Source organism: Sebastes fasciatus, chromosome 1 (assembly GCF_043250625.1).
Source record: "Sebastes fasciatus isolate fSebFas1 chromosome 1, fSebFas1.pri, whole genome shotgun sequence".
NCBI classification, from domain to species: domain Eukaryota; kingdom Metazoa; phylum Chordata; class Actinopteri; order Perciformes; family Sebastidae; genus Sebastes; species Sebastes fasciatus.
In genome coordinates this window covers 17,258,242-17,402,420 of record NC_133795.1, presented here as the reverse complement: position 1 = coordinate 17,402,420, position 144,179 = coordinate 17,258,242, and the positions used below count along the sequence as shown (strand labels likewise).

At 41.0% G+C, this 144,179-nt stretch overlaps 2 protein-coding genes across 2 annotated transcripts in view; both read left to right on the top strand.

Annotated features, from left to right (window-relative positions):
- LOC141767004 (PAK4-inhibitor inka2-like) overlaps positions 1 to 193 on the top strand; it is a 2,769-nt gene extending 2,576 nt beyond the window's left edge. Inside the window, exon 3 of the mRNA XM_074634274.1 lies at positions 1 to 193. This exon is cut by the window's left edge and continues 903 nt beyond it. Coding sequence (XP_074490375.1) covers positions 1 to 72 — 72 coding nt within the window. The 3' untranslated portion in view covers positions 73 to 193.
- A 68,018-nt stretch (positions 194 to 68,211) lies between these two features.
- Positions 68,212 to 132,886, top strand: col7a1 (collagen, type VII, alpha 1). The gene is made up of 91 exons (XM_074634285.1): positions 68,212 to 68,572; positions 77,655 to 77,727; positions 77,838 to 78,018; positions 78,629 to 78,785; positions 78,874 to 78,967; positions 79,075 to 79,233; positions 79,377 to 79,534; positions 79,837 to 79,966; positions 80,793 to 80,912; positions 81,935 to 82,090; positions 82,700 to 82,819; positions 82,933 to 83,082; positions 88,043 to 88,159; positions 88,598 to 88,744; positions 88,910 to 89,035; positions 89,153 to 89,299; positions 90,386 to 90,508; positions 90,644 to 90,910; positions 91,103 to 91,246; positions 91,360 to 91,491; positions 92,600 to 92,746; positions 93,901 to 94,032; positions 94,115 to 94,264; positions 94,362 to 94,498; positions 94,620 to 94,746; positions 94,846 to 94,989; positions 95,989 to 96,158; positions 96,348 to 96,389; positions 97,068 to 97,094; positions 97,189 to 97,233; positions 97,341 to 97,460; positions 97,544 to 97,615; positions 97,697 to 97,732; positions 97,814 to 97,867; positions 97,996 to 98,067; positions 98,281 to 98,394; positions 100,078 to 100,104; positions 100,204 to 100,257; positions 100,367 to 100,438; positions 100,522 to 100,581; positions 101,024 to 101,059; positions 101,143 to 101,187; positions 102,319 to 102,354; positions 102,447 to 102,491; positions 102,617 to 102,652; positions 102,795 to 102,830; positions 102,934 to 102,966; positions 103,068 to 103,139; positions 103,237 to 103,293; positions 103,486 to 103,521; positions 103,616 to 103,696; positions 105,712 to 105,747; positions 105,884 to 105,928; positions 106,020 to 106,091; positions 106,229 to 106,273; positions 106,362 to 106,397; positions 107,166 to 107,207; positions 107,366 to 107,446; positions 107,620 to 107,655; positions 107,754 to 107,789; positions 108,038 to 108,118; positions 108,879 to 108,914; positions 110,898 to 110,969; positions 111,256 to 111,300; positions 111,668 to 111,703; positions 112,718 to 112,753; positions 113,263 to 113,367; positions 113,777 to 113,833; positions 114,267 to 114,302; positions 114,395 to 114,430; positions 114,526 to 114,573; positions 114,675 to 114,710; positions 116,530 to 116,655; positions 116,845 to 117,054; positions 117,141 to 117,176; positions 118,396 to 118,440; positions 118,546 to 118,662; positions 118,750 to 118,821; positions 118,962 to 119,006; positions 120,500 to 120,535; positions 122,426 to 122,461; positions 122,554 to 122,598; positions 122,711 to 122,743; positions 123,565 to 123,627; positions 123,756 to 123,791; positions 124,337 to 124,417; positions 124,537 to 124,605; positions 131,793 to 131,828; positions 132,527 to 132,586; positions 132,703 to 132,747; positions 132,839 to 132,886. The coding sequence occupies exons 2-91, from the start codon at positions 77,664 to 77,666 to the stop codon at positions 132,884 to 132,886; spliced, it is 7,299 nt and encodes a 2,432-aa protein (XP_074490386.1). The 5' UTR covers positions 68,212 to 68,572; positions 77,655 to 77,663.
- The last annotated feature ends 11,293 nt before the right edge of the window (positions 132,887 to 144,179 follow it).

The following is a 144,179-nucleotide window of genomic DNA, read 5'->3' as shown; positions in this document are numbered from 1 at the left end:
CAATTTGCAGCCCTCATGAGGTCACGCAGCCGACAGCCCATAATCTGCAAAAATATCATCGGCTACGTCTGATATGAAGACGTGTATAGACTGGACAATCCTCAGAGTCACTTTATTTTTTTGATATATGACTGTTTTTTCACCTTTTATATATGCTGTGACTAAGCTAATGGAAATAAAGATGTTCTCATAATTTAATCTCTTATTTATATTATTCATGTGTCACCGGATATGTGGTTGTTTGATATCATTTTGAATTCCCGGAGGATGTCCGAACACATGAAGCTTCCGCCACAGTCATCTGAGTTTCATTACAGCTCATTACAGTCTGACTCCTCGCTGCTGGATTAAAGGAGGCTTTTACTGTCTCTGCAGTAAAGCAGGGGGTTCATTTGTTTTCATTAGAAATGTAATACTCTGGGCAGCCATGATGGAGTTTGATGCACGGTTAATTGGTGTGTAATAAAAAAGATAAAGTGAAAACATGATAATATCTCAGATGTGCAGACTTGCAGTCGTTCCAGGACTAATAAGGGCATTTGAGTTTGCAAAGTCTGTTTTAGAACATATTTTAGATACCAATGGGACTCAATGTTCCCAAAAAAAGTTCTCATCTTACCCAACACAAAGTTGAAATCCTTTGGGGAGGCTTTAAACGGGGCGACGGAGCTATTTACAGGCCAGAAACAGAGGCTGCGTCAACACAGAGTGCCGTGTGCCGCGATGAGGTCATTCCCCATGTGTCCACACAGGAAGAGGTGAAGAGAGGCGAAGCAGCTGGCTGCAGATGGAGCTCAAGTTTACTCTCCTCTTTGCTTTATGAAGCATAACATCACTAACAGCCCCCCGCTTCATTTAGTCCAGCCTCACAGGTGGTGCCAACTCATCCACACACACATTGGTTAATGGTACTATTAGTTCTGAGGGAAGTAAAAAAAAAAAAAAAAACACTGATGCAAAGAATGACATATGTGCTAAGATAAGCTAATGATCACTTCACCTTTGCCTTTACATATTCACATTGTCCATCAATTCAGAGGACGAATAGCGGCAGACATTATAAAGATAAAGACCTTGATTCCCATGCTCCCCATGCTGCAGCCGGACACACCAATCATGTCTGATATGGAGGGCACGGGAGGTTACACAAGAGAGATGGGTGGCGTTCGTCTTAGCCTGTTTATCTAGGTCTCCTGGTGCTATGTCACTGCAGCGCTCAGCTGGGATATAATGAATTCTTATCAGGACACAGCTATTCTCACATTCACACTGCAGTTGTTAAAGTGTGTGACAACCCATGATGGAAAAATACTTGCAAAGAGAACTTGGAGCAAATGATCTGTGTTCACTTCTTCAGAGATCTTTCTGGCTCTAAGGCAGATTTTCCCCCCTTTGTTTTTTTTTGTTTTTTGTTAGCACACACTGCTTCCCAGTGGTCTGCAGTTGTTTAAGTGCATCAATACATCACCTTCCCCAGCTGACTGAGAATCATTCAGGGGAGAGGAGAAGAGAGAGGAAGCAATGGATCCAAGCCATTACTCATGTCTACAGCACATAGTCTAGTCCACTATGTAAGTCTGGAAGCAGGAGCGCCTGTCATGTACGTTAAAGCTGCAGTAGGCAGTATATTTTTTGGCATCATTGGGCTAAAATTCCATCATAACCTTTCGGCATATTGTAATTCAAGTGTTCTGAGAGAAAACTAGACTTCTGCACCTCCTCATGGCTCTGTTTTCATGCTTTAAAAAAAATCTAGCCCGTGATGGGAGACTTTGACCAATCACAGGTCATTTCAGAGAGAGTTCCTATTGGCTGTTCAGTCAACGGAAGCAGCTGTCAATCACTCACAAACTCTGATCAAACGGTCAAACTAGGCAGCGCTTATCGACCTCAGATGATGTAAAGCATCGTTAATGGTAGGAAATGAATCCCTCACTAAACTGAGGTTACACTAATGCAATATTAAGATGAACAATTAGACTAAACCATACAAAGCTTTAACAGACAAAATTGTGCATTTGCAAGAAGCCAGTTGTTGAAGCCAATTTAGTGGCTCAGATATGCCTATATAGGCTACATACATGTCATCTATTGTGTTTATTGAGTCTATAATTTATCACATTATTTCTCGCGGATAAGTCTGAGGGTAGCACCATACAAATACTAGGTGTAGCTAAAAAGCAAGCATAGTAATGACAGATCAGTAGGCTACATGCAGATTGTACTGGCTTCTCCCTACTCTTCCATGAAGATGAGACTTCCTGAAAACTTTTCAGGTGACTTCATCCTACCGGCAGACTCTTCTCGTGGTCTGGAGCGTGCTGCAGTGCTGTTACTTGTCCTCATTTCTCTGAGCACCATTTTAAATATTAGTCTTCATTTATCAGCTAACTTAAACTTTATTACATGTATCGTATACAAACAGGTACATACGTGAAATTTGACCCCTGCATTTAACCCATCCTAAGCATTAAGGGTGCAACTTGGGGTTCAGTGTCTCGCTCAAGGACGCTACGACATGCAGACAGCAGGAGCCGGGGATCGTACCACCAACCTTGCGGACGACGACCACTCTACCCTCTGAGCTACGGCCGCCCGGACAAGGTGTGGTCCACCTAAATGCTTAATATTTAAAATTCAAATGTTCCCGTTAAAAACCGAGCTATTATTGTGTAAATAACGGCCATCAGTCATCAGTCACAGCTGCGTTACCTTTGGAGCCTGCCACCATTTGTTTGTTAATCTCAAACCACCTTTAGAGGGACACTTTTAAATAAGCACGTAGGTAGGGAAGCTCCAGGACTGAGTGCCAACCAGCACGCGTTAATAAAATAACTCACCTTTCAAACTATAGAGGATGAACGATGGTTGCCACCCACAGTTTGATTATAAGAAGTGAGACTCTCTGGCAGATATTAAACACAAGATGATCTAAAGCAGACCTGCTGAGGCGTCGCAACACTTCCAGGGTGGCCCGGTCTAATGCAGCGGACACACAACAAACCTCCTGTTAATTACTGATAGTCCTGGGTACCTCTGAACCCATCCTCTCTAATCCCTCACTCCCATCACCCATGATGCAATTATCCCTTCAGTAAACAGAAGGAGAAGATGTGTTTAAGTTTGGCAAACTCCTCATCTCTGTGATTCCTGTGTGTTGATAGAAACAAGCTCTAATTAGAGCTGCTACCTTTAAGTCTCTGCTGTAACTGTCATAGAGAGGCATACTCAGGATTATTGCACTGTGTACGTAAAAAAATGACCTTAAATTCATCTCACTTGACGGTTCAGAGATCAATTTAAGTTGGCTTCGAATGCCCTTGCCTGAGCACTGCAGGACGGTGGATGCAGATGTTTGGTCTGCTGAGTCCAGTCGTTCTAATTATTGTTTCAATCGTACTCTTTCAGTGCACTCACGTGAATAAATATGAGAAAGACACAAGTGCTCAGGTGAAAAGTGTGAACAGAGCCACAATATATAGAGGTCAAACTCTCTCCAGGAAAAGTGAGAGAAAGTGATCAGAAGTGGATGATGGTGAAGTTTTACACCCAGTTATCCACTGGATTAAAACTCTGCTGCACACTAGATTTAATGGATGTCATTGCCAATAGAAAGCTTCAATGCCTGTTTGTAGATGTAAAAACAATGTCATCACAAGACCTTGTGATTTTATCTCCATTTTGTTAAGAAGAAAGGAGACACTGTTTTTAGTTTCTTCAGCTTTTACATCAGCATCAGCGCCTGACTCTTATCACGTAGATCTGCGACTTCCTCCACACATTACGTAACACTTTTACTGGGAAAAATAAAAGGTAACTGACATCATGTGGACAGTTCGCTGGAAGCAACTTGGCCTAATGTGATGCTTTCAGAGGAAACAGATTTCCATTGGGGAGAAAAGAAACTGCAGGAGTGGGTGGGGAAAAACCACGGCTGAAGAAAGTGCTTAAACTGAGATATCGGCTACACTGTATATGATTTACTTTTGGTTCTGGATGAATTCCAGTGGATTGTTTTGACAAGCTGCTTGTGTTGACTCAGACTTAAGGGGTTTCATGTTGCAGTGAAAGCAAAATATCACATTCAGTTGAGTCCTTTAGGGAACAGGAGGGTTAAATTGTGTAATTGATGTTTAGGAGAGGCTTATCAGACCTCGGGCCCAAAGGGGACTTCAGCCTCTGTGTGAAGTCTGACTTTACATTTGCAAGTCGTGGTTCATGAAGACCCCATAATGTTGTTCCACCTCTGATCTGTCTAAAAAATCAGGGGATGACCTTTTTATTGCAGATATAATATTGTTAGTCCTATTATCATCATATTTCAAGACCATCCCCATCAGATTGTCTGAGTAGCCTTAAGGGGGCGCTGCTATTAAAATGAATTAACTTGAGGTCACATGTGAGGTCAGGATGAGGTCAATCTGTGCACGATTGACAGCTGCACATCATTCAAAGAGGAGAACCGTTGGGACACTAAATGGATGATAGTTTATAGGCGATGAAGAGCTAATTCAGCTCAGATCATTTATTTAGCATGAAGATGAGCTCTAATTCTGGATCATGGCCTGAAATCTATGTTTTCAAATGTTTAATTGCGAAGGGGAGCGGTCTTTCTCTCTCCTGTCCAGGATTAAACATTAATTGAGGACTAAAAATGATGCAAAAACGCCTCAAGGAACTTTCTCTCGTGGCAATTTAGAGCGAACTGATCAATGCATTGGACTTTGATGATATCAAGGAGGATTTTGCACAAAGCAGAGCCAGGATTGCATAAGGTAAGACTATTTTATGATTAATTTAGGCCTCTTGTGTTATGTGACACCATAACTTGCTATCAATTAGGGCTTGGAAGCTTGGATCTAATGGGTTCAGCCCCATTGTAAAATGTCTTTTAGGCTTTGTTTTTGTTGATATTAGAGGTGGCTTGAATGTATTTGTGGTTGAGAGTGGTGTATTTTTATTAATGTGCTAACTGTTGCTTGATGCAAATCCTGTGTTGTTGAGATACAGGTGAAGTTATTTCTAGTTATTGTGCTGTTGGATTTGAATGTCTCTGTGCTGTAAATCCTGTTGAGATGCAGGTGAATGTATGTCTAGTTAATATTCTCGTGGCGTTAATTGTGTGTATGCCCGCTGTAAAATGACTCTATTGTGCTGTCGCCTACAGTTCATTGTACGTGGCTTGTCGTGCCCTTTGTCTCATAATCCACCTAATGTCTATGAAGCTGTGCAGACGTTAAAATGCTTGTGTTGGACAGATGCCCAGCAGCATATCTGTAACACAACCAGACGACGATTAAAAGCCTGTCTGCTGCACGGCTAGAAAACTGCTCCATCACAGATAGAGAGAATTAACTTATCACTTAATGTTACTGAAGAGGGACTCCTCTCATTACTGCTGAGACAAGCACATACTCACTATGAACCTATCAGCTGGCAGAGACTGAGACAGGAAGTGAAGTGTGGGGGTGTTTAGCCTGAATGTGATTAATGCTCTTTTTTGTTTTCTTTCTTGGCTATGAAATGGCTGGGTAAAACTCCCCCGTTATAACCTGGCCAGAATTAAAAAATAATTTCCGGAGTCATTAATTCTCTGCTGTTCCTTCGTATTCTGATTCTTATATATCTTAATAAAATACAGACTTCCACCAGCTGAACCCTGTAGTAGATTTACAGCATTAAAGTACTTGAGTACTATTTAAATTGTTATTAGTTATGTAGGCCTAGTTATTCTTAATTTATGAAAATACAGATGTATCATTTTTTGAAGTCCCTGTCACTCGACATTTCCTTTTATAATGTGTAATATATACATATACATAACATCGGAATATTCTCCCTGTTGAGATGAGATCTGAACAAGAGGAATCAGTGAATCGTCACACAAGCTTTATTTAGAAACCACACAGCTGCTCTCTTCTTCTGCTTACTATAAACCGGACTGCGAGGTTCATGGGAATCATAACAGACGAGATGACACAGGGCGAAATATCCCAGAGGCCTTTGCTTTGGTTCTCAAGGCCAAACGGGGCCTCTTAGGTCAGACCCTACTTCCTCTGTTCAGCACAACACACCGCTTTACAAGCAAACTCACAAACCCATAGTATAAATAAAACTGCCTCATTACAGGCCCAAATAACACACTGTGTTGTGCTCATGTCATTAATTGGTTGTTTAAACGCAGGCAGAATATTTTTGGCATCATTGGGCAAAAAATTCCATAATAACCTTTCAGCAAATTGTAATTCAAGTGTTCTGAGAGATAACTAGACTTCTGCACCTCCTCATGGCTCTGTTTTCAGGCTTTAAAAAATCTAGCCCGTGACGGGAGACTTTGGCCAATCACAGGTCATTTCAGAGAGAGAGAGCGTTCCTATTGGCTGTTCATTCAACGCAATCACTCACAAACTCCAATCAAATAGTCAAACTAGGCAGCGCTGATCAAATATGAATCAATATTCTGTTACTGTAATGCCTATTTCTCTCCTCAATGTTTTCAGAAACATTTTGTAGTGTACTGTTTAGCTGTAAAATGAGAAAGTTTGCTCCGGCTGGTGGGCGGTGCTTGGTGTTTCCTCAACTGATCTCAACACGGCTGCCGAGTCACAAACTTTCTCATCTGGTCAGTGAAAACTTGCAGATGCCATAGAGTGCTCCAGGAAAAGACGTATTTTTGTGTGCCAACCAGACTGTTATGGCGGATGAGTCGGCGTGATGACGTCTAGTAGTCTCGGACACATTTTTAGGACACATTAAGGCATCAAAATTCACGAGTGGAATATTTACTGACGTATTTTATATCGTAGAACAAAACGGTAAAATCTCTTAAGCTTGTGTTAACCACAGACCTTGTTTCAGTCATCTAACTAAAAACCCATTGACTTCAAGACGAGGGAACTGGAAGTGCTACAATGCTAACTCATTTCTGGGTTTTAGGACTCCTTCCTGTAGCACTCTATTAGGAGCACCGGAGGACACAGAGCCACATTATTATTTTGTTTTATTACCTGTCTCATGCAGGATATTTGCTCCAATCCTACCTACTGCTGCTTTATTAGTAACTTTGAAATGTTCCTTCATGAGCACAGAAGGTTTTATCAACATGAAACTTTTGCTCATACAGTAATTGCATCATATGGCTTTCTGCAAAATCAGCATAGTTTCTGCATTGATCTCTTCTCTGCAGAAAATAAAATAAAATACAATATCAAAAATAAAATATGTATTATTATAACATTACCGCTTGCTATGATCCCCTGTATGCAATCCATACATATTTAATTCACCATATTCATGATAGTATTAAGCATTTTCCTGCACTGAAGCTATTTCTGTAATTTTACAAAGAGTCATTCTCTGCTGTCTTGCAGATTTTTTAAAGCTTGAATAAACAACCAGCTCTGGAATGTCGTTCTATTCTTTTCCATGTCTTATTGCTGTGAATGTGCTGTATCTGCATGTGAGTCGGGACCTGCCTGAGCCTGTATGTCGTGTCACGTCCCAGTTCACCCACATTTGGCTCAGTCCGTGCCGTGGGCCTCTGCAGAGCCTGCAGCCTGCAGCACGTTCACATTCATATTCACAGAGCCTGCAGAGAAAAACACCACAGCAAAGAGAACGGAAAAAACATTAGCTACTCTGGAGACAATTAATGGTTGTTCTATTTCTTGCAGAGCCTCACGTTTCAGCACTCCCATAAAGCAGCAGAAGGGGAAACTGTCTAAAAAAAGATAGAGCCCACAGGGAAAAGCCAACAATGGGACAGAGACTTATGTTTGTTTTTACAGATACTATATGAAGATTAAACTTTACCATCGTGCAGCTGTCTCTCACTTTGTAGAGCTAAAACTGGAAAATGGTTGCAATAAATACCACAAAGAAGGCTTTTCAATCAAAGTGGAAGATGCCAAAGCCACATATGGTGACAAACTCTTCAGAGTCCATTCACAACCACATGGCCCACACAGCCCAGCTAAGTCAAACACACACTTTCACTGCCAAACACAAATATGCACACTCTCTCACACACACAAGCATCGTCACATTGTTTACCTCGATACAACAGACACAGAAGGTTACAGTCAATATCGCGCTTGAACCCAGAAATCAGGAGGCGAATGTCTTCTGATTTTAGTCCATAATGGGGCCTTTTCTTACCCAGAGCAGCCATCATGTGATCTTCTTAAAAACTGCCTTTGGTAGTTAAATGGTTGATATATCGTTGTCCATTTTAGCCCTCTCCCATCATTCTTGGCTGAAAGTAGCTCATGTGACTGACATTCAAAGCACAGGGAAGTACACAGACACAGGAAGCATCACAGACTTGTGGGAGAGTGGGCTGCTCCTGGCTCATAGTGGGATGAACTCAAGGTGTGGAGAGATAAGAGGAGGTAGAGAGGAGACATAAATCCTGCTCTATGAGGAGGAAGAGGGAAGAGAAGGAGCAAAATGCTGATGAGGAGTTAAATACCAGAGGAAGATGAATGAAAAAGCACAGTTTCTGATGTGAGTGAAAGTGGAGCGTCTGGGTGGGAAACAGTGGGGAACTCCACGGTCTGAGAAGTGAAGCCAATGCGGAAGTGCCTTAAGGCCCTGACGCACCAAGCAGATGGACGATTTTGGGGCCTTCGGTGAGCGTCTGTCGTCCTAGTTTTTGCGTTGTGTCCCGCACCGTCGGCTCTAGTCTGCCCGTGTTGGAGTTTTTTTCCGCTGATTCAGCATGTTGAAATGGCAGCGGAACCAGCAGGGGTGAGAGAAATCCCTCTGATTGGCTGTTCAGCTTAAGCGAATCAGCGCACAAGCAGAGAAACGTAAGTGAGAAAAGCAAGCCAACGAGTAAAGTCATGACGGCACACACAGAAGGCTCTTCTCATTTTTCATCTTCATCTCATCTGATCATTCCAACACACGGATATTTTCACAACGACATGGCCATCTGGAATGAAGCTAAGTGGCGCGTGAGAGTGGTGTGAAAATGGTCGGCAAACGCCGCTTTGTTTCATGTACGTATCGTAACAACAGTTTGTATATACATAGTCCTCGGTTTTCTGGTTTCCCTTTTTGAATGACAAATACAGACTACCGCCACCTGCTGGTGTGGAGAGTTATTTCCTCACCCAGTCAGCCTTCGTTGCCGCTAGTTCTTTGATGTTGGTTTGGTGTGTCTGGGTCTTTAAGCTTGCATTCTTTCTAACAGCCAGCAGGGGGCGACTCCTCTGATTGCAAAAAGAAGTCTGATTGTATAGAAGTCTATGAGAAAATGACCCTACTTCTCACTTGATTTATTACCTCAGTAAACATTGTAAACATGAGTTTATGGTCTCAATTGCTAGTTTCAAGTCTTCTTTAATACAGCATGATGTTCATTTAGTAAATTATGGTCCCATTTAGAGTCAGATAGACCATAAAGCAGGAGATGCTTTAGGGCGTGGCTACCTTGTGATTGACAGGTCGCTACCACGGCGTTGTCCGGTCTGGGAGTTGTCCATGTTTTTGTCTTACAACTTTAACCCTTTCACAGTGTGTTTTCAGTTCATGAAAGAAAAATCAGGATGGTGACGGCCAAAATGCTGAACTTGAGGCTTCAAAACTGCAGTCCACAACAACGGATGATGTCACGGTGACTATGTTCACTCCTTATATACGGTCTATGGTGGGAAAGCAGCAGTAATCAGAATTCTGACGAGCCTGCGAGCTGCTCAGTCGCACAATTGGTGATTCTGGTGAGCAGGAAGCCAAGGTCAGAAGCGTGACCTTGATAAGTTCCCGCGGTGCTCCGCAGGGTGGCCGTGCCACCAACTGTCCTTCCGCAGCTCCAGATAGAAAACCCTCGCTAGACGTCCGCACAATAGCGTCCTTCTTCAGGCTAAGATGGGCTGCACTGAGGGGACAGACAGAAACATTGTGTGGTCTCAAAGATCTTTATCTCCCGCTTCCTCCAACTCTTTTTGTCTCTGACATTTTCACTTCCTGCCGACATCCCCCTCCATCTCGTCTTCTCAGTCGTATGATGTCCTTTCAATTCACTGCAATAAAAATGATAATCAATTAGTGTTTGTCCCATCAGAGCAGACCCCTGTAGGTATTTGTTAGTAAAGATTTGTTTGTGCAGACTTTGCTTTACAGCGCTGTCGAACCAGTTGGTCAGGGCTGACTTGCTCTCACACTGGCTGGCTGGCTATGGATAATTTGTTATGACGGCTGAACTTGTTTAGTGACCTCTTGTCCTGATATGTGCCAGAGCAGGCTGAGTGTAAATAGAAATGTTGAGAAAAATGAGAGAAAATGTCCATGGAGGCTACGCAGTCACACAAATTATACTCATAATGATACCCCACGGGCTGTTTGTTTACGTTTTCAGAGATTTATTTCTAAAGAGAAACCGCAGCGTGACTCCAGATATGAACCCTACTGTTGGTCATCTTAGACCAGTTCAACCAGCACGGTTTCAATGTCGAAATCTCCATTAAAAACAGATGTGCATGAAGTCAGTCATTTTGAAACTGCTCCGCTGCTATATGGCAAACCTGTAATAAGTGCTTTCATTCTTCGAGGACCTGGCATCTAACACAGAGCAACAGTTTAAAAAGCCATGTTGTGTAATTCAAGTTCAAATCCTGTGTCATGGAGGATCAGCTGGGTTGATCCTGGCTACGAGGGCATGTCGTCATGTGGGTAAAGACGGGGTCAGAGGGTGAAGTTATATGATCATGTGAGAGGCCAGATGCCTCCATCCTCAACCAAATTCACTGACAGTATTATTATTTGGACGTGGGAAATGAGTTAGAGTGCAGGAAACGGTGAACTATTTGGTGTAATACCTGAAAAAATACCACAAAATATGAAAATCTTCTCGCATAACCTCTTTTTCTTTGGCGCAAAACAAAAATACATTCTCTCATCAGAGTTATATGGAAATTATCACTCTGACCCTTAAGGCCTTTGCACACCATTGTTGCACGTTTAAAAATAAATATGACCTCGCGTTGCGTCAGTTACATTTACACACCGGCTCCGAAAAACTTACGTCCATCATTAAAGTTTTCAGAACTTTTAGGTTAGATTTTCTGTGTTTTTTCACATCCGTCAAAAGCCAAAAGAGGGTTGTTTGACCACTTGGAGCCACCGTCCAGGCAAACGTCATCATCCAAAATGACATGATGAACATTCACTTTGTCTCCCAGCACAAAGCACTTTCCGATAAAGAAATAAAAGGAATTTAAAGATAGATTGTGGCAGGTGATTGGACAACAGCTTGGATTAGACAGTAGTGTTTTAGCTCTAACCATTGTGAATTTTCGCATCAGTAATCAGTAATAAAACGCATCAGACTCAGTGTGCAAGGTTTCTGTACATCACATTTTTTTATCGGATGACGGATTAAAAAAGCACATCCGAAATCTGGACTTGGTGTGCAAAGGTCTTTACACTTCAAAGTGTTGGGTGTTAACTATTCTAGAGTACATTTGCAGCCGACAGAGATGTTTTAAAACTAATGTAAACGTAAAGTACAGACACCAGCTACCAAATCTCCCAGCGCAGCAGTATTTAGAAGCTCCTGGCTGGCAGAGCGGCGCGTCCTCCTCGTGGCCCCTGTGTCAACACACGGCCCAGTGAAGGTGGGCTACTGCCTGCACCAGATGGCCGTCTGCCGCACCTGGACTACTGTTGATTTAAACCAAGCTGTCAGTCTTAATGCAGACCGCATGACTGAGTGACCGCCTCACTACGACTGATGGAGTCAAATATTAAACTTAGAGTTTAATAATTCAACCCCTCTCAGCTGACACACTGCATATGCAACATACTGTAGGTCTGTTCCAATTGTTTTTGGTCCATTTAAGTTGATTGAATTGAATATTGATTGCTGTGAAGATAACTGTAGGCTACTGTACATTTAAGTGCATCAACAACATCTGTGATGTTTGCCAGCAAGAAAATAAACATCATAGCAGTGAACTGCTGCGGTATCACTGCTTGATTTGTTTTAAGGCTTCAAAAAATGATGATCTTCATTGATCATTCATCGATTAATCTATTGAGTATTTTTATGCCTTCGCGCCGGTGACAGCCGTGGCTGGAGGCATTATGTTTTCGCGTTGTGCGCCCGTCTGTTTCATTCCTGTGAACACAATTTCTCAGGAATGCCTGAAGGGAATTTCTTCAAATTTGTCACAAATGTCCACTTGGAATCAAGGAGGAATTGATTAGAATTTGGTGGTCAAAGGTCAAAGTTCACTGTGACCTCACAAAACACGTTTTTGGCCATAACTCAAGAATTCATGTGTTAATTATAACAATTTCACACAAATGTCTAACAGGATAAAATGATGAAGTGATGACATTTTCATTGTCCCTGCTTTGTCCAACCACCAGCCCAAAATCCAAGAATAATGAATTAAAAATGATATAAAACAGAGAAAAGAAGCAAAATTGCTGCATTTTAGAAGCTGGAACCAACAGGTGGTTGGCAACTTTGCTTAAAAATTACGATTCATTAATCATCTAAATTGCTGTTGATTAAATCTCTGTCAACAGAATTAACTTTTCAGAAATATTTATTTTTATAGTCATATATTATTAGGGCTGCAACTAACAATTATTATCATTGAAACCAGAAAAATATTCACTTTTAAGAAGCTGGAATCAGAGTTTCTTTTCTTTCATAAAAAATTACTCAAACTGATTAATCGATTATCAAAATAGTGGCCGATTCATTTAGTAGTTGACAACTAATGGATTAATCGATGAATCGTTGCATCTCTATATATTATTTTTATATGCTCTGCATCTAATATTCTTTTAATACAGTTTTGAATAACCAAGGCGTGTGTGAAACCATCTGAACAATGAAATTCCGGACTATTTCTAATAAGTATAATTATACGTCAAAGTGAAACCTTGAGCTTTTGTCTACAACAACCAGTTATCCAGTTTAATAACCAGAATGTCAGGCCTTAATGCAGCCTTTGACTTTGGTTGTAATCAGTTAGCTGAGTCAACGAAGAACGAGAAAGTGATACAGGTTAGGTGGCATGTCACAAAAACAAATTAGTCATTTCACTCTAACTGAACGGTTGCTCTCATTTATACACAGTAGTTTTGGTTTCTAACTGGACTCTTCCGGTGATCATTTACGTTAAACCAGTTACATTAATGAGAGTCACGCTGTCGTATAAGAGAGCAGACAGACGGACAGTAGCACGCAGTCATGTGGTAACTGTTGTTGTTGGACCCTCTGATTGGTCTCATCTGACAACAGTATTGAAGAACTGATCAGCAGACTGAGCTTGTCACATGACTTCTTGACATTCACAAACAGACACACACTAACACACATATGATTGTGGTAAAGCTTGGGAACACCTAGACATTTTGTGATGTACGGAGAGGATGGAAACTGAAATAAAACGACCCACATCACAACACGATCGCAGCATCATGAGGATGAAACGTGCGTTTTATACAGTTTTCCTGAAAATGTCATGAGACAGATTTGCCACTGGAGCAGTTCATTGCTCAGCATTAGACAGTTTAGTTGTAATATCCAGTCACTAGATGGAATAAAACTTCCTGCAGGTGTTACCTGGAAAGTCTTTCTGGGTCTTCGTTGGCCTCGAGGCCTCTCTCACCCAAAAAAGAACCTGCTGTACCTTCTTTACCCGCCACCACGCCCTCTGTCCAGTATCGAGGATGTGAATGGCAGGATAACAGAAGATCTGAAACGGGATGGATCACTATTAATGCCTGAGGCAGAGCCTTGTGGGAACTCCGATCAGACTTTAGACCGGCTGAACCAGCTCCATAACGAGGGGAAACGGCAAGCAGGACGCAGCGTGGGAAAAATACTTCTTCACTCGTGCACGGCCGTTGGAAGTCGAAAGTTAAATGATGAAACTGATTCTTCCAGTTGTACTGGCGGCATGGCTTTAGGAACAACGCTGGTCAATCCACTTTGGTCCAGACTGAAACGTCTCAACAACTATATGATGTATTACCATTAAAATGTGGTGGAACTCTAAACACAAAACTGTGACTTTTTTAATTGTCACTATTAAAATCTGCTTTATTTCAGCAGTATATTGCAATAATGTGGAAAAAGAATAAATAATTTGTTGTTTAGATATTTCTTTGATACATTAACATAACGTATTTGGGTATTTTTGTGCATTTCAACTGCTTTACACTTCTACACCCAATCACCAAAATGAGCCAATAGTCCACTGAAATGTTGTTTAAGCGCTATTTTGGATTTTTGGAAGATTATTTGACTATATCATATAAATAAAAGTCATGCCTTTATCCTTTGGAGCTGAAAGATTAATCGATTTATCAAAAAGCCAATTAACAGAAAATTAATCAGTAGCTATTTTGATTAATTGTTTTATTTATATTTCAAGCACAAATGCTAAACGCTGTTTGTTAAAGCCTCTTAAATGTGAAGATTTGCTGCTTTTCTTTGTCTTATAATGACCAACGTTTTGATAATCAATTAATTGGTTTAAGGAGTAATTTGTTTTAAGAAAAAACAGTCAAATTTCTCTGATTCCAGTTTCTTAAATGTGAATATTTTCTAGTTTCTTTACTCCTCTACGACAGTAAACTGAATATCGTTGAGTTGTGGACAATACAAGACATTTGAGGACGTCATCTTGGGCTTTGGGGAACACTGATCGACATTTCTCACCATTTTATAGACCAAACAATTAATCGATTAATCGAGAAAATAATCGACATATTACGAATACAAATAAATAAATCATTAAGCTGAATATCTTTGGACTGTTTTAGACTGCAATTTGAATATAACTTTCACTTTTTTTTACTATTTTCATTACATTTTATAGACAAAACGATTATCGATTTATCAAGAAATTAATTATCAGATTACTCAATAATACAAATAATTGTTTGTTAAAATATAAATAAAAAATGAACACAGAAAAGTCCGGGGAAAGAAACCAGAAGCATCAGAACAAACATCATTTGGCCTTAATTTGAATGATTGAGCGCACACACATACGCGCACACACTCAAGCAATAATCTTGTGATGTTGTGATAGGTAGAATATTATATGAGGAAAGCTGATCAGCTATAAATAACTTCGAGTAATAAGGGCAATTGTGGTGACATAAAAGATTAATTAATTGTGAAATGGGTCATAAAAACATTATTTTGGTTAAAACCTCTCTAAATGTCATAATATGTCCTATCTCCCTGTCCATCTGTGATCTACCTGTTGGGCCTGTTCGGAGATTGATTAGTAGTACCTGCTGAGGCCTGAAGGGGAAGCTCGCGACTGCGGTGCCTCATTCTCATGAGACTGAAAGAGAGGAGGCATCGTGTCAAGAGTCTCAATACAAATATTTCCCTATTCAGGTATAGAAATAAGTATTTCATTTTCAAAGCTGTCAGATGTGTTTATTAAGTTGTTGAGTTGTGTTTTATTGATATGATGACCTAGTTTAGAGTGTTTTGTGTGTTTTGTTGACATTGTTCGAGCACTGGTTCAAGCTAGTTAGCTGTGTTTGATCCTGCCGCTTTGATAGCGCCACAGGATGGCGGTGCGGCGCGACTCGTCGTGTGTGTGTGTGTGTGTGAAGACAGTATGGGCCGGTGAAGTGTATGTGTGTGTTTGGGGGTAAAGATGATGTATTTGTGTTAATTATAAAGTGATTGTTTAGGACAGAGGGAACTTAGAGTAATTTGTGTCATGTAGGATATTTTTGTTTAATTCCTTTTGCTGAGATAATTAATGTTTGTTGATTTATGTCCCTGTTGATATTGTTTGTGGAAATTAAAGATTCTCATGAGACTGAAAGAGAGGAGGCATCGTGTCAAGAGTCTCAATACAAATATTTCCCTATTCAGGGCACAACATCTTGGAGGCACCGCTGAGATGAATGTGACGAGGGTAAGCTGTTCCAGATAGACGTCCCCGATCATCATTCAACTCATCACATCTACAGCCGAGGTGGAGGAGAGCGTGTGGTGGTTCGACAACTGCGCAGAGAGACTTGCATGCAACCTGAGGTCAACCGCTGGTGCCCGGAGAGCTGCGTCATCTATTCTGCAAAGGAAAAGTTCCGCTTCACACTGACACTGTCCCACGGCCAGAGACTGAAATGGATTCGTCGGAGCGAGAGGATTTGAAACTCGAAGTTGGTGGTGCACTGTACACATTGACAAGAGATGATTTGATTGAAGTTTGTGATTTTCTACACATTGCTGGGTCAAAATTTGAAATAGTGTCAGGCAAAAGTCGCTCCTCTCTTATCGTACATGTCACAAGGCACATAGAAAGAGAAGAGTTAAGTGAGCTTGAAGATGAGGGTATGGTAGAGCTACTGACTTTAAAAGACAAGATAGATGAGTTGCAACAGGCTGCCCAAAATAGTGCAGTAGAACAGAAAAACTCAGATGCAAAACAGACAGATTCTGTGCAGGAGCAGATTATTCAGCCTCCAGAAGGAGAGCGGTTACAAAAAGAGATAGAGTCACTGCAATTAGCATTAGCTTTGTCACTTCAGGAGAAAGCAAACCTAAACAATAAAAATCAAAAGTCAGCGAGTGAAAACAGTAACAGCGCTAAAGGAGACCATGTACCTGCTCAACAGACCTCCCAACCCCGCCTGTCACTACAGTGGGGCAGAGAATTTAAAATATCAGGCCAGATAGGTGAGCCAGGTCAAAAGGACAAACTTACCTTCTCCAGTCTAGCACACCAGATTGAGCAAGGCATCAATAAGGGATTTCCTGAAATAGAAGTAGTTGATGCAGTGATTAGAGCAATAGCACCAAGTTTACAACTACGCAGTTACCTTGAGGGAAAGAGTAATCTTAACTTACCTACCTTAAGGAGGATTCTTAGGTCCCATTACCAAGAAAAAGGTGCAACAGAACTGTACAAACAGTTAACCTCAGAGGTTCAGAGTAGCAAGGAAACCCCACAAAATTTCCTTATCCGAGCCCTAGATTTGAGACAGAAAATCCTGTTTGCATCGCAAGAAGCAGAATCTGGTTTAAGATATGATCCTGTCCTCGTACAGAGCATGTTTCTTCATACCGTTCTGACAGGCCTGCAAAATGATAGCATTAGAAGTGACCTCCAGCCTTACCTGCAACAAACAACGACAAGTGATGAGCTGCTTCTTGAAAAACTTAACATTGCTTGTGCAAATGAAGCAGAACGACAAAATAAAAAGAAACTACTAAGCCAGCAGCGACCAACAACTGTGCACTCAGTTCAGTCTGACCCACCTGTGGATAAAGGGAGGAAAAATCCAAGCTCAGAACAAACCAGCAAAACCCAGCCTGATGTACTGAATGAATTGAAAGAATTGCGCTCTGACATGGCATTACTGAAAAATATTGGTGCTGAAGTTGCACAAATCAGAGAGTCAATTCGACAGCATAGTCCAGCACAGACACAGCATGTGGCTGCACAGGAATACCTTCCCCCTCCTCAGTTCCAGTATCCACCACAAAGCGTCTGGCCTCCCCCAGGACCAGGACGAAGAGGAGAAACAGCACAATATCAACAGAGGTTTGCACCACAGCCACATTATCGTGCTCCAAATCGTGCACGCCTGAGAAAATGCATTGGCTGCCAGCAGAGTGAAAGTGAATATTGCACTCATTGCTACAGATGCGGCAGTGATGAACACTTCCTCGCAGGTTGCAAAGTGAGAGGAACCAGACAAGACAAAGATGGGCCTTTAAACGAAAGAGGGTTACCCCCACGGGACTAGGAGTAACCAGCAACAGTATAACGTCCCAACAGCACTGTTCCCACTGTGGTCTCTCTGGGAAAGACAAAAGCTTAAGAAAGTGTGCATCATGTAAAAAAGACATTTACTGTTCAAAAGCCTGTCAAGTTGAACACTGGCCAAAACATAAGAAACGATGCAACAAGCCCACTAACTCACCAGTAAATCAGTGCTCTCACACAAAGACAAATGCCACCAAAACAAAGAAAGAGGACAGTCATTCCCGCCTTGTTGCTCTTGTAGGGAAACGATGTATAGTTGACTGCTATATACAAGGCCGTAAAACTAGAGCATTGTGGGATACAGGTTCTCAAGTCTGCATTGTTGATGAGAAGTGGAAACGGAGACATTTGCCACATGAAAAGTTAAAGGATATCTCTGAGTTACTGGATGCACCTGATGATTTGAAAATAACAGCCGCAAACGGACAGAGCATGCCTTATAAAGGTTTCATTGAAGTCACTTTTGGATTAGCTGCTGATGGAGCTGACCCTCAAGAGCTTATTGTCCCCATGCTGGTTATGAGAGGTGGAAGACTTCCACAGCCCATCTTAGGCTTTAATGTCATTGAGCAAATGATAAAAGCCAGCACCACAGAACAACTGGATACAACAAGAAGAGAGCAACTTAATGAGACATTAACAACTGCTTTCCCCAGTCTTGAGAGCGACAATGTCACTGCCTTCATTGATCTTGTGACTACTGAACAATCATGTGACTATGTTGTGAAAACGGCAAAAGAGAAAGTTATCGTGCCCAAACACACCTCTGTTCAGATTGACTGTAAGGTGCAGACACGGCCACTAAAAAAAGACACCACACTTCTCTTTGAACCTGACATAAATCCTCAGTGGACTGAAGGCCTTGAGTTTTGTGAGACATTGGTAAAGCTAAGAAGTGGTGTTTCAACTTACATTGTTCTTGATGTGCAAAATCCAACTGACCATGATATTGAACTGTCAGGAAAAACTGTTATTGGTACATTACAGCATGTCCAGGCTGTGTATCCAGCGACTGTTTTAGAGAAACCCGATCATTGCCCTCAAGTGTCAGTCAGTCAAGTAAATGCACAAAGTGAGCAAGCTAATGACATTTCGTGGGATCCACCGATTAACCTAAGCCATCTGAATGAACCTGAAAAAGAAGTTGTACAGGACATGCTGCGTGAAGAATGCTCCTCTTTTTCCAAGTCGGACAATGACATCGGATGTGTTGAAAAGTTAAAGTTGAGCATATCATTGAAAGACATGGATCCTGTTGCACGCACTTACCTGTCAGTGCCAAAGCCGCTCTACAAAGAAATGAAAGACTATCTGCACAATCTTATTGCTCAGGGATGGGTAAAGAAATCCAACTCACCTTATGCATCGCCTGTTGTCTGTGTAAGAAAAAAAGATGGAAGCCTGCGTCTTTGCATAGATTACAGGGAACTGAACAAAAAGACTCACCCTGACAGACAACCGATCCCTCGAGTGCAGGACATCCTTGACAGTCTTGGTGGCAACTCATGGTTTTCGTTGCTCGACCAAGGAAAAGCCTACCATCAAGGGTTTATGGATGAAAACAGCAGACCTTTAACTGCATTTGTGACTCCATGGGGCCTTTATGAATGGATAAGGATTCCATTTGGGCTAATGAACGCACCTGCAGCCTTTCAACGCTGCATGGAGGAGTGTCTGGAAGAAGTGAGAGATAATATCTGCGTCCCCTACCTGGATGATACTCTTGTTTACAGCCAGTCATTTGATGATCATGTTAACCATGTCAGAAAAGTACTCCAGCTGCTGAGAAAATACGGCATCAAGCTAAAACCCAGCAAATGTGAATTGTTTAAACATGAAGTCCGTTATCTGGGAAGAATTGTTTCAGACGAAGGAAGCAAAGTTGATCCAGCAGACACCATCGCTGTGAGAGCTTTGAAAGACAAAAGACCAAGCAATGTTGGAGAGCTAAGATCTGTCATGGGCTTATTAAGCTATTACAGGCAATACATAAAAGACTTTTCCCGTATCGCAGGACCACTTTACAACCTGTTGAAAGGGACAACAAAAGACAACAATGTGCCACAAAAGAAAACAAACTCGAGACAAGTTAAAGGGGAAAACAAAGGAGTGCCGTCACACACACCAATTGTGTGGAATGAAGGACATCAACGCATATTGGAGCGGCTAATAGACTGCTTGGTAGAGCCACCAGTTCTCGGGTTCCCAGACTTTTCAAAGCCATTTGTCCTCCACACAGATGCCTCAAATCAAGGCCTTGGTGCAGTCCTCTACCAAGAACAGGATAATAAACTCCGTGTCATAGCCTATGGTTCGCGAACTCTGACTGCTGCTGAAAGAAATTATCATCTCCACTCAGGAAAATTGGAATTTCTCGCATTAAAGTGGGCAGTCACAGAAAAATTCAGAGATTACTTGTATTATGCTCCAACTTTCACAGTGTTTACTGATAACAATCCCCTTACATATGTCCTGTCCAGTGCCAAGCTGAACGCAACAGGATGCAGATGGGTGGCAGAGCTTGCAGACTTCCATTTCACTATTCGATATCGCCCAGGTAAAGAAAATGTGGATGCAGATAGCCTGTCAAGAATGCCTTTAAATATTGACATGATGATGGAACAATGTACTGAAGAGTTGACATCAGACTGTGTAGCAGCGACAACCCAAGCCGTCGAGACTCAAGACTCCAGCTCATCATGGGTCTGTCCAGCAGTTAACTCTCTCCAATGTACAGAAAGTGAAGAGACACACAAACCATTCTCAGCCGATGAGATAAGACAAGCACAACAAGATGACAAAAATATAGGTCCTATAATGCAGTGTGTATTGAGCGACAACAAACCATCAGTACATGAACTAAGAAACTTCAGTATGCAAAGCAAGTGTTTACTGCGCAGCTGGGAGAGACTTCATTTTGATGAAGATGGAATTCTTCGCAGGAAGACAACAAACAAAACACAGCTTGTATTACCTGAGAAGTATAAAGCCACTGTTCTGAAAGAGTTACATGATGAAATGGGCCATCAAGGCATCGATCGAACAACATCACTGATCAGAGATAGATTCTTCTGGCCTTACATGCAGAAAGAAATTGAACATTATGTTGCCAGGACATGTAGTTGTCTGAAACAAAAGACACCAAGCAAAGAAACACGAGCACCCATGACCAGTATTGTAACCACACAGCCATTTGAACTGGTGTCGATCGATTTCCTCCACTTGGACAAATGTAAGGGTGGCTACGAGTACATATTGGTAATTGTTGATCACTTCACTCGTTTTGCACAGGCTTACCCCACCACATCCAAGTCTGCAAAAACAGTTGCTGACCGAATATTCAACGACTATGCTCTAAAGTTTGGACTGCCGAAGCGGATACACCATGATCAAGGTGGCGAGTTTGAGAACCAGCTCTTTTCCCAGCTGAAAAAGAACTGTGGTGTTCTAGGATCGCGAACTACACCTTATCACCCGCAAGGAAATGGACAAGTTGAACGCTTTAACAGAACATTACTACAAATGCTCAAAACACTGACTGAAAAACAGAAGACAAACTGGAAAGATACTCTGAACAAGTTAATCTATGCATATAACTGCACAAGATGTGATGTCACAGGTTTCTCCCCTTTTTACCTCCTTTTCGGAAGGTCCCCAAGGTTACCTATCGACCTACTGTTTGGACTCACTTCTGAGACAGGAAAGGTAGACCACCGAACATACATGGAGAAATGGAAGCGAGAAATGCAGGAAGCATATGACATCGTCAGAGAAAATGCAAAGAAGTCAACAGAGAGAAGTAAAAGACATTATGATGGAAAAGTGAGAAGCTCAGTGCTGCACCCCGGTGATCGTGTCCTTGTAAGGAATCTGACACCCAGAGGAGGCACTGGAAAGCTTCGCAATCATTGGGAAGAGAACATTCATGTTGTGGTACGCCAGGTTGGAGAAGACATCCCAGTCTATGAAGTGAAGCCTGAGCAGGGAAGAGGAAGATCAAGAACCCTGCATCGCAACCTGTTGCTACAATGTGATCACTTGCCCTTGGAAATCCAGCCAAAAGCAGCATCCAAGCAAAACAAAAGGATAACAAAGACAACCACAGGAAACACAGAACAGGACGAAGAAAATGATGAAGATGAATGTCTAATCTACTACAGACCAGCAACAGAGTCTCAGATACCTATGGTAGAAAGAACCATTGAGCATGCAGACATACAAAATGACCAAGAGCAATCAGTGTTAAGTGACGACGGACAAGTGTTTGAACAAGGTCACATAATAGACACAGATGAGTTTGAGGTACAGCAGGAAGATGTACTGCCAGAACACGATGATCAGAGTGAAGATGAACAACCAGATGAAGGAGCACAGGATGAGATTCAGGAACTCCTGCATCCAGATTCAGATGGAGATGTCATAGAACAGAGACATGACCTGTTAAGGAGAGAAAGACGAGCTCCTAAGATCTTCACCTATGACCAATTAGGAACCCCTACATGTTACAGTGCAACCCATGCAAATGACATGCATTACCAGTATCAGCCGATAGTATACAGGGCAGTTCAGCCAGTACCAATGTGGACAAGCCCACATCAGGTTTACCAACCTTTATTTATGCAGAGATATTAGGCATAAGAAAGATTTAAGCTGTTGAGTACAGTAAGAGATTGTTTAACAGAAAAGCTCTCTAGATTTAGTTGGGTCATGTATACAGTACATCCAGTACTTTGTTATAAGTAAAGTTGTCACTGTAGTAATCTCCCTTTAAGATGTAGTTAAGAAAACAGGAACATAGGTTGAGAACCATAACTCCACAACAGTAATGATGTCGGGACGACATCTAATTTTGCAGGGGAGTGTGTGATAGGTAGAATATTATATGAGGAAAGCTGATCAGCTATAAATAACTTCGAGTAATAAGGGCAATTGTGGTGACATAAAAGATTAATTAATTGTGAAATGGGTCATAAAAACATTATTTTGGTTAAAACCTCTCTAAATGTCATAATATGTCCTATCTCCCTGTCCATCTGTGATCTACCTGTTGGGCCTGTTCGGAGATTGATTAGTAGTACCTGCTGAGGCCTGAAGGGGAAGCTCGCGACTGCGGTGCCTCATTCTCATGAGACTGAAAGAGAGGAGGCATCGTGTCAAGAGTCTCAATACAAATATTTCCCTATTCAGGTATAGAAATAAGTATTTCATTTTCAAAGCTGTCAGATGTGTTTATTAAGTTGTTGAGTTGTGTTTTATTGATATGATGACCTAGTTTAGAGTGTTTTGTGTGTTTTGTTGACATTGTTCGAGCACTGGTTCAAGCTAGTTAGCTGTGTTTGATCCTGCCGCTTTGATAGCGCCACAGGATGGCGGTGCGGCGCGACTCGTCGTGTGTGTGTGTGTGTGTGAAGACAGTATGGGCCGGTGAAGTGTATGTGTGTGTTTGGGGGTAAAGATGATGTATTTGTGTTAATTATAAAGTGATTGTTTAGGACAGAGGGAACTTAGAGTAATTTGTGTCATGTAGGATATTTTTGTTTAATTCCTTTTGCTGAGATAATTAATGTTTGTTGATTTATGTCCCTGTTGATATTGTTTGTGGAAATTAAAGATTCTCATGAGACTGAAAGAGAGGAGGCATCGTGTCAAGAGTCTCAATACAAATATTTCCCTATTCAGGGCACAACAATGTCGACCGCTTTATGACCGTAGCGGCGGCGGTGACCCGCGGCACCGTGGTGTCTGTGTAGCTGCAGGGCCGAACAGTACAGCAGCTTTTACATCTGACAACACAGACTGACCACTGTGTTGCTAATTACTCGCCAGTTGAGCTCCGTCACCTCTGTGTCCCCTTGTGACTCGTCTCCACCCACCACACAACCATCCACCCTCCCCCAAACACAGAGCCTGACCTTTGAAGAAAGTGAAAGTCTTTGACTAAAACTCTGACTCAGACCTGAGAAATTATAAAATATGCATGAAAAAGCGTTTCATCTTCTAAGACGCTGCATAACTAGATCCCCGGCTGGAACAATATGAAAGTGGAGTCTCCCACTAGGGTCTCCTCAGCACTACATCAGCTCAAATAACCTCCTCACTCAGCCCTGCATCATCCTATCAGCACTATTCATCACATAAACAATCTATGATCTAATCAGGAGTTGATTTCTCTTCCATTTCTGTTATCTGCGCTGCCTTTCACCTTCTGTTTTTGAATACAAACCCATACATCAGCCAAACTAGAGCAAATAAACCCCAGATAATGCTTGTGTTTACACAGTGAAGTCTTGGCTGGTTTTCAGCGATGTGTCGCTCTGCGAGGCTGAGTAATGCACGTTAATCAGTTCAGATCAAATACACTGGCTCAGCTGCAATTAACATCCAATTTCCTTCTGACACAAGCGTGCTGCGTTTGATGTTTTTACTGCAAGTTCAGCTGAATTAGGCCAGAAATGGGTTTTACTCGCCGATCCAGATAAGATTTAGCTTTTCAATCTTTCAATCAAACTGTAAAAAACTGTTGGTTGGGATGCATAGCGACTGCTGCAATTTGGTAATGACCCCATTCTTTCTTTAAAGGAATAGTTAAAACATTTAAGGAAATACGCTCCTCACTTTCTTGCAGAGACTTAGATGAGAAGGTTGATACCACAATCTCGTCTGTATGGTAAATATGAACCTACAGCTAGCAGCTGGTTAGCTTAGCATAAAGACTGGAAACCATGGATGTATAAAGAGGACTGGCTACAGCGTTGTAGGCGGGCTCCCGTTCATTCCTATGAGAGATGCTCAGTGGTGCATGAAGCCAAAATGGCTCGACTGCCGAGTGATAAAGTACCCGGATCATCCGGCGATCTTCCGCATTCATTGGGCCCATATAGCAGGCGCAGTAGCGTTTCCTTTAACTCCGCCTCCCAGCCCTCTGACTGGCTCCCATTCACACGAACGGAGGAAGGGAAATAACTCTAGATTCAGCTATTAGTGCATTTTACAACTTTTAGGACCTAATGATTTAAATAAGGGCTATTCAAGTGTTCATACTGGGAAGTTGATTTACCTAAAAAAAAATGATCCGCCAAGTTACAGACGTCTCTTTCCCAATGTAAGTCTATGGGGAAAAGTATTTTTGGGCCCAATGGCATCACGTGACGGACCACTACGAAAGTTTGCTTCAAAATTGGCGCTCTTCTTGGGGGCTTTCTGGAAACTGGAAAACAACAAATAATACAGCATAAAACACAACCCGGCTTTGCAATAAGAACACCTGTCTTGCTTTTTGTACGTCAGTAGTCTGTTCTGATTTTAATGTAAACGCTCCACGTAAATATGCTACGATCAGAGCTAGTGATGTAGAATAAATTGTAGATGTAGAAAGAATTGTGTGTGTAATGTTGTGCTATTTATACGCCTTCCCGTGAGACCAGGTTGGATTAAACTAACAAGATATAACCGATAAGGTGCTGGATTCTATTCCCGTTTCCAGTATTTATGCCAAACTAACCGGCTGCTGGCTGTAGTTTATTTAGAAAACAATCTTCTCATCATCTAACTATTGACAAGAAAGGCAATAAGAGCATTTCTCAAAATATCAAACTATTCCTTTAAGAGCGATGTTACTGACTAATATGAAAAATAAATGCACCTCCAACCTGCAGGGCCTGTTGTTGACATGTGCAATGAGATGTACTGTTTTCTTTTCCTACTTGTTAACTTGTCATAGCACAAGATGTGTTGTTTTGTCTGAAGCACATAATGTATATGCTTAGTCAGTCACCCTCTGCCTCCGACCACAGCTGTGAAACCTAAAGGTGTTAATTGAGAATGATCCTATTATGAGGATTTCAACTTGGGGATTGTCGTCAATATGAAGTCAGCAAAATGTTCCCTCATTTGACATCTATCACTTGGAGAGGTTTCACTTCCAGAGTAGGTCCAAAAGCAGCGTCAGAGATGCTGCTGCTTGTTTACTGCTCAGCCCCGCTTCCTCCGTCAGGCAAATGAGAAACCACACTAGCATCACAAGTATAAATGTACATCATCTATAACGGGAGCAGTCTGAACTGCTGCCTTTGATTAGATGCTAATGTCATTATCATGCTGGCATCTGGAACACTATCAGACCAAAGAGGTGAACACTGCGCCTCTTTGTGTACAGCTGCTTTTCTCCACATGCACTCTGTTAATAGGGTTGATGTCATCACATTAGCCCCCCCCCGCACTCCGACTCATCCCGCCTCTGTAGCCCAGCAGGCAGCAGCGGGGTGCTGATCCTGCAGCCCTGACTCCAGAATGACAAGAGAGCTTTCATGTCACATCATCAGACCACTAGACTCTACACACAGCGGCTTTCTCACAGTCTCTGTGCATCGCTCTATCTTTATCTTTCTCTCAAGGGGCTTTCTCTTTCTCTCTCACCCACAACAGACACAGCGCTGCCCCACAGAACATCACATATCCACAAAAATAACTTCAAAATAGCCATGCCTACTGGATTCTGACAGCTAAATTATGGGTGAAATGCATGTCAGATGCTATACTTGTCTTTAGACTGTTGGTGGTGGAGTGGGAAACATTACCTTCCCAGTTCATGATCTTTTTAGGTCTCAAAAAATAACAATGGTAACATGGGGCAGCCATGTCTCCTAAAAATTCTGTTCCCATACAACTAAAATGCATTATCAGTTACGTTTGGAAGGAAACGTATTTTTGTGCGAATTGCGTGTATCTTTGCCAAATACGTTTGTAAATCCGCGGACGGCCGCGGACGGCCGCAGCAAGTGACGTAGCACAACGAGCGTCACGCAGAGCAGGTGACGTAGTATATGGAGCAACCGTTAATGAAAGTTATGTGGTATAATAACGAGTATAACAAGCAAGAAAGTCCTCCACGGTCGGGTGGGAATCATTAGTGCATGGGTCAAACTAACACAGGACTTGACCCCATGAGACCGCTGTTCATTTCCCGTGGGAAACGTAGTCATTTTAAGTCAAACCATGATGTGTTTTTTACTAAACCTAACCCAGTAGTTTTGTTGACAAAACCTAAGGAAGTAGTGTTGTTGCTGCATGGGATGAATAATTGATACAAATGGTAATTTTGGGGGTGAGGTATTCCTTTAAGATTTTGGATACTGTTTTTTTCCACTGGCATTAGTTCAGTTCATTCAGTATTACCAATTGTGCCATGATGTCACTATAATGTGACAATCTTGTTGACTCATTCCACATTTACAATTATGTCCAGATAACAGGGGATGAAGTTATCTTCCATTTCCCATTACAGTACTTTTACAACATGATAAAACTCAATAATACAACTTAATAAAGCCATAACAGGATTTTTTTAACATCCTGTTATATAAAAGTCGTTGACGTAATTATGGTAATGTGACCTGAACTTATTTATTTTAATAAACAAAAGCATCTATGTCTTAACTTTGTTCCCCACCTCATCTATCAGTTTATAATATACTGTATATATAATTCTTCTAATGAGGCATGTGGTTGTTCAAATTAAAACCATAGCAGGAATGTCTTATACCCGGACACATCCTTTCATTTGAGTGCTTTATGTTGGCCGGTGACATCTAAACCTTATTCACGAGCCCATCAGTCTTTCATGCACTTTGTATGTTTCAGTGACAGACTGCACGGAGGACTTTGTCAGGTGAAACATCTGGTTTAGGGTGATGCTCTTTGGTCTTTAATGGCCTCTGCAAGAGGCCACATCAATGGCAGGGATGATAAATCTGAACAATGAGAGAGCCAGTAAAGCAGTCAGCAGGGGTTCGACGGCGCAGGCTACAGGAAGTGTGGCTCCTCTTGACCCCTGAACCCTGAACTGATGTGTGCCCTTCAGTCTGCTCGCTGGGCTGGGATATCTAACGCCCATGTGCTATACAGTGCAGACGACATATACCCATATGTCATAATGATCTAATGAATTCAAATGGACATTTTTAGTGTAAAGTTAGAATATGGATTCTCAGTTGTTTCTTGATTGGGTTGATCCAACAAATCTGTCATAACAAATGTTTTCTTTGCATTTGAATGACAAAACTGTTAACTATTAACCTCTAAACAATCTGCTGGCCCGGGGATTTTATACAGGTATAATATGAAACTAGAAAACCTAAAGAATCCATTGGTACCAACCATGTCATGTTAGCTTGTCAGGAAGAACGCTAAATAACACTCCAAAGTTTCGCTAAATTTTGGCGAGGAAAAACTGGCTTAATCATTTTCAAAGGGGTCCCTTGACCTCTGACCTCAAGATATGTGAATGAAAACTCTGAGATGAACAGAGTGAAAACTGTATCTTATTAGATAAAACAGATGTTGACAAATTGCATAATTTGCAGTTGAAAAAGGTAATAAATCGCAATATACCTTATCACAATACTCAGCATATCGCAAAATGTTTAAAATTGCAATAAGATCGTATGGTGACTTAAGTATCGTGGTAACATCATATCGTGGGGCCTCTGGTCATTCCCACCCAGACCATCTTCTCAGTGTCAGCAAGAAAGCAAATAAGCACCTTTCCCAACATGTCCAAATATTCCTTTTAATTAATTTAAATGTTGGAATAAAAAACTTCTAGCAGATGAATTTATTCATTCCTAAGAAAAGATATGGTCCAGACAGCATATGAATCTCTGAGTTTCCATATAGAAAAGAATAAAGCAAACATTTATGTGGACTTTTATCTTGATTTCTTCAGTACCTGCCTGGTGCCTGTCAGTAAACAACACAGACTTGTTAACGCCATTGAGAGAATTAGTTTTACAACAGTCTGGCACAATAGCGGCTGACAGTTGTACACATGAAACTTCTCTCAATTAGTGCTGAGCAGATGTCACAGTAGTTGGAGAAGATCAATAGGGTCAGTGGTGACAGACTGGTCCTCAGTGTCTCCTGGCGTTTTACAACACTGGCTTCTCCAGACAACTGGGACTTTAGCTGCTAATAATAAGTGTGGCAATATCAAGAGAAGAAGAACAGAGGGGCTCTCATAAAGACAAAAAGGGTCCACTAGAGCTAAAAGGCGCCTGCAGCCAGTGACCTCCAGGACCCTGAGAGCTGCCCTTTCAGAGGTCCGCTGCTCTGGAGGAAATGAGATGCTGCAGCCAAACAAACCGGTGATCTAAGTCTATATAAGGAGAGGGCTGAAGAGTTTAAACGCCGTGGTTAACTTCTGCTAGTCCTCCCTATGGCCAGACGTTTACAGCAACTTGTCTAAACAATAGCAAGTGGGGCGGATATGGAGAGGAAAGGTTTCACTTTATGTATCCAACACCATATTTGGATGAAAGTGACAGCTGTGGCTTATCATGCTGTTTATGACGGCGTGTACCTGAGCTCCATAAGCATGTCTTGGGAGTTTTGAAGCAGATACTTTCTATATAATTTGAAAAGTACAAGAAGAGAACCTTTTCTAAAATTGATGTGTATAGCAGCTTTAAATGAATACTTAATTGGCCCATGGAGGTTCTGCTTGCAGCGTTGTTGAGAACTGCCGTATGGCTGATTGTACCCACCAAGTGTGAAGTTGATTGGATGAACGGATCTTGAGATATGCAAAGTGCAGTCATAAATACATTCATACATACATACAGACAGACAGAGAGAGAATACTTCCTATATAGTTAGATGATGCTGCTACAGCGCCACCTGTTGGCCAAATGGCACCACATTTGTCGTGGTCACTCACACATCTTATCTACACATGTCCACCAAATGTGGTTCCATTTCACCTTATGCTGCCCCGTCCATTCTTTAAACTCCCGGTCTTGCCAAATTGCTAGCTATAAATAGCTATATAGCCACTAACTAGCTAGATAGTTAAATAGCTATGGCTAGTGCTAGCTGGTAGCTAGCTAGCTTTTTGTTGCCAAATTGGTGGTTCTTGATTAAATGTAACGTTATTATTGTTTTTAGTACCCAATGGTTAAACCTGAAGTGCAGACCTACAGTATGTCTGTCCCTTTTAGTAGTGAGAGTAATTACAAAAACACTGTTGACGTGCTTTGGTCTCACACAGCCAGCATCTCCTCACAGCTCCGAAAACATCAACGCAAATTTCCAAGTGTATTTGGTTAAACTGATCACATATTGGAAATCTAAATTGTTACTTTCTCACCCGAAAAAACATTAAAAATTCAGCTTTTTTAAGGCTTAAAAACAGCTTCTTGGCAAGTAAAGGATAATAACCATGGACGTTTTAACACTGGCGACAGGCGGCGCTAAGCAAACGGAAGTGAGAACACAACATAACGCAATGTGGAAGCACCCTAGTTCAGGCAGAGAATAAGGTGGATAGCACAAAGTGTTCAGGAGACATGACATTTTTTGTCATATTAAAAGCCCTGCCCACCGAATTGAGCCAACTTTGAGGGCCAGCTTTAGCAAAACTGTATGAAACATGGATCAAAATCCCAAAAACTAACTTTTTCCGGCTTGGTTCAGAGATGTTCTGTACCAACTTTTGGTGACGATTGCTCAACATTTGTAGGTGGAGTAGCAAAAAATCACATTTGGGCAAAATTAAAAATGGCGGAAAAACTGTCTAGACTCGAATGGTTTATATGAGTAGATTCATCTGGACCCACAAAATCCAGGGACATTTTATTTCTGAGACAGGCCAAAATGTAAATTTAATTTTTATAACGCCACCATCCGGCCAAATTGCACCACATTCGATACTGCTTTCCTTTGGGTCCCCAGCAATACACCCGCCAAACGTGAAGTAGATCAGATGAGCGATCCTCGAGATATACGAATAACACACAGAGAGAGAGGGACAGACAGCGATTCCTTGCGTTATAGTTAGATGTGGCCTTGGGCTGCAGGAGGAAATTCTTCCTGTTCCCAGATATTACTGAGTGGTTAAATCTGCTGCCTCTGGAAACACTTGTATGTTTGTGCTGGCCCAAAATTAAATCTGGCCTTAATCTCCTGCGTGTCCTCTGCTATTCTTCAAGATGAATGGGCTGCCCTTCCTACGGAGTAACACATCCCACATATTTGTTTTTACTGCAGACCTCCTTGTAAAATCTAGTTTGTTGGAAATGAGAGTGCTCCACTTTTGAAAACAGCGAACCATTTTGTGAAGGAATTCGATTTCAATTAGTCTGGCTGTGAAGAACACTAAACTCTAATTTTGTTGAGTGAATCACAGCTGGACTACGCCAATGCCAAACCCTGTACCCCCCCTCCCTCATCACCCGTCTCCTATTTCAGGTTTGTCTTGTGGTCCCACACCTGATGGTGTGTGGCTTTGGTGCTGGGATGTAATCACCTTCACACAGCAGGACCCGGCCAATCAGGATAATTGGCACCAGACTGCAAACTATAAAGGAAGGCTTGGCTCTTTGCTTCTTTGCTCTCGTATGTGTTTATTAGTGGATAATCCAGATCAAGAGAATGTACTGGCATCGATTAAATCAATATTGTGCTAACCCTGTGAAGATTTATTCACAACTATATCACTGTGTTGTTTCTGTAGCTCTGTTTATCTATGTTATGCATATTTCTAGTGTGGTAGACATCTGCTGTGAGCTTTTAGAGGTCGGACGTGGCCAAGCACTACAAAGAGATGACCTTAAACTGCCTCGAGAAAGCTACCTATTAGTTTTGCCTTGCAGCCTATAAAGGTAATTTCCATGTCTAAATGTTAACAGCATACAAATATGGCTTGAAATGTGTACACAAAGACATTAAACATCCAATACCAGCTCATGCTGCTACATGCTTGTGTTCCACCTCATTCCCTTTCTTCATCAACATGCAGCACACATCCTTTCATATCAAACACTGTGGAAATCACACCTGTTTAGAGCAAGAAAACAACCAATCAAGTCATTCTGAAAACATCCTTTAAAGGAATAGTTCAACATTTTTTGAAATATGTTTATTTGCTTGCTTACTGAGGTTAAGTGAGAACAAGAGAAGACTAGAAAAGGCGCTTTATAAATGCTAGTCCATTTACCATAAGCTAAGCTAACCAGCTGCTGACTTTAGATTCATGTTTATTGTTTAGACAGAAGAGTGGTATTGATCTTCTCATGCAACTCTTAGTAATGAAGCCAATATTTCCCAAAATGTCTATTCATTTACAATGTTAGCTTCTGATACGATATAAAATATAGTAGATATAGACCTTTGAGGTCCAGTGCTGATCTAAATCCTGCTGGTGAACAGTTCATTATAGTGTAGCTGTTAATAGCAGTGGTGCACTGGGCTGTGCAGCAGCTGCCCATCCCCTGACACCCAGGTGTGAAAAGCTTTTGAATGCAGTGGGGGCGACCAGGCCACTCTCTCTACAACCAGGCCCACAAAATCACAACCATATGCACTTTAAGGTTCGACAGGGATGACGGGCCTCGACAAGATACGGGTGATAGCAAGATGAGAATACAAGATAGAAAATATGCGGAATGAAAATAGGAAGTTCAGTATAAACATCTGCTTCTGTAGCTCAGTTGCTTTTGCTTAAAATCACTGAAATGTTTTGCTTACATTTGCATTGCTATTTTAAACAGTTGTACGTTATTTACAGAGGCCTCCTTATCTTATACAAATGCACGTGTTTGCCCTATCATACTCGATAAGGGAAAGTGCAATGTTGTTTTTTCAGTCTGTATGACGACAAAACAAATTCAGCATGAAATGTGAAACAAAAAATGCTTTGCATACGGCAATCTGTAAGATAATAGATGTGACCAAAGGGCAGTTTGGGGATCCTGGCTTCTTGTGGTGAGAGATCCAATCTGCTCAGCTGCTCTCCTGCTCTCCCCCAGTATTTAATCAGCAGGCCACGCCAAGGAAAACCTCCCAATCTGAACCCAGAGCAAAGCATCTGGTTTACCACAGTGGAGATTCTCATGTTCAAATATAGACAAGAGCAGAGGCACAAAATGACACAGAGAGCACATTCTTTCCCAGGCAGAAGGTTGCAGCACACACCCTGAAGCCTTGGCCAAAAATCAACATGTTGTTTGGCAGCGTGGCACTCCTGTGAATAAAATATGATTGAAGGTAAACCTCTATCCCACTAACCCGTGATTAGAGCTCCCTGGCTACATGTCAGAAGCCTTTCTTTTCCATAGCCGACAGCAGATGCACCCTCTCTCCTGCGGTTTATTCCTCAGTTGGTTATTGTGCATGTGTGTTTGCATCGCTGCATGGGGTCGATTGTTAGGATTGTGCTGTAATTAAAGCATGAAAGCAGTTATGGCATGGTGGGAAAAACACAGGATCCAATGGGAGAGTTGTTTAGGATGATTTAAGCATTGGTGATGGCGTGTGATACTGTGCACCCACATCTGTCCTCGGCTCCCCAAGACGCAGCTCGCTACCAGGTTGCTAGGATACCTATGGCTCATTGAGAACACCTGGAAGGTAAGATGAGGCCTGGCCCACCAGCACGGCAGGACAAAAGATATGAAGTCGGCCAAACCAGCACACAGCAGGAGAGAGGAGGGCCGGACAGAAAGAAAAGGATCCTCACTGAGATGAGGATTAGTGATAGAGAAATACAACACCGAGAGGAAAAGGTGGGAAATCCTCACGGATTGACCACAGCAGCAACATTACAAACTCCAACTGACGTTTCACTAAACCCCTCTCTGCACTGCTATGAAACAACAGTGCTGTATCGTGAAATAAACCTTTAGCCTTTATTTGACGTCTTCTACATGGACCCTGAGCTGTTGAAGATGCTGACCTTTTGCCGGAAACCAGAGGGGACCTCCGGGTCTGAAAAGTGAAGCCAATGCTGAAGTGCCTTAAACTTGCATTCTCTCTAATAGCCAGCAGGGGGCGACTCCTCTGGTTGCAAACAAAAGTCTGATTGTATAGAAGTCTATGAGAAAATGAGCCTACTTCTCACTTGATTTATTACCTCAGTAAACATTGTAAACATGAGTTTATGGTCTCAATCTCTAGTTTCAAGTCTTCTTCAATACAGCATGATGTTCATTTAGTAAATTATGGTCCCATTTAGAGTCAAATAGACCATAAAGTAGGGTATGCTTTAGGACGTGGCTAACTTGTGATTGACAGGTCGCTACCACAGTGTTGTCCAGTCTAGGAGTTGTCCGTATTTTCATCTTACAACTTTAACCCTTTCACAGTGTGTTTTCAGTTCATGAAAATTAATCATAACATTTTGGTCGCCTAAAATGTGTTATTCAGCGTTTGGTTGCATTTAGCTCCACCCTCTAGTGTCACTTCTGGTTGCAAATAACCAAGCTGGCAAATGCGAAAACCAAGATGGCAACGGCCAAAATGCCGAACTCGTGGCTTCAAAACGTCACGTTGACTACTGAAAACTATGGTAACGTCCACTGTAAGGTTGAGGCAACAAAATAATTTACGTCATGGTTGGCCTTAAAATAAACTACATAAACTAAGCAAAGTACATGTGCATTATTGTGTCATTGATACCCCTTTTCCTGCTTTTGTCTACCTCTGTAGAGTGAATGGAAAGCTTCACAGGCATAGCAACATTAACTGAAGGGGTAGGGCTTAGCAGACAGTCAATTCAAATAATAAGAATGACCTGTAGATGCAGACAAATATAGATTGAATTTCAGTGTTTATCAAATTTTTCATCCTAATAGATGGAAAATGCAGATGCCAAAATATCACACAAATCTTACACCGACATTAAAACATAATCACAATAAACTGAAATATTTCAGAACCTCCCACATTTAAAACCTTGAGTTACTGCATCACATACGATTTTTAAATATTTTTCATCAGTGTTTAGCTGCACTGTAACACTTTTTTTCCTCCCCAAAAAGCTTGTGCCAGGAGAAACTATTGCAGACTTCTTGTTGAAGTTTATATTCTGCTCGGTCCATTTGGCCACTTTAAAATGACGTGAGGTAAACAATAGTCTCCTGAGAGGCAACAGTGTGGCCCCTGGGGTCCCTGCCTGCAGTGTGGGGGGTCCCGCCCCTGGCACACTTCCCTTGACCTCAGGGTTATCACCATGGTAATCCCGGCTACAGCACCCATGAGGAATGGCTACTGGGTGATACCTGTGGACAGACTTCAGCAGCTGGTCTGTGGTGGTCACTGAGGAGTCATTTGCTGCATCGATATAGACACAACCATATCTGTCATTCTCACATTAGGGTGTTCCTGATCATGTCTTGTCTTAACAGCAAAACCAGACAACAAGTGCATACAAGAAACAACAAATAACGATTGAGAATAATGCTTTTGGATCCAAACAACACATTGTAATAATGTTAGTGTTATATAAGAATGTACCCGCACGTGTGTAATCTCAACATGTGGGTCTCCACATGCAGTACAGAGCAGAGAGACTGTTTGGGTTGAGTCCAGGGTCAGTTGGTTTCTCCTGACAGTTTTATATACCCACTAGATGACGGGCTGCCTGCACTGCGACGCTCAGATGTGAACTTCCTCTGTCTGAGGGTTTAAAAGCGTGCTGGGATGGTGTGTCGCATGCTGTATTTACGTTTGGGCCCTGGCTGTTCCATCGGATCAGGGCTCCGTATGGACCCTTGCTGTGCTGCTGAGGCTGGGGGTAACTCCTCCACCCAGGCAGACTCCCGTGTGTTGACATTTGAAAAACCAAACAGCACTCAGCAGTGAAACATGAGCCCTCCACGAGTAGGAAAAGGCAGCAGCTTGGTGAGGAGAGTGAAAGAAAGAGAGAGAGAGAAAATATGTGGTCGTAAAAACAGAAAAAATAATGGAGGAAATACCCCACACCCTGCAAGATGAGGGAGATGAGTTTCAAAGCTGCCCCCTCCCTCAATCCCTTCCTCCATTTTTTCTGCGTGCAGGCTGGAGCAGCTGAGAGTGGTTTCAGCCGGAGCTTTGGCTCAAATCAACAGTCGGAGAAAATCTGTTTCCAATATGAGCGTTTCCTGTGAATGCAGGAAACGTCCTTCCACACAAAGCAAAGCCTGTGAGGAGTCAGCGTGGAGCTACTGCACTCCTCTCTCTCCCTTTCCGCTCTGGAGCCTGCAGAACCACTCATACCCAACAGAAATAGATGGGTAATGGAAAAGTCCTGTTCTGGAAAAATGTCTTGGTGAAAGATGGTAATATTTGGATTTCTGATCACATTTATTTTAAATGAATTAAATAACAGAGAAAATAAAACATTCCTCCGTCTATACAGATGCTGGTACAATAGACTACAAATCTTTGATAGCCTCTCAAACATCACTTTAAGCACAAGTGCATGCTTAAAGGAACAGTGTGTCACATTTCAGGGGATCTATTAGCAGAGATGGAATATAATATTCAGAACTATGTTTTCAATAGTGTATAATCACCTGAAATTAGAAATAGTTGTGTTTTTCGTTAGCTTAGAAGGAGCCCCTCATATCTACACAGGGGGTCCTCTTAACAGAGTCCGCCATGTTGTTCTAGTGAGAGCCTTTAGCGCTTTTACGCTACCTGAAGGCCACCGTATTTCTCCGACACGCTTGTGAAACTGTGGTAACGTGAGCTGCAGAGTGCAAAACCGTGGTACCGTCAGCCAGCATCTGACTTCCGTTGTCTGAGCGAGGCGAACGGCGTTACCCCGGTTTTGCACTCGGCGGCTAACGTTACCGCAGTCTTGGAAAGGGAGGAGTGAGCTGAGGGGTACTCAGTTGGTTGGTTGCAATCTGCAACCACACCGCTAGATGCCTAAATCCTACATGCTGTCCCTTTAAATTCATGCCTTTGTGTATTTTTCTGATTCGGCCCTCATATTAACTACAAATGTGGAACCAACAGATAGACAGAACGGGCACTTCTGAAGTGCACTAAAGCTTTTTGTTTCCATTGGTTGTGTTGGATTCTTTCTTCCCCTTTCCACTTTCTTGATACTTCCTCTTACATGTCAACGATATAATGTTCAAAGGCACTGATGACTCACGAATAGGGACGCCTAAAGCCACGATCTCTGGTGGTAGAGTAAAGTTGATTATTATTACCATGACACGGCAGCGACTCTGGTATTGTTTCCACCTTGTCAGTCTGTGTGTGTGTGTCGTCATGGCAAAATGTGGTTCTGGAGACACCTACTGTAGCGGGAACTACCACAGAGGTGGTTTCAAGTACTTTGCCAGGTGTTTATATTTATTATTGTCTGCGGACAGATTTTGTCAACGCGATCCAAGATGCAGTCACAAAACTTTACAGGTGTGTAGTTGAGATCAAAATAAAGGCAGAGTTTGAAGATGGATGTAATCCGAACAAGGGCGCCGGAAGTACGGAGGAGGGAAGTGGGGAAGGGGCCATTGGTCCACCCAAATTACGCCCCTGGTCTGATTTGGCGTTTCAACTGGCGTGATCCAATTGCAAGATGGTCTTTAGTATTATTTGTATGATTATTTTTCTATATCCAAATTATTTGGGCCTACACTTGTATTATGTAATTGGAAATGCATTGGTTGTTTTTCTTCTCCTCCTTTCTCTATAGCCTACTGCCCAGGTGGTTTATGTATCCAAATGTCTCACTGTGTGCTATCATGTGTTAGGTCAAAACGAATAAAAAATGATCACAAAAAAAATCTTAACTACAATAACAGGCCCACTTAAAGGGAGGAAATGTATGGAGGAGTTCAGAGTTTTGACTTCTCTGTTTCAGCACATGATGACGAGGATTATCATCCAAATGTGACATCAATACACCTCTTAAAACCACTGCCTTGTCCACTGATCCAAAAATCCTCGCACCAGAGTATTCTGAATCTCATTTCTGATCTGAAAACCAGCAGTGTAACACAATATTTCCCGGGGGACACGCCGTCATCGCACCCACCACATACCACAACAGGCTTCAAGGCTCCTGGCTCAGCCCAGAGGATGTGACAGGACTCAAAGAGGTTTTTCCTGCTGTTTAAATCAGCAGCTCCAATACCTGCTTACTTGTGCAGATACTCAAACCGGCTTTGCTGGCCAGTACTTGCCTTCAGAAGTCAAGGTCAGATGACTTGACTGTTTTTACGGATAAAATAGGACTCTCTCATAAGGTACTGCAAGTAATAAGAAGACTGCTGTTCAGAATATTCAAATAGATGATTTGATGAACAATTTGGGACATTTTAGTGATAACTTTTATGACTATATTATTCTGTCTCGACTAGGAATCGTAGAGTATAATTTAACATCTGAAAGTTGCATGATTTGAGCTGATTAGACTGACTTGCAAGACAGATCACATCACAGCTGGACAGTGGTCGCAGTCATTGTGCTGTATGTCAGCTGGATCCACTGAGGCCCTGTCCTGTTCCAAATATGAGACAATGCAACGCAATGAGCTCTCCTCATTAATGGTCCTTTTCTCTCACGTTTAGCTTTATGACTTACAGCACTTAGCTGAGTAGTTAACCCCGAGGTCAGGCCTCCCCGAGGGCCAACGTGACCCGACTCCATCCAGCCACATATTATAAGTTCAGTGTGTTTTGTCTCTGTTAGCACAGATCGCTTGTATTTGTCCCTCATGCCTGTCATTGAAACTATGTCCAAACAGACTCTTATAAATGACTTAAAGAAACCCTCCAGACATGTTTTAAAAAATATATAAAATACTCTGTTTTGAATAATAATGTCTGATATGGTTTACCCACAAAAAAAAGTTAATTTACCCTGTTAAAATAACATCCTGTCTCTTATGAAAAAAAAATCAAAATGCAAATACCTTGTGTGTAACTGTTGGACACAAGATGTCTCAGTATATGTACAATGGAGGTTTCAAGTTTCTACGTCACACATGTTGCACACATGTAAGTTGCATTTTACACCATGACTGGCTTCCAGACTAGTTGTAATGTCACAAAATCGTGCTTGTATACACACACACACACACATACACACGCACACACACACACACACACACGCACACACGCACACACACACACACACACACACACACACACACACACACACACACACACACACACACACACACGTTGAACTCAGATTTAAGGTGAGCACAGATAAACTTTTCCCCTGCAGCATGAATGTGAAAACAGGCTTCTAATGTCAAACTCTGTGTTATTCTGCACAGTGACGTCCAAGTGAAGTGACGACAAGCAAAACACATTTTTTAGTGGAGGGATGCTTTAAATAGTATGTAGATAATCTCTCAGAAACAGTCTAATTCACCTGTTAAGATAATATCATTATAGAGTGGTGCAGAGATGATGTATTTTTGTAGGACAACCAGGAAGTTAGAATCGCACTGGATCCCTCGATAAAAAGCCAATGGGATTTTTCCATTGGATTTTGGATTATTGCAGAAAATAAGCTCTCTGGCAAACAAACGTTTATGATACTTACATGTTTTTGTTCCGTAAAATAATCTTCACAAATGAACACCAATTCTATGATTTTTGAAGCGTGAATGCAATTGCCAGAAGTAAAAGGCTAACCGTGGCTATAGAAATACACCACGGTTGCATGACTCAACGTCGCCACCACTAAGCGAAGACTAGTGTTCGGCGTGATGAACTTTTGTAGTCTCACTTAGCCACTTGTTAGCAACCGCCTCTTTTAAGACATGTGAAATCTTCAAAGTTCACGAGTGTGGTATTTATTGATGTATTTTATATTGAGAACAAAATGTTAAAATCCGTTAAGCTTGTGTTAACCACAGACCTTATTTCAGGCATCTAACTAAAAACTAGGGCTGTCAATTGCTTAAAATACTTAATCGCGATTAATTGCAAATTTTTTATCTTTTCAAAATGTGCCTTAAAGGGAGATTTGTCAAGTATTTAATACTCTTATCAACATGGAAGTGGACAAATATGCTGCTTTACGCAAGTAAATGTATATATTTATTATTGGAAATCAATTAACAACACAAAACAATGACAAATATTGTACAGAAACGCTCACAGGTACTACATTTAGCATAAAAAATATGTTCAAATCATAACATGGCAAACTCAAACCCAACAGGCAACAACAGCTGTCAATGTGTCAGTGTGCTGACTTGACTATGACTTGCCCCAAACTGCATGTGATTATCATAAAGTGGGCATGTCTGTAAAGGGGAGACTCCTGGGTACCCACAGAACCCATTTTCATTCACATATCTTGAGGTCAGAGGTCAAGGGACCCCTTTGAAAATGGCCATGCCAGGTTTTCCTTGCAATTTAGCGCAAGTTTAGAGCATTATTTAGTCTCCTTTGCGTTATTATCTCATTAACTTTGACAGCCCTACTAAAAACCCATTCAAAAAAATCATTGACTTCCAGATGAGGGAATCAGAAGTGCAAAAATACTAACTCATTTCCGGGTTTTAGGACTCATTCCTGCAGCACTCTATGGATAAAGATATATGATTCTACCTCAGCTACCTCATCTCACGTTACTAATGAGAGAACACAAGCTGATAAATTGTCTTTGACACTTTGTGAGCACTAAGTGACCCAGCGAGTCTGGGCACAGGATCAGATACAGACAGTGAACATGAACACATGGTGTGTTTTGCTTAATAATGGCACGGGTCCATCTACAGATGTATGCACATTCATAACACACGTCTCTGTTTCACTGTGGTGTCCTCTTTTAGTTACAACCATAACAAAAGTTTATATATATGACATGATCTGTGCACTGAGACTTGAACCCACCGCCAGCATTTCTCTCTGCTTTGTTGTCTTGTTCTGTCTCCAGAGGGGCGTTCACGTTGTACTGTTGGGAGGCATTTTAGTGAGGATGGTGACTTTAGAAATAATGAGGGTGAGAAGGGTTATGTTGAATATACTTGGGATGAGTGATTTTAAGACAGGTCACATTGTTTGGGTGTAAACTGAGAGTCCTGTTAGAGTGTAATGGTCCTGTGAGGGCTGTTGCTTTACTGTTTGGATCATTAAGCTCATGGACATCAGCCAGGTTGGACCTCGAGAGAGAGAGAGAGAGAGAGAGAGAGAGAGAGAGAGAGAGAGAGAGAGAGAGAGAGAGAGAGAGAGAGAGAGAGAGAGAGAGAGAGAGAGAGAGAGAGAGAGCAATCACTTTGTGCTGAGATGCTGTGTGGAATAACTTTACATAGAGTAGCAGGTGAGAGCGTGCCTCTGGACATGATCTATCAGTCTGTAGGGCCTCATTTAGATCCGGCTGATATATCGCATGCACCCTTATTCCCATAAAACACGCTGCACATTTCAGAAACACTTTCCTGAATGGAAAAATGAGGGCCACTGGGACCTCTCACCGGCTACGTTTTCCAGCTTAGATGCTTGTAGTGCAGAGATGCATGGATGTGCATGTGGTGGTTGTATGTAATAGAGATCCTCGTGACCATTCCTATTCATATGTGCTGTGCCTCCATCTGGATCCTGCTCCCTGAACACATGTCAGGTAAGTCAGCGCCGCCGAGTAACAGAATACAGGCACAGATGATGAGCTTTTACATGGAGCTAACCTGTCATTTATCTGATTCTCCACACAAGGTCAAGGGACTGCAACAGTTATACACACACAGGCTTCCTGAGGGTGCTCGAAGAGGAATAAACAGGCTGTCACGTGTATTAAGTTACATAAAGTATGCAGAATTTCCTATTTATGTTAGAAATTAGAGGAATAAAACCCAGCTAACATTCGACATTTCAGTCTGACTTTGCATATCATGTCGGCTGCTGATGTGAGAATTGTTTTGATCGATAAGTAATGAAAGCCAGGTGAGTATCAATCAGGCCTTCTGGTCCCGACACGAGGTCAGCAGAGGTTGGAGAGAGAGGTCACTCTACCTCAGGGGGCTGATGGGGGGGCAGAATAGGTTGAAACTGCAGGAGTCGGTTTTCAATTAAATCACCGCTCAAAGTGTCACGAGGATATATGGACAGCCCGCTGGCTTCCCTTTAGATGAAACTCCTAATCCATCTTTCCATTAAAAGCTCAAAGGAATCAAAGAAAAGCTCATATCTTTATCAAACATGACCGTGACGCTGTCTCGTTCCCCTATCTATCACACTTTATCACTCGGAGACATGTGTGCTCTCCCTGTGTGTCTCTGCATCTTTGGTCACATACAGGATGTAGCCTGGTCTTCGCTTTGCCTCTCTCATACGGTTCATAAAAGCTTAATGCAAGATTTTACCTTTGGCACATCTTTCCACACATTGTCAAGTTTAAAGAACGGGTCCATTATTTTTGAGTTTTTTTAGGTTTTTATATAATTCTGTAGCTTCCCAGTGGTGTTCATTATGTATTCAAATCTGAACATTAAACTATTGGTCAAAGTATGTGTTATGTCAAAATGCTATTTTCCCAAGCCCTTCTGTAACCTATTTCCCAGTATATATACAGCTTTTTAGTCGGTGTATTAACGTTACATATGTTACTTTAGATGGCCGTCGGCAAGCTCTCACTTTGGAGAACCGGACAGGCATAACGGCACAGAAGCTAAGCGATGTACTGCTGTGTGGACGTCACGTTAATACAGATCCGAAAGTCACTCAATGACACAAACAAAACTAACTGATCGATGCAGTGTTAAACCAGCAACTCCTGGATAAAATGATTGTTTTTTTCAATGGAGTTTGGTTTGGTCTTGAAGACTGTGATATAACGGCTTCAGTCCCCCATTGGAAAGGGCTGTCTGATGGCAAGGTAAGGTGGTGAGAATATTCTAAATATAGCGTACAATTAAACCAATAGTGATTTTTTTTAGGTGGCTAAAATACGTTTTTCTGCTGCTCCCGTCCACGTTCTTCAAGACCAGACCAGACTCAATTCTCAAAACAGTCATTTCACCTTGCAGAACGTGGAAGTGTGCATACAACCCCACAGTTATTTCACATAGTGCTAGCGTTCACATTATTCATAACCTTATTGATTAGCTTCCTTTGGAAACCTACGTCACTGCTTTTTGCTAACGGCTGAACAGAACACAGATGGACCAGCCCTTTTAAATAGAAGACGTTAATGCAGTGTGTGAGGAATGTATTGTTACTCTGGTTTGCATTATTGCTCGTATGTTAACCCCAGGAAATGAACTTTTCCCCCCAGTAGCTGTGATACATTAAATGGTCTCATTTAACCTGTTGGACTGTGTGTGTGTGTGTGTATGAATGAGAGAGAACGAGCAGTGAAAGAAACCCACAGTGTTCAAGACAGAGATACTGACAGAGATCATAAAATACAGGAAAGAGAGAGCAATAATTCAGGAGAATTCAATCTCAATGATGGATGGCTCCATCTTGGAAACTCGGACATGTGAACCAGATGGTGGGCAGGACTCTGCTGATGAATAGGATGACAGTGAGGTTCACATATATACTAGAGCGCTCTCTCTTATTAGTTGATGACCAGTTGCAAGGTCTTGGAGAGATACGATTTCTTTAGTCGAATAGTAATTTGTTGAGTGTTTTTAATGAGGAATGAGCATCTTGTCACATCTCCAGCATTACTGTAACAATCACCAAATGCTTTGGTCTTTGGATAAGAAGAGGCCCCTCGACATCACTACATTCCTCTGCAAAGGGGAAAATAATGCTCCGTTTTCAATTAAAGCAATTGCCCAATTAGTTGAAGAAACCCTGTGACCACTATAGTCAGCCATAAGATTAATGGAACAACCGAGATCTTTTATTTAAAGGAACAGTGTGTAACATTTTGGGGGATCTATCAGCAGAAATGGAATATAATATTAATAACTACGTTTTCATTAGTGTCTAATCACCTCAACCTACTAATCGTGTTTTTGTGAGCTGTGAATGAGCCCTTCATATCTACATAGGGAGTGGGTCCTCTTCGCGGAGACCGCCATGTTGCTCCGCCATGTTTCTACAGTGGCCCAGAACGGACAAACCAAACACTGACTCTAGCGAGAGCCTTTCACGTTTTTAAGTTACCTGAAGGCCACAGAGTGCAAAACCGTGGTACCGCCAGCCGCCGTCTGACTTCCGTTGCTCCTAACGTAGTGTTATAATGGTAAGGATAGCCTCTGAGCGAGGCGAACGGCGTTACCACAGTCTTGGAAAGGGAGAAGTGAGCGAAGGGGTACTCAGTCGGTTGCAGTTTGCAACCACACCACTAGATGCTGTCAAATGCTACACACTGTACCTTTAAGAATAACCACATAGAAATAGCCAATCTTCTCGCTGATGGTCTCGTTTGCTTATGTTGGTCGTATCGTTTCACCGTTTCATGACCAGTTAAAAACTCTTTATAGTAACTTTAAGTAAAATTACCAATACCACAGTGTAGAAATACTCAAAATAGTCTACAAAAGTATTACTGTAGCATTGAAATATAAAGTACTTAAAGTACCAAAATCACTTGGTAAAGGTGTGGCTCATTTTAATCACTTTATATTGCTGGGTAGCTTGTGAATTTCTCCCTGGGAATAACATCTTACCTTAACCTATAATAATACCTAATGATTTATTTGTTGATCATATTTTTTATTATTAATCAGAATCTGTAAATTAGCTAGTAACTAAAGTTATCAGATAAATGATGGGAAGTAAAACGTATAATATTTGCCTTTGAAATGCAGCGGAGTAGAAGTATAAAGTAGCAAAATATGGACCTCAATACAGTACTTGAGTAAATGTATTTGGTTATTTTCCACCACTGGCTAATAATCTCTTTAGTGGAGGAGGACTGCTCTGATGAGCATGCAGTGACTTTGTTCCATCTCAGAGGTCACTCGCTGGTCACAGCCAGGACAACCAGCATCACTTCATAGTCAACAATGTAGTTTTGGACATCATTATTGGTTATTATAGCTAGATATTCACAAGTTAAACACAATGCTCTCATATTCACAGTACTTACTGATCCAGAGAGTTTGGACCCCCCTGCTGACAAGTAATGAATGGCAGAAAAAATACAATATATCAGTGTTTATAGTGTTGTTTTCCTAAAGATGATAAGTCAAGAAAAACAATGTGAACAGGCCACATTGGTTATAGAAGCAAACAAAAGACAATACTTTTATCCCGGTTTGATGAAGAGTCATTATAAGAGCCTTGGGCTTTTGGCACCGGAGTGAAGCAGATACTTGGAAGCAGCAGAGCTAAACATGACATTGATTAATCAACAGTAAACAGATAGGGTCTTCATTATCTAGTCTCTAAGGACTCAATGATGGCTTGAGCTTTGAGGAGGAGGAGGAGGAGGAGGAGGAGGAGAGACAGGAAAGAAAGACTCATTGTCAGGGTATTTGTATGACTGACTTTTTCGTGGTTCTTTCTATTAACCCTGACGGAGACTTGTGTGTATTAAGCACCACAGGGCAATGGGACTTATAGCAGCAGAGCCCACAGACTGAATTTATCATCATGCACGATTCTAACACACATATAAGGTCAACTTTGCGGTTGCACGTTAGGGCCAGTTTCACAGCATTATGACTCCTCTTCTAACGTGTATCTTACATTGGAAATATGAGTATGATGTTCCTAGAAGCTGTGGAAAATCCAGGAGAAAGAAAGTTCATGAGAGAACAAGGGAGTGGCATAAAGAGATAACAGAGGGGCGATCAATATCAAGTTGTAGAGACTTTGTAGAGATTTGAATACTCTAAATAGACTGTAAAGTCATTGGTTGTGCATAAGCTTGTGTGGTTTTGTATGATAGTGAATTCATGAAGCATTTTACAGAAAGAGGGGCTGAACTCTGACTCCTGCCTTCTAAAAACCAGATCCTGCTCTGGGGCTCGGTGGTCTGAGTCTGGAGCGGGGGATGTGGAGGATGTGGAGGGTGAGGGGGTTGGGGGGTGAACGGGAGACTGTACACACTGCAAAGAAATTAGACAGGTTGTCAGCTGAGTGTGCAGCGGGGCTTTGGCGGCCAGCCCTCCTCTGGGATCTGGAGGAAAGGAGTGCAGGAACGGAGGAGTGTGCGAGCCGTGCGTGCACGAGGGGCTTGAGACCCGGTTTCCTGTGTGTATTTCCTGTGTGTTTAATGTGGAGCTCAGGGCCAGGGCCTGTTTCCTGTGTGTGATGGGTGCCAGGCCCAGGACCCCGACAAAAAGACAACACGCCAAGAGGGCCCGCCGATGTCAGTAACAGGCCAGGCAGCCGCTACACACATCAGGAAAGTTTGACATCAGGCTTCTATATACAGACTCAAAGTTTACTTTGTCTGTCTCTCTCTCTCTGGCTTTGTCATTATCTCTAATGGGCAGACCTCTGCCTGGAGGGCTCGATACAGCGAGGTGTGCCAGGCTGATGTTCTTCTATATTTATTATATATATATTTTTGCCAACAAATACCTTAATAAGTCCAAAACCAAATGTGTTAGTCCTTCTCTTGATGCACATTTTGAGACGTGAATATTACACGTGTGTATGAAGGTGCAGTACAAGCAGGGGGCAACAAAACCACTTGGTTAGGTTTAGGAAAAACGTCATGATAAAATAAGTAATCTAATTGAAATACATATGGAAACAACATAACATCAGTACGCAAAACATGTCACTAACGTAACTTGCAAAACAAAACATCCACCTCCCCTCCCAACCGCCATAAGTGGTCTTTCTTACTTTTTATTTGACGTCACTAGCTCTGAGCGTAGCATATTTACGTGGATGCGTTTACATTGCAATCAGTACAGACTACCTGGCGTGAAGATGACACGCCTAAAGCACGAAGGGCGTTCTTATTACACGCTTTTGCCTTGCACATTATTGTGTCATTCACACGCCTTTTTGTGCAATCTTGATGACTATATTTATTTAACCTTTATTTAACCAGGCAAGTCAATTAAGAACAAATTCTTATTGACAGTAGCGGCCTGGCAAAAGGCAAAGCCTCTTGGGGGTAGGGGGTAAAAAGAAGTATCAAAAGTTAAAAGGACAGCAACGGCATACATGACAAGCATTACATAAAAGAAAATGCAGACAGGCCCACAATCAACAGATATTACCAGACAAACAGTATCAGGCAGTACAACAACAGAACAAGAGTAGCAAGTAGTAAAGACAATCACAGCAAGCTTTACATTTAACAGCAAGTACTACAAAAAAATGCAGACTAGTACATAAGCATCGGGCAGTAGCAGACAAACAGCATCAGGAAATACAACAACAGATCCAGAGTAGCATATACAAGCAGTAGGACAAAACAGCCAAAGCAACAATGCAGCAGAAAGACAATTCTTATGGAATAATATTTAGTTGGGAAACAGCTGCATGTATAATAGAGTATGTATTAATAGAGTTTTTGAAAGCGGACTTGGGGATATAATTGTCCAGTTTTAGTGTTTTTTGCAGATCGTTCCAGTCTTTGGCTGCAGCAGATCGGAATGACGACAGACCAAAGAACTAGTGGCTAGTGAGTATTTAGGGATGGTGTATATGGGATTGACCAAAAAATTACAGTGCTGCACGTTCATTCTGGTGAAGGAACATGTGCCTCAGTGTAGTGGTGTGGCTCACTGACTTTAATAGTTTTTGGACAACATGTCCTATGTTCACCAGCTAGCTGCTGACTTTGTGTGTCTGCTGTTTGGTGCTGAGCAGGAAGTGTACGGATGGTTTTTAAGAGCTTTTTCACTGAAAACCTGCTCCATAGAGGTGATAGTTCTCTGTGTGTTTCATCACTACAAGCAATTTCTTTCACATACGAGTAGTCACGTAAACTATTGTTACTATAAGAATATTGATTATAGTCCCTTTTTATCTGGACAAACAGTGTGTTGTTTGAGGTGTGTGTTTGGACATGTGGTAGTGTGTATGTTTGAGGGTCAAACCAGGAGCTCTGAAAAGTGACAAAACCTCACTCAAGAAAATGGAGCATGTGTTTGCTCAGTAAGAGAAGCCTAAAACACACAAGCAGCACAAACAAAGACCCTGAGCATCTGGGAGGACAGGCAGGGGGCACGAGAGATGACAGAGAAACCAGAGAGAGGGAGAGGAAGGTATGGGGATGACCGAAGCTGTTAATTCACCTCAGACAAGCACAGACACACACACTGAAACTGTGACGCACTAACTCTGACTCTCGCTGGAATTCTCCATCTTGTATGAGGAAGTGTGCGGTGAGGGCGATCTGCGCATGCACACTTCCAGGACCGTGACGTGTTTATGGTTGTGACAGTGTAATTACCGGCTTTGCTTACCAATTTGTTGATTTCTCAACAACAAAGCCGCAGGGCAAAATCATAAAGCTAAACACATAAAAATATTGACACAACTGGTGAGACACAAACACACACTGGAATGCACACACAGTGATTTATAGGTGTGTGTTGCGGTCAGCCAAGAGCCAGGGTTTTTATGAGTCTATCAGACACACACAGATAGGTGAGCCAGACCGCCTCTAGAGGGATGGCCTCCTGACAGAAAGAGGCTGCCAGTCCTCTGTCATCACATGGCAGTGCACTGCAGTCAGGAATAAACACATAGACTCTTCATCTGTACTGTACAATATCAGAATAAAGGTAAGAGGCAGTAGTTTTAACGGGAATTAATGAGGATGAGGGAATGAAGGCCAGCTGCAGCAGCTGGTACTATTCTTCCATATTCTGTTGTACAGCCTTACAACTTCATTCACACACAGCTGCAAATGTGTGTCTCTCCTGATTTCTACTTACCTTGCACAGCAGCTGGATTACGGCATCACATATCACACGAAAAACTATCTTGTCAGGCTTCAAGTAATGCGTTTGTGTCCGGCAAGCCAGACCTCAGACCAATCAGCAGCCTGTGAGAAGCTACTGGCAGCTACAGGTGTGGTTTAGTTGTGTGTGTGTGACGCAAACCCTAACAACAATGATGGCTCATAAGAGGTTAGAGTAGCTGCAATAGCATCAGTTACATCAGAACTGGAAAGTATTTTTCCATTGAAAGAAGAGCAAAAGAACGGCACTGAAGGTTTTTCTTGATGGAAAAGATGTTTCCGCTCTTCTCCCGACTGACTTCAGCCAGAGCTTGATTGACAGATGGTTCATCCAATCACCTGCCAAGTATTTATTTTAAAGTGCCTGCCCTTTTCCAAACAGTTTCAAATGATGGCTTCTCAGGTGGTTCTGTGTAACAAACTTAGATTTCTACAGCAACATTGTACACTCACGTATTATATTACAGTTCATTATATCATGAGATCATTAAAAGCCAATCAGAGATTACATGAGATATTTAGATGTTTTAAATTTGTGATTTCCAACCAGGGGTTGAAAAAAATAATAATACACAGGATTACAAGTTGGTGTGAGGCCGACCTTTAGTGTATTTACTGTCACAATAACAGGCTGGTTGTACAGGACACACCTCCCACAAACCTGAGTCATTCGTAACACCTTGCTGACAATACACACTGTGATTGAGAGTGCATGAAAACTAGTTGCAAGTGAGCAGAAAAGGGTCGAAATGGGTAGCGAAAAGTAATAATAATAATTGTTGAAACGTCCAAGTGGTAGTTTTAATCACGCAAACTGGATATTGATATGATTTTTTTTATATCAATATCTAATTTATCAATTTGGATAGGCTTAATTGAAAGTGTTAAATAATATCCAGTTTAAAATCTATTCAAATGAACATATTTGTCACATGACAGGTGATGTCGATAACAGCGTGCTTGAGCTCATCTGATACGGCTTTGGGTGTCAAAAAATGGTTGGAAATCAGTGTTGACGTTACCACGGTTTAGCACTCTGAGGCTCACGTTACCGCAGTTTCACAAGCGGGTCGGAGAGCTACGGTGGCCTTCAGATAACGTAAAAACGTGAAAGATTCTCCCTAAAGCTAGTGTTTGGTTTGTCCGTTCTGGGCTACTGTAGAAACATGGCGGACTCTGTAAAGAGGACCCGCTCTCTACGTAGATATGAAGGGCTCACTCTAAGCTAACGAAAACACAATGATTCTTAGTTCCAGGTGATTATACACTAATGAAAACATAGTTATGAATATTATATTACATTTTTGCCATTAGATCTCCCAAAATGTTACACACTGGTCCTTTAAATGACATCCGTGACATGCAATGTTGTGGCTGTGGCTCAGAGGTAGAGCGGTGGGTCGATCCCTGGCTCCTCCAGTCCGCATGTCGAAGTGTCCTTTGGCAAGATACTGAACCCCAAATTGCTCTCGAAGGCTGTGCCATCGGTATATGAATGAGTATTTAGATTAGATCCTAACGGGAACCTTGTATGGCAGCCTATACCATCAGTGTGTGAATGTGTGTTTGTGAATGGGTGAATGTTGACATGAAGTATAAAGCGCTTTGAGTGGTCGGAAGACTAGAGAGGTGCTCTATACAGTAAATGCAAGTCCATCTACCATTTGCCATATAATTTAGCGTTTCAAATTTTAAACATGGTGCAACAAGGAGCCATAAACGATAAACCACATGAGTGTGTGTTTCATTCACGTTGTGAGAGCTGAAGAGATGCAGGTACGAGCTCTAAGGCCAGCTGCCCCCTCTACACACAAATGTCTGGAAAACACCAGTTCAGTTTGCATCACTGGTAACAGGATACTAGTGTAACTCTCAACACGTCCATAAATCATAAACCTGAGCAGGTATCAGAGCCATAAGACATGAACCTCCTCACAGACCTCTCCCCACAGCTAGAAGTCCCCCATCACTCAGCTCTCAGCTCTTTTATGTACATTTGTCCACCCTGCAGTTCACTGGAGGGAAGAACGCTGCCTTTCACTGAGTGTGTGAGTGCAACAGGGCTGAAAGGATTGTAGGGGGAAGTCTATGTGATTATGTACAAAAAAGACCAGGCTGGAGTCCATTCAGAAGGCTCTTGAGGACAGAAAAGACCTCTCACCCATTACGAGGAATCCCCAAAGCCTTTATTACTTTTTGTTGTGTGCTATTTACTGCAGAACTCATTTATCAGAGGAATGAAAGGAACACATCTCGATGGGTGTGTGTATTATTAATCTGTGGAAGAAAAATGGATATCTATTCATCTGCTCTCACAACATGTAAGACTGATAAAAGCGCAGCAGTGGTTTAAGTTACCAGCTGTGTGTGTCTGAGAACTGAAGCATAATGATGCATCAATAACTCATTAAAACTCTAGACTGAATTTCACAAAAGCATTAGGATGGGCAGGACTCTCTAATCCACGACTTGCCCATTATTGCTCCACTTTTTTTTTTGTTGCAGTGTCACGAACTGACATGTCCGAACATGACGGCGGCAACTCTGGGAGGAAGCCAGAAAGGTGGAAAACAAATGACATCGAAAGCTATGAGTGTGTTTGTTCTACAGTGGAAAACTTCACCCCTGCAGCAGCTTATCGTATATTCGTACGTATCATAACTTTAAAGTCTGTGACTAAATGTGTTGTCTCAAATGATGAGGCAACAACCCACTCATCCTCAGCTGATCGGACAGATTACCGCTTCTGTTGGTTTTAAACAAAAGGTCAGGGAGACGTGGAACAAAAGCTTTCCATTCTGCTTTAAGTATCTAAATCCTCTGAGTAAACTGAACTTTGGCATTTACAGTGTGACATCATCTGGGTATTCTGCTTGTTGTTTTCCTTATGTTATATTATACATGCATACATATTACATGTTAGGCTATATGTGGCCATTCTGTATTAGTAACTACAGAGATTTGATCACCACAAGGCTATGTGAACAAAATATATATATCTCAAATACTCTTAAAGTCTGAATCTCTGCTGCTCTCTAGGGACGATGTAGTGTACAGGTTTTTCTTTGACGATTGCTTAAGCACAATTTTTAAATCCAGGCTCATTTTCTCAAAACATTAAACACATTTCATACAACCACACACACAAGTAGCAGAACACCTCAGATCTTTTGCAAAATGAAACACTTAATTCAAAACTGTACAATAATTTATGAAAACCCAATTTTGTCACCGTATGGCGTTCACACATGGTTCATACGATCTGATTCTGTCTGAACCAGTTACACACTGCTCTGATTAATCTTAAACGCTTTTAACATTTCTACTTTTCTAATGATATAATCTGGTTTTCATTTTTTCAGATATATTGTCAGAGTAAAGTACATGAATATATTAACCAAACACAACACATAAGAGTGTGTTGTAGTGAGCACTGATGAAAATATGTATTTTTCTCCACATTGTAAAAATCTGTCCATACATCCATGCGTTTCCAAAGGTTACATTTTGCACTGAAAATCAGAAGAGAATATATTCTAAATAAAATATAGTACATAAACACAGCCAAAACATTTGTGATAGTCAATGTTACTCTCCTGGCATAAGGCCTGTGTACACACAGGTTCAAATCAAATCATGTTATGTTATTATACCAACCTCTTCCATGTCCAGCCTCACAATCCCACACATGCCAAACTGCATTTGAAAAATTGCCAAAAAGAAAGTCTGTTGTTCAAACATGAATTACAGTTATTTTTCAAATGCTAATGCACGTTTTGAAAACTGGCCTCTCTCTGCTATGTTGACTTCCATTGTTGGTTGACAATCAAGCATTTAGGTGTTTGGGCAGGTGGTGCATGTATTGGCAAATCGGTCCATGGGTGAGTCATTTTGAATGGTAGTGTTTTGAAATGGAAAAACAAGTGACTTTCTTTCTGATTCCTGTGTCTTATGTAGAGAACCGTGTGCAGTGTAGGGCTGTCCTGTATACCATTTTTTTGGACTTCGAAGCTACTACTACTACTACTGTACACACACACCTCTACACACAACAAACAGTGATATCCGTCTGAGAATAACTAATAATTATTAATGTTGAATATGAGTAATGAATATTGTTGCGGGTTTATTCCTTACTTTGTTGCTTTTTGGGGATTTATACATCATTATTACAGACACAAATTTTAAAAAACGAAGCATTCGAATAGTGATTTGGAAGTTGAATACCATGGCAACGGTCGAAGCTTCGAAGCATTCGGGTCAGCTCCTAGTCTAGTGTGTTGCAAAAGTGCCATGCTGACTTGCAAATTGGGTGCAAAGCAGAAAATGTGTTTACAGTTTTGGAGACTTAAGCTGAGGTTTTGCTCTCTGAGTGTCAGTTTCAATAATTTTGTTTTATGTGTCATTTTAGTGTGTAATAGCAATTGAAAAAATCTGTAATGATATTTTGTCAAAATTGAGCTACATTGCCAGCCTCTCATACTCTCGTATGTCCACTGCAGTCTTCTCAGATTGACATCAAGCCTTCAGAATATTCCCCTAGCCATTTTAGCATTGAAGCTTCAGTGAATTTCCATTCCACAGTTATGATGACATCCATATAATACCAACATGTATACATTACTTCCCTAAACTCCTAAACTACACAGTTTTTGGTCACACTGCATGACTGAAAATGAAACAAAGTGTCGTTGTCCTGTGGTGCTCTCTACTGGTGGTGCAGGATATTTCTCAAGAGATTTCTACACAAATTGAGTCACAAGTGGGTCGATTACATTAGGAACATTTTAAAATCCACTGACCTCATAGTGAACAGCTTCTGTTAGATTTGTTTATGACATATTCTTAATTCTAATCTAATCACTTAAAGTTTATACCATAATTTTGTTTTCTGTCTTGGAAATGAATGTTTTCTATTCTGTTGTAACACTACCATGCTCAGCTTTGAAAAGAGTCGACCTGTATTAACTTGTGATGATGCTACCATATGTTTCATAGTCATCTATAGATGAAGGGTATTTTTTGGGTCATCAAACAAGAGGCATTCACACATCAATATCCACACATACAAGCTCTAACAAGCACACAGTATTACATTTACTTTCTGTTGTACAGCTATACATCGGTATGTAACCTGCACTCATAGACGCTGTGCTGCTTCTCTTACTCAAACAATGATACACTCATAATATGATACATGCTCTTCCTTCTACTGTACTCTTCATTTATTTTATCATTAATCATGGCCATGCACCATTTATAAAGTCAAGTCAATGTTATCCTCCCATCAGACTCAGTGGCTCCCTCAAAAGTGGAGAAGTAAGTTGATATTAACCATAGACTGTATATTAAGATGGACAACATGTCTCCAATTCCTCCCACTGTACAAAACTATAGCCAAAATCCGGATATGGGAACTGCCATCTTGAGATTTTGATGTCATTTGGAGCCAGAGTCTGCGTAGTAGTGATTGGGCGGTGGAGCCGCAGTATCAAGGTCACCCTTCCGAACCAATCGCGAGCACGGCCGCAGCTTGTCAGCGAGAGAGAATCACAGCTGTCAATCATGACGTCTCACCCCCTTTTTATAGCATCAAATAACTAATTAAAACCAAATTTATCAGAAAAATAAACACTTGAACATACGTCAACGTGAGGAGAACTACCTAAAATGACAGACACCATCTTTGGGAAAAATGTATTTGATGTGTACTTTGACTTTTTAGTTTTGCCCATGTCCCATCAGCTAACATGGAGGGGGCGGAGTTTATGACCTATACTGCAGCCAGCCACCAGGGGGCGATCGAGATGTCTCGGCTTCACTTTGGGGAGCTGTCATGTCGTCCGTCTTTACATACAGTCTAAGATATTAACCAACACTCCAGGCTTTCTCTGCAGTAATTACTGATGTTGAATTAATTTGTACTACTACCCTGAAACACTAGAGGACCTCAGAGAGTTGTTGTGTTTATCTGTTGGCTCTAACCCATAAACAGTCAAATGAGACAGACAGGTTTCTTAGAAACCGCCCCAAATGTCTGTTTGAGACAACGCAGTGCGAGGATTTTCTTAGTCATCTGTTTGAAAGTCGAAGAAGGGATTATCCAGTCACTGCACACAGCCCCTTAAGCTAAACCTCAACATTTCCCACCTGTGACTAACGTTGATCTCCTTTTCATGTTTCTGACTGATGTACAAAGCTCAGTCTGAGCCTTTCTGCTTCAAGTTCCCCCAAATCTACCATGTTCATTTACTAAATATTTGCTTGAATTTGACTTGTTTTTGTTTTGTTTACCACATCTACAGTCATTATTGTCTGGGAGGTTGATACTTACATGTTCTTAAAAGTGTCTAATGCACACAGTACAATGACAGCAGCTCATATCTGATAAATACCTTTTGAAACTCTGTAACATGACTCATCACTATTATTAAGGACTTTCTATGACTGAACAAAAGGTTTGTTCATATTATATTTAAAGGCATTTTGCTTTTATTACATAGAGAAACCGTATGACGCAACAACAAATAAACGGATATAGGAGAGGGGGAATAACATGCAGCTATAGGGTCATAGCTGGATTTGAACCTTATAACTTCCACGGGTCTCAGCTGGTTGCCTAGTCGTTCCCGTCCAAGAAATAGTCAGGTAACCTACTGTAAAGCGGCGAATTGTTGTTTTTACACTTTTTGGTCGGATTAAACAAATGAGATGTAACGTGTTAATTAGTGAGCTTTAGAGGTGCTGGTTGGTGGATTTTGTTACCTTTCAACAGAGCCAGGCTAGCTGTTTCCAGTTATTGTGCTAAGCTAAGCTAACTAGCTGCTGACCGTAGCTTTACGCCGAATTCATCCCAGGCAGCGGCGAAATGTGGCTCGCCGCAATAATTTCATTGTTCTGCAGCCGGGCGTCGTGTTCATGTGTTTCAGGCGGAAAGAAATCCTTTGTAACAAAGGTCAACATGTCACAGGCATGGCTGTATAAAGAGAACTGGATACAGCGTTGGAGGCGAGGCTCCGTTCATTCCTATGAAAGTTGCTCAGTTGCGCATGAAGCAAAAATGGCGCGACTTCCGACTGGAAAAGTACCCGGATCTTCCAGCGATCTTTCTCGCTCCAGCCTCGGTCTGGATCTCATTCACATGAATGGAGGAAGGGAAATAACTCTGGATTCAGCTATTAGTGCAAATTACAACATTTAGGACCTAATGATTTAATTAAGGGCTATTAGAGTGTTCGTACTGGGAAGATGATTTACCTAAAAAAAAATAGCCGCTGAGTTACAGACCTCTCTTTCCCAATGTAAGTCTATGGGAAAAAGTCTTTTTGGGCCCAATGGCATCACGTGACGGACACAGAAGTTGTAGTACCGCAATGGGGGCTTGGTCACAGGAGTCACAGGATCTGTTTACTGATTGGCTTCAGGTCCTCTCTGGCCGCACTTTGCCGCTAAAAGTTAAACTTTTCCCAACTTTTGTTTGGCTGCCCTTCGCCGCAGAATCAAACGGCCGCAGTTTGCTAAGCTCGGAAGCGGCCGCTGCATCATGTCATAGACATTGTATGGCAGCTTGCTGCAGGCAGCACTTCGACGCTGCTGTGGATTTGTCGTTATATTCACCGTACAGACATGAGAGTATCGATCTTCTCGGCAAGAAAGTGAATATGTGTATATCCCAAAATGTGAAAATATTCCTTTCACTAAGTTGTTACTGTAGGACCAATGACGGGCTGTAAAACTCATTAAAGGACAAAAGTGTTCATGGTGAACCGTCAACTGTAAGCATAAATGATCAGTTCTTGTTTCATCTGAAGGCCTGAGACTCTAGAAGAGGCTGGTGGTTGATGAGCATCTGCAAACAGACACATACATAACTCTTGTAACCAGATCATTGTGGTATTTGCAAGTCGACTTTAAAGCCTCTGAACCCTGTTGTTATGGAGAGTTATGGGAGGGCTTGAAAGGTAAAGTGGTATTTATTTCAAAAGCTACAGTAAAGTCAAAGCAGGACAACACCCAAAATGTGAAGGTATGTGATTCCTGAAATAAAAGACTTAAATGATGCAAACGTTTATCTCTAAGCAGCTAGAAGTCACTTTGGTTTAATCCTGAGGTTTTGTCTTTAAATCTCTTTAAAACGTGTCAGATCTTCCAGCCAAGAGTAACCATGCACACCAGTGCTATTACTGAGGATGTGAACAACCCAGCCAAACTGGTGAATCATCAAAGACGGTGCCATTGTCTCCATCAGTTTGTTCAGACATGTTATCTACTCTGTTATTAGAAACTCAGTATTAACATCAGCTGCAGCTTTCTGTTCTCGCCTCACAGCGTTTCCACTGCAGCTCAGTGAGAACAGAGCTGTGAATGTCAGGTTGTTACAGGAAATGGCTGAGCTGCTCTCAGATATCTAGCTTGAAAGCACAATGTGGTGTTTTGTAAACAGATTATGAAAGTGATCTATTATCAATTTATAGTTCTCTTGTAAAACGTGGAGACATGTTATTTCTTCTGAAATGTCTGCACGTTATTTTTAAAGCCTACATGTATGCTCTTCATTTTGAACACAATGTGACTTAACTTCAAAGTGTTATTGGTATTATTTATAGTCAACACGTGTATCTATTTGTATTCCCGTGCTGGCATGTCAAGACTTTCTTACTGGCAATTTTTCAAATGCAATTTGGCGTGTGTGGGACTGTGATGTTGGACATGGAAGAGGTTGGAATGATAACATAACGTGATTTGATTTGAACCTTTGTGTACAAGGGCCTTATGCCAGGAGAGTAACATTGACTATCACAGCACCACACCTGTTTTACTCAGATCCAAAAGAAGGTACCATAAATTATCGTAATGATGTAGTTTCAGAATCATAAACAAGAATAAACATGAACATCTCTTGCACAATTCCTACAGGAAGTTATAATTGACTGGTGTTTCAAATTTATTAAATGACATTTTATATTACATGTATTCCCCTTTCCCTAATTTTGGAAAAAATTGTCTTTTAGGTTTTGTAATATACTATAAAGTTGACTTTATGCCAACAGTGTCTCAGCCAGGTACTATATGATCTGCTCCTAAATAAAATACAATACCTCCTGAGTAGAGTAATAAAGTTGCATCACAACAACAAACCCCCATTTAGGGCTGGCTGATAGAGAAAATTAAATATCATGATATTTTTGACAAAATACCTAGATATCGCGGCGATATTGTACGGTTGACTGTTGATATTTTCACAAAAATATTTGCACAGATTTATGATAAATAATCAAAAATCATGGATAAAATGACTAAATGCAAATCATAGAACAGCCAGTCTGGTAAGTTCTAATTAAATGACATCACTTTACTGTATTGCTGCCTTTCTTTACCAGGAAAAGACAACACTTGTGCCATATCACGATTTTATGATAACATCTAGTCTCATATCACCCCCAGACGTAGTATCAGAAATAGACACTGTTGCAGACAGATATTCATGCCACTACTTACTTACTTACTTACTAACGCAACCATTTCTTTACAATTACGTACAGCTAAATGTCCTAATTATGTTTCTTTTGTCTGATGAATGCAGGTTTCAGTCAAAGCTGTTCGCTTACTTCACTTCTGAATGTGTCACCAGCCAATTGTTCTTTTGCTTCACTGGTATGCACGACTTATTTGTTTTATGATTCCTCTGTTATTTGTTTTGTTTGTCTGCGCAGCATGTGTCGTGTCTTTATGCCCATGTGTGCTGCGTGTGGGAAAATATGTAGCCATGCTCACATCATATGCTTCCCATAGCTACAGAGCAGAAAACATCCTCTCAGCTGTTTCTGCTTTTATTTCAGAGATGTCAATCTGTGGTGTCTCCTGTATCCCTATCCAATTATTAATAATATGAATTATTAATATGAATTAATTATTCATTTGTAAAGAGGCCTTTTCTTTCAAAGATAATCTGGAGTTTATTAACAAACAAATCATTCTACCTTCTTCAAAAAGTAGATGTTTAACAAAGCATAACTTATTATATATTTAATGCATCTGTACGGATTATGTAATAATAAACTTGACGAAGGACTTCAAGATTGGAGTCTCTGCTGGTTGCTTAGCAACTGGTTCTAGCCCTAGACTGACCTAAAGCCTGAACCAAGTCTACTGGACTGTATTTCTAAAATGAATTACAACCCAGACATTAATCTTAGCCCAGAAACTGAATATCGAATGGGAACTCAGGTGACTTTTGTGCGCCACATTATTGTGACTTTGAACTCTGTTGCACTTAAATTTCTAACTTGGACGACCTGAATAAAGTGTGATGGCCAGTTTGTGCACATTCACATTATAAAGTGCAAGAAACTAATGGATTTAGGTCACGTCAGCTCCACCACCATGCCAAAATGTCAGTTTTACACCCCCGCAAACTTGCCTCATGCACCACCGTTGTGCCAGCCTTTCAATTTTGAAACGAGGAATTAAATCTCCTGACATCTTGGTTGTAAAAACTCTATTTGCTGCACACATTGAAGCTCCACACAGAAAGGAATTGGCCGCCATTCATATACTGTTTTCTTGTCCTCACCCAGGGAACAACTAAAAGCGTTTTGAGTGGTCGGAAGACTAGAAAAGCGCTATATAAATGCAAGTCCATTTACCATTTGTTATAGCATAACCATGTTACTTTTCTTCTGTCTTGTCAGCATAACCATGTTACTTTTCCTCTGTCCTGTCAGCATAACCATGTTACTTTTCCTCTGTCCTGTCCTCTATTTTAATCGCCAGCCTCTGTAATGGAGGAATGAGAGCAGCCCACTGGGCTATTTGTCTCCTGGACAGGTGTTATTTTGAGAGAAAGCTGCAGGCGACTGAGGATCACAAGAGAGCCTGTAGCTGTTCATCCTCCTCTCTATACTCTCCAACTAAAGAAGAGGTGTGAGCCTGTGAATTCCTGAGTTGTGATGAGGTAAACTATCCCTCCTTCATGTCACTGCAGCAGAAATACAGCCAGGGTCAGGACTAAATTGTTCTTAAGGGTATCTCTAAACAAACACACGCTCTGAGCTTTGGTTCTGTCTCGGATGACATGATCGTAAGCCGATCTGTCTTGTCACCGGTCTGCACTCAGACATGAATACACAATCACAGAAAAAAACACCAAATCCACCCACACAATAGCATATTTATAAAGCTGAAAGGGAAAATTACTCCCTTCAGGAAAAAAAAACCCTCCACTCTCTGTAATCTCTCCTATCCCCCAGGTTGTCTCACATCTTCATAAATCCAGTTAAATCAGCTAAACATGTCGAGCAACCGCTGGTGGAGAAGAGAGAGAATGGAGAGATCAGTGTCAGTCACAAAAGAAAGCACAGGAGACAGACATTACATGTCATAATTCAGTCCCTTTACATTCCTCTCTCTACCATGGAAAAAAAACACAACTCTAAGACAGCAAGTAAATGTGATAAATCCATTTTCCTATGTATTTCTGAATTACAAATTGATTATGTTTCAAGAAAACAGAAAATAGTCAACAAAATCGCTCACACCTCTGTAATAAAAGAAAGCTATAAATAAGCTACGGGTTGTACAGAATGCAGCGACGTGTGCTGACCAAGACCAGAAAGAGAGCACACATCTCACCTGTCCTAAAGTCCCCTTCGTTGGTTGCCTTTAAGTTTTTAGAATAGATTGGTAATCAAACACTCAATGGACTAGTGCCTGAATACTTGTCATAGATGCTCACAATGTATGCTGCCCCTAGATCACTCAGGTCCTCTGATACTGACCTTTTAGTTGTTCCCTGGGTGAAGACAAAGACCTACGGGGAGGCGGCTTTTAGTGTCTATGACCCTCACCTGCCAGTAGAGCTGAGGACATCACAATCTACCTTTAAAATACCTTTAAAAGAAATCTTAACACATATCTTTTTAGTTTAGCATTTTCTTAATCTTAATCCTTAATCCATTAAAAACATATATATATATATTTATTTTTTTATCTACCCCCTTTTGCTGTGTTTTTTTTCATTGTATCGTTGTATTTCCATTGTACTGTTAAGCACATTTTATTGCAATTTTGCACAAAAGGCACTATGTAAGGGATAATGTACAGCGAGCCGGTCATTGTTGGTAAATAAACCCAGACAGGGCGATTTGGCAGCCTGACACGGAGCAGAAGGATGGGGTCTTGTATCGCCCTGTCGGGGTTCATTTCAATGACCCGCTAGCTGCACATTATCCTGCTTATTACTCAGTCCACCAGAGTCTGACATCAGAACTGCACCCATAGCAACGGTCTATTATAGATAGCAACGGTCTGCTATAAAGAAATAACAGACCGTAGAACTCTGTGATTGACCAATCAGAATTGAGACCAAAGCTGTGTAATAAACATAAAGTTTGAGTTTAAAAAAAATAAAGACTGCATATTAAAACACTTCTTTTATTTTGAAGGACAGAAGAAATCTTATTTTGCCAAAGAGATGCCAATTATACTTGTTTCTATAAAGGGATAATGAGACATCTGTAATGCTCTACTGAGTCTGACAAATTGTAGGTAAATGATGATTTAACATTTTTTAAGTATCTAACCAACCCATTCCCTCATAATAAAACATGCTCACACCTGTTGATTGACAGCAGCTTGCTTGTAGGAATTCATTTCACATATAACAACACGCTACACTTCATGCCTACTTTACTCATCTTGTTTCATTATATATTATATGTTTGCTGGGTCCTACTGGCTGCCTCTCCACACTGAACCCTTGTTTGTTTCTTTATTTACACATATAAAAGATATATATAATATATAATTTGCAAAGGAATGTGAAGGAGAATTGCCTAAAACCCCCCCCAGGGGCTTGAAAAGTGGCATTCTCTGAGCGGCATATTACAGGAAATAATTACAGTCATGTAATCTACACAATTTGTATACATTTTAGACATAGTAAAAAAAACATAGTTTAGCAAAATACTTGACAACAGTGCAACCCATAAACACCCATCTGTTACGCATATATATTGGATCAAACACACAGACACACACACATCAAGAAGACAACCCTTAATTCACTGTACTTAAAGCTGCAGTAGGCAGAATGTTTTTGGCATCATCGAGTAAAACGTTCCATAATAACCTTTCAGCATATTGTAATTCAAGTGTTCTGAGAAAAAACTTCTGCACCTCCTCATGGCTCTGTTTTCAGGCTTTAAATCAGTGATTGATAGCTGCTCATACATCTTGAAGATGCCATTAGGAGCACCGGAGGACACCGGAGGACACCGGAGGACACCGGAGGACGCAGAGGCACATGATTTTTTTCAGATTACCTGTCACATGCACTACTGTCAGGTTATAGTGACCGTTTTATAAAAATAACTTTTCATATTTCCAACTCTACCCACTGCTGCTTTAACAAGCATGCACTCGTGATATGGAATAGTTTTTATAAGACAAGAAAGATAAATAAGAAAGAAAATAGGGAGAAAATAAACACAAATAATACAAATAGAAGATCAAATGATTAGACCTACATGTAGTCCATATGGAAAATATTGGTTGGTTAGAAGAACTGATTTCAGGACTCTTTTAAAATGCGGTTGAGACATGTTAAAAAAATGGAAACGGCTCATAAAATACTTAAATGCAGAGGTCAAATTTCATGTATGTACCTGTAAGTACAGTATATGACAAATGTAATAAAAGGTTGTTTTTGATAAAGGCAGAGAATTCCATATTTTGGATCCTCGGTAGAATATACTAAACTGGGATTGGAAAGTTTGGGAATGAAGGAGTCTAAGGAGAGAAGACCTACATATGGTATAAGTATGACATTGATATTTATATGCAAATATGTCATGATAAAAAGGGGGAAGTGTTCTTGGTAGGGAACTACATTATGAACCCTTGCATGAGAAGTGATAGAGCTGGCAGACAATGACAGAAATTGCTCAGTGTTGGCCAGAGGGTTTGTTGGGGATGTTATGATATCTGTTCACTGATATCTTCTCCTGGCTGCACAGCTATGACATAATATTGTGTAACTGAGATATGATATCCAGTCAGGTGGGTTTGCTGAGCATGCCAGGTGTTTTTTTTAAGTGCATAGGGTAACTGTCTTCAAGCAAAATGCACCTCCGGTACAAAGTCTTCATTCCTGACCTTTAGGCTGTTTATGTTGTAGCTGTTTATGTTGTTCTGGTTGTGATTAAGACAGAGGGATGCCACATGACAATATGCAAAGGAGAAGATTTAAAGGTGGGGGAATCGTGTGCAAAGTGCAAATTGAAGCAGTTTAAACCACAAGTCATCTTGTCTCTATTGTCCCTAAACGACACAGGCTTAAAAAAGCAGTGTCGGGAGAACACACATTCTAGTGCTGGAATGTGTTTTTATTAGTGCAGCATGGTTACAGTTTCAGTTTTGTTGGCTGGTTCAAAAAGATCCAGAGCTGCTTAACACATCTGCCTCGCACAGATTTCTTCAGTCTGCTTGCCTGCCTGGCTGGCTGTTTACACCAGCCTCTGTCGTCTTCCTCTCTCTGATAGTACAGAACGAGATGAACTTTAAATCAGAAGCAATGGATGTAAAGAAATTCAACATCCATTTGAACAGCAAGTGTGTTTTTATCCTAAAAATAAGGGGATGAAACACGCATGCTTGACAAAATGTATCACACTTGGCATTACTGCCATTTAGCAAACAGTACATAGCAATGTAAGACTATGCCCACATGGAGAACATAAAGAAACTGAAAGAATGTGTATGTTAATACTGTGGCTTCGCTTACAAAAGTCTTGTGCCAACATGAATAATTTCATGACATGGCACATCTAATCTGTAATGCTAGGGGCCTGAATGAGCTCAGAAAACAAACCACTTTATCTACTATGTACAGAAGTGTCTTATTGGTGCAGCCATATTTACAACCATCATGACCTTGTTTAGCACAGGACAGGACCTCACACACAGCAAAACCCATAAAGAGTGAGACATCAGTAGAGTGCTGCAGGGATGACGCACTTTTTTGGCCGACCCTTTAGAATTGCACTGGTTCCCTCGACAAAAAGCCAACGTGATTTTTCCATTGGGTTTTGGATTATTGCAGAAAATAAGCTCTGAAAACAAACGTTTATGATACTTACACGTTTTGTTAAAATAATCTCCATAAATGAACACCACTTTTATGATTTTTGAAGTGTGAATGCAATCGCCAGAAGTAAAAAGTTAACGTTAGGCTATAAACTAACTACACAGTCGCATGAACGCGATTATACACAACGAGGCTGTAAAGGCGGTCGAGTTGGCGGCGAGTCTCATTTAGCCACTTTTTAGCAACTGCCTTTTTTAAGACATATAAAAGTGAAGTATTTACTGACGTATTTTATATTGTAGAACAAAATGTTAAAATCTCTTCAGCTTGTGTTAAACACAGACCTTATTTCAGGTGTCTAACTAAAACTCATTGACTTCCAGACAAGGGAACCGGAAGTATCAACATGCTAACTAATTTCCGGGTTATAGGACTCATTCCTGCAGCACTCTATACACAATATATAAAGTACAACACATTGCAGACTAACACAGTTTGTTGAGTAACATTGTGACATGGTTTACCCCAGGGGTTCTCAAACCTTTTGGGGCCAGGGACCCTTTACAGGAGAGCACATTTTCCAAGGACCCCCTAATAATCGTACACCAATTAAGCATATGCTTAACACCATTTTACTCTTATATGCCATTGGAACTATTTGTATTCTAAAACTTTTCAACCTAAATACTTCAAACAGAGAGTGATTTTATTCATATTGCATTTGGACTAACCTTAACAGCATATATAGCCTATATTTCAAGTAACTGATCTTAAAAGCTTTCAGAAAATGAACAATAGCAAGACTGACATAGTCCTAATAAATGCAGACATTTAAATTTACCAGTCTAAAGCTTCAATAAATGCTTCAACCTAAAAATGAACTTATTGCTGTGTGTCACAATCATATCAGAGTTTCTATTGGCCCAAAGCTAACGTGGATGGGAGTAATGGGCACAATATGCTTGTTTTATTTGCGCAAGTGGTCCCCATCTGTAGATATGCATATTTTAATGATACAGCACAATTTTATAACTTATAGCAAATTATTTGGCGGACCCCCTGAGAGGCTGCCACGGAACCCTTCGGCTCCCCGGACCCGACTTTGAGAATCATTGGTTTACCCACGTAAAATGCATAAAATAAGAATCATACGGTACTGAAATAGTACCACCATTGAGAGTAGAACAGGGCTGTACAGGTATTGCCATGGTAACAATAAATAGCATACTAATTAGAGGTAACAGTGGGAAGCTGTCTGTAAAGAATGATGATGAAGTGTAATTTGTGTTGATTCAAATTATAGCGGTTGAGCCTTAGAGAGGCTGGTGGGTTTTTTGGAAAGAAGATAATAGAATCAAGGAGTGTCTGTTGGCTGACTCTGTCAGACTATTAATTACCATGAACAATATCTATATTAGGCCTACTTAAAAAACCCAGGTGGTGTAGTGCAAGTTGTTCTGTAATGCAGGAGTCAACACTTTCCAGGCTCCATTGAGAAATCTGATGAACAAATGTATCTGTTGACTGAATGATTCTCAGAACGCCATTATCATCCATCCATCCATCCATCCATCCATCCATCCATCCATCCATCCATCCATCCATCCATCCATCCATCCATCCATTATCTGTAGCTGCTTGTCCTATTCAGTGTCGCAGGGGGCTTGAGCCGATCCCAGCTGACATTGGGCGAAGACTCCATTATTGGGCGAAGACGCAATTACGCTACTGTCAAATCCTTGTTTTGGTGTTATATGTCACCTGTGGAATAATTGGCATAACTGTCTTTTATAAAAAATGGATGTTTCTATTTTAATGTGTGTATTGTTGTTTGTGTTGTATCTTTTTCTAATGGACTTTGAGTCTGTCAATAAAGATTAACTAACTATGTCATGAAGAATTTATTTTCATAACCAGGAAAGTCAAACTAGCAGCTTTAGTATGTTGATGTTTAGCAGGTATAATGTTTACTATGTTCACCATCTTAGTTTAGTGTGTTAGCATGTTAACATTTGATATTAATCACAAAGAAAAGCTGGTATTTAGATATTAACTTAAGTATTGGACAAATTAAACAGAGGCTTTTTTAGGAGTGGTGGGAATCTGACTATTATAGGGGGCATTGGAAAATATTATATTGGCTTCATTTTTTGCAATTTTGGTAAACATTGGGGATTATGTAGGAAAAATCACCCATAACTAGGCATCTTCTTTCCAGACTGTACTAGAACCCACTATAGGTGAACCTACCACCATATTGCTACAGTAAACCCAGAGTTTATGGTTGATGCTGAGGAAATATCTCCTCTCATCTCCATCTTGATCCTCCTCCTCCTGTTGCCAGGTTGGTCTTCTTCAAAAATGCATGTGAATTGTAGGCTGTTTCTGAACTCTCAGTCACACAGGCCATCCCTCTCCTTCCCATTATGGTTACTCTTCCAATTGCTATGATGAGGGTCAGCTGATAGAACCAAGGAGGACCTTGAGAAGATCAGGACTTAAGAGCTCTTCAGACATGTGTAGATTGTCCTTAATAAATCCATCCAGTACCAGAAGCTGAACACATTCATGACACCTTCAGACCTGAGAAGAGGCTAAAAGGAGTCGGACTGTGTTTGAGAGGGCCATGTTGAAGCCCAACTCCTCAATAACACATTATGCTGCCTTGTTGAGGTTCAGTAAGACAAGTGTGATTGGGTCAAAATCTTGCCTTTCTTGCAATTTCTGACTTTTATTTGCTCCAATAATAACTGTATCTTATGTGACATTGACAGAAGGCTTTTTCACTGCATTTTTACATGTCACAGAGGAAAAAGCACAGGTGTAAATATTAATTTCATAAGCTACTTTTCAGGGTCCTGGTATGCTGACTCATTGTCAAAGCCTACAGGGACAAATTAATAGAACTGAGCCATCGTTAATGTTATTAGTAACACCTGTGCTTTTCCTACTTTGACAAGTCAAAATATCGGCTGTGTACAGTCCGTGACTCTACGACAGGGAGGCTATGTCACACTTTTGATAAATAGTGTGCAGCCGCACAACAAAACTGCTATTAGGGAGACAATTTTAGTTATCCAAATAAATAATAAAAACAGTTGAAAGCTAGCTAATACTCTAGTGGGTGGTCATGTAAGTGACTTAGCCAGCTAACGTTAAGCTAGCATTACTGTCATTCACACTGCAAAGGGTGCTAGCCAGCTAACTTTCACATCTATTTGGTGTCTGCTGTTAGTGTTAGCTTGGTTCCAGATCTCTGAATCACCACCCACATCTCGGAAATGAAATGGTTATTCAGTCTGATTATCAGACTAGCACTTAATTAGCTTTTAGTGATGAATATTAAATAAGGGCATTGTTTTCTGACTTGGAAAATGTAATAATTGTATTTGCTTTAAAATAAAATAAAAAAAAGCAGGGGGATTACTCAACTCCCTGAGGTGGAGAAATACTCTGGATTTCCATTTTAGCAATGTCCCCTTTAAAAGTCCTGAGTTTGGTTTGAAAATTAATAACCTAAACAATTAAAATAGAATCTCTTTCAACCTGGCACACTGAGGTCACAGTTGCCTATGGGGTAAATTCTGTTCAGGTTTTAACTGGCAATTTCCTCTAACAAGTGAGCAAGAAGGGCCCCAGAATATATGAACTGTCAAATTGACATGCTGGAAGCCAACATAATTGCAACACAAGGGCAAGCATTATGTCATGCAGTGTTCCTCTTGTTCAAAGTAAAATAGCAAGAAGCTCTTTTTTTCCACCTGTATCTCCTTATGGAACAACCTACCCCTGCATATTAAACAAAGCCAAACAAAGGCAACTTTTAAAACAAAAGTTAAGGTGCATCTGTGGGGATTGTTAATGTTTTTTGTTACATAGACATGAACGAGCATCGCTCAAAACAGTGAGGCGACACACGTCAGCTAAAACCACAATATCACACATATATTTCACCTGCTTGGCAGTAATGTTAGCTGACCAGACGAAGGTCTCTCCATGAATCAATGCTGATCTGCAGGCCGAGGGAACAGGGGAGACACCGGCACCCGGTCGGAGACGATAACGTTTCTCGCTGCGGAGCCCCGTCACTTCACAAGACACGGAAAACCTCTGTTGGTCTGGAGGAGCTGCAGCATTTATTTCTGCACAAACATCCACTGTACATTCACTAGATATTCTCAGAGCTACTAGCTCTTCTGTAGTATGTAGTGTGCGCTCATCCACATGAGGTGGAGCGAGCTGAGTGAAGGCAGGCAGGCAGAAGAGCAGTGGAGCAGAGGAGCAGAGACTCCGGCCCTGGAGACCAAAGCTACAGTCTCCCCCGCGTCCTCCGACCGCGGCAAACACTGTTTAGCAAAACAGGCTTCACTAGATATAACTTTGCGGTTTTGGTGCTTCTGTGTAGTTTGGGTTGGATTCTTGTCCGAACAGCGTAGCCAAATGCGAGACACAATCAACAGAGGGATCATAAAAACAAGAAACATCTGGGGGTAAAATACAATTTAAATATAAATGTAGCTTTATTTTTTTTTAAATATATATTTTGAGAAAATGTTTGCATGCATGCTAACTCTGCATAGTATTTTTTTTTGCATTTATGCAAGAGACTAAACCACGTTGGTTGACCTGTTTTGGGGGTTTTTTTACCTGGAAAAAGTGGCTGAATTATTAGATTACTGTTTCAGCTCCACATGGTTACATTGGCTGCTTGCAGGCAGGAGCAGGAGCAGGGAGGGACAAGAGGCAGAGAGAGAGAGAATGAGGTGGGGAGGAAAAAAAATCAGAAAGGGAGAGCTTAGGACTCCCCTTCAGGCATCCGAACAAGTCTGGACTGTTCTGCTGCTGCTGCTGCTGCTGCTGCTTGTGTTCAGCTCAGAGAAGAGAGGCAGCCTCAGGAAGCAGAAACAGTGTTTTACAGTCTCCTGCAGGGATGCAGCAACAGGAGTTCAGCTATTGAGCTATACAGTGGATGATCGTGGATTTGCTTTGTGCTTTTCTTTTTTTTGTTTGAAGCTGTGACACTGGACCACCAGTGACTGGGAATACTACTGTCACTATACACGGAGAGCTATTGGCTGGATATGCCACAGGTGGAAAGGTGAGAAGAAGAGGCAGGCTGTTGGCCCCGGTGCAACGAGCACAGATCCCCCAGGTAAGATGAGGCAGAGGCGGGGAGAATTGGAGTTGTGCACCATTTGTAAGCTGCATTACATTATTATTGATATGTCTGCTATATCATACATGTATGGATGACAATTTGGGCATTGATTTACTCATATATGTGCATGCTGGTAATAACTCTTACTGTAGAGCCCTTATCTGAACTGTATCTGAATTGTGGCCAATACACCACTCCTTAGCCTATATTGCTTTCCCTGCAGCAAAAAGCTTGACTTTGAACAAGATCTGGCAGAACAGCCACCTCATTCTCACCTCTTTTTTGAAATTTAATATATCAGACAATTCCTCTGGGTGATTAGACTAAAAAAAACTTTATAATGCATTTTTAAATGAATGAATGTCTCATCCCAACAAAGCCTGTAATTATACTCCTTTGGGCCTGTCTTCATTAGTCTTCATTACAGTTGCACAGGACAACGGGGGAGTGTACAACCAGGATGACCTCAGCTGAACTCATTTAGTTATAGGGCATTACTCCAGCTACACATCATGATGCTGCACAGAGGAAGGGACTCTCACTCCTCCGCTTCCTCCTCTGCCTTTGTGTCTTGGTTGGCTTCAATTGTCTGTTCTACTTGTGCTGTTAAGTGTATTCTTTGCTGTGGTTTTTCTCACGCAACAGCAAGAAATCCCCTAATGACATGGAATTTATTATGTCTGGAAAAACATTTTAGCAGGACTGATTAGACTCTTCCTCTCTGCCTCACCTTCACCCTCCCCACTGTCTCGCTCATCTTTTCATTCACTGCATTGCTGCAGCCATCCTTGGTTAAGTTGTTGGCGTGCCACCCTGTATGTAGTGTAGTGGATGGCTTTGGACTGATCCCAAGTGTGTCATCTACGGAGGACTGCTTCTGGTTAATGTGTGTTTGATGTGGTTGTAAAGGGAAATTTCCTGTTGTCCTCAAGAATATTATTTTCAGATCTTTTTTAAGAGCAAAACTTTAAATAATTGTATCAACAATGGGCCTTTTTGTGGTAAACTTCTGCAGCCAGAACTTTTTTTCTGAGTGGATATGTGCCTATTTTGATTATTACCGGTGCTTAAACATCTGTTCACTGTGTTTATGTTGGATTAAACTGTCTGCAAACTAGGGGATTTTAACTTTTTGTCTCCATTCATGTCTTTGAATGAGAAGGAGATAACCCATTGATGAATGGGGTTATTTCCCTGATTTATTCCATCTGGCATTTAATAGTTATTCAATTCTTCTGAAATACTTACAAAGGAGGATAAGATCAGCTCAAACTTGTTCCAACAAGGGGTCACAGAAGCCTGTCTTGAGTACTTACTTTTGTTTAGTTTGGATGAAGAAACCGACTAATAATCCATTAATGGCGGATGTGAGAGATGCTGTACTTGACCTGAGGGTAGAGGTCAAAGGTTACAGGATCACTCTGCCCTGTTTTTTACTCCCAGACAGCCTCAGAGTCCGGCTCTACTGTTCTTGCCACCAGCAGCTTTTGGCATCCAAGTACACAAAATCCTGGTGTGTGAGCAAATTTACAGGAATACTTTGGTAATTTACTGTGACACCCTGCCCTCCTCTGACCCCCTCCATCCCCTCGTCCACTTGTGTCACCCTCTGTCCCTGAGGACTGATGTTGTGCTGAGGGAGACTGGCTCTTACACAATCCTGCACTCTGTCACATTGCAGTGGCCTGCACGCCCCCCTGGGAGAATGGCATCTCTACTAAACCACAACTCTGTGATCCTGCCTGAGCCGAGCTTTCAGAAAGCACAGCTCAGCCTCTGCACAGCTCTCACCAGAAGCTCTGGGATGAGCCCTAATCTTGTTTTCTTCCTGTCCCTGAAAAGTCCTTTTCTTGCTCTCTCAATGCCGTTGTGTACAGGTTGATTTTTTTTTCTTTAAAGTTATTTTTTTGGGGGCATTTTTCCATTTTTATTGAGGACAGTGGATAGAGTCTTGAAAGGGGGGAGAGAGAGAGTGGATGCGGAAAGGGCCACAGGCCGGATTCGAACCCCGGCCGCCGCGGTCAGGACCAAGCCTTGATACATGGACGCCCGCTCTACCAACTGAGCTAACCCAGGCGCCAACAGGTTGATTTTTTTGACACTAAGTCCTCACTTGATCCCTGTTTAGGATGGCTTTTAGCAGCACTTTGCTACTAAGACATCGACCTTTAACCTGTGTGTTTGGTTTAATTCCCAGGTGGCCTTTAGTGGGTGTGGCCATACATGAGCCAGCTACGTCATCCTTTTAAAATTCCAGGTGTTGAGGCCAGTCTAGGAATGTACATGATGAATATCTTTACATCGGCTGTAATTAAAAAGGCGTTTAGCAGAGGAAGTGGGTTACTCCCACAATTGGCATTTGACTTAGCACAGTGCATTAGTTCAACAATTATTTGAAAATATGTACTTGTATGCAATCACAGATTAGAAGAGGGCCTGAAAATAGAGAAGGGTTTGTGGGCGTGTTGCGGGAGCGGCAGGAAGAGGAAGGAATCTGTTCTTTGTGATGCTTTCGGCGTTTACTGCCACTTCTTTTAGTTGTCGGCTGGTGTTTTTAATGGCCCTCACATCATTAATGCCTTTCAATTATGATCTGTTAAGTTAGCCAAGATGTAAGGGCTCCGGATAGGCTGTGGTATAGATGGCGGTCTCAACACCTGGCTTACATAATGAAACCAGAAATACACATTATTTCATTAGATTCCACAGGAAAAAGAAAAATAGCATCAAAGGTGGGAAAGCTGATGTGACTCATCGGGAGCTAATTGTACATAATTTAAGTTTATAGGTGTAGAAGTCTTAGAATAAATACTTTGAATCTTGAAAAGGGAAAAGGGCATTACATTTGGAACGTATTAAGCTTAATGTGTGTGCTGCGTGTTTAGGACAAACACTGCTGGGTTTGTGGGATCTGCTGCATCTTACAGAGGGAACAAACATTTACAGCTAATTATGAGCTTCTGGCTTCAGGCGATGTCTGAACGTTTTCATTCTTGAGCAAATTAAAAGAGGAAACGACCAACGCATTCCGGTGTCTATTTTCAGTTATGCAAGTTTTTAGATTATTGCTGCACTGCACCGTGTTATCAGTATCAGTGGTGGTTCAGACTCTGTTTTCAGTCTGTTTGCAGTTGTGTATCAAGTTCCTAAGCGAATCTCTGTGCAGAGTTATGGTTCCAGACTTGACAGTGTCGATTGGCCATGCGTCTGTTCTGCTTTTTATGTCAGTATTGTTGCTTCCTTTCTTTTCCTGGGGGGGAGCTGTCACCTGATGTCAGTGATTTGCGGGATCATCTCAGAAAGTCTGAAGGATTTGGAGCCATGCCATTCTGTTTACTGCATTTGGATGAGTGTTGGGCGTGTTGGGGGTTGGTTGAGCTTACAGTTATCCCGAGTTGACATTGTCCTTTGTGCAACGTCATGCTATGTCTCATGCATCAGTTTGAGTTGTGCAGTCCTTCCTACACTATATGTATATTATAATTCTTAAAGGAATAGTTTGACATTTTGGGAAATTTGCTCATTTGCTCAGTAAGATTAGAAAATTGATTCCACTCTCATGTCTATAGGTAAATGTATAGCTACAGCCAGGAGACACTTAGCTTAGCTTAGCGTAAATACTGGAGACAGATGGGAAAAAGCTAGCCTTGCTCTTTCCAAAGGTAACAAAATCCACCTACCAACACTTCCAATACTCACTAATAAACATATTGTTATCTTGTTTGTTTAATCCAGCCAAAAACTAAAGTGTAAAAATGACAAGTTGTGGTTTTATGAGGGGTTACGTGCCAAACTGTTTCTTGGCCGGGTGCAGTAATTAAAACCACATCATTTTGACAACGGAAATAGACGTTTCTCCCTGTTAACAGTCTAAGCTAAGCTAACAGGTGGTTGGCTGTAGCCTTCTATTGACCAGACACACATGAGAGTAGTATCAATCTTCTCATTTAACTCTTAGCAAGAGCAAATAAATGTGTTTCTCAAAATGTCAAACTATCTGTTATTGCCATAATAATTGTAATACAGTACAACAGAGTGGGGGCTCTTTAATGTAGATTTATATCTGCTGTATGTTAACAAGCCTGTCCACATGTATGCACTACAGCTGTCTTTCATGTGGGCTAATTCTGACGGAGTCATTTTGACAGTCAGTCTGGTTCAGGTCAGTGCTCTTCTAACAAGACCACAATGAAAACAACCAAATTCCAGATGATGCTGATTTTCTTTGCATTCCTATACATGCTCAGAAAATCTGCCTGCTGTTTTTCTGCTGCTCTCACTTATACATTTGGTTTCATCAACTTAAGTGGTTTCTCATGGTTTTGACCCTGATGATGTTTACTCTAGCTACGATAGCTCTACGGAGTAGATCAGAGGTTTTGTTTGATGGCTCAACATCTGTCAGCTATTTGCGGTAGCCACTGTGACGTGCATCACCTCTGTAAAAAGGTGAATGTGAATAGAGGTTGTCAAAGAAGTGCCCCACATCCATATTGGATTTCTCTCATCAGATGATGGCTGTCACTGAAATTGGCTGAGAGGGATAGTTTTGTTCATAACTTGTGGTTAGCAGTGGTCGGTGACACTGATGATGTGTAAAGGTGACACAGGCCAAAAATAAAATTTACAATGAGAAAGTCCTGCATTTCTCTGTGTCTCAAAGAACAGCAAAGATTTGATGCATTTTTTCAAAATGTTACATATTGTCCAGACGGTTCTGGCATCTGTGTTTCCAGACATACAGTAGTACAGTTTGAGGGTGTTTTAGGTCATGCTGTGAACAGAAGTATGATGTACGTCATTCTCTCCTGAAACGAAATGTTTATCTGCTCTGTTGAGGGCAAAGATAACAGAGAGAGAGAGAGAGAGAGAGAGAGAGAATATGTATGCTATAGGCAGCATTGCATTATTAGTTTGTATGTCTCTGCATATACTGTATTTCTATTAGAGCTGTCAATCAATTAAAATATTTAATCGCATGATTGTCCATAGTTAATCATGATTAATTGCAAATTAACCAGACATTTTTTATCTGTTCAAAATGTACCTTAAATGGAGATTTGTCAAGTATTTAATACTCTGATCAACATGGGAGTGGGCAAATATGCTGCTTTATGCAAATGTATGTATATATTTATTATTGGAAATCAATTAAAAACACAAAACAATGACAAATATTGTCCAGAAACCCTCACAGGTACTGCATTTAGCATAAAACAAATAGGCAACAACAGCTGTCAGTGTGTCAGTGTGCTGACTTGACTATGACTTGCCCCAAACCTGCATGTGATTATCATAAAGTGGGCATGTCTGTAAAGGGGAGACTCGTGGGTACCCATAGAACCCATTTTTATTCACATATCTTGAGGTCAGAGGTCAAGGGACCCCTTTGAAAATGGCCACGCCAGTTTTTCATCGCCAAACTTTTGCGTAAGTTTGGAGCGTTATTTAGCCTGCTTTGCGACAAGCTAGTATGACATGGTTGGTTCCTATGAAGTCCTTAGGTTTTTCTAGTTTCATATGATGCCAGTATCTTCATTTTTAAGAAATTAGTGGCGTTAAAACGAATTTGCATTAACGTGTTATTATCGCGTTAAGTTCTATGTGTCATAGTGTACGTATAGTATGCCTTTTTAAAATGGAAACCTAGTGATAATAGGCATAGGCATGCACATTTGTGTAAATTATAAATACCAACAAAGTCTTGAAATGTTTTTCTAACCAGTTGGTGACGCTGAGCATAAATGTAGATTTAGTCACCTCAAATACAATCTGTTCAGATTTTATGCAAGACCCCGATGACAAGTTTAGTCAATAATGAGGAAAAATTGGGCTTTTTTGATTTGACAGTTTATGGCAGCAATTAGCATTAACACTAATGGAATGTCATCTGCAAACGCATGCAGCTCTGTAAAATGTAAATGTCACATCAGTGGAGGTTAATATGTGCATCCGACTGCTTTCAGCAGCAGTTTAATGCAGGTTAGGACCAGCATTTTAGGGAGTTTATCTTCAGCATACATTACATGAGTCTACTATTGTTTGCAGCGTACGGTATCGCGTAATTTAATTTTTTTCCCAGAGGTCTTTGAAACACAGCAGCTATTTTCTTACCACATTCATACGTATTTTCAGCTAAATTAATGTCTTTTTCTTATTTTGCCAAAGTGGGCAGCAATGTCACAGAGACATCAATCTGTGGTGTAACTCCTGGACCAATTGAGAGCAAATGTTAGACATCCATAGCAGGGAGAAAACCTCATTCAATTTTCACTATTTAAAGTGAAAAAAGCTTATACTAAAGTGTTAAGTATGAGCCAGAAGGAGATGGTATTTTGATTGATTCTTTTGTTTCATAATTCCACTTAATTCTAGTCAAAACCGGATGGGCCATGTGGGGAGAGATATTCAAAACAATGCAAATATTTCAGAAATGCTTTGTGCATACATTTTTGAGTTATTACAAATTAAGGATTCTGTTTTTAGAAGGCAGTACAATCAAAAACAACATCACAAGGACAATACAAAGCAAGAAAGTTTACAGGGTAAACACAATAAATACTACAAGTAATGAATAGTAAAACATAAACGGATGATATTCATCATGATATTCCCTAATGTGTTTCCAACATACTTGAATTAGTGTCAGGATGGACAGATGTAAAAAGGATTGAGCTCAGAATATGCAAAAAAAAGTGTCTTGGAAATGTTTGATCATCAATGATACTCGTACTGTGAGTGTCTGAGGTGTTTCCTGTGTTGTATTATTGTCTTAAGCTCTAGGCCTCTGGCTCATGCTACTGCTTGAAAATGACATGCCCAAAATGAATGTGTGTGAGTGTATCTCTGCAACTATTAAGTCTATTTGAATAATCTTGGTGTCATAATAAAGGTAACACTTGTGATTTCTGCGGAGGTGTAAGCATCAGTATGTTACTGCGTCAGAGTAAATGAAGATGGAAGACAGCATAAATGAAAGATTTCATATCGGCCGAACAAAGCTGTACACGTTTAGAGTGAATATTCCTTTGGAATGATGCAGTTGCAGCCCAAAACATCTAGCAAACCATATCACAACATTTGAACATTACCTGTGCACAGACTGATGCTAATAAAGTGAAGCCGAGCAAAGTTTAAGAGGTTTTAGTAGAGGCATGTTAAGGCGGATTAGGCGGATTGTTCGAATTGGCCATCTGGGTACATTAGGGTACCATTTGCGTGCCATTTGAAACTTTCTCAGGTAACTGTAAAACTCATTTAATTTCATTTACAAGTCATCTCAATATAACTGGTTTTGACTTTTCTTTGAAAATTCAATCAATCAGACCTCTATACATTTAGACAGGTATGAGTGGAGTACCACGACTCATCCACCAGATGGAGACATAAAACCGTGTTTTCATATGCAAGGTTGAGGATAGGCTGTTAGATGCTGGAGGAGGGCAGAGTGCAAAAGCTCCTCTGTGCCATGCAAATTAATACAGACAGCTGGAATTGACTCAAAAATGATCCTGAGACATTGGAGTAGCCATTAGCAGCGTTGATATACCCTCAAACACGAAACAGCAAAGATAATAGAGGTAGGACATCATTTATGGTTATGGCTGTATAAAGTGAAGTTTATTTTTTTCTCTTCTTCGGCTGCTGGATCAGTGAGTTTTGTTCGTAGTGATGAGACTTATACCGTTGGAATCTATGGAGTCTCAGCTTTCATAATGACATATCGTTTGTGCAGGTAGGATGTAGTAGCAAAATCGCTAGCACCACTATGCGTGCATGCACCAATAGCATGTTTTTGCTGTGTGCTCATTTAGTAAGCTTGGTGTCAAGCTTCATATTTTTTTACAATGAAGTGTTTAAGGAGGAATGGTCACCCAGAAGTAAGATGGTTGATGCTAGAGTGGATGGTCCGGAGGGACGCTTGCCCCGGTGTGCACTTGCACTGGGTGCTGAGGACGTCAGATATCCTACTCATTATTCACAAACATAATTATTGAAATATGTAATGTAAGTATGATGTAGAGAGCCAGAGAGTATGAAAGTATTCATCTGGTTGACACACTGTGTGGACTTGTTTTTAATCTGAAAAGACCATATTATAACCATATTGAACCATAGTATAATTCTTATTTTATAAACTTGAGTTTCAGGGTTGCAGGTCAGGGAGAATGAGTTGTTGTGTATACATGTATTTGCCAATCATTTTTGTAGGCATCCAATGTTGGTGTTGACAGTTTTCATGATGAGAGTTCATAGGTATGATCATATGATCCTCTAAGATCATCATCCATGGTAATATAAGGCCTTATAAAACACAACTAAACATTGCATTCTAGCTTTCTAATTTCTAATCAGGAAACCATCTCAAATTGGGAAGGGCAAAATGGGACTGGAGTAAGCTGTGCAAGGCATAACACTGTTGGTGTCATTTGTGTATATATGGCAGAATAATAGACAAACTTTATGATTGAAGTGTGTGTCATAGAAATACTAGGAATAATAATTACAGGTGTTAATGTGTCTTTAGGTTTTAGACCTTTAGAACAAGAAAACATGTTCAAAGAGACGAGGCTGGCAGGCAGGATATCGAAGATGCCACAGTAGGTGGTTCAGAACAGGTACAGGCAGGAACAATGGCTGTAACTCAAAGGAAACATAGACAATCTGACAAATAACAGGGCTGAACTATCCTCAACATATGCTGAGGAACAAATGACTAATGGGATGCAGCTAAACCGGAAAGTGACACGATCAGGTGAGTAGCAGAAACAGGAAATTTGATGGGGATGAAAAGCTGAGGGATGGCAGCATTTCATCTAACAGGAGACGGATACAAAACAGACTAATATGACCTCAAGACACAAGGAACGGATATGTAGTAGTTATAACAAAAACAAGACCCTTCTGCAAGCATGAATACTGAACATGTTATTTTAACTACCAATGAATGGATGGATGTTAACAGAAAATGTAACAGCAGTATAATATCACAATTTTGTAATGTGGACTGTTTTGAAGTGAGTTAAAATAGTTTCTGACAAAATAAAAAGATATAATCTGCTCTTTGTGTGCTCAGGTTGTGAAGATGTGGAGCTGGTTTATCACTGTGACTGTCCTGCTGTCCTCCATGAAACAGGCTGAAGCTCAGGGTATAAATGGCTTTATATTTCCTCCCAACCATCACATCAGCCCAAAGTGTTCTCATCATGTATCATGTTTATGTACTCACATGCATTCTCCATCGCTTTTGTATTTGCAGGCAGGTGTAATAATGTGCAAGCAGCAGATATTGTTTTCCTGGTTGATGGGTCTTCCAGTATTGGCCGAGTTAACTTCCTGCAGGTGAAGGGCTTCATGGCTGGAATAGTCAAGCCATTTGACAGCTCTGTCAGCGAGACAGGGATACGGTTTGGGGCCATACAGTACAGCGACACCTCCAGGTGACTGACAGGATTAATATTCACATCGTTTCTTTTCTTTACATGCAATAGAGAGCTGCAGGTGCATTTTTGCACTTCGTCTCAAAGTCAATGTTTTTTTTTTAATGGGTTTTTGGTTAGAAGTGTGAAATAAGGTCTGTGATTAACACAAGAGATTTTAAGGTTTTGTTCTATGATACAAAATAATGCCACTGGTGAATTTTGAAGCTTTTACGTGTCTTAAAAAAGGCGGTTGCTAACAAGTGGCTAAATGAAGCTACAAAACGTCATCACGCCGAACACAAGTCCGCCTTTAGCTAAGTGGTGGTGATGTAATTCGTTTATAGCCTAATGTTAGCTTTTTACTTCTTGCGATTGCATTCACGCTTCAGAAATCATAAAAATAGTGTTCATTTGTGAAGATTATCTTGCTGATCAAAATGTGTACGTATCACAAGCATGTGTTTGCCACAGAGCTTATTTTCTGCAACAATCTAAAACCCAATGGAAAAATCTCTGTGATGCTAACTTCCTGGTTGGCCTACAAAAATATGTCATCCCTGCAGCACTCTATGTCAAATGATCTCCAGGTGCAGATTTATGTATTTAATGCACATTTCTCTCCCTCCAGAGTTGAGTTTACATTTACTACCTACCTGGTTGGCACTGAGCTGGTCAACGCTGTAGAGAATCTGAACTATAAGGGTGGAAACACACGCACTGGTGCTGGTCTCAAGTTTGTCGCAGATAACTTCTTCAACCCTACGTCCAGTCGGGATGTCCCAAAGGTCTGAGGAGCAGTTGTTCATAATTATAAAAACTGCATATTTAACATAGCACTTCTTGTGTTTCTAATGGCTCCTCCTTAACTTTCAGATCACTATCCTGATCACAGACGGGAAGTCGCAAGACAGCGTGGGGGAACCAGCACAGAAGCTGCGCAGTCAAGGAGTGCATGTTTTCACCGTCGGTAGGTGTCTCACCTGCAGCCTCTCCTCTCTCACTCAGAGTAGTTTTTAGAGTTGCTTATGAGCCACTATTTCTTTTTGACTTTGTCAATTTTCTGTGGTTTGTTAGGTATAAAGAGTGCAGACATGGATGAATTGGCTCAGATCTCCTCCCAACCCAGCAGTGATTTCACCTCCTTTGTTGGGGACTTCAAACTGCTGAACACACTTCTTCCTCTTGTGAGCCCCCAAGTGTGCCTCAAAGCAGGAGGAGTCTATGCCAGTGATGGTATGTGGGTTACCTTAAATGATATAACATCAGTATATTAAAATACACACAGTCACAAATATGTGTCCATTATATCAGACTGTAAACCTGCATTTAATTGTATCTATGTCTCATCCTGCTTCCACCCTCTCCTCTCCTTTCAGAGGCATTTTCCGGCCCGTCCAACATTCAGTTCACAGGCCAGACTACTGATACTCTCCGGTTTCGCTGGAGTGCAGCAGGTGGGCCTTTGACTGGCTATGTGGTCCAGTATGTGCCACTCTCTGGCCTGGGCCAGCCTATCACAGCAGAACTGCGTCAGGTGAGTCCAGGTGTTTTGCGAGAATATTCCTGACACATGGAGATGACCTAGATTGAAGTAGCAAATCGCGAGAGAAACACGTGCCTTCAGGCTGAGTATAAACATGTCTAATGGGTGGATCCTCTTGTAGATACTGTAGAGATTAATATTTGGCAGAGCAAAGAGTGAAATTCCCTTCCCCTGGCAGACATGACGAAGATAGAAGAATGTCATGGCTCATCTATCTATTTCAGTCATTCACTTTGCAAAAACTTGTCTCAGGCGTGACTGTTTTCTAAAATGACCCCTGTCTCTTTTTGCAGGAGACTGTCTCTGCCAGTCAGAGGACGTATACCGCACGAGAGCTGAGGTCAGGAACCGACTACCTGGTGACTATCATCGGCCAATACCCCAACAGTGTGGGGGAGTCTGTTGCTGCCAAGCAACGAACCAGTGAGTGAAAAGTGAAGGATGCATTTTGGCAATGCCCATTGTTAGATACCTTTTGGATATAAATCTTTACCACTGTGAACAAAGTGTTAGATGTTGAATTGGTAAGGGACCCTCTGATAGTGATTTTTCGTGTGAAACCGAATGTAATTCATGGTAGGAAAAGGATGTACCTCTTCCAAATATTATTAATAGCAGCAGCAGAGAAAGCAATTAGATAGCTTTAAAAGGATCCCCCCACCTATGCTGAGTGCAAGTATTCATACAATGGAAAAATTACATATATGCTAAAATAACGGAGGTATTTTTTTAATAGAAAGATGGACACCACTAATGGAGGTAATGGGGGAACATTACTTACTAACTTGAAAAGGAACTGGGCTGTATGTGATACTCTGAAATACTCTGTCTTCTTCAAGTGAGATAAAATAAACAGTAAATTTCATCTTCAATTTTTTTCCTATGTATATTTGTATATTTTCCTATGTATATTGGACTGAATATGTGTGCCTATGTAAGGTGATCTTATAGGGTATGTAACCCATGTTTAGTTTTATTTCAATATACGTGTGTTATTTTCATTGGTTATATTCAGTGTCATTATTATTTCAATTTGCTTGGTTTATTTTTATGCATACTTTCATGTTGAATTGTTTATATATAAAACCTTTTAAGATCAGTATTGTATAATAGAATAGAATAAGTTTAAAAAAAAAAAAGTGAAGGACGCACATGTCTGCAGTGAAACCTCTCTCACACAAGACAGAATCTTTCAAGTTGAACTAATCACAGTCATACACCTGTAATGTCTTTATTTCTCCTCATATAGGGTCTTTGCCGGGGGTCACCAGTATGCGCCTGATCCAGGCCGGCTTCTTCTCTCTCTTTGTGGGCTGGGATAAGCCTTCGTCTCCTGTGCAGGGCTACAGACTCACCTATGGACCACGAGGTCAGGCACACACATATCTATGCATCTGTTTCCTGTCTACCTGTCTTTCTCTTTCCGTCCGCCTCTCATCTAACGCTTACATCAGCAACATCTCCTCTTTTGAACTAAAAAAAAAACTGACACCACGTACTTTTGAAGTAGGAGAATTATCTTGTCACAAAAACTTATCTCAGCAGAATGAATGATCAGAGTAAAAATGAAGGAGGAAAAGAAGCAATAACAGTTAACCTTTGGTGGCAAGTTGGAAACATGTTGAGAATGTACAGCAGTCAAGGCTGAGTATGGGCAACATGAGCCTCTTTAACACCCTCAGGCACTGGCTGTCAGTTAGGATTTTAATAACCCAATCATTACCTAAAATATCAAATATGTTTTACCATCACCAGACTTGAAATTAAGACAGACAGAGAAAACCTTTACTTATGTCACAGATCGGCAGTAATTTCGTCCTTACATTTCCAGAGACAGGGTGTGGCGTAGAACATAACAGTGTCAAGATGTCTGAGTGCCTATGCCGTGATTCAGGAGAGAAAAGTGGCCCCTGAGGGCTGAGATAAACAGTTTCTCTCTCCGAAACATGTGGCAGGAGTGCCAGTCTCACATGGAGCTCCTCTTCTGACTAGTTAGGCTGGCACATGTGTGAGAACATGTTAATGAGGCCGGTGTGTATCCTTCCATGAGAGGTGTGATGTTTCTACCTGTTCCTGTGTCTGCCGCTACTCGCACTGATAACTCAAACAAACAAGACAGATGCTGACAGACACCCAAGCACATACTGTACAGGACATGAACACAACTCAAAGTGTGCACTGCCTCTGAACAACACTTCTCCACAGGTGGCTTGCTGCCATACTTGAGAATGAAGTGAGGACACATCCCATATTTTTTCAGCTTGTTGTCAGCTAATTTGTCTAATGACATACTGTACAGTATAATTTTGTGATTGCTATCAGTGAACTAATTGGTCTTCTGCACGCCCTCCATGTCTGCTTGCTCTGTCTATTGTGTGGTTGGAAGAGCAGGTCAGCCAGATGCTCAGCTGTTGGAGCAGTCTCTGTCTGCAGACTCCACATCTGTCACCTTGGAGACACTCCAGCCCGACACGGAGTACGTCGTCAGCCTCTACCCCCTGTTCCCCCGAAACTCTGCATCCCCGTCCATCCTCAATGCCCGCACATGTGAGTCCACTCTGTGGCCATTATTAACGTCTTTGGTACTGTTAAAAGATGATGGTAAATGCTTGTAATAGTAGATAGATACAATATAATACAACATGTTACAACATTGAGCAATATTAAAACAAGTGTTAGATACAGTATACGTACATAGTACAGTATATGCACTTATACCATGGTCGGGGTGAATACTTGATTCTGATTGGGCAATCACAGCAGTCTATGGTCTGTTATTTCTTTATAGCAGACCGTTGCTATGTATAACAGACCGTTGCTATGGACACAGTTCTGATGTCAGACTCTGGAGGACCATTTTTGTGTCAACTTATTGATTTCTTATGTTTATAGCTGTGTAATAAGCAGGATAATGTACAGCAAGAAATAAACCCCTTCAGGGCGATGCATCGGGGTCCACCTGCATCGTCCTGTTGGGGTTTATTACGCAACAATGACCGGCTTGCTGTACATTATACCTTACATAATGGACACCTTGTTGGGCATTTTCCCTTACATAATGCAGCACATATATAATGATACTGTCTCCTTGTGGTTGGAATGGGTTTCAGTATAATTAGCAAAGTATCTGTGTCTTCATGTTTTTGCATGTGTCAGTGCGCCTTGAGGCAGTGCAGCAGCTATCAGTGGAAACGGAGTCAGAGGGCAGTGTTCGTGTGCGGTGGGGGAGCGTCAGTGGTGCGCGGTCCTACCGTCTGGTCTGGGGACCATTTACAGGTCAGGACAAAGCACACATCAAACAACATCTCACATCTGCCAGTCAATATTCTTTATTTATTTTCTTTACAAATTTGCACCGACGTTATATTTTTGTTTTTCTGTTCACAAAGGTCGAAATGTAGAGACGGTGGAGGTTGCTGGTGGCAGTGACGGTCACACTTTGTCCAGACTTCAGCCTGACACTGAGTACATCGTCACCATCATCCCGCTGTATGAGGGCAACATAGAGGGCCCTGTAGCAACAGCCAGTTTCAAGATAGGTAGGTGTGGTTTCACTAGTTCATCACAACCCCAAACATCTGTCTCTGTGTTCATTGTACCCTCTTCCCTCTCAAACTCACAGTTACACACACTGAAACCGCTAATTGACACAATACACTAAATTATATTCTATTTTTGTTTTTTGTGATTCTTAATAAAAAGTAAAATAATGCTTGTTGAAGAGGAGCTTGCCTTCTGTTGCGTCCTGCTAAGTACAGGGACAGCCTTCTCTGCTGTTTGTCCCTCTTCTGAAAACCTTCACATGTTACTGTTTAGTTCTGTTTAAGGAACATTTTGTGCACACCTACACACTCGTTATAAACACACACACACCATCTGTCTCTCGTGAGTAAGTCCCATATGGTGTCAGTTCAGTCGGACCAGTGTTATTTGAATGAAGGCTGAGTCACCGCAGGGCCACTGATCAGACAGCTGGCAGAAATGGAGGACTGAAAACGTCCGTGTGGCCTAGTTCTGCTGTCAAAGGAGTGAGATGTATACAGCGCTCTACATACTGTACACCACAGTAACTTAAACTTTAGCTCAGCTTGTTTCTCTCTTGTTTGTTCCTGTGTAAACCAATAGAGTAACATATTTGCGGTGTCTGTGGTTTGTGATGAGTTGTCTGTTCCTTCTCATTAGGAAATGTTGCCATTTTTGGGGGTTTTATAGAGGACCACATTGAATGACGTCTTCATGTTTTTTTGCATATATGTTGTTATTATATTCAGCAATAGCTTACGTTTTCTTACATGTAGGATGCTTAACATTCAGCTCTAAACAATACATCAAAGACTGCATGACATTTTAAGTTAATTTTTTTAAATGGATTTTTGGTTATGTTTATCTTCTTCCACATCCCCAACCATTTAAATAGCTTTGTGTGGCATTCAACCAAGCACATGTGTTATGGAGTAAAATGTTGAATTAGTTAGTGTGTAGTCTGACTCTCTGTCTGGCCTAAAAGAGACATCAGTGGGCGTCTGTTGCTCAGCCACTAGTCTGAAGACTTTGTTCTTTTCCTGTGTGCTCCTCGCTGACACCGGCACTTTCCCATTGATTTGTTGACGTGTTCATCACGCAAACAAGAAAACATCTGTGGCCACATACAGTATCAGAGAGAAACTGTTCAAGGGACTGACCTGTGTGATCATTTTTATTATTACTGTCAATTTCTAGTTGTCCGTCCTCTCCTCCCGTTCTCGTGAACGCAATATTTCAGGAATGCATTGATGGAATTTCTTCAAATTGGCACAAACGTCGACTTGGACTCAAGGACTGATTAGAATTTGGTGGTCAAAGGTTACTGTTACCTGACAAAACATGTTTTTGACCATTACTCAAGAATTCATAGGCTAATTATGACACAATTTCACACAAATGTCTAATATGATGATGTGATGTCATTGTATATCCCAAAGGTCAAAGGTCAACTTCATTGTAACATCATAATGTTCAAAAACACTTTTCTGGCCATTATTCAACACCATAGCTCCAGAAACAGAAGGGTAGATTGTTACTATATTTCACATTTGGTCGCATACTGAATTGTTGACACTAATCTTGGGCAACAAACAAAGCCCAAATAAATTATATTTATATATCCCTATATCACAAATCAAACATTTTCCTCAAGGGCTTCACAATCTGTAAAGCAAACAACATCCTCTATCCTTAGACCCTCGACTCGGATGAGGAACACCTCCCAGGCTTTGTTCTCGTCCTTCATCCTTCTCTCTGTAACAAGCTGCCATTCTGCCACAACTTGTTGTAGAGAGGGTGTGAAAGGTTATCCAAGATGGCTTTGATTCCTCCCCTGTCTCCACACTGTCCAGATCCAACCTGATAACCTAGCTGGCCTTCCTTAACAGCTTGTTTAAACGGCTGACCTCTAAGAACAGAGCACTGTCTATTACTGCAGACTGATAGAAGATCTGTCGCACACACTGAAGGATCTCCTCAGGAAGAACAGTCTGCTCTGTCTCTTTCTGAAGAGAGTTTCAGTGTTGGGAGTCCAGTCCAGTTTTGTATTGATTTGGACCCCAAGAGTCCCACTCTTCACTTCCTCTCCCTGGATGACAACCAGGACAGGTGGTCCTCTAGTAGTCCACCACATTAAGCTCATTGGTTTTGCTGATATTGAGCTTCAGGTGTTGTCAGTCCTCTGTAAAAAGTAGTGTCTAAGTGAAGACAGCATGTTTCTCACTGGAATCATACATGCCAATATAGTTATAACTTCCATTATGCCAAAGAATACACTTAATACATTATTATTAAAGTCTTTTAAAGACTTTACTTCATACTGTATATTATGAGTCTGGACAGACAAGGATGTAAACTGCAACTTCACTCGTTGGCGGAGGCATACAACCGCAAGGCAGTAATTCTAGTTTCTTTGTCACAGGGAACATTTCTTTGAACAAAGTCCATTACACCGGCAGCCTGAGGGCAGAGGTGTGAAATCCAAAACTCAGTAACTAATTTATTTTCCTGTCAGTGTTGTAATGGGCACCGCCTCAAAATAGTAGCTTTTATATCATTTTGCAACAGATTCTTGAACCCCAACGAAGTTCTGGCATGAAAATTTGCAGTTTGTGGTGTATGTGAATATGTTAAAGTACTGCATCTGGCTGTTGTACAAATGAACTGTGGGTTTGGAAGGGTTTCAAAGTGGCATGTAAATTCATGATCACTTACTTGGTTGAGATGTTCTCTGCTGTTTTGCTCTGGGGCCAGTGAGATACTCAATTATATCAAACTGAGTTTAGGTGCTTCAAGGCCAACTCTCATGTTTCTCTTCACACCTCACAGAATCTTTTACATGAAGTGACAGTGACGGTTGCACAATTTATTTTCTCATCAGTCTTGTAAATGTCAGCCTTCCGCATAAGACATGATACCATGCTAAGTTGGATGTTGCAGGGTGTGACATCTTTACAGACAGAAGGATGGTTATATGAGGATGTGATTAGTCTCTTTCGTAGAAATTTGAGTGGAGAATAGCAGAGGTGCGGACTCGAGTCTCACGACTTGGACTTGAATCAGACTGGAGTCACAAATTTGAAGACTTTAGACTCGACTGGACAAAATCAAAAAAGACTTGCAACTCTACTTGGACTTTAACACCGATGACTTGTGACTTCACTTGGACTTGAGCCTTTTGACTTCAAAATACTTGATACCAAAGATAATTTTGTTTGCGTACAAAAACTTCTGTATGCAGTGGTCAACAAAAAAACTAATTGAAGTACGCAAGATGTGCGGGTTGAAAATTAAAGATGCAAATGGCATTACATTAGGTGAAGAATGCATTATGACTTGTTTACGACTCAAAACTCAAGACTTGGGATTTGAGTGCAAAGACTATAGACTTACTTGTGATTTGCAAAACCATGACTTGGTCCCACCTCTGGAGAGTAGGGTGCAGTAGCACTTTGTAAGAATCAAATGCAAACTGCTACTGTGGCGTGTGTGTGATGATTAAGTTACATTTTGGTTATGTTGGCTGAGACTAAAGAAGCAAGCAAAACATTTCTTTATTCAGAGTTGTTTACAGTGAATCAATGTCTTTCTACAAATAAAATATTTATACACATGTTGTTTTTCAGTTTGTTTTGAGAGTACATACTCACATTTCAGCCACATAAGTTATATGCAGTTATCATTTCTAAGGATAGTTTCACGTTTTCTCAAGTCCATCTTAATACAATACTCTCTTGACCATACTGTATGTATGGTGAAAGTTATTCAGTTACTGGTTGTTGCAGTGTTTCCTTCTGTCCATACTGGCCACAAAGAGATTCCTTTTTAAAGCAAAATGAATGTGTGTTCTGTGCAAAAATTTATTCTAAAGTCACAAGGAGGGAATTTTATACCAAAAAGATGAACTTTGGAAGAAACCTGTCGGTGCTAACTAGGTTACACGCTGACCAGGCACCTCCTAGTTTCTGCTGCTCTGTTATTTATTCTGTCCTGCCGGCATAATAGATCTGTAGTCCTAGTTGTGTAGCCCATTTATGTCAGCATATTAAGCACATGATGTGGGTATAGCATGCAAACCTACTAGTATAAGTCATTTCAGTATGCTTACTGTCATCATTCACATCCTTAATGAAATAACCACTGTTAATGATCCATATTACTTGCTGGTCATAGGTACAAACTGTCGAACAGGAAGTGGGAGCTTCTAATGGGCTTTATAGAAGGGGAGTGGTTAATTGTTTAGGGAACAGTCTTCTAAGGTACCGTAAATTATCTATATTGTTAATATTTCTTTTCAATTAGGATAATGCTGTAGAAATTGTTTTTTATAATTATTATTTGACTGTCTTAATTGATTGTGCTGGTTTTGGTTTGTCAGTAGGAGGAGTTTCCTGTTTAATAGCAGGGACAGCTAGATGCTTCTCTGGGGAGTCGATCGGTTGAAGTTAGTTCAGTTCAGGTGCAGACCTGCGGGGAGCTGCTGCCAGCTGCCCGACAGCCATGGGCCTTTTTGTTGTTGATTTATAGATTAAATCATATTCTTTTGAAAAGTTGAAAAGGTTTGGTTGTTTTTTTGTATATAGTTTTGTTTTCACAAACTCACTAACACCAGCCTGCTTGTTGGTGTTATGTGAACTTCAAATGAAACATACAGATATATCTGGCCTCTGTGTGTTTTCCTTCCACCTCTCGGCCAATCCTTACAATTCCCACTTGATTTGACTAATTTAGCCTGTTGAAGCCTCATATTAGCTTCAGCTAAAATTTAGACTATGTTTTGCACAGAACAGAGACTGTGGATTTTATCCCCCATCACCTACATTGAAATCACTTTAGGAAGGGATCTCTTTGTGTTTCACTATTGTTGTAAGACAGACCAAATATAAATCTATCCTTAAACATATTTCATTGATGGGAATAGAGCTTAATTTATGATATATTACATAACTACAATCATATATTATGTCTTTCCCTCAGAGCGTCAGGAGCAGCAGGTGCTCAGAGCAGCAACCACCGGCCCCTCCTCTATTCGCCTCACCTGGAGAATCATTCAGTCATCTCAAGGTTACCGCCTGGAGTGGAGGGAGGGAGAAGGTCAGATGTGCATGTGACACGCACACTCAAACAATCACTTGTCCCTTTCGTAGTCTTTTTGTACATTGCATGTTACAGTCTGTAGTTTTAAGCAAGGCTGTACAACATGGACATTTTGTTATTATGATCACAAGAAAGGATTTGGTTATGTAGTGATATGTGCTAACAAATGCAACATCAAGCCTAAAAAAGGAAAGTGTTGTTGCTTCAAATCTCATTTTGTGACTGATTTTAATGAACCTTGTTTGTGTTATAGACAACAGTAATGCTATCTGTACTGTATCACTTAATCATTCTTTTATTAATGCATGATCTGACTGAAATATAGCCAAATAATGTATTCAATGCCAGCAGTTGCAGGTAGTAGGAAGTATATACTGAGACTGTAGGTATATTGAACATAAATCCACTGATGGTGGACCGTTGTTGTGTCTCCAGGAGGTCGTGTCCAGAGCCTGACCTTTCCTAGAACCACCACCAGCTATGAGATAACAGGCCTCCAGCCCAACACAGAATATCTCATCACCATGTTCACCCTGTACGAAGGTCGCGAGGAGGCCACACCTGTCAGCACCACATCCAGAGGTCAGTAGCTCAGCCTGGGAGGCACGAAACTCTGAATGTATTTAAGGTTGATATATGGGGCATAAATGTGCTGGGGTTGAATTCCTAGTAAATATGTTTTCCTGTAGATAAGTTTAAAACTGTTTGTGCTTGTATCCATTGTGTCCTAACCCTGCGGTGTTGCAGAGGAGCAGCCAGTGGGGAGAGTGTCCAACCTGAGAGTTGTGGAGTCTCTGGGCAGTACTGTCAGACTCGGCTGGACGGGTGTAGCCGGGGCCACACAGTACCGCATCATTATCCTGAACACAGAAGGTACACTGACTGATTTTTATTAATTATTTTATTATATATTTAGATTTTTTTTTTAGAACCCAATTATGAATGAAAACATGCTTGTGAAAATAGTGTCTCTGTTTCATGTCATGTCAGGGGGATCAGAGGAAATCCGGCTTATCCCTGGAAACCAGACGACCCTTGACCTCAGAGATCTGATAGTGGGAGTGTCTTATGGTGTCAGTGTCACGGCGCTGGTGGGAGAAAATGAAGGAGACCCGGTTACTGTCTACATCAAACCAGGTGGGTGGAGCGGTGACACTGTGCTGCTGTGTGCTTCATCCTCTTTTCCTGTAAATAATAGATACTTAATTTATCCCAAGGGAAACTTAAGGATCCACATACATATACAAAATACCGATACACACAGGAATTAAGAATAAAAACAATAAATAAAATAAAAACAAAAAAACAGCAGTGAAGTGTATGAAAGCAGTGCAAATATTTGTTCTCATAATCCTGTTTTTTATTTATTTTTATTTTATTCCTTTGTTTTTTTTATCTCTAGTTTTCTTGTTTGGAAATTTTGTTATTTTCTTTCTTTTAGACATTTTCAAAAATACAGATGTCTATTTGTAAATTGGTGACAAGCATATACAGCTGTCTTTAATTTCAGTGTTAGGTGGGTCCCTTTTACAAGCCCATTACCCATCTTTGCATTTTCTTATGATATTTTATATCTCTTCTCTTTTGTTTTATTTTATTATTTGCAAAAATAAAAGAACTAAAAAGAACAAAAAAAAAGAACTAGATGTAGTTGTCTAGCCACCAGAGAGTTGTCACTATAATAGAGTATACACTAATGTAAGGTGATTAGATAGTAAAACCAGTGCAAGAATAATGATTACCATGGATAATATAAAATACAAATTGAAGATAAAATTGGCCAGTCCTGGACAGCAGATGACTAAAGTTCCCATCGGTTTTTCAACGTAATTCATCCTCTTCTGTTATGGTTAATTTTGTTCTTTTATATCTTGATATTTGACAATTACTTTGCTATACATTCACAATGGGTGTTGGGATCAAATTATCTAATTAATTTTGCAATATCAACACAACTGGATCTTTTAAATGCTGTTCACAGATACTGTAGATCAGTATATTATGTATATCTGTGGATATCTAAATGAAGGAACAATAACCCAACATATGTGTCTACATATTTGTGAATATCTTTGTGGGCTTCACAGCCTTGGTTGGGATTTTTGATAAACAACCTTTTCTTTGACTACCTGTTATTTCTCTAGATGTGAAATACTCAAGCTTAAATACAAAGTTTTATACATTGAATTTGCCACATGAGGCCCTGTATGCTTTTTATTTCAGAGCAAGTTGCTGGCAAAGTGACAAACCTCAGAGTGACACACGCAAACAGTCGAAGAATTCGAATTGCGTGGGCGGGTGCTCCTGGGGCAACAGGTTACAGGGTTACTTGGAGACAAGGCAACAGTAAGTGTTAATGTTAATGTGTTTGTCAGTTTATCCTTTTGAATCCTGTATTATTGTATTCATCTTTTACATCAGTAGTCAGTTTTTTATGTGCGTGATTTTTTTATTTTATTTTATTTTTATTCTACCTTGCAGGTGCAGAGCAGTCCCGTATTGTGGGGGCGGAGGTCACAGCCTTCACCATAGACGGCCTTACACCAGATGAGGCGCTGGTAATCGGTGTTGCATCTATGCTTGATCAGCGCGTTGGAGAGGCGGTCACACTGTCTAGTCGGACTAATCCCCACGGTGGATCAGTGTCTGGCCTTCGCATCGTTGACGTCACATCTCAGAGAATACGCATTGCATGGTCACGTTCCACTAGGGCGACAGGCTATAAGATCACTTGGCGCCGTGATGATGGTAAGCAACGATTAGCATTAATACTCAGTATTTTACAGACCAGAATACATGATAACAGGGCAATATAAAGAAGAGTAAAAGTTTAGTTTAGATTTGGATAGTGATCAGGCTGTCAGCCTTTTCTATCCTCATGTATCTGTAGTTGGAGGAAGACTTACATTTCCATCTCTCTGCCATGTTTTGCTGGTGCAGGAGTTGAAGCAACTCGTAACGTGGCCGCAGACGTCTCTTCCTACACCATTGATGGACTACAGTCTGATTCAGCCTACAGCGTATTAGTTTCTTCACTTACTGGCTCTCGAGAGGGAAGTCCATCCACCCTCAGTATCAAAACAGGTACCGTCAATCTGATCTGTCAAATGCACATTACTGCTGTTGTCCAGAGTGTCTTTAGGAAGAAACTTGGCTATTAGAATAACTGACTGATTGTTTCCTGTCCCAAACTTCAGAGTCAGATCAGTCTGTGGTCGGGACGGTGACATCACTGCAGGTCCAGGAGGCCAGAGGAGAGGTTGTCCGAGTCACTTGGGTTGGTGTGCAGGGAGCAACGGCTTATCGTGTGTCTTGGAGAAGACTGGACGGTAGATCTATTGCTGGTCCATTTCACTTTTGTGATAAAATCCTCTCATACAGATCTCACATCTTAGTGAAATAATCAAAGTTTCATTCAAAGCATCAATCTGCCCTTAAAGGGATGGTTTGTATGTTTTTGAAGTGGGGTTGTATGAGGTACTTATCCACAGTCAGTGTATTACCTACAATAGATGACGGTCGGCACAACCCCACAGCTTGGAGAAACAGACAGGAGTACCAACACGGGAGCAAAGCAATGTACCGCTGTGGATGGGAGCGGCAGCAAAAAGTATTTTAGCCACCTAAAAGAAAGGCTCACCTAAAAAAATCAATATCATTGTACACTATATTTAGAATATATTCACCATTTTACCTTGCCGTCAAACAACTCTTTCCGACAGGGAACTGAAGCCGTTTTCTATGCTCTCTTCAAAGCCACCAGACTCCTTTGACAAAAACAGTCGTTTTAGCTCGCAGAACACGGGAGTTGCTGGTCTACTGCTGTCTCGATCTGTTGCTCTGTGTTATTGTGTGACTTTGGTGTTTTAAAGGGTTAGTTTGAATTCACCAAAGTTGCACAATAACACAAACAAACTAACCAATCGGCAGTGGTAGACCAGCACCTTTTATGCTCTGCAAGGTAAAATTACTGTTTTTGTCAATGGAGTCTGGTGACTTTGAAGAAAGCATAGATGGATACAACAGCTTCAGTTCCCCCGTCTGAAAGGGCTGTCTGATGACAAGTTAGAGCGTTGAAAATATTCTAAATATAGCTTACATTTAAACTGATATTGACTTTTTTTTAGGTAAGCCTTTCTTTTAGGTGGCTAAAATACATTTTGCTGTTGCTCCCGTCCCCTGCTGCCCCCAGCAGTACATTGCTTTGCTTCTATGCCCGTACTCTTGTATGCTTCTCCAAGCTGAGGGTGTGCCGACCGTCATCCACTGTCGGTAATACCCTGACTATGGTTAAGTACCTCATACAACCCCATTTCAAAACATACAAAACTATCCCTTTAAATATTTAATGAGAATGAAATGACTTTCTCCTGTGATGGATGTTTTATAACCAGGCTGTGTCACACTACTCACTATTGTGACTATTATCTGCTGCAGGTGGTGAGGAGAGCAGTCAGCTGCTGGGGGGAGATGTGACAGCGGTGGATTTAGACCGGTTGGACCCCGGAGTCCAGTACGAGGTGCGGGTCATGGCTTTGGTTCGAAACAGAGAGGGAACCCCAGTGACTGTCAGAGTCACCACACGTGAGTCCTGTCTTCCTATATTCAGACTTTACTTCAAGGTTCTGGCAAGTTTTAATAACCCTCGGAAGTGTGTAGACTGGAGAAAATAAACAGTGGATGTAAGGCTTTAAAAGTATAATTAAAAGAACAGATGGATTTAACAGTGCTGAATGTAGTAAATACTAAATATAGTAAAATATAACATACTGCATATTGCAGTGGCTCCCAACCTTAGGGGGGCGCCAAAGATCACAGGGGGTGCGCCAGGATTTGTTTGTTCTGAGGTTGTCAAATTTAGGTTTGCTCATGTATAACTAAAATCATAATAACTCACCTGTGGATAATTTATACAAAATACTGTATATTAAACTATTTAAAAAGAAATATTTTTTGCTACTTAGTAGCAACATCTAACAAAATATTCTGCTGCAAACCATATTTGTTGGTGTTTAGCCTTTCAAAACCATTATTTTCACTGCGGTCAAAAAAACTACTTTCTCTCCCGCTTGACGCACATAAAGGGCTGCACCTGTTTTAATGGGAAAGTCTAGCAGCAATCTAACAACACTATAAATTACATTTATTTCACCACAATAACAAAAAAATCGATTTTGGCTCTAACAATATAGTAAATTAATTAAGTTGTTACAAAAAAAGAGATCATATTATGTATCTGCATTCACTTGGCGAATCCATCAAAGAGTTATCACTTTATTTATGTGAACAAAACTGACTGTTCTATTCATTAAAGAAAAATTTATTTAATAAAACTCATTTAATACACTGAATTACTGAGGATTTTGTTCGAGGATTTGTAATTTTTTTCAGGATGAGGACGTTGGGGGGCTCAGCTTTTCTTAGATACAAGTTGGGGGGTCTTCAAGGAAAATAGTTTGGGAACCACTGGCATATTGCATTGTACTGTAGCACACCATAATGTCTTGTATAATGTCAAGTCTTACCCTAAAACATGCCAATATTTAGTCACTAAGTAAAACCTTGAAAGTCACGGAGAAGCCTTTGAACTTGATGTGTAAGTAAGCATTCAAATACGGTCTTTCTTGTGTGCAATACTTTAATATTGTACCATATACAAAATCTTATATTTTAACAAATATATTGGATGAAATGTCAAATCAAATGTCAATGCTGCTTCTCTGTATCCGTGTATACAGCTGGTACCCCCTCTCCCCCCGTACGTACCACAACTCTGCAAGTGGCGGAGGTTACTCAGAATTCAGTGCAGCTTGGCTGGACTCCACTACCGGGTGCCACAGGATATATTCTGCGCTGGAAAGACGAGACAGGTGAAACATGTTATTATAGGTGTTATAATTTATTTCTTTAAGACTCTGCAGTCCTATCATTTTAACTGTTCACATCTCTCAGATACTGGTCTAGGCTTGTCTGTTTCGCTCCCCGCTTCGTCCAGCTCTTACCAGGTGACTGGGCTGCGTTTGGGCCGTCGCTATCGCTTCACCGTGCAGCCCTCCTTTGAAACTGGATTTGGAACTGAGAGCTCTGTTGATGAACGCACTGGTAACACACCAACACGTCCTCTTTCATATACTTAGCATACCTATAAACACCTTTTGATACCGTACTCATCCCTAGAAACTTCTCTCTCTGTCTGCAGTGTGTGTGGGCGGCCGTCTGGATGTGGTGTTTCTGGTGCCGGCATCCACCGATCGCATTAGCCTCGCAAGACCTCTGCGCGAACTCCTCACAAGTGCAGCAGGGTCGCTCAATACTATCGGAGACCGTGACTCTCAGGTACTTCTCTTGATGAATAAGTATTAAAATAGGGCATGGAGGGGTACAATTCTGTCAGCTCACAGACGGTCATTTTTATCTGTCCACTGCAAACATTTAGATTATTTTCTGCCTGTTTCAGGTGGGAGTTGTAGTCTACGGTTACAGACCCAAATTATGGTTCCGGCTTAATCGCCACGGCAGGTCTGACACACTTCTTCAAGAGATCCAGTCCACACCGTTTGATGAAAGCCCCGGGAATAACATTGGTCAGTTTTTTTTCTCTCTGATGGTCCTTTTCTGTACTTACTGCTCGGTATGTCTGTGTGTGTGTTAGGAGTTGTTATATTGTCTGTCTCCCTCTGCAGGTGAGGCGGTGACATACACCAGGCAGTACCTTCTGACCCCCTCAGCCGGACGGAGACCGAGGGTCCCTGGTACTGTCGTCATCATCGCTGACAAAAAATCCGTTGACAACCTGACTCTGGCAGCCAGCGGCCTCAGAGCTACAGGTGTGAAGACCAACAAGCAAACACACTGTAGCCATCTGTGAATGAAACTTAGGGTTTGCTTTAACCTGTTTGGATGTAACTACCTGCACCCGCCAGATCACTATAGTTGGCTTCATCTGGACTATTTAGTTTCAAGATTTCAGTCACAGGAGTGTATGTAAATTGATTTTTTTTTTTTTTTATATTATTGTCTTAAAGGAATACTTCACTGACAAAATGACCATTTTGTCTTGACCTTTTCAAACTTGGCGACATAAACATTATAAATGGGCCCCATTGTATTTCCTGTTGCAATGTTTATGAATGCAGTAGCTGACAGGAAGTAAACTTGGACCAAAGCTGTTGCCCTAGCAACAGAATGGCAATGGAAAGGTCTGTATCCATTACTCACCTCGTGTTACTTTGAATTCTTGAAGAAATCTTTTTTCCTATGGGGCCCGGCGCGTTTAAAAAACGCAAAACTATATCAAAACATCTGTTTACAAACTCTCACACAACTCCTGCAGTATAATCCAATACTTGTATATCCAGTCGTATGCCCACTACTTTTCAAACACATGCATCTTCTCTAAAACCGTACTATTTTAACGCTTCCGCAGAAAAAGTCTCACAGTTGCGCAGGCGCGCTACTAGTCAGTCAGTACGGGTCTGAAGTGTTTCAAATAGTAAGGTTTTAGCTAAGATGCATGTGTTTGGAAGCATACGACTGGAGACTAGGATTATACTGAAGAAGTTGTGTGAGAGTTTGTAAACGGATGTTTTGATATAGTTTTGCTGTTGTTAAACGCGGCTCCCATTTACATCAATTCATCAAGACTTTTTTTCCATTTTTTTATACTTCGTTCACCGTGGAGGCATGCGGGAAAAACAAAGAACTTAGACTATATATAGATACTTTACTTAACACAGACAACCCTTCTTCGTATACGACACAATCGAATCCAAAAAGTCCACCTCTGTTCTGTGACACAAATGTTTTGGTGTGTGTATGTCTGCTAGGTGTGACAGTGTTAGCAGTGGGTATAGACCAGGCGAATACCGAGGAGCTGCGTCGGTCAGTGACGGACGGCAGCACCCAGAACATCCTGTATGCCCGTGATGCAGCACAGTTGGACACCGTACATACTGAGCTGGCAGACTTGCTCTGTGGCATTGCCAGGATACCAGAGGTAAGAAGAAACCTGGAGAAAGCACATGTTTTGTCTGTAATCTTGTTTTTCAAGCTTGGCGTGACCGGTAGACGCATGTTGTTCATGTTACTTTGTGGCTTTTTTACGGATATGGCATGGAATGTAATTACTGTAATAAAGAAGGCTATAATACAAAAACTCTCTCCTGATGTCTCTGTCCTTGTTTAGCCCGGTCCGGGTCCAGAACAGTGTAACGTTCAGTGCCCTCAGGTGAGTTCTCTAACTGTACTTTCATACTGTATTAAAGGGCCAGTGTGTAGCATTTAGAGGGATCTATTAGCAGAATTGGAATGCAATATTCATAACTATGTTTTCATTAGTGTATAATAACCTGATACTAAGAATCGTTGTGTTTTCGTTAGCTTAGAATGAGCCCTTCATATCTACATAGGGAGCAGGTCCTCTTTATGGAGTCCGTCATGTCGCTTTGCCGTGTTTCTACAGTAGCCCAGAACGGACAAACCAAACACTGGCTCTAGAGAGAGCCTTTCACGTAGTTCTCCAACACGCTCCAACATGAGTGCAAAACTTTGGTACCTCCAGCTGCCGTCTGACTTCCATTGCTTCTAAGGTGGTGTTTTTATGGCAATGATGGCCTCTGAGTGAGGTGAATGGCGTTACCACATTTTTTGTACTCAGTGGCTCACGTTACTGCAGTCTTGAAAAGGGAGGCGTGAGCGCAGGGGTACTCAGTTGGTTGCAATCTGCAACCTCACCACTAGATGTCTGCAAATCCTACACACTGTACCTTTTAAAACCTTTGAACCCGTGATAATAACGACAGCTTTGATGAGCGTACTGTAGATTTGATGAAACATCCTTCAAGTTGTCTTGGCTCCTCCTCGCTACTGTATGATCTCTAAGTTTAATCTTTCCAATTTCTTTTAGGGTGAGCGGGGAATACGTGGAGAGACGGTACAGTGCAGAAAGTTGCTAAATGTTTTACCACTCTCCTTGTAACTTGTATTTTCAGCTGTTAAGGTGACATTGTTTTTGTCTGACTCCACAGGGTGGGAGAGGCAGAGATGGTACAGATGGACGGAAGGGAGATCCTGTGAGTCATTCATCAGCTCTGACCTACTAACTGCAATGTACTGATTTTTTTATTATACAGTACAAACTAATGTGATGTCCATATGTATGTGTGTGTGTGTCATGTAGGGTCGTGATGGTCTGCCTGGGAGGGAAGGGCCCAGAGGAGCTGATGGACGCCCAGGTCAACCAGGCCAAACTACCACTATTGACCCCTTAGGGGGGGTGAAAGGAGAGAAGGGGGAGAGAGTGAGTACAGCTAAGGCCACGCCAAAACTATACAAACTTCCTTGATGAGGACTGAAGTAACAAGCAGTTTGTTTTCACTTTAGGGTTTTCCTGGCATTGATGGAAGTTCAGGGTTGCCAGGACGACCAGGTTCCTCTGGAAGTGCTGGAGTCCCGGTGAGTCTCGGGACCAGAACCGTGTTCATGTTGTCGTATTAGCGTAGAGTTAACAAAATGATGTTGTTTTTGTGTCTGCAGGGTTCACAGGGCATTCCTGGTATCAGAGGAGATCCAGTGAGTAACTCTTCTCACCTACAGAGGTGTATATTTGAGTATGAAGGGCAGTGCTTCCTAAGTGTTTTTCTATTGTTCTAGGGTGGACCAGGTGTGTCAGGGCCTCAAGGGCCAACGGGCGGTAAAGGTGAAAGGGTGAGCTGAGCGTTCAATTCTAACCTTTTTCACAAGTGTTTGTAGTTTCTTTGTGCCAGTTTGAAAGACACAGAGATCAAAGTGATGTGTGAAGTATGTGTTTTCACCATACTTTGCTGATGCTTCAGGGTGAACCAGGCTCGGCTATAGGAGGGGGTCTTCCAGGGAGAAAAGGAGAGTCAGGCATACCGGGAATACCGGTAAGAAACAAACTGTAGTGACTTCAATCCTAAGTTTGCTTTGTACTGTATGGCCATATTTATCCTAAATCATACAGTGGGCCTTACTCACAAAACCCCTCCTCACACTCATCTGTACAGTGATGTGCAGCTGGAGTAGAGAAGTCGGGTGTATAGTAGCTGTCTAGATGTTTTGGATGTACTAACTAACCAGTGTTTGTGTTGTGTACTAAGGGTACTCCTGGACGGCCAGGCAGCGATGGGAGCAAAGGTGGTATTGGACTTCCAGGGACACCTGGTCAGGATGGTCGCCCAGGTATACAAGCAACACCAGGAATCTCCATCAAGGTTAGTCTCCTCCCTGCTTCTCTCCATTAAGTCACTTTAGCATACTATCAGCTCTTTGAGAGTTTCTTTGAAAATACACCTGTCTCAAATACTATGAGCATCCCATCACTCCTTGAAGGAACAGTGTGCAGCATGTTGGGGGTATATTGGCAGAAATGGAATATAATATTAATAAGTATGTTTTTCTTTAATGTATAATAAGAAATGTTGTGTTTTGGTTACCTTAGAATGAGCCGTTTGTATCTACATAGGGAGCTGGTCCTCTTCACAGAGCCATGTCCGTCATGTTTCCACAGTAGCCCAGAACAGACAAACCAAAATCTGTCTCTAGAGAGGGCCATTCGCGTTTTCACGTTGGCCACTATAGTTCCTACATGCTTGGCACACGGGAGAGGCTTCAGTTGGTTGCAATCTGCAACCTCACCAATAGATACCGCCAGATCCTACACACTGATCCTTTAAGTGTTCACAACGCTACTGTATGTGAATCTACTTGCAGTAATACTGATATTATCTAAAATGATGAACGTGAAATAAATGCTTTTCCAAAATAACTTTAAAAAGAAGCTGGATTTAGAAATGTTTGGTCATGTTTTGGAAGATCATTATGTTTTGGAGTGACACATGGGCCAGCTTGGTTGTTAAACATGAGTGTGCTGTGTTCAGTTTAACAAAGTAATGAATTTCAAATGATTCACTGCCATTTGGTGCAAAAAAACATCTTAAATATTCAGGCTGAACAGCTTAGAGACATTACATTTACAAGACAGCATTTTACAGTCTCAAATACATAGAACATGCTGTGGCTGTTTTAAACTCAGCCAATAAATAGAATATATTTTGTCACCCTTTATTTTGCTATGTTAATTATGTTATGATAACTAGGCATGAACTGCACTTTATTCAGATTATTGTAGTAATAGAAATATTTTATAAAAGTGCATGCATCCTCTCATTTAGATTTCCACATATTATAAAAAAAAATAATTTCCTCAGTTTTCTCGAGGCTTTTTTTTTAGAGATCTTAATGAATTCTCAACGGAGTCTTTTGGCTCCAAGATGAAACTGTTATTGTCAGACTTGTGCACATGGTGGTAGCATTGAGCCACTTGCGTATTTCTTCAGTGGAGGCTCAAGCATTTACTGTATGTGCCAGGAACGGCTGAGATTTTAGGGGCTGCTTTTGTTACACCATATATTTTTTAGTGTATAATTTCAATTTCAAAAGTCAAGGTTTTTATAGAGATCTTAATGATTTTATTATAATTTTTTTCCTTGCAAATTTGAGAAAGAGGACTGCATGCAGACCTCACTCTTTCTATAGTTTCCACTGCATGCAAAAAATATTTTTGATATTTAGTAGTTGAGACAGATACTGATGGTATTTCTAGTACATACTGTATATGGGAAGAGAGATTCTCTGGAAACTCACATGAATCACACTAGCATTACAACAGTTTTTTAATTCCCCAGTAAAGAAAGCAATGGTTTTTAAAAATAATTGAACTTATTTATATCATGTCAATAATTTAGTATTCGTTCTGGTACTGTGTTTTCATTAGTTTTCCATTTATTAGTTTGCCTTAATGTTGAGATACTGTGAGTGAGTGTGTATAAACATGAAGCAAGTCAATGTCCTGGGTCATCATAGAGAATCATCTTTCTCTCTTTCTCTTTCTTCAGGGAGACAAGGGCAGCTCAGGAGATCGGGTGAGTAACACCGTCACCAGCTTGTCCTCTCATTGCAGAAATATCCCAAGGAGCGAACACGCATAATGATCCTCAGCTGTTATCTCTCTTTGCTGACAGGGACCTCCAGGAGTCGGCAGCGGGGTGGCCGTGAAGGGCGACAAGGGCTCCCCAGTAAGCGCTGTCAATCACTGCCAATGTGCTGACATGTCTAGTTTGCAGATGAACTCCGTGTGCATGTGGGGGAGTATTTTGCATTTACTAATTGCATTTTTATTATCAGGGTGTTCCAGGTCTTCCAGGGGCTCTGAGTCCTAGAGGGACAGAAGGACCACAGGGCAGCAAAGGAGAAAAGGTAGCTGCAGATTGATTCGGTATGTGAGTGTTGGAGCATGCAAGGTGTTCATCTCAGAGTAATGGCTTGTGGTTGTTTTTCAGGGCGATAGTGGTGATGGGGCTCTTGGACCTCCAGGAAAGCTAGGAGAGCCTGGAGACAGGGTAGGTTGAGCACACAGCAATTTTAGATGGCTGATGTCACGATGATGAATCCGGTTTTTGCACAATATAAATTCAGTAGGAAGCACTACGAGCACATACTGTACCTCTACTGCGCCTGCACAATCCTCGTCACGCCCGCCACAATTTAAAAAATTGTGACCTGCATCTGGTTAAGATGCTTCTCTTCCTCACAATTTAGGAGTGGGGAGCAAAGGCATAAAGTGCTTTACAAATGGCCGCATGGTGGCGCTATCACAGTTAAAACTACTCAGTTCCTTTGTTGGCCATGGCCCAATTTTCACTGAAATATCTCATGTTATTTGTGAGATTCCCTGCTAACTAACTAACTAACCGACAAACACATGAATAAATATGACTAAAACATAACCTCCTTGATGGAATTAGTACATTTATGATCAAGCATTTTGCTCATGTCTTTCAGGGTCCCCGTGGGCCTCCAGGAGAAATTGGTGGCAAGGTAAGATAAAGGTAAGAAAAAATCTCTTCTTCTGTAAGCTGTTAATAGAGTCATGACCTCTGTCGCTCTCTGTATTCTGATAGGGTGACCGAGGGCAGCCAGGTGAGCCTGGATCCCAGGGAGACAGGGTGAGTACCGTGATGAGAGTCAGTCAAGTATGTGCATGTCTGTATGTGTGAGAGTCTGTATGTGTGTGTGGGGGGGGGGAGGTGTATAGTCTAACTGATCTCTGTGTGTGTGGTTTAATAGTCTAAAATGATTATGGTCCATATTCACAAGTATGGCACCAGGTGTAGTCGTACATTTTACCACAGGGAAGAGCAGATGCAATTTCAACAAAATTAAAAGGTAAAAATTGGATGATTTTAACAATCTTGCTGAGCCAGATGTGCGTCTCATCAAGCACACATTGGTCTGAAAAGTTCCAGTTAGGAAATGTTGGTTAGAAAAAGGTGGAGACGCAGTAGGCTGTCAGTTTTCATCAATTCAATAAAAAGAAAAATGCTGCAGACAACTTGCTTGTACCTGAAATGAAAGGCAGCTTTAATTCCAAGGTCTTACTATCCCAATTTTCTTTTTTGAATGAGATGGAAGTCTGTCTGTGCAAGATTATGTTCATAGTTGTGCACAATGAGTGTAAATGCGATAATAAATAAAAGGAATAAAAGGAATCCCTCACTTTTCCCCACATAATAGTTATTTGTAGATGAGCCCATGCATGTTGAGACACAACTCACCATCCCAAGTAACTGTAGCACATTTACAGCAGGATCATTTCAAAGTAGCATAATGTACTGTAATGTACTGTATACAGCAGGGCTGTAGTCAAGTCCGACTTAATCGAGTCCAAGTCAAGTCCAAGACCAAGTCCAGTCGAGTCTGTATCAAGACCATAATAGGCAATAGTGTCTTTCCAATGCTAATGTAGTGATTAATGAGTTGAGATGGACAGAAAAAATCTATCTATAAACAATATTCTATCTTCTAACATAAAAACTAATCGATGCATAGAATTTAGGTTTGAGGACCATTACAGTCAAACATAAATTTTCATTTAATTTAATGTATTTATTTAGATTATTATTTATGCAAATAGCGTCGACGAGGAAGAAGGTGTATGCAACAAGAACAGTCACTGTTTTCTGTAAGATGCAGGTTTTGTTGACCGTAAATCAGACAATGAAAAAAGAGTCACAGAACATGCAGTTTGACTTGAAGACAATCAGTGAATCTGTTGTTGTGTGTGTGTCTCTCTGCAGGGGGAGAGAGGACCGGCTGGTGAAACCGGGGACAGAGTGAGTAGAGCAGCGTTGTTTTAGTTTTTAATTTAAATTAGTTCAACTGTTGGCATCCTGTGTGCTGTTATCTGAATAACGTTGTCTCGCAGGGGGACCCAGGGAAGCCAGGCCTCGCAGGAACAACAGGACTGAGAGTGAGTGACTGACTTCCATGTAGCTAATGACATCAGACCAAGCAGCAAATATGAAACAAAAAGGCACACTGACTGTAATAAATGCAGAGAGGGTCTCATGAATGAGTGTTTCCATTTGTCATCAGGGTTTACCGGGGCCCAGCGGAGTGCCGGGAGAAAAGGTGAGACTTATTAAATTAAGTGTAATCGTACGAGGAGCAGCGGGTCAATAGGAACGTGATTCCATCTCAGAACATTTCATAATGTGATGTAATGAATTTTCTAAGCAGAGATGAAAGAACAATTGCACCTGTCTGTTCCCAGGGAATCGACGGTGCACGCGGGGAGCCCGGCAGAAGTGTGAGTTATCAGATAAGGAAAAAAATCATGACATATAATAATTTATCTGTCTCCGTCTTTGTCTGTGATAACGAGTCATTGCTGTATTATTAAAATCATGCAGACTCCAGGTTTTCCTGGGAAGAAAGGGGAACAGGTAAGCAATCAAATTCTGTTCTCGTAAGACACATTTAATTTTGTATCAAAGCTCAGTTTTTTTTCAATGTGATTGGTTTCCTCTCCGCTGTTCACCCACAGGGAGACCGAGGCCTGACTGGTCCCGAGGCGGCGAGGGGAGATAAAGGAGAGACGGGAGCGAGAGGAGAGAAGGTGAGCAACCAGGGCATGATGATGCTGTTTGTGTGTGCGGTACACTTACAGCCTGACATCTGTCTCAGTGGCATTTCCTTCCCTGTCATTTTTCAAGGGGTCTCCAGGGTCAGGAGCGGCAGCTGTCGGACCTAAAGGAGAGCTGGGAGAGAGAGTAAGTTCACGTCGTAGCACCTCTTCATCAGAACAACAAATGTCCCAATCATAATGTTTACAGGTGCTGTGATATATTCCTGACAATAGCCATCCATTATTCATGAAACATTCCCTTGTGCCACCTGTCAGTGTAAGTTATGCCCCAAATCGCTCAAACCCAAAATACATAAAACATGTGCTCTTCCCTCAGGGACAGGCTGGTATCAGTGGAAGGCCGGGTGGCAAGGTGAGAGGCCTGCTGTGTTTGTTTGTTTTTGTGTGGTTCTTTTTAGTCTTTCTGTTTATTTGATTGTCAAACTGTTTTTTTAACGGTTCTTTAGGGAGATCCAGGTGAACCGGGAGAGAGAGCGGAGAATGGGCGGCCAGGAACCCCTGGAAAGCCTGGTCCTGCTGGGAAAGAGGTGAGTGGTGTACGGGGTCTGGATACATTAAAATCTTAACTGTGAAAAGAAGTATAATTCACTATAACAATAACTGCTTCCCACAACTTTTTCAATATGTTGTTGTTAGCATTCTCTACATACAGTCATTCCCAAAGACTGGGTTTGGACCCACATTTGGGTCGCAGGAGATATTAGTAGTGTCGCCAATTAAATTTGCTAAATTTCTTCCATAGTCTTTTATTTATTTATTTATACCTGCAGTACACCTTTGAGCCACATGAGGGAGCCTGATTGTTCGTATCGTTCTGATAATTGTGGCTTACTTATAACATTGAATCTAATATGAAAGGCTAGCGTACGTCTGTTTGTTTCACTGATGAGAGGAAAAACATGAGCCTGTTAACTCCGCCTAAATACATTTATTTGGTCTCATTTATAAAGTAATTAACATATGTACATTTTTTCAATAACACATGCATAAAACTTAATAAAAGTTGTGATTTATCAAACGTACATCTCTTTGAAATGATTTACCTATTCAAGATAATATAAGATGATGCGGAAATGGCAGTAACAATGGTCAGGAACATTCGAAGCTCTGCTCTACATACAGTAGGAAGTAGGGCTGGATGATAATTAAATGGCAGCTGTTTTGATGGCTGACTTTAAGTTTAAGTTATTTTTAGCATAAAAAGCCATCATTCCTTTGTTCCAGCTTCTCTGATGTGAGGACATTCTGCTTTTCTCTGTTTTATATCATTGTAAACTGAATATCTTTGGACTGAAGATGTCAAATCCGGCTCTGGGAATTTGCAACATTTTTCACAAATTTGTGTCGTTTTATAGACCAAACAATTAATGAAGAAAATCATCTTAACCAATAGTTCAAGTTATTAGTTGCAGCTGTAGTGAGCTTATCATGTTATCATATATTTCTTCTTCTTCCTTTATACACAGTGAAATAAGACATTGCACTGTACTATTATAGCAGTTATTGTTTTTGCATGTTGCTCTCAGTGCTGTAATCAAAGATCAGACCGTCTGTTAAGCTTTCTTCTGTTCCTCCCAACATGCATCTCTTTCTAATGATGTCATTTTAGAGGTAAAAACAACACTCTGTGTGAATGACATGACTTTTTCTCACAAGTTCTTTTGTATGTGTTCTCTGACTCTCTGCTCAGTTGATGTTGTAGATTTTCTTTTTATTTAACACAATTAAAGTTTCCTCCCAGTTAAAATGAATTAATTATTATAAGGACTGTCAAAGTTAACGCGATAATAAAGCATTAATGCAAATTTGTTTTAACGCCACTAATTTCTTTAACAAATTAACGCAATCAATCTTTCGGAGGTTGTAGAAGTTTTGAAGCTAGAGTGAAGCTACTGGTATCAAATGAAACTAGAGAAACCCGAAGGAATCCATTGGTACCAACCATGTCATACTTGCTTGTCGCGGAGGAATAAATAACGCTCCAAACTTATGCTAAATTTTGGCGAGGAAAAACTGTCATGGCCATTTTTAAAGGGGTCCCTTGACCTCTGACCTCAAGATATGTGAATGAAAATGGGTTCTATGGATACCCACGAGTCTCCCCTTTACAGACATGCCCACTTTATGATAATCACATGCAGTTTGGGCCAAGTCATAGTCAAGTCAGCACACTGACACACCGACAGCTGTTGTTACCTGTTGGGCTGCAGTTTGCCATGTTATGATTTGAGCAAATTTTTTATGCTAAATGCAATACCTGTGAGGGATACTGGAAATTTTTTTTTATTGTTTTGTGTTGTTAATTGATATCCAATAATAAATATATACATACATTTGCAAAAGCAAGTATATTTGCCCACTACCATGTTGATAAGAATATGAAATACTTGACAAATCTCCCTTTAAGGTACATTTTGAACAGATAAAAAATGTGTGGTTAATTTGCGATTAATCCCGATTAACTATGGACCATCATGTTATTAATCGCGATTCAATATTTTAATTGATTGACCTAATTATTATTTATATTTATGATTTATAGGGAGACAGAGGAGAGAAGGGTGACGAAGGCACACCTGTAAGTATGATCTCTTCCTCTTATTGATGCCAACATCTCAACGTCCACTCTCCTCATAAAAAGTGTTTATTCATAAAGATTAGTGTGTACATGTCACTGCAAATGTCTCATTTGTTTTAAACTTGCTTTTCATCAGGGGGAGTCTGGACTTCCAGGGAAGACAGGAGAAAGAGGACTGAGGGTAGGACAAGTGTCTTTGACACATTTTAAAACTTTAAATCTACCATCAATGGAAAGTTCAACTCACGAACATTTTTGTTGACCCCCCTCAGGGACTGGCTGGTCAGCCAGGTCGACTAGGGGAGAAAGGAGACATCGGAGACCCAGGAGAGAACGGACGAAATGTGAGGCATACATTTATGTATCATCATAAAGACAGCTTTTCAATATGCTCTTGTGTTTTTCGACTGAAGCCCTGAGAGAAGACACAGTGAGGAAGGTCAGCTACTCAGCATTTTTATTGATCTGTGTTCGATCATAGGGCAGCCCTGGACCCGCGGGACTGAGAGGAGAGAATGGAGAACTGGTTTGTTGTCTGCTTTATTTTTACAAAGTGTTCATACAACTTTATATCTACTGTTGGTGGATTCACATGTTTCACTCTCTTCTTCAAGGGACCTCAAGGACCTCCAGGACCACCAGGAAAAGTGGTGAGTGTGTCGCACTGAATTTTTTACCCTTTTCCACTCAACCCCTTTTTATCACAGATCCATTCTTTCTTTTTTTTAGGGTGGAACAGGGGGTCTTTAGTGGAAGATAGCAGGTCAACAGTATATGTCACATAGAAGTGGTGTACATTATCTGAAAGCTGGGAACCTGAAGATTAATTTGAGATGCAGCTCTAGTCAAGTGTTTAAGGGTTTAGAACATTATGATAGAAGTATATGATGATCATTCCCATGCTCACTTATATCTCATAAGTTGTTGCAACAAGTTTTGGGTTGATACCATTCGTTACACAGATTTGGTGCTAAATTTAACCTTTTTTTTACCACCCGATTATTGATAAAAATTATCAATAATCCCTCCAAAATACCACATTAAGACACCAAGACCTTGATGAACACCATAGAAAAAGCTGTCACCATCACCATGCTGTGATATGGTATCAAAGCAAGAATTTCATTTTTCGGCGATTGGATAGCGAGCACTTCTGTTCTGGAAACTACTCAGAAACCCCCTTATCGTCAATATACATAGGAAAGCCATCCTTCCTCTGAATGCCCTAGGTCTATAGTTTGTGGCTGGCCATCAAGAAGTGGAAGAGGTCAAAACAAAATGAACCATAATGATAATTAATAAAGCATTTTGATCAAAGTAAACTAGAGTTAGGAAGTACAGTCTGCAGCATCTTCTTACCATTGAAAGAACTACAGTTCAGCCTAATTCTGATACTACATGTTTGTCCTCTTCAACAGGCTGACATCCAGGGCCAGCTGAGAGGAGAGCGAGGAGAGAAGGTATGTACTGTACCCGTGAAGAGCTTGTGAGCTACAATAAGTATTACCCAAATCCAGTGTTATTGCAGCCATTGTAGTCATTGCAGACATTGTGGAAAAACTCCTACAAAGTGTCACGATTAGCTGAAAGTTACAGCTTACGTCATTGTGATTTCCAGGGCGACGCTGGCGACCCAGGAGAGAACGGCGGCAAAGGTCTGAAAGGCGAAGCGGGGATTCCCGGAGCAGCAGGCCTACGAGTGAGTTTGCCTCATTCTTACAATTTGCAAATGCTTCCCTGAGCATCTGATAAGCCACCGTGCACCATACAGTATATGCATCTATATGCGCACTGACCTCTTTCCCTGTTGATTTGGTATGCCTGACTGATGATCCTTCGTGACTTCTCGTTCTTTCCCTGCTGTCTATAAAGGGTCCCGAGGGACAACGGGGACCTGCTGGCACGAGAGTGAGTTTGCTTTCCGTCACTGCTCCTCTACATCACAAATCTCATAACTAGATATCTGAAATATTTAATATTATCACTTTCACTTCTAATGTTTCCAGGGTGACTCAGGGGAAAGAGGAGCGCCTGGAGAGAAGGTTTGATATCAATCAGTGTGGCTGGTCCTCACAATCTCACCTACTGAACTGACCTATGTCATTTTATCAGTGCTGGAAAAACCACGCTGTCCTTCATTCCACCAGATTCTGTGACCCAGGCAGCAGATTCCTGGTGGGATGAAGTGCAGATGGGCTGGCAGAAAGCTTCACAGCCAAAAGCTGAATTCAGCCACTTAAACTGTTCTCTTACTGACTGTAATGTAAATGTGGTTTTCCTGTGTGATCAGGGAGAAAGAGGAACCTCCGGGTTAGATGGACGTCCTGGTCTGGATGGTAAACCAGGTGCTGCTGGACCACCTGGTTCGAGGGTACTTCAGTTTATGCCATCTTTTCCCCAAACTACAAAACATAGGGATGCACGATATTGGATGTTTGCCGATATGCCGATATTTTCCAACTCATTTTGGCCGATGCTGACATACGCACATATTTTTGCCACCTAATTGCAGAGAACATCAAGTCATGCTTGCCAACCTTGATACCTTAAAACCCGATATCGTGATATCGTGATATCGTGATATCGTGATATCGTGATATCGTGATATCGTGTGGCCCACTGGCAGATGAAGGCATAAAATAAAATGCTTTTCAAAATGTACACATTCACTGGGCAAAATAAGAAAACTTCTTCAACTTGGGTTACATGTAAAACATGCCATATTTATTCTTATGTAACATGTTCAAACAAATCTGAAAAATTCATCCTGCTTTAACAGGCTCGGATGATGCTGTCCCTGAGACAGTCCTGCAAATAGGCACAACAAGGGCAAATTTTACAAATTGCAAAACAATGTACCGCCACACAGCAGACATATTTTGTTTTTGCACCCACTTGGTCAACGGTTTGCGTCACATGCGTCTATAGGCATCATCTTAACGGTCTGTCATATTGGAGGAAATGTTCATTTCTGTCCAATTTCGATATTTCATTCTAAAGCCTTTATCCGCCGATAGTGATGACGTGCCAATATCGTCGTGCATCCCTAATAAAACACATTGTATGTCGAGCCTCACTGGGTGGTGAATGTGTGTAGCTGATGCACTGTATTTGTTTTCTTTATGTTACAGGGTGATCCTGGGAAACTGGGGGATCCTGGGAGAGATGTGAGTTCAATTTTTCATGTGTTTGAAAAATACAATTGGCCCTGATTTGTATTAGTTATCAATAATCATATGACAATAGATGCTGATATTTGATGCTCAGTTGAGATGTGAGATTTGTATTTCAGTAAGCAGTTTAAATTAGTTTTATTTTCTGATTTTCATCATATTTTCCATATTCTGCAAAAACACACATCTGCACCTGAATTGCAGTCATTTACAGTGTATGCACTTCATGTGTCCGTGCTGCAGAGGGCACTGTGGAGGTGTTAAAACTCAGCCTTCTCTGCTGTGGCCAGTTGCATAAGCCGACTGTAGGGAGAGACGTCTCCAGGCCAGTCCAGTTTCACAGGAGACTTATTATGTAATATTGACCATAATAATGATTCTGAAAGTCTTCAACTGCTCAACTTACAGTTTAGTTAAAGAGTCTAAATCTAACATGACAGCTCTATTACTGCTGCTGTCCATCCAAAACAAATTGCAGTTGCTATTTCTGTCATGCCTGCTGTAAGTGTTACTGCGCTTTTAAACTACTAAATTATACATTTTTAAACTCTCTTTTTAACTTTCCGTTCATTCCCACAATGCATTGCAAAGTCTAAATCAGTTTTAGCTCAGCAGCAGTCTGAATAAAAGTGAGATTCAACCATAGAAATAGAATAGGAGTAGAACGGGAATTACAAATCAACGTAGCAGGATGGTCAGAGTGGCAGCCGTTTTTATGTGTATCATTGCCATTGCAATCGTTGTAGCAGGCTAACCCAACTGTGAAGTCGTGGATTCACTTATTCTGGCGTGTCGTGTAAAACAACAGTGTCGGCGTCTAGTGTGTGTGTAGTCACGCCATGCCGGCTGTCCTTTTTACAAGTAAGTAATGCTACTATAAGAAAGAAAGTATGAATTGGCCTCAACAGACATTGATTCAGCTCTGTGACTACCTCTGCTGCCGTGCGTTGTCACCATGACAACTAGTTGTGTCTAGATGGTAACCCGTGAGTTGGGAAACTCTCGCAAGATGGTTAAGGTTAACTGATTTTGAGTAGTTAAGGTTAGGCATTGACCTTGAGTAGTTAAAGCTGAAGTAGGCGAGATTGGAGCAAATATGATTAAAAAAAGCTATTTTTATAAAATGGTCACTATATCGTGACAGTAGCGCATGAAACAGGTAACCTGAAAAAAATCATGTGCCTCTGTGTCCTCCGGTGCTCCTAATGGCATCTGCAAGATCTCACAGCACCGGAGGAAAACAAGCAGTAAGAGCTGAGGTCTGCTGTCCATCTGCTGTCTACGAGAGCCGGCTGTCAGTCACCTGCGAACTCCGATCAAACGGTCAAACTAGGCAGCGCTGATCAAATATGAATCAATATTCTGTTACTGTAATGCCTATTTCTCTCCTCAAATGTTGTCAGAATCATCTTGTCATCTACGGTTTAGCTGTAAAATTAGTAAGTTTGTGACCCGGCAGCCGTGTTGAGATCTCTTGGGGACTACCAAGCACCGCTCACATGATGACCGGAGCACAGCCAATAGGAACGCTCTCTCTCTCTGAAACGACCTGTGATTGGTCAAAGTCGGGCCAGATTTTCTAAAGCCTGAAAACAGAGCCATGAGGAGGAGCAGAAGTCTAGTTTTCTCTTAGAACACTTGAATTACAATATGCTGAAAGGTTATTATGGAATTTTTGCCCAATGATGCCAAAAATAAACTGCCTACTGAAGCTTTAAGTTTAGGCAATGACCTTGGATGGTCAAGGTTAGGATAGGTCGTCGGGCAGTGAGTCTCGTGAGAGCTTTTAGTAGTTTTTGCCAGATTTTGCAATTTCTGTGTAACCCTCTAGACACGACCATAACAACTAACAACAATCACCATTTTTTTTTTGTGCTAGTCAAATTATCACGGCAAACAGTTGAATGTCTGTTCTACTTCTGTTCTATCTCTATGGATTAAACCACTCACTGTGATGTGTGTTGGTTTGGTTTCCAGGGTTTAGCAGGAAATAGAGGGGAACAGGGTCCACCAGGACCTGTTGGGCCTACAGGCACTGCAGGGACACCTGTGAGTACACACACACACACACCGACACACACACGCACGCACACACACACACACACACACACACACACACACACACACACACACACACACACACACACACACACACACACACACAGACACACGCACGCACACACACACACACACACACACACACACACAACCTGACACAATAACCTTTACGTATCTCTCCATCACTCTCATTCATTCTTTTGTTTCTTTACATCTCAGTCTATTTTTCGACCACGTTTATTCATTATGTGTCAATGTCCTTGTTGTTATATTTCAGGGTAAAGCAGGAGAAGATGGCAAACCTGGTTCTGCTGGCAAAATGGTAACTCTTCTCAGCATCTTGACTGTAACATCCACTCTCCCTGACATACTCTAATATGACATGTTGGGCATTTTATTAGTGACTTGCCTGACATACTTTGATATTTATTGTGAACAGTCACAATATGAATCTTGTTCAGCGGTGCTCGTCCTTTTCTGCCTCTCTATCATTCTCTAATTTGGTAATGGCCCCGACAATAAAGCAGTGAGGACATTTATTTCGGGGTCTGCTGCATAATGGCCGTCTTAAGTGAGTCTCTAAAGCAGTAGTGGCACTGAATTACCTGAGTGCTTCTGCAGCAGAGCGGCCATTATTCAGTTTTGTTTGTTTGTTCGAGTCTGTAATGCGTTTTTGTTTTGACTTACAGGGTGAGGACGGCGTGCCAGGTGAAGATGGGAGGAAGGTTTGTAGCTGTTTATCAATTTATACGATCGTCTGGCACTGACAGGATGAAGTTTCAGGATTCTTTTCAATAAATAATGTGACAGATCTATAAACTTTCTTTCCTAGATATCCTCTTATGAATGATGTCTGTTAAAGTGTAGCATCTTTGATAAAATACTAGGTATTTGTGAATATTATTTTGAAGTGTTTACACTGCTTTTAATACTACAGGACACACCTCATGTAGAACCCCGAACAAAATTGACTAAATCAATGAAATCAATCAATACTTTAGCTACAGTAGGTAGGACTGCTGTCTTTTTGGTTGGACCACAGAGGACCAGCCCTACAAACGCAACTCTGTGTCACTGAGTGACCGACTGAGAGATGAAGTTACACGATTGGTCGAGTGTTGGAGTTTCCTCATTGGCTGTTGCTCTTTAAAAATGAGAAGGCAGGAACAGTCCTTTGTTTATGTTTTCAGGGGGGCATATCAGCCGTTCCACTCACCGGCACGAGTGGTCTGTATTTGCATAAAGTTGAAAAATCTCAACTTTACGCATCCGGCTCACGAAACTTGGACCAATCTGTGAAATTAGGTGATTTAGTTCTAAAATGAAATGAGACTCCGCAGCAGCATAGCCTATTTCCCGCCTAAAATGTTTTCAGAAGTAGATTTTGGTGGATTGTTTAGATGGAATAATAGAAAGTTTATGAGCAGGCCGGCAAGCAGAAAACCAGGGACCAATCAGGTGCATTCCTTGATTGTGTACGTCACCGCTTGAACGGCCAGTTGAGTGGAGCAATGTGTCCCCTAGTGTCCTTGCTGGACGTGGTGGACATGTACTGCTGGATTAAACATTAAAGACATGACCACTGACTATTTGTGTAACAATTTAGCCACAAATTCACAGACTGATCATACACGGTCACGGTTTTTCACCGAGTCTTGTTAGAAAAGTGTTTATGAAGATTGTTCTCATTATGTCTGTATTTCATTGTGAATCTAACTCTGCTGTCTTTTAATCTGCAGGGAGACAAAGGAGAATCAGGAGCAGCTGGAAGAGATGTCAGTTTTGCTAAATCTCTTTTATATCCTCATCTCTTTGTTTCTGCGCTGTCCGTCCTGTCAACCTGCCCCGTCTGTCTCACCCTCAGCATCCTGTATTGATCCTTGACTTTATTGTATTACACATTCCTCCTTTCCTTTCTCCTCAATACTTCCCCACTCAAGTGTGTATTTATCAACTGCAGTTTGCTCTGACATTGACATTGCCGTTACACTCTCACTCACTGCCGAATCAATAGGCTTCTCAGAAGCAGCTATATAATAAATTCACTAGCCTCTAATGATCAGGCCTAGCCTTTAAGGGGGAGCCACTTCTGAGAGGAATCCAGAGAGGCACCAAATGTCAGTGCTGTGCTGTTTTCATGTGCAAATTCACATTAATTATCTCTCGAACATCAGTGGAGGGGTGGCAGCGGCCACCTGCTTTGATTTTATAGTTCAGGCTCGGCTGTAGCGCAAGAGGAAGTAACCCTGTGTAGAGAGTCTCAGTTGTGTGATGTGTTTTCCAGGGCCGGGACGGGCAGAAAGGAGACCGGGGCCTTGCTGGGCCTGCCGGACCCTCTGGCCCTTCAGGGCCCGCTGGAGCATCTGGCAGCATTGGTCCTCCAGGACAGGTTTGACTGCTGTAGACACATTTGAATAAGGCTGCAACCAATGATTATTTTCATTGTCTATTAATCTGTTGATTATTTTCTTGATTAATCGATTAGTTGTTTGGTCTATAAAATGGTGAAAAATGTGGATCAGTGTTTCCCGAAGCCCAAGATGACGTCCTCAAATGTCTAGTTTTGTCCACGGCTCAAAAATATTCAGTTAACTGCCATAGAGGAGTAAAGAAACCAGAAAATATTCACATTTAAGAAGCTGGAATAAGAGAGACCCAATTAAACTGTGATCCAAATAGTTGACTATACATTTAATAGTTAATCGATTAATCATTGCAGCTCTACATTTGAAATGCATCATAAATGGGAATGATAGTTTGTCATCTTTACTAATCGAAACGTTGTCCCTGTCTGTTAGGTGGTGTATGCTAAAGGAGCAGCTACCCCAGGCCCCCAGGGGCCTCCAGGAACCCCTGTGAGTATGCATGACTTTGCAGCACTCTGACATTGTTTTTAATTACATTCTTTAAAATGCATATTACAGTCGCTGCTTTTCCTGAAGCGATGTGTGCTTGGAAAGATATGGACCTCTGAGGGCTAATGTGCATTATTGGAAGATAAACATCAGTATGCATACAACAGGATTCCTCTGCATGTGCTTGTGTTTTCATACGATTGTGTTTCTTTTTGCATACTATCATAGCAAAGGTCATTTGACAGAAACGACAGCTAGAAAACCTCTATAGTAGCGGATATCTGTATGTGTCATGTTGTCCCCAGCAGCGTCTCTCTCCCACATGAAGCAGCAGAGATGTGTCTTTTATCTACATCTGTCCCTGTGTGCTGCTGCAGCCCTCCCACTATCTTATCTGTTGATGTTTTATCATTGTCCTTGCTCTGTCCTTCAGGGCATACCTGGGATCCCTGGAGCTGTGGGAGCCAGAGTAAGTCCTACTTGTCTGCACTGATCTCTTTAGATCAGTAACCACTTAGTCGTCGTTTTTTTATTTTGACCTTCAAACTTTCTTTGTTCCAGGGGGATAGAGGTCAATCTGGCCTCAAAGGTGATATTGTAAGTTAAACGTCCATCCCTATTGTAATCTAAGTGTGACATGCGTGAGCTTTTATGTGTTTTGTGTTGACAATTTGATATTTTTTTATTGGCAGGGAGACCCAGGAGAGGATGGGATGCCAGGCAAACCTGGGACAGCAGTGGTAAGACGTCAGCACGTCACCTGTCATGACTCAGCGGTGACTCATTTATCGTCAGTGTTGTTCCTCTCTGTTGACTGATGTTTGCTTATTTGTCTTACCAGGATGTACAGAAGGCTCTGGCCGTCCTTGGCATTCCGGTATGTGGGCTGCCACACAATTTGCATTTGAATGATTCTGTCACATTTCTGTTTGTTGAGCGCTTAAAGGTGTAAAACGGTTTCTGGTTCTCAGTATTTTGTTGTCATTTAAAGGAACAGTGTGTAACATTTCGGGGGATCTATTAGCAGAAATGGAATATAATATTCATAACTATGTTTTCGTTAGTGTATAATCACCTGAAACTAAGAGTTGTTGTGTGTTCGTTAACTTAGAATGAGCCCTTCATATCTACATAGGGAGCGGGTCCTAGTCACAGAGTCTGCCATGTTGCTCCGTCATGTTTCTACAGTAGCCCAGAACGGACAAAACCAAACACTGGGGCTATGCTCCAAATCACATAGTGGGCGGCTGTCGCTCAGAGGGTAGAGCAGGTTGTCCACCAATCGGAAGGTCGGTGGTTCGATCCCTGGCTGCTCCGTGTCACATGTCGATGTGTCTTTGTGTAAGACACTTAACCCCAAATTGCTCCCGAAGGCATAGCCATCAGTGTGTGAATGAGTATTTAGATTAGATCCTGATGGGCAAAGTTGGCACCTTAGTAGCCTCTGCCATCAGTGTGTGAATGGGTGAATACTGACATGTAGTGTAAAGTGCTTTGAGTGGTCGAAAGACTAGAAAAGCGCTATATAAATGCAAGTCCATTTACATAGTTTTTCTTTTTACTGTTAGTACATACTGCAGCTGCCCTTGGAAAATACGTACTGTTGCATGCATTATGCATACAATATGACGTACTACTTTGTCATTACATTGCATCTTGAACTTTGACATTCTTGCCCATATATCCGCTGTGCAGAGGATTGTGGGTCAGAATAGCCAAGAAAGCATGCAATATTAATCATATTTATATACCAAATGTCAAAATTAATTTGTGCGTCAGAGCATTTTAACTGCATTTTTATTAATGCCTAACAGCCTTAGTCTCAGTTATTACTCATGTATCTATTATGGATACATGGATGAATATTTTACCAGAATGGTCTTGCTAATGGAAATTAAATTTTGCTACTGGGTGTTTTTTATTTGTCCATTTGTTCTTTTAAGTGTCATCGTGCCATTTACAGCTTCCGGATGTATTTATAACTCATCAATTAGTTTGAAAATAAAAATGTCTCCAATCCAATAAAAGTGGATTAACAGAGTTGCTATGGTAAAATATGGGATTGGCTCTTGGTTTATGGGCATTATAAAAATAGGACTTCAAGTAGTTAAAACCCACAGCAGCATGACGTAGACCAATGACTAAACTCTATAAACAGACATCTGCATTCACATGCACAATCTGTAGGCAATAGGACATGTTGATGTGTGTCCGTGTGGAGAGCAAAAGAGGCGGAACGTATTGGTAGAAATGCAGTCTGGGAATCTACCGGCTATCATCTGATGATGATTTAGCTTTTTATTAGCTTGTAAACTGGCTACCTGTGAAACAATCCGGTTGTACGCATCGTCTCTCAATTCCAATTCCAGTCTCAAGTTGCTAATCGGGCAGTAAACAATGACCGTCGCACAGAAGACGAAGTCTTGGCCCGGATATCCGCGAGCTACACCAGAACCCCAGAAATGTTGCTCCCAGAGGCAGATAGTCGATGGGTTCCAAGATTGACCGATGACAGTCGTCGGTTTATGACTGAATTGTCACTTCTTCGAATAAACGTCGCCCCGCCAGTGTGGAGGAGTCTGCTAACCTCCATTTCCATTACCATTTACTGTATGTCTAAAGCATTTCACAGGCAGTCTGTGGCTGAAAGTTATGAAGCTCTTGCCAACCATTTCCCTTTTCTTCCCTCCACACAGGCGTCTGAGTTGAAGGTGCTTATGGACACAAAGGACACACCAAAGGCCCCTACAGTGCAGAAGGCAGCGAAAGGTGAAAAAGGAGACGGTGGTGAACCCGGACCGAGAGGACTATCTGGTGCAGATGTAAGTGTGACTAAGGGCATCTTGGAGGCTTACAGTAAAAATAAAAAAAGCTTGATAAACACCCCCAGTAAGATCAGAGCAAGTCCAGATGGTGCTCTCCATTTCGATGTTTATTAAAATGTCTTATCAACATAATTCAGTTTGAAATTTAGATTTGTTTATCTCTTTCCATTTCCTGTTGTGCACCAGGGTTCCCGTGGTGTTCACGGAGAGAGAGGAACAAAAGGGGATCAAGGGGAGCAAGGACCCGTGGGAGCAACCGGGCCTACAGGTAGAGCCATTGGAGAGCGAGGGCCACAGGGACCCCCAGGGTCCGCTGGAGAGTCAGGTAAACCAGGAATACCGGGAGTTCCTGGGCGAGCTGGGGAACTGGGGGAGTCTGGCAGAGCTGGAGACAAGGTGAGTTGAGGAGAGTTAGGTAAACAAATGATTTTCTATGGACTGAACATGATTCTGTTCCAATATCGTGTATATCTCTATTTCAGGGGGAGAGAGGAGAGAGAGGTGAAAAAGGAGAATCTGTAAGTGTTTATGTCACATTGACGTTGTTTATTTTGGTCCTCCACATCAAGTCAGTGAGAAGAAATGCATGTTTTAAAACTGTTTATTGTAATTTTCAGTACAAGTGGTTGAATATGAATAGAAACAATACAAGAAGTAGACAAGAAATGAGAATGTCATAAATGATAAAATCAAAATGAAAAATAAATAAATAAATAATAATTAAAATAAAAATGTATCCTACCAACAACAAAATAAAAGGAAACATACACAAGGTCACACTGGCTGTAGTCACACAGCCAAATACATCAAACAAACAGGTAATCACAGATTGTCCACCATCTGAGAGGGGTTAAGCTAGATTATTATTGACCATTCACAAAGTCCAGGTATTTTCCCCACTTCTGAGCATACTTCACCACCTGGTTATTGAGATGGAGAGACAATTTCTGAGATGCTGCTACAGTTCCCTGTTGACCGAACCATACATTCAGGGGGGGGACAAATCCGCGGACTTCCACTCACGAACTAGGATTTTCCTAACCAGCATAAGAGCCGTATGAATCCAATCTGCATCTGATGTGGGGAGCTCGTACAGTGGTAGGGGATCATCCAAAATGTACAAACTAGGAAAAACTGGAACATCCTCACCAATATTTCATTTATGGCTGATCAGTAATCTTGTGCTTTTGGGCAGGTCCACAGAAGGTGTACCAGAGTGCCATCATTCTCGTTGCACCTCCAGCACTCTGGACTCTCTCTTAACTTAGCTCTGAATAACTGTGAAGGAGTCCAGTACATTTTATTTATAATTTTAAACTGGACCAGTCTTGTTTTAATCTCTCTGGTCTTTAAATTTCTTAGAATTCTTGTCCATGCCTCCTCAGAAAATTATACATTTAAATCTATATCCTACGACGCTTTAAGATTAGATGACATAGTATCTGAGTGATTCAGAAGCATGGAGTAATATTTTGAAGCCACATGTCCCTTTCGAAATAAACCCAGAATAGAAGAGGGTGTGTTCGAGTCAGGGGGTTTTAAAGAAGTTGAGCCACATGTGTGATCTAAAAGATGCCTCATTTGAAGATACCTCCAAAACTGATGAAGGGGTAAATCAAACTGTTCCTTTAGAGCTGTGTATGACTTCACGTTATCCCCCTCATAGAGGTCCCCAAGAAATGCACTTTTTATGTAAAAACTTCCACGCTTAACTGAGAATTTTGGGGTTTTTTTCAGGGTAAAACCGGGCCAACAGGAATGTCCGGCTCACCAGGTCAAAAGGTAAACTTCTTCTCATACTTGTTATTAGTGAAGTAAAACTACTGAGATTCCACATTTTGTAAATAGGACACAGTTCATAAGCATTTGTGTGTGTGTGCACTGTAGGGAGCATCTGCTGACTCAGTACTGATTGGTACGCCTGGGGCCAGAGGCCCTCCAGGAGTTTTAGGACCGAAGGGAGAACCTGGTGCTGCAGGATCACCGGGACCTCAAGGAGAACGGGTAAGATTTAAACGTAATATATATAATACTATCACATATGTCACAAGTTTCTATATGCAAATGAGCTACTTTTAATGCGTCTTACAGGGTCTTGTGGGATCTCGTGGCGATAAAGGAGACAGAGGACAGTCTGGAGACAAAGGACGTGATGGCTCGCAGGTGAGCTGGCTCTCAGATGTAATAATCACAGACTCCTGAAGGGAGAAAATCAGATTTTGATCTTACTCTTACTACACTCAAGACATGATGAAAATCTATGAAAGGATTATAAGAAGCAATCTGTGTTTTTGTCATTTCAGGGAATACAAGGAGATCCAGGAAAGCCAGGTCAGGATGGGAAACCGGTAAGTGTGAAGTACTGGATGTGAGCTAAGTTGTATGTGGCAATATTGTGCTTTCTGTTTTTGTAATAGAGTGTGATAAAGTAATGACTTTCTTGGTTTAAAGACACGTGTATAACTATTTAGTGAATATTTCTTTCAGCAGACATGGTAAGTGTGTTTTTTTCTTATGAGAATAACAATATATAGTTATAGTTAATAATATATTAATTCTGTTCTTTCTTATTGCATATTTGCCTAAATTAATTTGCAATATTGTCATATGTAAATATAGGAGTATTAATTCATATGAAAGACATAATGCACCCTCTCAGCTTTTTGAAAATATTAAACCAGCAGGATTCCACTTAACATCATAGGAAACCTTAAAAGGATAGTTTAGGGTGTTTTAAAGTGGGGTTGTATGAGGTACTTATCCATAGTCGGTGTATCACCTTCAGTAGATGATGGTCGGCACGCCCCCAGCAACGAGAAACGGACAGGAGCGCTGGAGCAAAGCAATACAGTACTGTGGACGGGGACGGCAGCAAAATGTATTTTAGCCACCTAAAACATAGGCTCACCTAAAAACATTGACATCGGTTTAAGTGTACGCTATATTTAGAATATTTTCCGACGGTGAACTGAACTGAAAGTGAAATGTATCTGTACTGTTTTTGTCATCTGAGTCTGCTGGTTTTGGAGAGAGCACATACAAGTCTCACTTTCAGACCAGTTTGATGTCAGAAAGGAGGTAAGGGCTGTCTGACGGCAAGATAAAGCGGTGAAAAATATATTCTAAACAAAGAGTACACTTAAATGGATATACATTTTTTTAGGTGAGCCTTTCTTTTATGTGGCTGAAATACGTTTATCTGCCATCCACAGCACTGTGTTGCTTTGCTCCAGCTGTCTGTTTCTCGTTGCCGGGGGCACGTCGACCGTCATCTACTGTAGGTAATACACCTACTATGGATAAGTACCTCATACAACCCCACTTCAAAACACCCAACTATCCCTTTAAGGTTTTATCTTTTTCCTTCCCATAGTATTTACAGTGATCACGAAAAGCCCAAACACAGCTGATGTACTGTATGTCATGATTGCGTAGGAATACATGTAAAGGAAGGAGAGGAGAGGTATTAAGCACTTCCTCACACTTTTTGTTTTCCTTCCCTCCATGTTGGAGCAGGGCCTAACAGGGCCCGCTGGTCTTCGAGGTCAACCAGTGAGTAACCAGTAACCCAGTGAAGGGGCCGTCCTCTTAGGCTTGATCTTCAGAGCAAACCACTGGGTTGGCTGACGGAGCGCTCTTTTCCCCCTCTTGGGCCGAGTCTTCATAGATCTTAGACAGTAACCGTTTGCAGCTGTGCAGCTAACACCTCACCTCACACTTCCTCTCTCTCCTCATATGTGTCCATCTCCTTCTCTGTGTTGTTTGTTTCCCCTCTTCCAACACTGTCTTCCCTCCTCACCCTCCTATCATCCACCTTCCTTCTGTCTTTCATCCTCTCCAGGGCCTGCCTGGGTTCCCAGGAGTTCTAGGCAGACCGGTAGGTTCTCTGCTGCTGGCTGGCATGCTTGAGCTCTGGAGGCGGGAGGGCTGGGAGAACCTGTCACTGTGGTATCGGATACAAGAGGGGAATGGACCAAAGCTTTAGAGATACCAGTGGGCTTTAGCTTAGACAGGAAATAGCTTGAAAGATGTATCCGCATTGAACAACAGGAGACTAGAATAACCCATCATCAGGATGCAAGCATCGTCATGTACCTCCCAGGCAAATTTCACCACTTTAATCTTAATGCATTTGTATTCTGGGAGCTGGGGTCTGGGATACGAGTCAGACCTTGATCGGTTCCTCATAAAATATTAATCAAGACCAACTGTCCCCAAAGCATCCGTGTCAAACTCGAAAAAGTTGAATTTTAAATGTATGAAACACCACAGATTTGTTGGAGGAGATGAAAGGAAGTCAGCTGACATCCTGAGCTGAAGCTCTTGCCAGGATCTAGTGCGCAATAGTAGAGGGGGAAACGAAATTGGGTACTCTAAAAAGTACTGTGTTGTCATTTCGCTTGAGTCTGCTTATCGTGCATGCAGCTGCTCCTGCTGCTGTCTGTTGTGTGCTTATCCCTCTCACAGCACTGATTTTTCAGAGCTTACCATGCGAGTGTCTCTTTATTGACATTGTTGATCCTCTGTGTTTGTGTTGTCCTACCTGTTGTCACCAGTCAGTCAGATGTTTGTTTATTTGTGTCTCCCAGAGAGCGTCAATCAGTGACACGTCTGTGTATTATTTATGTAAACTCCATGTTGTCCAATATTGAGTTGTTAAAAAAAGTACATATATTTTTTTATACAAGTGCTCAATTTTTGTAAACATATTTATGCATAAATATGTTGCTCAAAGGAATAGTTGGACATTTTAGGAAATGCAGTTATTTGCTTTCTTGTCAAGAGTTAGATGAGAAGGTCAATACTAGGGGTGGGGGGAAATATATAATATATATAATATAATATATAATACTGCATAGTATCGCAATATTTTACATTGCAATATTGTATGGATACACGGACGTCAAGTAAGACCGTGTATCCCACGGAAGACTAGCTGGTGCTATTGGTATCAGCTAATGGGGATCCTTTTTAAATAAATAAATAAAGTATCAGTCTTTTACTGTATTATAGAAACTATCAATATTGCAAATACAATGTAGACTCTAATACAAACAGTTCAGTTTGTCAGGTGCATGATGCAATATTTCTGATTTTAGAACCACGTTGCTTTTTCTTCTTTTTTTTTGGTAAAAATGTGAGACGAAGTGATTGCATCATTTTTTTGCATTGTTGCAAGTTGCATTGTTCAAAATACCTGTAATGGTACAGTAGTCCAGCCCACACAAGTTCGCATTCAGTTATGTTGGACTTTATGTAGACTCTAATACAAACAGTTTAGTTTGTCAGGTGCTTAATGCATGTGTTGGTCAGTCTGTCTGCTGGATTATCAATCCCATTTTCCTGCAATAAAAATTATTGAAGTGAGATGAACAGAGTGAAAACTGTATCTTAAACAGATGTTGAGTAAGGTAATAAATCGCAATAAATCTTAGTGCAAAATGTTTAAAATCACAATATGTATTGTGATAATATCGTATCGTTGGGCCTCTAGTGACACTAGTCAATACAACTGTCATATCTGTTCGTTGTCGTTCATATTCTGTCATCACCGTGAGGTTGCCAAGCAATCAGTGGAGGCTCCAGAAAGTCCTATTTAATGACAAACATAAGAGTGGTATCATCTTCTCATCTAACGCTCAGCAAGAAAGTCAATAAGCTTTTCCAAGATGGCAAAATATTTCTTTAAAATGTGGCCTGTGTGCAGTTTCAGTGAGTATTTTATGATGTGAATATATACTGTATATGACTTGTATTTTGCTTCTAGGGAAACCCAGGAGAGCCTGGCGTAAGGGGGCCGACTGTAAGTATCACACACATGATGAAGCATACGTATACACAGACTCTTCACAGCAGCAGTTTACATGTTGGTGGTGTGTGTTTCATGTACTGTAGGGCCCCATGGGTCCCAACGGGCTTCCAGGTCCACTAGGTGTGAAGGTGAGTTAGCTGCATATCGCCGTGCTACTGAACGTGTTGCAGCATGTGCGCTGAAATTCTTTTGTTTATGGCTTGCTGGACAAAGTCATAAAAACGTTTGTGTTATTCACAGGGTATTCAAGGAGAGCCAGGTGTTGGCGTCCAGGTAAAACAATTGCAGTGGTATTTTACATATTTTAGAGAATTACCGGTAACACTTCATTTTACAGGTCTGAAAATTTCATGGTAATTAGGTGATAATTAGCAAGTAACCTATTTGAAATTTCTTTGGAATTACTGCCAAATTACCCCAATATTTACCTCAAAATATACTTAATTAAATTAAATGTTTAGCTGTCTTGACTTGGGACTCGACTTTGGACTTTTATTATTGTTTTATATCTATTATAAACATTATTTAATAATTATATTTCCCAATAAGCAGTAATAAATAGCTGGTAATTTATTTAATACATTTACAGGAAAATAATACAAAGTTAATTGATATGCTTTATTTCCATGTCTGCAGGTAAATAGATGATAATTGGCAAATAACTTATTTGAAATGTCTTAATAAACATCAGCTACCAGGTTACATTTGTGTAGACAATAAGTCACACAATGGTGAGATTTGTGCCTGATCAGAAGTGTCTTCTATTAGTTTTGGTTTTCCACCTCCGATGAAGAGCAGCCGCTTCTCAAGTCTAAGGGCCCTTTTTTAACAATGATATGCTATTTTAGCATATCATTATTAAAAAGTGTTTATAATAGTCACTTTCGATACATTTTGAAGTAAATATTGGGGTAATTTAGCAGTAATTCCAAAAAAAAATTCAAATAGGTTACTTGCTAATTATCATCTAATTACCATGAAATTTGCGGACGTATAAAATGAAGTGTTACCCAATTTCCTTAGCGCCTAATCACATTACAATCTAGACAGTGAAGGTTTAGAGCAGATCTGCAGTTGATTTCTCCTGTCTTCAGGGTCCTCCCGGTGCCCAAGGGAGCACAGGTCTGCCAGGACCAACAGGTCCCCCCGGAGCTGTAGTAAGTGTCCCCACGGCTTCTCTTCAGGGGAAAACTGCTTTCATGTTTCCTCATGAAATTGATCAAAACTCTCACGGTGTGTATCATACTGTGTTCCTTCTCACCGCTATATTTATTTCTCCCTGCAGGGTCCACAGGGCCCTCCAGGACTGTCAGGACAGGTGGTGAGTATGTGATCCTGATCTGGTTGCCACTGTTGCTGAGCTGTGTGGAGCACAGTGAGGAAGTGTGAAATTGAAGAAATGTTCTCAGCCTGAGGCATTTCAATTATAACTGAAAATGGGAAGGTAATTAAATAAAAATGCCAAAACATGTGTGCCAAGCCTTTAATGATGAAAGGCGGGCTGCGTTTGTGTTCATAATTAGAAATAGCAGGTCACAGAACATGTGATTTGTTGTACCTTCAGCTGAAAAACAAGCAATCTCAGCATGCCATCTACCATTTTCTTGGTTTAATTTTTGTTGTAAACTGTTGGCTGTTTGCGTAATAGTATCTCATTATTTTTAAATATATAAAACAAGTGAAGACCCCATAACTGATCCATTATAATTGTGGTGTTCGAGGTGAATTGGGCACCAGATTAAAGAGAGCTGTACAGATCTTTTTAGATGATTTGCAACCTGTGTAGTGCATTCAAATGTGAACGTGACTGCACATGCTTGTGATTACACATATATTAAACATACTGATGTATGTGCTGCTCCTCAGGGCGAAGCAGGTAAACCTGGAGTCCCTGGAAGAGATGGGGTGCCTGGCAAAGAAGGAATACATGGATTACCAGGAAAGCTGGTATGTGTGTGTGTGTCTCTATGTGCCAGTGTTCATGTAGTCAACTGTATATGTAGTGTGTAGTGTGCTGTTTTTATCAGGTCCTCCTCGGTGTCATCATTGTGTAATTTGTTCCTCAGGGCATTGCTGGACCTCCAGGCCAGTACGGCTTAAAGGGGGAGCAGGGAGACAGCGGCCCTCCGGGGAAGGTAAGAACATGCTTTATCTACCGAGCAGCCTCTGGCGAAGAGGACAGTCAATGAAATTGGTTTTGTGGTTGCTTTTATTGGATCCCAGCTACAGAATGATTTGCTGCCTGAAGTGACAAAAAAAAACATTTATGTGTTGCTATTATTAGCTTCCTTCTGCGAGAGTTTTCATCTGATGCCTATTCCGAGTCTTCCTTCAGGGGGCTGTGGTCGGGCTGCTGTTGTTTGTCCACCTGGGACGGGGGCTGCCTGTAACCCAGAGACATTCCCCTGCAATTTGTACACTTGTTAATGTTGTCCTGGAGTCCCGCTGTTAGTTGGTTATATGGTGCTGCTAGCTGTCTCTGTAAACTGATATTGTAACTCTGATATCTCTGAGTAGGATGCAGCAGTGTGAGCCGTGAGGCTGAAGGGAGAGGAACATGATGAGTGCTCCAATCGTTAGATAATAGACGTTCTCTGTTGATGAGGGGATATAGTGTCAGTAACCTGTAGTTAAAGGTGCTCCATACGATATCCAGAGCATTTATATAGCAGCAAATAACTATTGTATATGTAAAGATATAGAGGAGTAATGTCTACCTGAGCAGAGAATGAAGTTGCTCTCCCTCTGTGTGTGTTGTAATCCGAGCTTCTCCATGCTTTGTTTATAGGGATGGGTATCGTTAACATTTTAATGGTACTACTACTCTTACTCTTATGCTTCTAAAGAGAAAAAAAATTTAACAAATTAATAACAGAATTAGTCTGCATGTCGAAAGTGTCCTTGAGCGGGCTCCAAGGCGGTGCAGTGTCTAGCACTGTCGCCTCACAGCAAGAGAGTCGCAAGTTCAAACCTGGCTTGGGGCCTTTCTGTGTGGTGTTTGCATGTTCTCCCTGTGTTAGCGTAGCTTTTCTCCGGGTTCTCCGGTTTCCTCCCACAATCCAAAGACATGCAGGTTAGGTTCATGACCACTGACTCTAAATTGTGTGAAGGTGTGAATGTGAGTGTGAATGTTTGTCTGTCTCTATGTGTCAGCCCTGTGATAGTCTGGCGACCTGTCCAGGGTGCACCCTGCCTTCACCCAACGTCAGCTGGGATCGGCTCTAGCCCCCTCACGACCCTGAATAGGATAAGCGGTTACAGATAATGAATGAATAACAGAATTAACATTGCTTTATTTTGGCATATATACTGTATATAGATTCATTCGAGTAGAAACAGCATTGTTTTGAACAAATCACTTATAATGTGATAATTATAATATAAAATAAATAAATAAACAATTACTTGTAGTATAAGAAACAGTCATGTTTCAGACAGGACACTATTAAACTATGATGTAATGATGGTGGATGGGGCAACGAGGGATGAACTATGAGCTAGTCTGTCGAAAACGTTGCATTTCTCCACCGGTATCTGATGCACTTTTCGCTAGATGTTTGGACAGATTGATTGTGTTTCCGCCCTTAAAGGCAAAAGACTCGTTGCACTTTTGGCAACGAGCATTGTCTGAATCGACTGACTAAAGTATAATCACACTTTGGACCGTTTTGTTCTCTCAGCCATTGTCGCCAAGAGCAGGGTCTCCGGTCTCTGTGTGTCTGTGTGTGTGGGAGAGAGGCAGAGAGTGCTTGCCCCGCCTCCTCGCACACAGACCACAGGCTGAGAGAGATCTCTCCTCTGGATATTACAAATTAGAAACAGAGTTTGTGAGATCAAAGTTGTAAGATAATGTTTGTGTAGCCTAAATAAATAGGAAATACATTTCCTTAACGTGGAGCTTATCTATACTACGGTCTTGAAAAAATTTGCCCCGGGGCTCATTTAGTACCGGGGCTTCAGTACCCATCCCTATTTGTTTACATGACTGGGCTGGCAACACATGCTTCTAGTGCATGTTTGTGCATGAGAGCGTGCCCCACTGGCTAGCTCTCATACATTGATAACAGCTGATAACGCTGTCCTGACCAACGGCATAAGATAAGATAAGATATACTTTATTGTCCCGCAGGGAAATTCGTCTTGGGCTCCAAGCCACTGCATCACACAACATACCAAAGTCACAATGTACATACACCTATAAAACAGAAATCATACAAACACTCATGCATGAACGTGCTTAAATTCACATGTTGAGTGTGAGACGGTAGTCGCAAAAGCGTAGCACCCACTCTCTCTGTATCTCACATTTAGCACCTTTAAATACAGTAAAGTCAATACAATCGGTAAAGCAGAAATTTGTGGTATTGAAGGGTTATTGAATCCAGAAATTGTGTTCTACATACTATAGCAACATCAAACACAAACATTGTGCTATGATGGAGTTAAACCAGATGATTGTGGACCTGCTCTCATTTCTGTTTCTCATTTTTAATCTACATATGCAGATGATGGGGTCGGTTACATACCTCAAACCTGGGAAATGTTTAGGTGTGGTTTATGAATTTTATCCTGGTGAAAACGTGTTCACAGTGCCCTGTGGTGGTACCGCAGCTACCTCTACCTGTCTGGGCGGTTGAAAGTGAGAATAGATCTGTATTTGGTCTTCATTCATCAGGAGATAAACACAACTTTTACAAAACTCTACTGTTATATTAAATGATATTTTGTCTGTCAGTGAGCTACCTACTGTAATATTTAACATCCTTCCCATTCAGTGGGTATTTTGAGCTGGGATTAGGCAGAAATACAAGAGCTCCATCTTCCCTTGCGAGCTGTCTCAGTGGGATTTCTCTGTTATACGACTGTTATTGATTGACATTCAAAGAGCAAATTCTCTGGCACTTGCTCACCCAGGAAAATTAGTTTTCACATGTCAGGACGATATTTAGTCACTCTTTTCTTACGCTCACACTACTCTCCCAGGTCTATATTATCTGGTGCAGTACAGCCCTGGAGTTTTATTTCAGCTAAATGGGGGAAAACCCTGTAGAGGCCTGTAGTGCCTCCCAGTCTAAAAATAACAGAGGAGCCAACCATGAATGTGAATTTCAGCTAAATCCTTGCATACATTTATGGATAATTGGCTTTAGTGTTCTATTTAAGCCTGAACCAGCCAGTCTGCAAGTGGCACACGCTGCTCTGGATTGTCTTGTATTAATTCATATTAGAGCTTGGCAATATATTGATATTATATGGATATCGTGATATGAAACAAGTTATCGTCTCAGATTTTGGATATTGTAATATCGTAAAGTGATGTAATTTTCCGAACTTACCAGCCTGTTATAGCTGCTCTATTATTTGTCTTTACCCAATTAGTCATTATATCCACATTCCTGATGATTATTTATCAAAAATTTCGTAAAAACACCAATGCTCAACCCTACAATATCATCCCAATATCGAGGTATTTTATCAAAAATATTGTGATATTTGTTTTTCTCCATATCTCCCAGCCCTTATCCATATATATATCTTGAAGTAGATGAGCTGCAAACTACATTTATGGCTTGTCAGAATAAATCTTTAACAAGAAAAAGAGAGCCTGGAGAAGAGTCTTGACAGATATATTGATATATCATCATCTTATCATGCATGATCACGCATCATAAAACCTCTGGCAGGAATTGGCAAAGCAGAGTGAACTGGATGTTCCAACGTAGCCGCTCCCATTATTACTTGAATTGAATATTTCTCCCTAGAATATACTCCCAACATTACAATAAGTCACGACCCTGCTCGGCCATCAGCGTCACTCGGCCTTCAAATGGAAACTACCTTACCACCGACTCTGAAATATTATTGCCTGCCAGTTCTCTGTATTTGAATGACTGCAGACATCTGTTAATAGGGATTGGCTCGGCGCGACAACGTCTGTGCCAATTCTGATGATGAGGATCTCAATTAAGCCAAATTTCAGCTCAGTGAGACTGAAAATGACAAGAGAAGGTCACATATATTCATAACTTCCTCTCTGCAGGGCTCATCACGTAGAGTCAAAATCATCTCTGTTTTTCACTTTTTATTAGACATGGCTCAATATAACTATTTTATTTGCAATATCAGTATCATTACACTGCAAATACCAACACCAATCGGACACATTGTATCATATAAACGTATATTAAACTGCTACAAAACTATCAGTACCCTATGAGTGCACCTGACCTTATCTGTACTCTGATTTGCTGTTGTTGTGTTGCAGATCCCCTCCACGTCTGAGCCAGGAGCAATCAAACTTTTTAGCCTCGAGCGCAGCTTTTTGTAATGCAAAACTCAAGTCTGTCAGGTTTGCTGCCAGATTTCATAATGACATGTATTAGCATGCACATTTACTAGCTATTAACTCTAAAACCGCAATGTTTTCCAAGCATTATGATAGGAATTCAGTGATTCGCTTGTACAGATGCGGAGCAGCTGTTTCAGAGATGAAATGGCCGTTTGGCAGTACAGTACGGAGAAAGGCTTGAACTGTTCAGTTAAGCATCCGAAGCACATTTTTATTCAACCACGGAGTTTCTCACACTTCTGTATTGTTTCCAGTAGCGTTTGTTGCTCCAACCCCTTTATCTTCTGAATAATGTTTGCTTGTAAAACTTCATCATATTCTTTTGCATGATGCCTCTATGGGGTGTTTTTAGTGATGCACTGATTTATCGGTATTGGTCGATAATCGCCTTGTTGACTGCCGAGGCCTATCGGCAATTAAGATGGCACTTGTTAGTGGCCGATGTTTAACTGTTGTGTTGCATCAGTTATGCGCCGGCTAAATGTTGTGTTGGTTATTTTTGCTCGGTCTCGGACAACAGTAACCAGCTGCTGATTCGGCGGCTTAAAAGTAGCCCACTAGTTAATTGATTGCAGATGCTGTCGTTCTCGGACGGATAAAAAATATTTTTTATTAAAAATTCCAAAATGGGTCGCCACATACTTGGGCGACCGTTAATATATGGGCGGCTCTCACAAGTAAAGTCTACGTGTTTGAAACACTGCTTATGTTTCTAATCACGTTTACATTTACATTTCATTTATGTTTCACAAAATGTATATTTTTGTTGGGCTACATACTGAAACATTGTTCTCATTGAGCACATGAAGGTAGTTTTATAGTGCTAAAAAGGATTTTGAATAAATGTGAAAGAAGGCTATATTAAAGGTCGTTTCATAAATGTGTATTATTGAATTTGTGCTTATTCAGACAGCGTAATGAAATGCTGAATTACTTTAAAAGAGGTCTGAGGTCCCTGATAAAAACAAAATATACAAAAACATCAGTATCCCGCTATCGGCTAAATTGTTACTCTAAACATCGGTATCGGCTTAGAATTTCACAAAAGGTGCACCCCTAGGTGTTTTTTTATCAAATGTATGCTAGCAGGCAGCTGCTCTCAAGCTCACATGCTACATTAAAGTAGTTTTTTGTGTGGCTTTAAAAGCATTTACATAATGTCTCAGTGAATATGTGTCCTAAATTCATATCATATTGTCGCTTTTCTCAGAGCGAGGAGTTCTGACATCCCTGGAGCTGAACCAGAGATGTTGCGATCACAGCATATGGTATCTGTCTTCACCACTAGGCCACCCGACAGCAATTTAAACTCCTCATTGCCAGCAGCCTCTGATCGTCAGTGTTGTAGTTTCTCTCAAGTGTCTGAAGATAAAGACACAAAGATGGAGCTTGCTTGTCAGGTATTCGGTATTCGCTGCCGTTCCTGTTGTTTGTAATGTTGACATGAATCGTGACTAGTGTCTTGAACAGCTCCCCTCACTGCTGACTGCCTCAGGTTCAGCACCTTGGACAGAGCCACCGTGACACTGTCAGTGAGTTCACTAGTTTGATGAATAACAAGGCAACACTTGCCCATCTGCTCAGCAGCTCCACCATTTGTTCACACACACACACACACACACACACACACACACAAACAAAGATGAAGTGACAATGCATTTTCCAGCTCCAAAGCTTCGATGGACTTTGATAACAGTCACGTGTAAAGCTTTGTTGTGTAAAGTTGGCTTCAGTGCTTCTGGGTGCAAGAACTAGAGCTTCCTTTTTGCTTCATTGACTCATTCTTGACCCAGACAACTTTTCCTGGCAGTTGTCATACTGTCGAGACGGAGTCTAAAAATGTTGGGACACCAAAAAAAGAAACATCACTTGATCACAAAGTAACTCCTGAGCGACATTATCAGCGAATTGTTCCTCGATTGTCAAGTACAATTGAATAGGCAGATTATTAACACAAGAATTGCATCTCTTAAAAGGTAACTTTGATATTTTTCACCCTGGACCCTATTTCCTCATGTTTTTGTGTCTAACTATCTAATAGGGACAACAATTTCTAAAGATGGTCCAGTATTGAGGGAGAGTGCTGCAGACAGCAGCTGCTCACAAGCTGCAATATGGTGCAATTGAGGCAAACTGGCACCGTCATTTACGTCCACTGAAAGTGCTTGTTTTTGCCATGACAGGCTCTGATTGTTATGTGTCTGACAACATTATGAAAAGAGTCTCGCTCAAGGTGAAGTCTCGTTCTGAAATCTTGCGAGGTGACGTGTTGCCGGAGGACAACGGTGGAATAGTGGAATACATCCATGGTGGAAACACGAGTGCCAGCCGGGCAGTTTGTTGTGTTGGAGTACAGAAAGTGCTTAGTGTTATATTATATATTTTCAAGGTCATGGCTGAATATTTAGATGATTTCCACAATGTGGATGAGGTCTTTGAATTCGATGGGCGATTGAGCGGGGACTTGGATACATTAACAATAACCGATCGGATCAAACGAAAGCTAAGAAAAACGTTTTATTTCTCTGTAGGGTCATTTCCATAATGTCGTCAGACAATTATAATAACCATCTGAGCCTTTCAGTGGCAAAAAAAATCACTTTTAGAGAACATACCGTTACAATGGGTTACAGCGTTATCCCTCAATAATGGACCAATTCCCATTAGACACAAAAGCATGGGAAAATAGGGTCCAGGACCAAAGTTACCCTTTAAGCAAATTGTTGTAAGACCTTTTCCTCCTACAGAGAAGAAGAGTATAGATTGTCAAACACATTCACTGTGGCGTAGTGCTGTAGCAGTGGGAGTTCTTCCTAAAGACATTAAGGCTCTTAATCTCTGAGAGCTGGTAGCTAATATAATACTTGAACTAATGCTTTTAAGTACACTTTTACGTCTTTTCACGAACAATAACCCACATTACGCTGCACAGGTAATTACTATTATTTTTTCCATTTCTCTGCACACTTACAGGCTGTGGCCGGACCCCCTGGAACCAAAGGAGAGAGGGTGAGTCATTATTTCATTGGCATTAACGTGGAAGTAGCTACATTAACCTTTTTTTTCCTCCATTGTGTAACATAATAACGCAGCTTAGTCTGGAAATGAAAGACTAAAAGATTCTACATATCAGCCATAACATTAGGACAGCATGGGCACTCTGACCGGTCTGCGGCTACTCAGCCCCATACGCAACAATCTGCGATGCACTGTGTGTTCTGACACCTTTCTATCGGAAACCAGCATTAACTTTTTTCAGCAATTTGAGCTACAGTAGCTCTTCTATTGTATCGGACAACACGGGACAGCCTTCGCCCCCCCTACGTGCATCAATGAACCCTGTCGCCGTTTCATCGGTTTTCCTTCCTTGGACCACTTTTCCTGACCACTGCAGACTGGGAACATCCCACAAGAGCTGCAGTTTCGGAGATGCTCTGACCCAGTCGTCTAGCCATCACAATTTGGACCTTGTCAAAGTCGCTCACATCCTTACGCTTGCCCATTTTTTCTGCTTCCAACACAAAATTCAAAGTTCAAAATGTTCACTTGCTGTCTAATATATCTCACCCACTGGCAGGTGCCATTGTAACGAAATAATCAATGTTATTCACTTCACCTGTCAGTGGTCTTAATGTGATGGCTGATCTGTGTATATGAGGAGGCAGTGGCTGAATGCAGCTGACATCACTTTTCTGCTTGTAATGCAGGGTCTTAATGGTCAAACACTGCCAGGTACCGTTGGAGAGAGAGGCTTACCTGGAGAAAAGGTGAGTCTGACCAAAGCATTAACCCTGAAGGCTCACTCTCAGTCAGTGCCACAGAGACAGTGTGACAATGTCAAGTGCTGTTTCATTAACACCGTATCATAACTGCTGTCTTTCAGGGTAACAGGGGAGACAAAGGTGCTGCTGCCAACAAAGGAGAGAGAGTGAGTACTACCGTCATGCTGCAGGGCAACACATATTCTTAAAGTTAACACAACAACATGTTCACAATCATGTTATCTGTCGTCATGCTAGGGAGTGGATGGTGAACCAGGAGAGCCTGGAGAAGATGTGAGTAATTAGCTTCCACTGACACTGTTGTTGTTTTTCAGGATTTATTTTAAACTGATTCTCATGTTATATTACTGAATGTGGTTTTAGTTGTGTACATATAGCCTCGCATTGTTCCCAAAGGTCTAATGCTATCATCTGTCAGTGAAGATTCATCACACTGCCGTTAGTACAGTGTAATTTAAGGTAAAATCTAGTCAGGATGTAAACAAAGATGTCTACTAATCAACAGATGGCTTATATTTGTACAATTTGTGACCCACATAGACCCATCTTTGTCCTTAATTTGCCATGCAGCTCAGCACTGTGTCAAGTTGTTCTACTCATAAATCAGAAACAAACATTAATTAATTAATTAAAATAAATTGTGAAAGTGTATAAGGCCTTCGAACATTATGATCGAAGTCTATGATGACCATTCCCATCCTCACTTATGTCTCATAAATTGTTGCAGCAATTTTTTGGGTTGATACCATTTCTTACACAGATTTGGTGCTAAATTTAACCATTTTTTACCACTGGAGAATAGTAAAAAATTATCAATAATGCCTCCAAAATACATCATTAAGACACCAAGACCTTGAGGAACACCATAGAAAAAGCCATGCTGTGATTTGGTATCAAAAACTTTTGACATTCAGAGATTTGTGCAAGAATTGTTTTTTCCGGCAATTAGATGGCGAGCACTTCTGTTCTGTAAACTGCTCAGAAACCCCCGTATTGTCAACATACCTAGGAAAACCATCCATCCTCTGAATGCTGAGTGATTATCCTAGAGGTCACTACAGGTCATTTTATACAGTGAGGTCAAGTTTAAAAAAAAAAAAATGATCTCACCATATTATATGGCTACTATGGGGACTAACATCATCACACTTGAATATAATTGGGCTCATTGCTTACATTGAGAGGCAGCTTTACAGTGATACCCAATTTATGTAATTCCAAGACAGTTTAGGGACTCCAGTATGCAGAAATATTTAAACACATCATTTTAGAATAGGCGGAATTAACAGTTTTTGCCCAAAACTGCATGCGATTATCATAAAGCGTCTGTAAAGGGAAGACTCGTAGGTACCCATAGAACCCATTTTCATTCTCATATCTTAAGGTCAGAGGTCAAGGGATCCCTGTGAAAATGTCTATGCCAGTTATCCTCCTAAAGACAGTAATGTCCGTCGGGATCGCTGGTGATCTTGTGTATAAATAGTTACCTTGTCAATTATATCTATTTTAACTAGAATCGCTCCTGAAGAATTATTAAGGATAACTATTATTGATCCGTTATTGAGCCAATGTGTTCTTTTATTCAAGAATATTTACTTTTTCATGAACTTGATGAAACACTAAACAAAGTGCATTTGTTATTTAACATCCTTGATGATTACTATTTTGTGAAAAAAAGGGTTTTGCTTGTTTTTACCATAATGATGTTAGTAACTACTCAACAAAATCCAGCTCAGATTTTTATATTAAAATCATCAAGCGCAGCATATTGATATTTAGCATGGTTCTACTCGGAGGGCCTGTGCAGTAACCAGCTCCAAATTGGACGTTTTACTCATCCTAGTTATGTAATCGCATTCTACTGACTTTTCTGTTATCCCAAAATCAAACAAGAATTCAGTAAATGTATATTGATACAAGTAAGTGTATGAAGATTTTACCACACTTTTGAAACTAGGATTCTTTATGTCAAACTCATCCTCTCCAAAGTCGGTCCAATTATTTATACTTACCTTAATCAACCATTTTTCCTCAGCACTGCTATTAAAGTCCCTAGATCTCCTGTCTAAAAGTGTCAGCTGTAATTGAGACCAATCTCCTCTGATGCTCGAGCTTTTGATTATTTGTCGTCCTTGAGGTTAACGAGGCATGTTAAGTGTAATGACAACCAAGCCGCTGACGGTACGCACCAATACTGATGGAACGTGTCTACACCTGCATTATAATGAATGCCAAACTGATATTTGGGGGGCATGCAAACATTTTTAACACTATTTAAAGGTGCTCTATTAGATATCCAGAGCATTAATATAGCAGCAAACACTATTTGCTATGTAAAGAAATAGAGTAGTAATGTCTACCTAAGCAGAGAATGAAGTCACTCTCCCTCCGTGTGTGTTGTAATCCAAGCTTCTCTGTGCTTTGTTGACATCGCCGGCCAGCCAGCCGTACACACCTTTTTGTGCATGTTTGTGCATGTAAGCATGTCCCAATGGCTCGCTCATGGCCTCCGCTCTGCACTGCGCTCATATGGCGCTTACAGCTGATAACACCGTTCCGACCTATGCCGCTATTGCCGAAGCATAGCACCCACCCTCTGGTTCCCCCACTCAGCCGTCTCCATGTTGAGAGCTGTGTGGAGGCAATAGAAATGCTCCCAATCTCGTATTTAGCACCTTTAAACAAACTTTGTTATTATTATAAATATTAATTTAAAAAAACAAACAATAGTTTGCACCAGGGCCCCTCCAAAAAATGATGTGCCCTACGGCCACAGTGTCCATGGTGCCCCCCCTGCATTACCCCAGCTGATTTCGCCGTTTTTCTCCTCTGCTTCCTTCCTGTTAATACGTTTTTTAGACCCCAGTGTCTTTTGTTGCTGCGCACATCACCAGTGTTGGGTTTGATTTCGACCTTGGTATGAACCATAGAAAAACCAGACTATTTATTGTGATAGTTTGACACAAATCTTACCCCTGGATTCCACCGGGCGCAGCTGCTCCGCGGTCGCCAGACAATGCTCGTTTCCACCAGACATGCCGCCGCACGTTTCAGAAGCTCCGCTAAAAATATCCGCCTAATCTATTTTTTATCGAGCCACAGCGCGTTGCACAGAGTGTCTCCATAGCTGGTTGAGGGGATGTACCCAAAACGGACTCCTTCTCCTTTTGACAACAATTGACAACACCAAAGGCCAAGTGGCCTTGCCCCTAAAATGATGCAATTCCAGGCCTGATTTGCATGTTTCCGTTTTCTTGCTAATATTATTGGTATGGGTCTTAAAAAAATCCACAATCAGTTATTCTTATTTTCACACCCCCATATTTGTTTTATCATGCAGGGGGCACAGGGATCTTCTGGCCCAAAAGGAGATAAGGTAAACTGCTGTCATGTGTTTTTATTAATTTGCCCGAAATCGAACCCAATCCATGTGACAGTTATGACAAAATGTGTGTTGCAGGGAGAGAAGGGCATCGGAATGGGGGGTCCTCCTGGTCGGGTCGGGCCTCAAGGTTTAAAGGTGAGTTAACAGCATGTGGTGCAGCATAGGTTGATCTACTGTATGTTTTACCTCTCTGATCAGTTAAGGTGAATTATCAGATGTGCCAATCTAACTCGGACTTCATTTCAGGGCGATCAAGGCCTTCCTGGTCCAGCTGGTCCTCCGGGGCTGTCGGGGAAGTCAGGTGTTACTGGGCCGCCAGGCCTGAGAGGAGAAATTGGACAACTAGGATCTCCTGGACCACAAGGGGAGAGGGTTGGTGGAGCTGCTGCTGATGCACAATACTATAAGCTTTCTGTCTTAATATCTGTGGTAGGTTTTCAACTATTGAGGTCTCATTTTCAGGGTCTCCAGGGCTTTGCAGGACGTGCAGGAAATGTCGGACCCCCTGGTCCTGCTGGACCTTCTGGACAGGCAGTGAGTCTAAATCCTGTTTTTATTACACTGTTATTAGTATCTAGTTTCAGCTAAAAGTAGCCATATTTAGGCTTTATTGTGATCCTGCTGGACGTCTGGATTGTTGTTGGATGACTGCTTATAGATGGTTGTGATATTTTTAAAGTAAAAGGTCAGAGAGAGAGAGAGAGGGAAATGGATAAAAACATGAGTGATGATTTATGATTTATACGACCAATACTTTGTTTTCTAGGGCTCTCCTGGAACCAATGGGGTCAAAGGGGACAAGGTGACTATCCGAGCGACACAGATTTCTGTCTAGCTGCTTAAATGTTAATGGATTTTTTGAAGGGTGTTCATATTATTTCTGTTGCCAGGGGGAGGTTGGCGTCGGCGTCCCCGGTCCCAGAGGAGAGAGAGGAGATTCAGGGCTCAGAGTAAGACATCAGTTACATCCGTGTATCATTGGAGATGTGATCCAATATGAATCTGCCTCTGGGTGATAGCAACTGGTGTATTTGTGTGACTTTTTCTGTCTGTCATTTCTTAGGGGGAGGAGGGCCGCGCTGGCTTGGATGGGGAGAGAGGGACAACGGTAAAAAGTGTTTCCTTTTTTATGCATCACTCAGGAACACAACATACACCAACAAGCCTCTCCACTAAGGCTGAGTGTCCATATAGCGTGTCCTTTTTTTTTTTTTATTTTTGTAAGGCACTTTGTAGGCGGACGTTTTACTGGTGACCTGTAGTCGCTTTCAGTCCAAAATGGCGGAAGCATAGCTCTGCTGCTGGGCGCTGACGTTGCAATGGAACGTTGTTGAACGCTTTCACCTCTTATCAATATACGTTCTTTGCCCAGATGGTTGCCCTCTTGGAAAAAACACCTGCATAAATCTTTGTGGTGATGATAGAAGAGCTGTTCTTCACAAGGACACAATGCATTAGATTGTAAACTAATTATTCAATAGGCCTTGTCCTCCCTCACAGCGTTGCAGTGTCCATCATTTTAGAGCAAGATGAGCCTGTGCTCACCCTTTAATCAAACTGTACACCCTGAGGAGTCATGACATTATTGTGATTTCAGTTTTGTTGTCTGACCAAAGTCAACATGCCTCGAGTTAGAAACATGAATGGATTTTCTTTTTCTGTGTGGACCCGTATATAATGGGAGTATGTGTGTTTGTGTGTTCATCAGGGTCCCGCTGGGATTCGCGGTGCTCGAGGAGAGAAGGTGAATACTACCACTCCTATTCCCATTTTAATGTGTCATAAGGCCAGCTGTCCCCCCTGAGCATTATGCTCATGTAAAGTGGTGAATTAAATTGACACGCTTGAATGAAATGTTTTGCTCTCAATCATTTTTTTTCAGGGAGACATCGGGCTGCAAGGTGACAAAGGAGAGAAGGTGTGTGCATTTTGATATCTAATAAGCTCCACCACTGCTCACTCTCTTTCTCTCTTTTTATATTAATATTTGTAAAGCGGACATTGACACAAAAATATGGAGAAAGAGGACAATAAGATGCGTTGTATCAGCAGTGGCTGTTTTGAAAGAGCTCTTTCATGAGAGAGCAGGAGGAATATATGAATACACACAATGTTAATGAGCTGTGATACTTTAAATGACACCGCTTAAGAAAAGGTAACAGGATGAAACATTGTGTGTGGATGTTTTGGCTTTGGGGGGAAGCCAGATGTTTACAGCTGTACTTACACTCACAGGGGGACACTGTGCTGGTGGGAGGACCTGCTGGAGAAAGGGGCACCAAAGGTGAAACGGTCAGTGAACGCCTGGATGGTTAAATATAACAAAATATCCACGTTTGTTCTTACAGTGTATATTTGGTTTTGCTTGTTGTGGATGTCACTGTTGTTCCATTTTAGGGTGACAGGGGACCCAAAGGTGTGCAGGGAGACAAAGGGGTGAAGGGTCAAGAGGGCCCTCTTGGGGAGCAGGTAAGTTTGTTACGTGATAGTTTTTCATTTTTGAGTTATCTGCTGTTTTTCTTAGGAATTGACTATTTATATGGTGAAAGAAATGTAAAAGAAATAGTGAAAAATGTCCTCCTGCATTTCCAGAAATCCAAGGTGACAACTCAACATTTCTCGTTTTATCCAAAAACAGCTACAGATTTTCAATTCTCACTGATGTGAAGCAGAGAATACTACAGGATTTATTGCATTTGAGAAGCTGAAATCAGTAAATGTTGAGCATTTTTGCTTGATAAGAATTACCAAAATTGTTGTCAATGAATTATCTTTAACACTTTATAATAATCTTCATTAATTAATGGTAAATTGATAGTTAATTAAACTTTGGTATATTATAGTAATAGTTATTTTACTGTTAACATACAATGAAATGATAATAATGTTTACTTATTATTAGTAATGCTATAGATTGCTAAAAATGTTAACAGTTTATTGTTACTGACATTTTAACATTTTACATACCATATTAAGTATTTGTTAATGGTTAATAAACGGTTTGTAAATCGTCTATAAACATTATTTGGACGGCTATGATAAAGTTGCAACTGATGATTATGATTGATAAATACTTTATAAACTATCTATTAACATTATTTAGATAAATAGTTAATAGTTTGTTAATGGTTAATAATTGATTTCTGCTCCATATATCTACGTAATGTTTATAGATGTTTTACAAATATTTTTGGTAATCATTAACAAATACTTAATATAGTATATAAAAGGTTATTATGTGTGCAGCAATAAACAGCTAATAAATAGTTAACTAATGTAATTAGAATGTAATTGTTATCAACAATTATGATACAATACATAATTTATAAACAAATGATTTCACATTACACAAACTAATGATGAAATAACATAAACTATAGCATTACTAATAATTAATAAACATTATTAATTATCATGTCATTGTTTAAGTTTAATTAACTATCAATTTACCATTATTATAAAGTATTTTATTATTATATTATTATAAAGTGTTGCCGAAAAATGCCCTCCTGAATTTCCAAAAATCCAATGTGACATTTCTCGTTTTATCCCAAAACAGCTTCAGATATTACATTTTCACTGATATGAAGCAGAGAAAGCTGCAGGATTTGTTGCATTGAGAAGCTGAAATCAGCAAATGTTGAGCATTTTTACTCGAGAAAACAATTACCAAAATTGTTGTCTGTGATTTATCTTAATTGCTTATTAGACTAGTTGTTTCAGCATTAGATAGTTTGCCTTTTAACAGTATTTCATTTAGATTAGGGGTGGATGATATATTGACATTAGTAACGTGGATCTGATGGCCAAGCAGGCGCATCGATTGATTATTTAACTGTAACGCAACCAGGAAAAGATGACATTCAAACAATATTCCTATATTGTAGTAACCAAGAGGTCAGTGTATTGATATTACAAATGATCAATATGCATATTTCTGTGTATTTGACATCAGGGTCTGAGGGGAGAGCCGGGAGAAAGAGGGTCCACAGGATTCCCGGGCGCCCGTGGCCCCGGTGGACAGAAGGCGAGTAACGCTGAGCATGGATGATCATTGTGATTAAATCAGTGTCATGATTAATAGCAAAGCCAGGCGGTAGTCAGCACACGTAATAATTTGACTGCTCTAATTACTGTAATTCTGTCGTCTCTCTGCAGGGAGAAGCCGGCCACGCTGGAGTACCTGGTGAATCGGTCTGTGGATTTAGTTCCATCCAAATACAGATTTAGCATTTTCTGTGTGTGGTTTTTTCTCTTTGATGGACTTCTGTTTTCTCTTCCAGGGTTTATCAGGAAAAGACGGGCTAATGGGGCTGAGGGGGGAGAAGGGAGAGCTCGGTGTCCTAGGAATGAGAGGAGTCAAGGTATTATCAGTGTGTGTGTGCTTTTGACGGTGTTTGTTCATTCTGTGTGGTTTCAACCTTGAAGCATCTTTCAGGAGTCGGTGATGACGGTCACAACTCGATAATAGCATCAAATTGATATGATTGCAGAGGATTAAATTAAAAATATCCATGCAGAATATTTGCTTTCACCCCAACATTATGATGATTAATACCCGAAAATGGGTGTTTTGCTCAGCCTGATGGAATTAACTCCTGTTTCTTTCTTTCACTTCATTTGAATTCTATTTGAATCACTGAACGAGTCAAAGATGTGGGCGCGATTCAGAAGGGTGTTGGCAGGCTAGTTTTTTATTATTATTATTATTAACCTTTATCAGGTAATCTCATTGAGATAAAGATCTCTTTTGCAAGAGAGGCCAGAGTACAGCAGGAGAAACAACTATCCTGGTAACACTGCAAGTCACACACAAGCATATACCTACAAAGCAATCACAGACATCACAATGTAATCATCAACAGGTTTATGATTACATTGTGATGTCTGTGATTGCTTTGTGATTGCATTTCTGTGATTTGTTGGTTTTGCAGTAATGGTTGCAATAACGAATAAGTGAGAAAAATTCCATCACAGAGATCTCTAAAAAGGTAGAAAGTATAAAATTGCTCAGTAGGATGAGACGTTGAATCTTTAAAGGAATATTTATTTTTCCACCTTCCAGCACCTCTAGATGTCTTAATATTTGTTTTATACATACAAAAGTATAATAATGAGTTTAAAAACGACAATTCGCCGTTTTACGGGAGGTTATGTGCCAGAACATTTCTTGGTTAAAGTTGTAAGACAAAAACACGGACAACTCCCATACCGGACAACGCCGTGGTAGCGACCTGTCAATCACAAGGTAGCCACGCCCTAAAGTATACCCTGCTTTATGGTCTATTTGACTCTAAATGGGACCATCATTTACTAAATGAACATCATGCTGTATTGAAGAAGACTTGAAACTCTCGATTGAGATCTTAAACCCATGTTTACAATGTTTACTGAGGTAATAAATCAAGTGAGAAGTAGGCGTAGTTTTCTCAGACTTCTATAAAATCAGACTTCTTTTTGCAACGAGAGGAGTCGCCCCCTGCTGGCTATTAGAAAGAATGCAAGTTTAAGACACTTCTGCATTGGCTTCACTTTGCAGACCCGGAGTTTGCTGCCTGGACAGACATGAGAGTGATATTAATTACTTCTCAGCTAATTCTCTTTCCCAAAATATCCAAATATTCCTTTAAAAGTTCATTCTTTTTTCTTGGTGGAAAATAATGGAAGGCAATCTTTCCAATATCATGAGTTAACCAGTCTGGCTGTCTGGCTTCGTGTTTAAAGTTGTTTTGAATTTGAGAATAGGTGTGAGATAGTGACGCAGCTTTAGTACAATACATTTATACACAAGAATGATCGTATGTACAGTGAAGAACATCCTACTTTTTCATATAGTACAATGAATGGTACAATAACTATCTCCTTGTAGTTTTAAAGTAGAATGAGCAGCATGGGAGTACAGGATATCTCCATAGTTGGGTACAGATATGATGGTTGGCCAATTTTTATGGCTCCGTGCCGGCGACAGCCATGGCTGAAGGCATTATGTTTTTGGGTTGTAAGTCTGTACGTCTGGCCTTTTCTCATGATATCTCAGGAACGCCTTGGAGGGAATTTCTTCAAATTTGGCACAAACATCCCCTTGATCTCAGCGATCAACTGATTACATTTCGGTGTTCAAAGGTTAAAGGTCAAGGTCACCTCACGTCCGTCCCATTCTCGCGATATCTCAGGAACGCCTTGAGGGGATTTCTTGAAATCTGGCAAATCTAGATTTTGGTGGTCAAAGGTCAAGGTCATTATGACCTCACAAAACAGGATGAAGTGATGATGTTTTAGACAGACATGGATGTTGACGGAGGCATATAACCGCAAAGCGATAATTCTAGTTATCTTAAGTTTCTGTGCCATTTGCTAAATTATGTGTGTACAAAAGACTCCTATAGTTACTGTGTAAAAGTTTTATGAATTAGTAGCCACTTTTAAAAATTTAAAAAGAAAAACTGTGTTGAAAAAACCCTGTACATCAGTACATCAGCCGGTCCTCTGCAGCTGTATTGCTGCACTTGTCTCAACACCCATTATCAGGAGAATGATAGCACCCAGTTTTGCGTCACATCCGTCGCTGTTTGGAACCAGCTGGACTAGTTGGGTGATGTTCGCTGTGTGTGTCAGTGCTCGTGGACAATGATTCAGTCTGAGTGGCAGGTTAAAGTACCGTCTGTGGATGGACTCTCTGTCTGGCTGGTTCGGAGCATCTTGTCCCCTTGAGACTCACGAGCCTCTTCACGTGCCTCTGTCAATGATGGACTTGTGTGTTTCCAGGGTGACCGAGGACCCAAGGGGGCTTGTGGAGGCGATGGACCCAAAGGAGACAAGGTGGGATTGAGACAGACGGAGAAAATGTGATTTAGTGGAGGAAGAAATGAGCATGAATGTAGACATGGTATAGTGATAACTTCACATCCAATGGGATTTTGACACTGTGGGATTTTATTCTGCCCGAATAATGAAGAAAGAAACATGTTAACATTTCCCTAATAGCTGGTGGTGCGTGAAGCTAGATACTCTATCCTTTTGTTGTGATTATACATCAAACTTGACTAAGTTGTGAGTCAGACATGTATGAGTCATGTGCTGTGTGGTAAGTACTTGAATAGTGATTGAATCTTGAGTGTTTGTGTGCAGGGGGATGCTGGTATTCATGGACGATCAGGCCTACCAGGAAGAAAAGGTGAACAGGTATGAGTAATATATTTGTGGTAGAAAAAGAGTCATTATGTGGTGTATTATATCTGTGTACCAGTGTGCTCCTAAAGATTGGGCATCCACAGGAATGCTCTCTGTGTTTTCCAGGGCGATCTCGGAGCTTCTGGGGCCCCAGGGACCCCTGGAAAAGAAGGACTGGTCGGTCCCAAGGTATGTGCTGTATAACTTTGACCTGTGGGATCACCGGTGATCCCCGCCGATATTACTGTATTTAAGAGGCTGTAGCGGCCTCAGTTTTAAAGCTAGAGTGAATATATTGGTATCATATGAAACTACAATAGCTAAGGAATCCATTGGTACCAACCTAACTTGTAAATAACTCTCCAAGGTTAGGCAAAATTTTGGCGAGAGAAAGCTGGCATGGCCATTTTCTCAATATACTGTATGTGAGTTCTATGGGTACCCACGAGTCTCCCCTTTACAGACATGCCCACTTTATGATAATCACATGCAGTTTGGGGCAAAAAAGAAAAAAAAATGTCATGCACTATTATTTTTGCCTATTCTAAAAATGATCTGTTTGAATATTTCTGCATACATGAGCCCAATTGTATTCATGTGTGATGATGTTAGCCCCCATAGTAGCCAATTCATTGTAGTGAGAGCATTTTTTTTAAACTTGACCTCACTGTATAAAATGACCTGTGGTGACCTCTAGGATAATCACAGCCTCATGAAACTTTACAGCCACAAACTAGAGACCAAGAGGATTCAGAGCATAAATGGCTTGTCTAAGTAGATTGACAATGAGGGGGTTTCTGATCAGTTTCCACAACAGAAGTGCTCGCCATGAAATCGCCAAAAAATGCAATTCTTGCACAATTCTCCAACTGTCAAAAGGTTTTGATACCAAATCACAGCATGGCTTTTTCTATGGTGTTCCTCAAGGTGTTGGTGTCTTAATGTGGTATTTTGGAGGGATTATTGATAATTTTTATCAATTCTCGAGTGGTAAAAAATTGAGACATAATAGAGCATGTTAAT

Excerpts from the sequence above, each read along its gene's own strand:
- col7a1 (XM_074634285.1), top strand. The coding sequence starts at position 77,664 with ATGTGGAGCTGGTTTATCACTGTGACTGTCCTGCTGTCCTCCATGAAA. Across the intron at positions 94,990-95,988 it reads CAGCGGCCTCAGAGCTACAG|GTGTGACAGTGTTAGCAGTG; the intron begins GTGTGAAGACCA and ends TATGTCTGCTAG. Across the intron at positions 132,587-132,702 it reads GAGGCTTACCTGGAGAAAAG|GGTAACAGGGGAGACAAAGG; the intron begins GTGAGTCTGACC and ends GCTGTCTTTCAG.